At 40.4% G+C, this 112142-nt stretch overlaps 1 protein-coding gene across 2 annotated transcripts; it reads left to right on the forward strand.

Annotated features, from left to right (window-relative positions):
• The first annotated feature begins 44572 nt into the window (after positions 1–44572).
• On the forward strand, positions 44573–105801 carry CACNA1S (calcium voltage-gated channel subunit alpha1 S). 2 transcript variants are annotated; one of them, XM_053457797.1, is made up of 43 exons: positions 44573–44875; positions 59358–59559; positions 67861–67966; positions 68233–68372; positions 69579–69712; positions 69958–70110; positions 70523–70728; positions 71079–71182; positions 71532–71680; positions 72219–72300; positions 72771–72931; positions 73751–73976; positions 74107–74314; positions 74587–74707; positions 77233–77347; positions 77441–77534; positions 77710–77779; positions 79680–79812; positions 80039–80168; positions 80671–80730; positions 81642–81748; positions 85557–85644; positions 85758–85865; positions 87858–87910; positions 88105–88251; positions 90005–90206; positions 90968–91126; positions 91788–91898; positions 93841–93924; positions 96215–96274; positions 100364–100516; positions 100597–100662; positions 101117–101208; positions 102279–102438; positions 102555–102682; positions 103309–103405; positions 103532–103634; positions 103721–103822; positions 103943–104067; positions 104276–104404; positions 104858–105060; positions 105201–105291; positions 105562–105801. In XM_053457797.1, the coding sequence occupies exons 2-43, from the start codon at positions 59408–59410 to the stop codon at positions 105622–105624; spliced, it is 5175 nt and encodes a 1724-aa protein (XP_053313772.1). In that variant the 5' UTR covers positions 44573–44875; positions 59358–59407; the 3' UTR covers positions 105625–105801. The 2 variants fall into 2 exon arrangements, with proteins under 2 accessions (XP_053313772.1, XP_053313773.1); XM_053457798.1 differs by lacking the exon at positions 96215–96274.
• The last annotated feature ends 6341 nt before the right edge of the window (positions 105802–112142 follow it).

A 112142-nucleotide genomic window follows, 5' to 3' on the forward strand; every position in this document is an offset into this window, starting at 1 on the left:
CATTATACCCAAAACATTGTATTACACCATGTTGAATAGTGGCTTCATCATGGAGCCCAGTGGGTAACAGGATCCAGCCACTGATTTATTGTGGGGCTTTAACTTTTTTGTTAGCTTGTTGGTACTTAAACATATCATACATTTTACTTATTCGGTGCATGCCATATTCCCTCCCGAGTGTTTCAAGTGTGTTTTGAAAGGTTATTCTTTTCTGGTGAACAAGTTATAGTTTGCGCAGATCAGAATTTGTATATCTTGTATTTTATATTTTATCATGTACAAATTAAATGATCCAGTATGCTTGTACACATGAGTTTGTTTAAAAACATTATAGTAAATAATTAATATTATATCTACGAACAGTTGCTTAAGCTGCTTACATAGTAAACTCTATTTATTAGTGTAGTAAATACCATCAATTATTGCAATCTCACAGGTCCCAATCTACTGCTTGACCGGAAGCATCAGCAAGCATTCAGCCTTACGAGTTAGCAGACCCCCCCAGGCCTGTATCTATGACTAGCTCTACTTGTCATGGGAAAAAAATTTAAGCTGTTTCTAAGATTGTCCCCAAAATGTAACAATAGCAAAACTCCGAAAGCTGACCCAGCCTTCCATGGGGAGAATGTGACTAAGCCACAAAAAGGGTTAAATTACACAACTCATCAAACAAATCAGCATTATTTCTTGTATTGTTTTTCATGAAATAAAAAATACAGTCAGTCACACCATTTTTGTCACTTTTATCTGGAAACATCATCAGAGGTTACTACAGTCCAGTGGATCAGCCAGAAAGGTACACTTATATGTGAACCTCAACCAATGGAAATAGTAATGTCATAATTCCACACAACAGTGGGTGTTTTGTAAGGTGACTCGATCTGTATGATCAGAATTTTAATATAGTGGTTATCAATGGTGATGTGAAAATGTCAGCTGGTCTCAGGTCAGGATGCCACCTCCGACACATCTGACTTAATGCTGGAATTCCAACTAAAATGCTATTAATGTATGGATGGTACTTTTGGAAACCAGGGTTGAGCCTAGGGTTAGTGGTGCCTGGGTGCAGTATTTGTTCAGCACCCCCTTCCCCTGTAACTAAAACTCGCACACATACTAAAACGCTGTAACACCAACTCACTCTAACATTCTACGCTTACACATATATAAACACACTAACATTCTACACTAACACACACATGCTGACATCAAATACTACAATACACACTTAACATCATACACTAAAACACATGCACTCTACTGTCGTATACACACACACTCATACACAAAACATATACACACTCTAAGAAAACAATTACACATGTACACATACACTAATACCATACGGTAACATCTAAGCACATATGCTAACAGTCCGGTTCCCTGTCCCCTATCTGTGTCCGAGGCGCCTGTCCCCTATCTGAGTCCGAGGCGCCTGTCCCCTATCTGAGTCCGAGGCGCCTGTCCCATATCCGTGTTCCTTCTGTGTTAACATTCCAACCACAGCACTCTGTCAAGAGACTTACAGCCTGCACATACCTGTCCTGCCAGCTTCTCCAATACATATCATATTACTAATCAGCCTGTGGTGTGTTTCATTTCACCTGTCTGTACCTTCCTTCTGGTAATAATACATCCTGGTATCCCCTGCAACTGGGCTTCTACCTACTTACCCGAGCCCTGACATCCATGGAGAATGTATATTAAAGTACTTACAAACTATTTTAATGTACATTCTTTGTTGAATATCCTGCCTGGGATAATGGAGTGTCTCTTTAAAAAAAATATCAATATCAGTAACATGCCATGTTTAGGTGGCAATACCAATGCAAATATATAGGCCAAAAAAAACATTATTATTCTTATTATGCAACATCTTAGTATCAAGAATTATTAATAAACTTTTATTAATATGTTATGTAAAGAAAGCACAGTCCATTTACTTTGTGTCATATTATTCTGGACACATGCTGTGCTAAGCAGAAACACACCCACACATGCACAACAGCAATGCTTCTCTCTCTCTCTCTCTGTCATACACACACACGTACTCACCCTGACACACCCTCAACATTAGACACAACACAGACCACAGGCACTCTGCATTCTCCATCTTGCCACTCAGAGTATTGACGGACTATTGATTCTGAGCTTAGCGTAAAATGTAAATACAGACACAGATTTGAGCGAATGCAGCTTTGATTCTTAACAAGGTTAATGTTTCATATTGCATCATATTGCAAATGCATCTTAAAGTTAGTCAAATTTATCTGGTTTGGTTAGTTGTGCTAATGGTTTAGTTTATAATTTAATCATATTATGTTAGTTTAGTCATTTCTATTCTTACACAGGTATTACATACCAATCACGTATGTTAGCTGACCTGGTCTAACAAAGAACAGACACAAATGGATTAGAGGTATGCGGTTGTAATAGAAATATACGATAATAATCCCAATATACATTTATTCAGTGATGGGGTCTTCCTGCAAGCTGTGATATATCCTCTCTTACATAGTGTATGTGAGTTACTGGGGGGCAAGGTGGATGCCAAAATATAGGATACGGGAGGCCAGGTTCACAACGAACATACGTGGAGAAGAGGACAAAGAAAAAAGAGAGAAGAAAGGAGAACAAGAAGAGGCAAGAGATGAAGCGGAGCTGTGGAAAAGGAGACAGGGACACATATGCAGTTGACAGATATAGTAGGAAGACATTGCGAAGAGCATAAGTGAGAGTGGGAGAGTGAATTTATTAATCATTATATAACATAATAGAAGTGGGCGTGGTTTTTGTGGGCATGGTTGGGAGGCAGCATTTCATCTTTTTATCCAAACAGCACAATGTCTTGGGCCAACCCTGACACATGCATACTACACAATGAAGTCAACCTACCCTACACACAAGCATTTTAAACAATAGAGTGACCCTACCCTATACACATGCTTACTAACCTATACACAGAAACACTACACTATACACATGCATACTACACACTGATGCCATGCTACCCTAGATACAACCATACTAAACAATAAACAGTGATTATATTCTATAATCATGCTTGCTACCCTCTACACAGTCACACTATCCTATACTCATGCATTTCAAAATAATTCAAAGTGGCACTACCCAAGCTACACACACATGTATACTATGCTATAGGAAGTCACGCTACCATATGCACATACATACTAAACATACACAGTGATTCTATCCAATAAATTCTGATTCAAACTAACATAAGGTACAGGGTAGTATGAATGTGTATAGACTATAATCTTCACAGTTATACAAACCGTAACAAGGTAAATGAGAGTAAGAGAAAAAAAGGAAACCACCAACCACTCTCCAACACGTCATCTCACTAATCACATATGCCTGAAATGAACAGTTGTTAGCTATCAAAATAGCATTTTTTACAAAAATAATAATAATAAGAGAAGGCAATATACCTGTTACAGTAATACATATACTGTTATACACGCTTAGACCTTAGATCATACTTTCCAGTCATAACACCCACCAGCCTGCTCCACTAGGAGGCAGGGGCGGCAGCCGATACATCCCAGCCTGGACAACAAATCTGCGGCCACCCAATTCTCTCCTACTGAACCCTATCAAGACAACTCTTACAAATCAAGGGTACCACCAGATCATAGGTGATAGTACCACCACAATAAGCAGACACTCTTCTCTGCACCCAATAAAACAAGACCTCTGTATGTTTCCAAATCTAATCAGGGGTTTTGTTGGCTGATTCCACCTGTTCCACCAACACCTGCAGAGACGGAGACTGAGTCCTCCAGAGCAGAGGTATGAGCGTGTTTGCCGCTGTAAGCAATCGTGATACTACAACTTTTTTGTCCTCGCCAGCGGTGTACAATGTAGCAGCATACACTCTGGAGAAAACCATGGTGGTCGATCAGTCAGCTGTGTAATTACATTGTGCACCTGTCTCCATAATGGCTGTATGAGCTTGCAGGTCCACCACAGGTGGAGAAGAGAGCTTGTGTGTTTACAAGCCATCATGTTGTGGAAAATCCTCTGCAGCCTGTCTGGTATCACATACCAAAATGCTAGCAGCTTGTAGCCCGCTTCATGATGTTTACTAGAAATGGAGATGTGGTGGGTTAAGTAAAAGATCTTTTCCCACTGATGGGTGGAGGGGTCAATGTTCAGAGCTGTCTCCCATTTGCCTACAAAGGAAGTGCAGATAAGGAGTCTGTCAACAATAGGGAGTATAAAAGTGAGATGCCATACAGGGGTGGGGTGTCCTCCGTGCAGAACTTTTCAAAGGAGTATGGTCATGAAATCTGACATGTTTGTATGGAATTGCTTGTGGAAGTGTTCCATGAAGGCTGGTTCTGCAAGGTCGAAAAGCATGTCTCTAGTGCTGAGGATAGCAGCTCCTGGTATAAGATAGCCCTCCCCTTGTGCACTCTAAGTCTAGTATCTCCTCTGTGAGTAAGTTGATCTAGTGTGTATGTTGTTACTTGTGAGCTGTCCCTTGTTTGATAAAGTGCCCCTGGACCACTGCTTTAGGGATCTCTCAAACTGTGGGCGACGCTATACCTGGCGTGACATTGTCTTGAAAGTATGTCTGTAAGACGTCAGTTGTGTCTGTGAGTATTTGTGGGTCTATCTGTTGCCTGGGGCACAGTAGGAGCAGGTCCAGTTTCATCAGCACCTGGCAATGATCTCTCCCTATCATCAGTCTAATTGCTACACTTTTTACGGTATCCAAGTCCCGGTGGGAGATGAAAAAGTAGTAAATATTGGAGTAAGATCTGTGTTACGGGGAATAATATGTAGAATACCTATCGTCTGTGTGCAGAGTCCTCAAGCAGTCCCCCAAGTCGTGAAGCACCAGAAACACCCCCTGCATCTTTTGTAGCATATTTGCTGGGATGTGTGCGGAGGATATGGAGGAATCCAATTTCAGTTAACTCAGATAATGTATGTGAGATGAAATTAGGGGAAGGGGAAAAAAAAAACAAACCACCCCTTATAAGAGAGGGGAAGGGGCCCACCAAATGGGGTAAATTACACTATATGGACAAAAGTATTGGTACAACTGACCATAGCACCAACACAGACCTTTATGACATTGCATTCTAAATACATAGACGTTAATATGTAATTTGTCTCCCCGTTGCAGCAATAAAAGCTTCCACTCTTCTAGAGTGTTTCTGTGGGAGTTTTTGCCCATTCATCCAGTAGAGCATTTGTGAGGTTAGGCACTGATTTTGGATGAGAAGGCCTGGCTCGCAATCTCCATTCCAGTTAATCCCAAAGGTGTTCAATGGGGTTGAGGTCAGGGCTCTGTGTGGGCCAGTCAAGATGACACTAAACTCTGTAAAGTAATACAATGTGAGCAGGATATTACTTTGCTGCAGAGGGATTTAGATTGGCAGACTGGGCACACACAATCATGAAATTTAATTTAGATAAATGCAAAGCTATGGACTTCGGGGTGAGAAATGCACAAGCAACTTATACCCTAAATGGTAGTGAATTAAGGATAACAACAAATGAGAAGGATTTGGGAATTGTTATAGACACCAAACTAGGAAACAATGTGCAATGTCAGTCAGCAGTTGCTAAGGCCAGTAAGGTATTGTCATGTATTAAAAGGGGCATCAATTCGCAGGATAAAAATATCATTTTGCCCCTTTATAAATCAATGGTAAGACCACACCTTGCAATTTTGGGCACCTATTCTAAAGAAGGATATTATAGCACTGGAAAATGTGCAGTGGCGGGCTACAAAATTAATAAAAGGAATGGAACACTTTAGTTATGAAGAAAGGTTAATTCATTTAAATCTGTTTAGTTTTGAAAAACGGCACCTCAGAGGGGATATGATAGCATTATATAAATATATTCGGGGCCAATACAAACCATTGTGTGGAAATCTGTTCATAAACAGGACTATGCATAGGACACGCGGTCACGCATTTATACTGGAAGAAAGGGTTTTCTTTACAGTAAGGACAATAAGGATCAGTGGCGTCGGCAGGGGGGGGCAGAGGGGGCCATGGCCCCCCTACATCATGCTGTGCCCCCCGGCGTGCCCCCCCCCAATTGAAACGCCGTTTTTTTTTTTTTTTAATAGATCCGGAGGAGAGAGAGAGGCGCCGAGCGGTCGCTGAGGAATAAGTTCTCAGCGACCGTTCGGCGCCTCTCACTCTTTCTCCGCGACCGCGAGGCCTCTGCCTTGGTCGCCGTGCCGGCATTTCAAGCCGAGCGCCGGTATATGATGTCATATCCGGCGCTCAGCAATGAAGCCGCGCACACTGCGGCAGAACCAGGAAGACAGAGACCTCGCGATCCCGCCGCTGGACTTCTACAAGCCCAAGGTAAGTGAACCTCAAAGGGGGGGAGGGGGGGGTGGAAAGTTAGGAGGGGGTTAGAGAGTGAAAAGAGGTAGATAGGGATAGATTGGGAGGGAGAGAGGGGGTAGATAGGATAGATTGGGAGGGAGAGAGGGGGTAGTTAGGATAGATTGGGAGGGAGAGGGGGTAAATAGGATAGATTGGGAGGGAGAGGGGATAGATAGGATAGATTGGGGGGAGAGGGGGTAGATAGGATAGATTGGGAGGGAGAGGGGATAGATTGGGAGGGAGAGGGGATAGATAGGATAGATTGGGAGGGAGAGGGGATAGATAGGATAGATAGGGAGGGAGATGGAGATATTAACATATATTGGCAGCAGGGGCTAATATTTATTGGCAGCAGGGTCTAGTATTTATATTCATATTGGCAGCAGGGTCTAGTATTTATATATATATCGGCAGCAGGGTCTAGTATTTATATATATATCGGCAGCAGGGGCTAATATTAATATATATCCGCAGCAGGGGTTAATATTAATATATATCAGAAGCAGGGTGTAATATTTCTATATATCGGCAGCAGGGTGTAATATTTATATATATTGTCAGCAGGGGCTAATATTAAAGAATGAGAAATAACTGCCTAACGTGTGTATATGTGTATATATATATATATATATATATATATATATATATATATAGTGTATATGTACCGTTTTATAATTGGCCCCCCTACTTTGGTCCCTGGCCCCCCATGTGCCCCCCCCTAAATATGAAAGCTGGAGACGCCACTGATAAGGATGTGGAATTCTCTGTCTGCAGAGGTAGTTTTATCAGTCAGTACAGATAGTTAAACAACAATAGGATAAATACTTGCAAAAACTTGATTAATAATACTTGATTAATTTGTATTCTGTGTGGTTCACTGTTATATTTTTGTGTGTGTATGTGTGTTAATATGCTAGAATTTATTAGTCAGTATTTTGTACTCTTATTGTGTTTTCTATGTTGGAATGCCTTAATCACCATTTTATTCCTATAGCATTTTCAAAATAAAAAGTTACGGTATTGTGTATTTTGTAGTAAATTTGTTTAAAAACATGGGCACATTACTCATATTTTAGTAACTAGACCCTACAGTAAAGTAATTGCCAATTGCCTCCAAAAAAGACTAAACTTCTTTCTAGACTTCAAAATGGCAGTCTGATTAATCACTGGATCTACTCAAATTATACAAATGTATAACACGATGTATGTTTTTGGTTAATACATGTTAAGCATCTTCAAACAGACACACCCTCTTGTGAAGTATATTGATGGGATGACAAAGGAACACAAGTTATTAAACTTTACAAAAAGCAAAAAAGAAATTAAATTAGTTACTAAAGAAAGGCACAATGACGTTACTTGACGTACACTAATTGTGAGTAATGGCCAACTTATGTCATGTATTGACATCTAAGAAAATAACGAGGGACTTCCTGGGAGCAAGCACCATTAAGGTGCTTTGCCCTCAGGTACAGCTAAAATAGATGCTAGACTGACCCAGCATGCAATCTTTCTCTACAGGGAACAAAATCACATCCACATCCATTATCTTATATAAGGATTAATAAATTCACTCTCGTGCTCTCTCGCAGTCTCACTCACGCTCTCTTACACTCTCACTATAACTCACGTTCTCTCACAGCATCTTCCTATCTTCTCTGATAACTGTGTCCGTATCCCTGCCATTTCCTGCAAAATTCCGATTTCTTCATTTCCAGCAACCTATTTGCTTTAGACATCTAATTTTAACTATTTTGTTTTGCACGTAAATAAGGACTTGCCCCAGCACCCTGCTTGCAACCACAGGAATTGCCCAAATTCCATCCACAGGACTTACCCCTCACCTAGATTGCACCCTCAGTGGTCTCCCCTCAGGTCTCCTCTTGATTCTCCCCTTTTCTTGGTATCTCTTCCATTTCTCTTTGTGTCAGCTCTGCCTTTTGCTCTTTAGCTCTCATTTTCTTTCCCTTTATCTCTCCATTTTCTATGTCTCATTTTTCTCTTTTTCTTTATATCTCACCTTCGCTTTAACTCTCCCATCTATCATTTCCATTTCTGTTTTTCTCCTGTTGTGTTTATTTCGAGAACCCCCCCCCGTATATCAATGTTGCTGAGATATGGCGTGAGCAGGGCCCTCCTCACCTGTTGTCTCTGTTAGTCAATTTGTTATGTTACATGCTACTTGTTATGTCTTGTCTACCCATTGTACAGTGCTATGGAATTTGATGGCGCTATATAAAACAATAAATAATAACAATATACCCTGGCACTCTTCATTAGTTTTGGGCTGGTTAGAAGAAGATCTCTCTTAGGGGCCATAGCCCCTAACAGAGACTCTGGGGCCAAAGTATGCTTTAGCTCCAGAGTCTCCAGTCGGCACTATGATGTGGAGACTTGGGGCTTCAAATCCAGTAGCCCCCACTAGCGATTCCCCTGTTGGCTGAACAGCAGATTGAGTGCCAAATGTTAGCCACAACTGCTGCAATTGTCCTGTTGTTTCTTGTTTGTTCCACACTATATAGTTACATAGTTATATAGGCTGAAAAAAGACATGCGTCCATCAAGTTCAGCCTTTCCTATATCTGTTAATTTGTTGCTGTTGATCGAAAAGAAGGCAAAAAAAAACAATTTCCAATTTTGCACTAACCAGGGAAAAAATTCCTTCTTGACCCCAAAATGGCAGTCAGATTTCTCCTTGGATCAATAAGCCGTTTCCCCATAATTACAGATTATATCCCTGAATATTATGTTTTTCCAGGTATCCATCCAGTTGCAGTTTAAATGTCTGTACAGACTCCGATAAAACTACCTCTGCAGGCAGAGAATTCCACATCCTTATTGTCCTTACTGTAAAAAACCCTTTCCTCTGCTTTAGTCTAAATCTCCTTTCTTCCAATCTGAACGCATGACCACGTGTCCTATGCATAGTCCTGTTTATGAACAGATTTCCACACAATGGTTTGTATTGGCCCCGAATATATTTATATAATGTTATCATATCCCCTCAGAGGCGACGTTTTTCTAAACTAAACAGATTTAAATTAGTTAACCTTTCTTCATAACTATAGTGCTCCATTCCTTTTATTAATTTTGTAGCCCGCCTCTGCACCCTTTCTAGTGCTATGATATCCTTCTTTAGAATAGGTGCCCAAAATTGCACAGCATATTCAAGGTGCGGCCTTACCATTGATTTATACAATTGAGGCAAAATTATATCTTTATCCCGCGACTTGATGCCCCTTTTTATACACGACAATACCTTACTGGCCTTAGCAACCGCAGACTGACATTGCACATTGTTGCCTAGTTTGTTGTCTATAACAATTCCCATTTGTCGTTACCCCTAATTCACTACCATTTAGGGTGTAGGTTGCTTGTGCATTTGCTACCCTGAAGTGCATAACTTTACATTTATCTACATTGAATTTCTGTGCTTTTGCTGTGCATCACAGAGTTACATTACACAACATTAACTCTTCTTGACTGCAACTCCCATGATATTGAACATGCAACATTTCTAGTTGATTATTATGGGAATAGCAGTTGTAGCCCAACCTGTACACCCACCATATCGTGCATCCTGTTGTCTGAGACTTCACAGTTAACCAATGATGTTTTGTTCAAAAAAGCGCCTTGATCCATCACTGAGACCCTAAGTGACAGCAGAAATACAGTAGCCAAGCCAAAGTTTCAGAGCTGTGGCTGGGTAAATCCCGGTTCTGAGGATGGGTAATAAAACTGGGTTTCCCAAATGAGCTCCCTCTCAGCACAGTATAACCCCGAAAGAGCGTTGTGGTAGGGCAACAGACATCCGTAGCAACTCAGCTGCAAATGTCGGCGGGGATAGCCATGCTTCCTAGCTACCGAACAGTTGTATGGAATTGCGGCTAGGTCCTGGTCAGGCGTATTGAGCGTTTCCAGCCATGTAGAGCCCCCATAGCCGGCTAGTCACGGAGAACCGTACAACTGAGTAGCTCTGCCGTAGAGATCTTCCTTGCCACTGAAAGCTCAATTGCTCAAGGGATTAAACCCTTCATATTCACCCAAGCACCAGCCGAGACTTAGTGTAGGGTACAAACAGAACTAAGTTTATTGAGGACAGCACAGATACTTAGACACAAAACATAATAGCATTAGGGAGATAATCTCACCAACCACCAGCCCGGTGCCTCCATACTGTTCTATGACCAGAAATGCCCACCTGACAAAGAGTCACGATTTTGGTGTGATCCAGAGGGAGCAGGGTCAATCCCAGTGGGACAGAGGGTGCCTGTAGCGACAGTTCCAATTGTCAGTGGGCATCGCCACAGTTCCCAGCTGCTGTACAGTTCCATGAATTTGCGGCTAGGTCCCGGTCAGGCGCATTGAGCATTTCCGGGCATATAGAGACTCCATTGCTGGGGTTTCCGGTTCACTCTATGCCCCCAAGCAGCACAGGGTGACTTAGACATAAGAGGGGACTGTGATCTAACTTGTTGCCCAAGATGGAACTGTACGTTTCTTGATGTAAAGACTCAAATCCGTCTACCAAGAAACAGATGGTTCAGTTTGCACAATTGCTCCCCCTTCCAGGGAAGGGTCATCCTGTACTCTCTAATCAAGGCCACTATGTACAAATAAAATGCAGTTGTGCAAGAATTCTAAAAGACATCATATAAACCATCCCTTTAAGCATAGATTCCAGTGCCAAAAGTTATTTATAGCATTGGTGTGTTTTTATTGTATTCAGATAGATGTTTATATATATATATATATATATATATATATATATTATATAAATATAGCTAAAGGATGTATGCTCATAGTAAGGTAATAATGGCCTTTTTTGATGATGAAAGGTGTGTATTATGTAAGAGGTGAGAAAAGAGGTGTCTGGGAAATAATTCCACCGTCACACCAATCATTCCACTTTGTCATTGTTATTATCTCTTGCATCACAAGCACTGTCAGAAATATATAATCAACTAACATTTATTAAATGAGAATGGTTCCATTACAATGACCTTCTCACAACAAAAGCACATATTACTTACATTTCATTTATTTGTACAGAGACAGCAGATTTAGTACTACTAATACTCACAGACAATAACAAACTTGTACAATAAGAGAAGAGGGCCCTGCTCTTCCGACCTTACAATCTAGTCAAGATGAGCACTTATATTATCAGCGGGTGTCCCAACATCAAGACATAATGGAATCCACATCCCAACAAAAGCTTCACATGTTTAATGAGAGCTCTTGATAGCTAAAATTAAGGACAAGACATATGACAATGTATCAAATGAAAATATTCACTAATTATTTAGGTCTCACAAATACAGTCTTCTCCTCCAGAAATGCTCTCTGTATAAGGGTGGAAGTTGAGTTAGGACAAACTTATCGATGGAAGCTACAGAGCTACCTATAGCATGTGAACTGCCTTTTGGAGAGCACTGTTTTAGGCAGTAAAGTGATATTTCTTCAAAATTAGCTCAGCTCTGTCTGTTAGCGCTAATTGTGCTTTTAGTGGCCCTCAGTATTAGGACTCTCATCTTAAGTCAGAAGACTTAGGTTTGTATAGAGGAATGGTGAGAATTCATAGAACCTAGTAGAAAACAAAGAAAGGTTAAAGTCTTCATAATGGAAAATGTAATATTTGGTGCTGTATATTCCGTTGATTATTTAGGTCAGTTGCTTAGCTTTTTAATGGTGGGAAATAGGATGTACCTCATTCCAGACACATACCTAATTAAATTAATGATGAAATACAACAGAATCCATGGCTACATCAGATCCGCATGTCAGCAGTTAGTCAAGCATCATATGGGCAATTACAGCTATTACAGACATTAGGTGCTGTGACTAAGTTTACATTTAAACATATTTTTGTTCTAGTAGTTATTAACATTAAAAGATTAATTGCAGCCTTTTTAGGATGAGTGGTACACACTAGATTGAATCTCTAAGTAGCATTTTATTGTCAAATTAACATGGGTACTGCCCCACAGCATGGTCTTTCTCACTATCATACAGGGTGGGCTTCTCAGTCAGCATTACAATTATCTGTTTCTCAATGGGTGGTATATATTTGTTCACTTCATTATGCATTGCATATTTGCATTATGAGAATGAAAATATGTATATTAAATATTTTTAAATATATGAAATATTAACAAAACTCATATATCATGATGTATGAACCAATTCTACAGACCATTAAGAAAGCTACAATACGTTGTAGGCCCTCTACATACCTGGTTATTGCTGCCATTTTTTCCCGCAAGAAGTGAATGAGAGCCAGATGCCCATAAGAGCAAGAATAGTAACCTATACTGGTTTATGGTGCTGACTAAAGATGGCAACTGCACTTGGAACTCCAGCTTAAAGGGTATTAAATTAAGAGTCCATCATCCTATAAAGACACAATACATGTTGTATTATTATTATTTCTGCTCTCTTAGAATATAATGTTATGTAAATAGTACTATATTATTACTATATACTATTATAATTGTACATATCTTTTATTTTAAAGCGTTTGGTTAGAGGCAAGGCCATCCTTCCCATAAAACCATGCTCAAGAGGGCCCTTGTACTCCCACTTGACATGCTCCTAGGTATCTCTCTAATCTTATTAGATTGTGTGTGAGTCTATGCTTTTAGGATATGTGTGTGTTACTGTATGATGTAATGTCATGTGTTTTGTTGTATGCATACCTGGGAACTTCATGGCTCCGGCTTCCTTTAGCACAACCCTAGCGGTATGTGGGTAGGTGATCCCAATGACATCCCCAGTAGGCCCCGCTGCCATCGATGAGCGAATGGTGCAACAACGCTCCGGTGTCCTGGAGTTTCCCTTATAGTGACCTGAGACGTCACCCACTTCACCCATCTCTGGGCAGAGAATTTACAGATATGATGTATGGTCTACATGTGTATGTTAGTGTCTGCTGTAAGCATGTGTGTATGTGCCATTACCATGTGCATGGGTGTTACTGTATTGTGTTTCGTTATGTGTGTTAATATATAGTGTGAGTGTTTATATATATACTATATATAGTATGGTGTTAAGGTGTAAGTCATTGTATAGTGAACTAAGAATGTGCACATGTGTATGGTGTTATGCTTATTGATGTAAAGACTCAAAGAATTGCAGAAAAAGGATGACAAGTTACATGATGTTGTTGCCAATGGGGTACCCCCAAAAATCAAGTCAGTCTACAGATGACCCTGGTAAGAGGCGTGGCTAGGGGTTTAAGAAAGTAAGTCATGAAAAAAACAAATTTTTACATATATTAAATTCATATTGATTTTAAATATATAAACATGCTTCTGCAAACTTACACACTAACACACTTACACTAACATACACTTGCACACTCATGCTAACAGACACTCCCTCACACACACTAAGACATCCATGCTAACACATTAATACTTACATGTTCATGCTCACACACAGACACTTACACATACATGTTCATGTCACTTATACATACATTCAGGGCCGAGCCTAGGGTCATTGATGCTTGGATGCAAGATTTTTTTTTTTTGGTGGCCCAGATGGGTGTGGTTATATTGCTAACCCCTACCCTTAACATAATCCTTCTAAACACATAATTTTTTTCTGGCAACCACTTCACCTCTTTGGGCCATCTGATTCACAAAGTAGAAAGTCACTAATTTCTCATAGTGTTAGCTTTGCTCACAAACAGCTTGTCCGTGCTATCTTTGCCCTCAAATACCTTACCATTGCCATCATGACACCCAAGCAATTTACCAGTGGCATCTTTGTCCTCAAAAAAGTAATAGTGCCATCCTTGTCCACAAACAGCTTGTCAGTGCCATGTTTGCTACCAAACAGCTTGTCAGTACCATCTTTGCCCCAAACCGCTTGTAAGTGCAATTCTTGTGACCCAAACAGCTTGTAAGTGCCATCTGTGTCACCAAACACCTTGTCTGTGCCATCTTTGCCTACAAACTTCTTGTCAGTGAAAGTTCAGCACCCCTCTCCTCCGCTCTCCCTGCTGTCTGGGGGCTTTGCCCCCTTTACACCCACCTCAGCAGGGACATTCTTATGCTAATATATATACATACTCACTCATTTACCTTATAACTCGCTTCATCCCTACTTACCTCTCGCACCCCTTACCTCACTGCCAGCTTTCTACTCTGGCTACTCACATGCTATGCCTCACTGTGATGTGACCCTGCTGTGTTCCTGCCTCCCTGTGCTTGTCCAAAATTGTTCACAAAGCCAACCCAGTCCAGCCCCTGGAAAGCAATTTGACCTGTGCTCCCGAGCCAGCCTGCAGAGCCCACACAGTGGCAAGAAAATGAAATTGAAATCAAGGGGTGATTTCTACAGATGTGATCTATGGAGTCTTTACAGAGCCCTAGAACGCTTCCTGAGCCATTGCTGGAGCTGACGGACTGTGAGTATACCAGGTGGGCACAGGCAGCAGGAAATGTGTTCAGTCAGACACATTTTCCGCAACTCTAGGGGCTGTATGATGGGGGAAATGCAATATGCATATGTGGGATGCTGCCGAATCTCCCCATGCTTTTTCAAGGGGGGACATCGGAAAAATTAAAGAGGCAATTTAATGTGACAGTACAGGGGTTAAATCTATGCTATGTGTGGACAATAAATGGTGGAGCTGTTTTGGGATAAGCTAAGAAGTAGGAAAAATAGACCTGGCAAAAGACTAATCATTACTTTGTGTAAATGAAGTGCAGTTCTAGAGAGCTAGAGGGTGGGGGTGCAATGACACAGCAGGGTGGAGTTGTTTTCTGAGTGTGTGAATCCTATCCACGCACAGGATTCAACATGTTTGCTGCAGAGACAGATAAAAGATGCTGAGTCCCTGAGAATTATTTGTGCCATACACAGCTTCTTCTTCTTACTCCACTCGTTCATTGTTCCTTTTTAGTTTACTTTGACTTTTTGAATTTGGCTTTGCTTTCTACTTATAACCTGCCACCTCTTCTTATAATGGCTTATTAATGCTAGTGGGGTGTTTTAGGCAAAACGGTAGGACTGACCTTGAACAGCTTGCCATACAAGAAGATAAAAATACACAGTGTTAAAAGAATTGAGCAAGGTAGTTCCATGCACGAACCCAAACATTTGTGTGTAACTGGATGTAGATGAGAAGCGTAAGTGGGGTTCTCTCCAATACCTAACAGGTTAACACAAAGCTGGCATCATATGTAAAACCTGCCAAGCCACTAATGTTCCAAGGATAAATGGTAATGACAGGGGTGTGTGGGGAGGAACCCTGGGACTCACCCTAAATCAGACGCTTATATAAGTGAATAGGTGTACTCCGTGTGTGCTTCTCAGTTCTGGCATTAAACATTAACATGCGCAGTGCCAGGTAGAACTGGGTGGAGTAGAGACCATTGTGTTTTGGTACCACAAGTATTAATAAGAAAATAAGGAATGTTCTTGTATGGCAGGTCTTTAAGAGAGAAGTGGGTTAACAAAAGTGTTTAATAAATGAGATTTTGATAAAAAAAGATTTAAAAATATGTCTTCATTGACACCTGGCTACAGAGGTAGGGTGTGGGACTGGGGAGAAGTGCATATGACCAATTCATAAAACCACACCTAGCTGTCTAATTGGATCATCATTCTGATTCCTTTAGTGGTGGGTTTATTCAAAGCATTTTGCCCTTAGACAAATTGAAACAAGGGAAATAACAAGACAGTGTAAAAGAGGGTGTGGGAGAAACAGTGAGTAAGATTGGAATATACAAAGGCATTCGGTGAGAATAGGAGAGGATATAAAAAGACAATCTATTACTGAACAGTCTTGGGGATAGGAGACTCTCTAAAAGTGTGAATGAATCACCTTTTAACAGCTGACTTTGGAAGGCCAAACTGAAAAATATTCACAGTAATAACTTTTGAAGTTGCTTACACATTTAATTAAAATTCCCTAACTATTCTTGATTCAATAAATCAAGATAACAACAAACAAAAGCTTATTTTATGTTACTGCCAATATGGACCAAAAGTGTTTATTCAAAACATTCTCTCATAAAGTATATTTGCTAAGTAAAAAGAGAGCAGTAGAAAACAGATTTTTATAAATTAAACTCGAGTTGGCTACATGACAATCATTGCAATGTTCACAAAGTGCAGCAGACATTCAAGATGCCAATTTGGATCCAAAATCTACACTAGTAGCTTACATGTTCACTGGATAATCAATTACCCCACCCTGCACTCTTTGACAGAAGCAGCAACCCAAGAGCATAACATTGGCCTGTGGGCAAAAGGATGGAGCTTCCAGGGACATCCTCATCCCGATCCTCCAACCAAGGAGAGAGGAAGTTACAGGAAGCTCTACCATTTTGGCCGAGGTTATTCATAGCGTAAATTGGCAGAGCTTCCGGGGACGTGCTCGCCCAGATTGGAGAATCATGGGGGAGGACATCACAGAAAGCTCTGCCATTTTGGCAGAGTTTTCCCCCAGGAGGTTATGTCAGCAGAGGTGCAGACAATGACAGGACAGAAGCGGAGCGGAGAGACATGGAAGTGGTCGGCAGGGAAGGTAGGAAGGCATTTCGAGAGCGAGCGTCTGACGTGTGGAGTCTGACCTTGTTTTCAGAGGTTTGTATGAATTGACAAATTTGGAAAATTTTGTAAAATTTGCAATTCCGACAAATCCAAATGGACAGGTCTATTCTGCATAAGTTGATAATTGATGCTGACATTAATGACATCTGCAGCAAATGAATTTTATAATTATTTGTGTTACTGGCATCTCTGTACAGGATTTCTTTTGTGCATCACCATAGGTATGCAAGGCTATATTATTGACCCTGCCCCTATAGCATTACCCCACACCTGTATAAATAAAATAGAGTATCATAGGGCTGGCAGCACCTGGCCTGGAGAGCAAGTAAATTGGGTTCCTATGTTGTAACAATTACAAAATGATTGGCCGTGCATCACTGCTGGGAGACCCAAAAAGGATTGGAATTCTTGAAAACATTGTACCACATGAGTAATTACTGTCTGATCTGTGTTAAAAAAAGACCATTTACGCTCTTGCGTATTAAAGGTCTGTACGAGTGACCAAGGAGTCGCTCGTAGGGACCTTAACTCCTGATGGCGAGACTTGGCCTGGGGAGGTTCCAGGAGTTAAAGGTCTGTGCGAGAGAATCTATTGGTCCCTGGCAGGGAGCTCTTCTGCTAGGAGGAAAAGGATGCATCAAGCAGCGTGTGCATGGCTACCCGCTGCACGGGTAAGTATTTTTCGTGAAAATGCGTCAGGCCCTGAGGTCCGATCACATACCCCAGGTTCCCTCCTCCAGACCCACTCTCTCTCTAGGCTGCATGCCCGCCCTCAAGTACTGTGAACACTGTTCTCGGCATAGCCACTTTGAATAGCTATTCATGCCCTTTGGCCTTTGCAATGACCCAGCCACGTTCCAACATTTCCTCCATGACATGTTCTACAATATGTTGAATTCCTTTGTGTGGTACAGTATATCTGGACAACATACGGGTCAACTCCCTATTCTGAGCACCAAAAACATATGACTCAAGTCCTCACTCATCTACAACTTCACCTCTACACCAAACCAGAGACGTGCATGTTCAAAACCACTACTGTGGAGTTTTTTGGGGGTATGTCACTCCTGGCCACATTGAAATGGACCTGTAGAAAGTTTCAGCAATACTCCAGTGGCCAACACCTACTACAGTCAAAGCAGTTCAGAGATTTATGGGGTTCGCTAACTTTTACAGACATTCATCCATGGCTTCTCATGAATAATGCAACCCATTACACAGCTCACAAAAAGAAATGCACGCTTTGGGGACTTGAAACAAACCAGATCCTAAAAAAAATTTTTTGGGGTGTTGGATGCTTCAGAAAATGCAATGGGGTATAAATATACCCCATTGCATTTTCTGAAGCATCCAACACCCCCAAAAAAATTTTTTAGGAAGATTATCTAAACAACAAGGGTGATAAATAACTCCTTTGCCCTTTGTCCTTTTTCTTGAAATGCCTCACCCCTGCTGAATGCAATTATAGCGTAGGCAGCTGTGAATTACTGGCCATCAGAATGACCCTACGAGATGGGTGCCACTTGCTGGAAGGGGTTTAGTACACTTTTTTTCTTTTCTACAGACCACTGCAATCTCGAATACATGAAAAAGACACATCGACTTTGCCACAGACAAGCTAGATGGGTCCTCTACTGCGCCAGACTGCAACTTCACATCACGTTCCATCCTGATTCTCCAAATGGGAAGGCTGATGTGCTTGTCTTGCCTACGTGAACCTCAGGTAGGAACTGCTTTTCTTGAGGATACCATTTTACAGCCAGGGCATTTCCTTGTCACCTTTACATCTCCCCTGGCTGCAATCCGTAATCACAGCCGAGACCACACTAAAACCACTGAAATTCCATTTTTATCTTACAGGAAATGCTATATAAAGACAGCCGGCTGTTTGTACCATACAAAGCTAGGTACATTGTTCTCCAACCTCTACATGATCATCCTTTATTGGGACATGGAAGTCAGTATTTCTGGTGGCCTGATATGAGAGAGGAGATACACCCCTACATACGCTCCTGTGATGTGCACGCAGACCTCCAGACCCACGAGACTCCTACAACCATTTCCTGTCCCATAACAACCACAGTCTACTTAATACTTGATCTATGCCCCTCTACACCACAATACCATCGTGGTGGTTTTTAATTGTCTATCCAAGATGGCTTACTTCGTCCCAGTTTTCCACCTACCCTTTACCCTCCGAAACCACTGAACTGTTCGCAGTTCTGTCAGACAGAATCCAATTTACACCTAGATTTTGGTTCTTGAATCAAGGACTCAAGATAAACACTTATTGTCTTCAGCATATTATCTGCAAGCCAATAGTCAGACGGTGAGGGTGAACCAGATTCTGGAACAGTATCTCTACGACACCTACCAGATTCCTGGCTCATCCATCCCACATTCCGTGTATCGTTGTTCAAGAAAAGGGTATCCGACACCTGGACAGGCGTCAACCTCTTCCACCCCCTGTCTCAGTACATGGCTCCAATGAGTATGAAGTGGAGGTAATCCTGAACTCTTGGATCTGCAATGGATGTCTTGGACCCAAAGGGAGCTGCTGGGAACCTGTCTCCAATGCCCCTGTTATGATTTGAGCATTCCATAGAGTACATTCAGATCTACTGGGTCCTGAATGTGCCCAGAGTTTGCATATAAAGGGGCTCTGTCAAACCCTAAGGATCACCTACCCCAGACTGCCTCCTCCAGACCCACTCCCTCTATCCTTGTCCTTGAGTACTGCACACAACACACGCTCAGCGGCACGATTCTGGAATAGGTCGCATTCACTGTCTCCAGTTCCACTCACGTCACGTACGGCACCGCTGATATAGAACAAGCCATATCCCTGGCCTTGAGTATGTTGCATGCTGCTTCCAGCTTCAGCTGGTATCCTGTACTGACTGCTCTTGACCTTCTGGACTGATTATTATCTGTTTATGGATTTGTTACCGTCTGCTATTGGGTGTCTACACTTTCTGCCTTACAGCTTCTGACCCAGTCCCTACAGTATGCATTAATAGGTATCACTCAAAAATACTTCATGAAGGCCATTAACAAAATATTTCAGTTATCCTACTGAAAATATATTATTTGTCTGAGGATTAAGAGACCTTTGTGTAATGTATCCAAATACATGTTTAACAGCCCTCCTGATCTCTTTGTCTGCCTGTCCTCATGTTGCTGAGACTCTTGTTATCAGAAGCACTTGTAAAATAAACCATACAAGGTCTGGAATTCTGTGGGGTGAACATGTTTGTAGCCATTCTATTTTAAACATATGTTGACTGAAGCCAGTTTAATTATCAGTACTATTGCATATATGAGGTCTACAAATGGGTATGACTGCTTCTGGCCTGGTGCTAGCACACACATTTACACAAAAACATCCTCACTATCACACCTGCACTACTTCACATCTCCACGCCATCATAGCCATAACTTTCCTGGAGACTTTCTTTATGGTTGATCGCACACCGTGCAAGAGTCTGCTCTATTACTGCATGGTCATGTAACATTGAAGAACTGTTTGCAGAATTTTAGACCCGCTGAAGGCAAATTGCCCTCCTTGCCAGTTTTCTCCTGCTGGCTTTCCACCTAAAATTATATACAGTACTGTCCACAAATATTGGCACCCTTGGTAAATAAGCAACAAAGACAGAAAATATGGCCATTATTGTTTAACCTTTTGATCTTTTCTTCAAACAATACACAAAAATACTCATGGCTCTAATGGGTGTCAAACAATTGCAAACACAACACAGGTTTAAAAAAATGTATGTGTGCCACAATTATTTGCACCTTTTTAATCAATACTTTTTGCTACCTCTCTTTGCCATGATAACAGCTCTGAGTCTTCTCCTATAATGCCTGATGAGGTTGGAATCAAATTTTGAGGACGACACTGGTGGACACTCCTCTTCAGAATCAACTGCCCAGTGTGCCCATGCGTTTCTAGCCATAAGAGCAATAACAGGTCGTCTGAGCACAAAAAGGCTTTGTCTAAATGAAAAATATCTCTTTAATGCATATAATCGCTTTGTGGTCCCACACATTTTTGTGGTTTTCATCTTGTGAACAACTGAAACTTGTTGACAAATGTTGTCCTCTTGAGTTTTCTACAGCCGATTTCGGGTCTCTGTCCCGCTGACCAGGCCATCCCTTCCTCTGTCCTGCTTTGCGGGGGCAGAGGAAGGGTGAGGCAAGAGCGATACTCACCTCAGGTGCAGCTGGGGGGGGGCGCACAGCCGCCTGACCAGCAGCAGCCTGCACACTAGCTGGGAGATTGCAAAGGCAGTGTATGTGTATATGTGTGTTTATGGGCAGGTGTGTGTATGGGCCCTGGGAGGGAGGGTAACTTTTTTCATTTAAAAACATCTCTGCCTCTGTGGACTACTCTTCCAATGATACTCTGCCAGCATTATGGTGGACATCTGGCTGGCTGAGAAGCATGGGAATTCTTTTTCACAGCTAGCATCTGCAGCTTTACTGTTGCTGCACTTCCCATGACGCTCAGCCAGCATCATGGAAGTAGTATGTCTGGCTGAGCCTCATGGGAATTCAATTCAATGTGTTGGTTATTTTTAATATGCATGACTGCAAACGGTGTGGGCAGGAATCTATTTAGACCCCTATGTGATTTTAATGGAAGTGATTTCCTGGCTGCTTGTATCAAGAATGATCAGACCAAGGAGCATGGGGTGAAGCTGTAGAGCTGAAGTTTCTTTGTCAGGTAAGCACCTTGTTTAGCCTTTTTAAGAATGCATATTAAATTACTCAAAGGGTACTATAATATCCACTCTTCTATAGCACGTCTGCCAGGGATAGTAAACTATTCAAAGCCGATTTAATTTTAGCTATATGGTAAATGTAATTATCAATATATTTAACCAGCTGCATAAGACAAATAAAATCCAGCTGCAATCCTTCCACTATCAAATAATCAGATGTAAACTGATTTTAATGGCAATTCTTGGCATTCCTCCCAAGTCTTTTAGGCCATAGATCCCCTTTTCTTCATCTAAAATTACTATCTTTTTGGAGCTCAAGTATGCATGATCATATTACAGTGTTTTACAGCCGTAAAGTTTGCAATAATGTGTACTTAACTGGTAAGAAATTTAAATTGTGTAAATCTTTTCTAAATAGCTTACTTAATTATTTAAACAACTATCTGTGCATCATGCCCCCCCACATCATGCTGTGCCCCCCCCAATTAAAACACCGGTTTTGGGGGGGAGGGTTTGCAGCCCAGAGGAAGCGCTAGATGCAGAGAGAGAGGGGCGCCAAGAGGTCGCTCAAGTTTTCAGCAACCACTCAGCACCCAGCACTCTCCTCTGAAAGGCTTCTGTCGCTGTGCCAGCGATTCACGCTGAGTGCCGGAATATGATGTCATATTCCGGCGCTCAGCAGTGAAGCAGCGCACACCACGACGAAGGCACTGAAGGAAGACAGAAGCCTCGTGCTCCCACCACAGGATGTCTGAAGGTGAGTGAACTACAAAGGGGGGAGAGGGTATATAGTAAGAAGGAGGGGGAGAGGGCGGTAGATAGTAAGAAGGAGGGGGAGAGGGGGGTTGATTGTAAGAAGGAGAGGGGGTAAATAGTGAGAAGGAGGGGGAGAGGGGAAAGATAGTGAGAAGGGGGAAGATAGTGAGAAAAGAGGGTAATAAGAAAATTGAAATAAAGTCAGAATGAGAGAGAATGAACAAATTTGTGTATGAATTGTGTAAATGAGTTGGAGAATTAATGAATTTGTGAGATTGCATTAATAAATATGTGTAACTAAAGAGTGAGAGAATTAATGATTGTGTGAATTAGTGATTTTTGGAAAGGCAAACATGACCCGGCAGGGTGTTTATGGGATAAAGATGGCACAGGGTGGGCTGTTTGGGGACAAAGATTGCAAATCCTATGTGTGTTATCTGCGTGCTGGTCAGGTTCTATGTGGGCAGTCTGAATGCCAGGGCTGGCTTTGGGGTGTGCAACCTGTGATCTATGCCTGAAATTTAGGGAGTTTTATCGATGCCTTTAATTGAGATTTTGTGTGAATTCCAATTGATCTATACCTGCAAAGCTGGCTTTTTCTGTTATTCTGTTGATCTATATCTGCTATGCTTTTATTTATGTATACCTGCAAATACTGGACTTGTTTGTCTTATTCAGTTGATGGATATTTGCAAAGCTGTTTTCATGTATTGTATATTTGCTCTATACCCTCAGTGCTGAGTTTACATGTGATTTCCAGTTAATCTATACCAGCAATGCTGGGTTTGTGTGTTCTATTGATCTATACCTGCTATGTTATGTTTCCATACATTGTGTATACCTGCAAATAGAGTTTTTATATCTTATTCAGTTGATCTATACATACATGTGCTGTTGACGTGTTTATTTGATCTATACCTGAACTGCAGGGATTTATTAAAGGAGAGGTATGGCTTGGTGAATGAGGGACAAAGGGACTCTGGGGATGAGTACAGGGGAGAGGACCTTTCAATGTCACAGTAGGGTCAGGCGGAGCGAAGACTACACTCAGTGTGGGAATTTTTTTGGGGGCGATAGCGGAGGGAGTGCTTGCATGCTAGGGCGCATGGAGCAGGGCCCAAAGAAATGCCTTCCTAGGGTCCAATGTTTTTCAATATTAAATTTATTGGCAACAGGGTCTAATATATATTTATATATATTGGTAGCAGAGGCCAATATTTATATATATAGGCAGCAGGGTCTAATATTAAAGAATGGAAAACAACTGTCAGTTCAGCTGTTAATTTGAAATCATATTTCAATCACAGTCTTTACTAGTATAGATTATGTAGTTAAAAATGCATGTCTAACAAACAAACACATATATATTTATATATATATGTAGGGTTTAAAAATCGCCCCCCCACACACACTTTGGTCCCAGTCCCCCCATGTGCCCCCCCTAAATATGAAAGCTGGAGACACCACTGTATATATATCACAGTGAGTAACTGACAAATATATAGGAAAATATTTTTCAAAATGTGGGTGGTGTTTATTAGGATGATGCACTGTAAATATACAAAGATTTAATTCCTCTTTAAATTTATGACTGGTGAGTGACAACTTACTCTAAGAACCGAATAAGCTGTTTTCTTGGAACAACAAACATACTTGAGTAACATTCTCAATCAATCAAAGCTGGGAGAGTAATAATTTGGCCCTGTGAAAAAGGGTAGGAGGCTGTTCCAAAACCCCAAGAAGATTTGCTTGACCACAAAACTACACTTCATGCAAATACGGTTTCCCTCACATAAAGATATGGGGATGGATCAGAAGTGACCCTCTCATGTGCTAACATTTAATTATACTCTATATTTTTTATAGGTTTTAAGTTTATAACATGAAATAAAAACCAGCCCTGCATTTACTGAAGGCTAGACCCATATTCCATTGTGTTATTATTGTGCACATGGCATGTATCATCCCCTTCCTATCCCCCCCCCAAAACCCCACACCCCAAATAACGACATAATGTGTGGCAATTTGGAAGTGTCACAGCATTTACTGACAAACCAACATCCAAAAATATGAACAGCACTTTTGCTGCTCTGAATAAATTGTGTCTGACACCACCAAGCTTGCCTCAATTCCTCAGCTTTCTCTCCAGTCACCTAGCCACAACCTACACCTGCTAAACAGCAAAGTTGCAGTAAACCAAACAAATACCAACATAACCACCACGAAGAACCCTACAAACACTACACCAAAATTCTTACAAAATGTAAAGGGCTGGCAAATCACTCCACTTGGGTAAGATCAGAAAAGGACCCTTCAGTTCTTGGCTACCTATTCTTTTCCCCTTTTTCCCAGTAGGCCCCCTCTCCAAGGGCCAGTCTTGATCAAGCCTTCCATCAAATTGTGTGTCTGGCACCTGCATTGGCGGCCATAGCCACATGTATAATTAGTTGGCCAGTCCTGAGGAACAGGTCTCCTAGGGGAGGGAGATAAGAAATATGTTGAATTGTACTGTATATGGAGGGGGCATGTTAAGGGAGGGGTATAAATATGATGGGGGAATAATGAGTTGGTATAGAGATGATGTTATGTTAGGGGGCATGAAAATGGAGGAGGATGACTGTGGTGAAATATGGAGTGATAATGGTAGGGGATGGAGATGGTGGGTGGAAAATAATAAGGGGGGGTATGAATTTGGTGGTTGGGAGATAATGATTGTGATGAGGGATTGGAATTAATTAGGGATTTAGAGGTATGATGATGGTCTGGGGCAACTCTACACATATATACCCTAACACCATACACTTACATATTTAAACATACAACTGTATCACTTACACATGTATACATACATAGCAACTCTAACATCATGCAGTTACACAAATAAACATACATGCATAGACATATTTGGGCCAGAACCGACATCTATGGTATGTCCAAGAATCGCCCCATGAAATAAGGGGTTCGTCTTCAACTCTTTCCAGGGCTGGCTTTAATTCCCAGTCTGGCCCTGTCCCTTCTTGCTTACTACGAGGGATGTTTAAAAAGTTTCCACACTTTTTTTTTAAACTCTTTATTTCAAAACAAGTTACAGCAAAAACATATTACAACACTTTTCTACGTAGTCACCTTCCTTTGGGATGTCGTACCAACTTTTTAATGCCATCAGCAAAAAACGTTGAACGCGTAGCCACTGAAACACTGCTGCTTTCACATCATCATCATGATGAATGCTTCCACTGCATACTCTGCTGCTTGCTTTCAGGCTTCTTCATGATAACGGGCCATGTGTTGGGAACAAACATCTAAGCGCTTGCACTTATGCTCTTCTGTCAGCTGCTTAGGCACCCACCTGGCACACACTTTACTGAACTTAAGGCTGTCATGAATCAGGGCATAGGCAGATCCAACACTCACATTCAGCTTTCCCGCAACCTCTTCAACTGAGCATACATGCGAAGATGAATTTGTGCTCCCGGCACATCTTCTGCTCACAAAGCGTATGACAGAACGCTGTTCCTCTTTCATGCAAGTTTCACAGCCATCTTCACCCCATGGTGAAACTGCAAGGTCAGCCAGCTTGCCAAACAGAACTAGTCACATGACATGCTAAGACATGACCAATTACTACTCCTCTTTCTTCAAGATTGTGTTGTGTTCCTGTGGGAAGTTTTGCCCATTCATCCAGTAGAGAATTTGTGATGTCAAGCATTGATGTTGGACGAGAAGGGCTGGCTCGCAATCTCCGAACCAGTACATCCCATAGTTGTTCAGGGCTCTGTGCAGGCCAGTCATATTCTTCCACACCATGAGAAATAACAGGGTATTTCAAATGCTGGTATTTTTACTCTCCCCATGCACTAATTCTACTACAAGCCTGTGGTAACAGTTTCTCTTGCGCTTTTTCCACAAACATTGAATATACAGGTCCTGGTACATTTCACTGTAAAACATCTCCCCAATATGTATTCAGCAACATATCCTGAGTACAGTGATGCCACCCATACATAGGTTTGCCTGCTTGGTGGCCAAAGGGAAACATTTAGGAGGTGCACATTTTTCAATTTGAACTTTGACATTTGGTCATCCTGTGCCTATGCCCTATTTGGGACATCTTTGAAGCCAGTTAGTTTAATTTATCTCAATCAAACCATATGTTTTTGAAAACTAGACACCACAGGGTATTTCAAATGCTAGTGTTTTAACACTTTCCATGCCCTCATTTTTGCGGTAGTAATTTGTGGTGTTTTTCCACACACACATAGTACTTCAGGTATGGATTTATAGCTCCTGGTATATGTCACTGTCAAACAACACCCCAATATGTGTTCAGAAACATCTCCTGAGTACAGCGATACCACCCATGCATAGATTTGTTTGGAGTCTAAAAATTCACAATTGGGAGGTGCACATTTTTTTGAACATTTGGTCAGTTTGCTCCTATGCCCTATTTGGGACATCTTTAAAACTGGCAACTTCAATTTACTCCATCAAATCAAATATTTTTGAAAAATTGACAGCCCAGGATATTTCAAATGCTAGTAAGTGCAATACTTATCCACATAACTAAGTGATACTGTGCCATTGCTGCTGTGTTTTTATATTTTTTTAGCTACGAAGAATTAAAGAATATTTTATGATGAGCTCATTTATGTCCTTGGAAATGTGAGTGCATTACTTACCTGCAATACTGCTAAGCCTCATTTGCATACAGAGTTTTTTTACACTATTTTTTGTCAAAAATCTCTTTTTTCCCCTATGTGGATGTGCGCCCCATTTGGAAGAGTTGTATAGATTATTAAGTGTTGGAGGAACGCTGATTTGGGTGTTGCTGCAACATTGCTGGATGTCTTGTTTAATTAAATATTTAGGTTTTCCACATTTTGCATTTTTGTCTGCTTATCATCTACATCATGACTGACATTTTTTAGGTTGCATATTATCCCAATCTTTCCCCAGGTATTTGTGATTTTATTGTTTGGCAATTAATCAACAGGCACATATTAAACAAGCAGCCATCTGCTATATCTGCACTGACTTTGGCACAGGCCACATTTTTACTAAAAAGGAGTTGGCCAAGTTTTTAATATACCGCATTTGCTCGATTATAAGACAAGGTTTTTTTCCATCGTCTTATATTCGAGGTTGTCTTCTAATCAGACCTCAAAGACTAAGATCCAGATCCCCTGCATCACTGCAGGGGACCTGGATCCTCCTCTCCAGCAGCCGGAGGAGGTCTGTGTGATGGACACAGGCAACCTCCGCTGCTGCAGGCACTTCTGCCGGGGCTTCTATGAGGGCGCGCCAGCGTCACATGACCTTCCGGTGCTCATTCATAGAAGCCCCGGCGGAAGTTCCGGGAGCAGCAGCAGAGGTTGTCTGCACGCATCACACAGACCTTCACCAGCTGCCCCAACTACACATAAGGAATCTGCAGCACGGGGGACAAGTCTAGGAAAGCACCGGTAAGTTGGGGGGAGGGTACAGGTGGCATATGGGGGGTATAAGGGCTTTCTGGAAGCAGAGTGGCTTATAGGGGGTTAAAAAGAATATCAGGGAAGCAGAGTGGCTTATAGGGGGATAAAAAGAATATCAGGGAGGCAGAGTGGCTTATAGGGGGTAAAAAGGAATATCAAGGATGCATAGCGGCATATAGGGGGTTAAAAGGCACATCTGGGAGGCAAATTGGCATTTAGGGGGGTTAAAAGGCATATCTGGGAGGCCGAGTGGCATATAGGGGTATAAAGCATATCTAGGCAGAGTGGCACATAGGGAGGTTAAAAAGCATACCTGGGGGGCAGAGTGGCATATAGGGGGGTATAATGCATTTCTGAGAGGCAGAGTGGCATATAGGGGGGTATAATGCATTCTGAGAGGCAGAGTGGCATATAAGGGGGTATAAGGCCTATCTGGGGGGACAGATGTGCATAACTGGGGCAGGTTGGCAAATAAAAGGAAATAAAAACCAAAAATGCATTTTTCTCAATCATAGTTTTTATTAAATATGAAAAAATAGTTTACATGTGAATTAATATTTACTAGTAAAACTTTTTTCTTGTAGGGAAGTCTTATATTCAGGCTTTTTCTTTTTTTCCTAAATTAATATTCAAATTCTGAGGGCGTCGCCTTATAATCATGGTCATCTTATAATCGAGAAAATATGGTATTTAATGAAGAACCTAATTTGTATAGGCCCATTCCACCACTAACCTGCCTTTAACCTGCACTGCTTCTGAAATTGGGTGCTTTCAGGTTTGAACGGCCGCATGAGCCCCACGGCCAAAGAAGCCCCATAGTGCTTGTTATGCATGGGGGCACAAGGTACTAAGGGAAGAAAATGGGGAGGAATAACAAGAACCAGCCACAGCACCTGGGGATCCCAGTCGGTTTCTCATACTGGTTGTGACCAAGTCTTAACCTGCCTTGTTTCTGACATGGAGTGCTTTCAGGTTAGAATTGCTATAGGTGGGCAAACAAGCACGTTCTGTGGTGCTTGTCATCAGGGCCGGCCCAAGACTTAATGCCGCCTGGGGCGAAGTTTAAAATGCCGCCCCCCCTCGCCGACGCCGAGGGGGCAGCATTTTAAACTTCGCCGACGCCATTATCTACCCTAATCCCCCCCCCTGTTTAAAGGTACTTTAAACAGTCCTGCGGCGATTCTCCCTGCTCTGCCACGGTGCCGGCTTGTAATGCTGAGCGCTGGAAATTGACGTCACTTCCGGCGCTCGGCATTACAAACCGGCACCGAGACCGAACAGGGAGACTCGCCGCAGAGGAGAGAGAGAGAGGCGCCGAGCGGGTGAGCGAAAACCACTCGGCGCCCCTCTCTCTCCTCTGCTTAAAAAAAAACCGATAAAGCGCTTGGGGCGGCAAAGTGCCGCCCCTTCAAAAGTGCTGCCTGGGGCAATTGCCCCAGTCCGCTCCATTGTAGGGCCGGCCCTGCTTGTCATGCATGTGGGCACCAGGCACCTAGAGAAGGAAACAGGATATAAAGGAAAGGAATAACAAGTACTAGCAAAAGTCTATAGGACCTAGTGATCCTAGTTGGTTGCCCATTCTGGTACTGACCTGGCCTGTGTGTTCTGCTTTCAAGAGTGGGTGCTTTCAAGTAAGAATGGACAGAGCAGGGCACCCAATGAAGGCTCACAGCCCTTGCCAAACATCTACAAACATACACCACACACCAAGGGAAAAATATGGAGAGGAATATCAACAAGTAAAACCTTAGGGTGCTTGGTCATCCCAGATGGACGCTTGCCCATACTGCCTTGTGTCTGAGATGGGATGCTTTCAGGTTAGAATGCCCATAGACGGGCAACTAAACAAGACCCATGGCGTTTGGCACACACACATGCGGGCACCAAGGAAAGACATTGAGGAGGAATAACAAAAATGCACCTGCCCACAGTAGTACTGACCAGGCTTTAACTTGCTTTGATTTTACCCAACCAAGACCCAAGCTACTTGCCAAGTATATAGGCCACCAGGCACCAAGTGAAAAAATGGGAAGGAATAACAAACCACACCACCTGGTGATCCCCTTTGCTTGTGCATACTTGTACCGACCAGGCCTTAACCGGCCTTGTGTTTGAGATTGGACATTTTCAGGTTAAAACTGCTGTAGAACAAAAGTAATAAAAAGAAGCCCCGAAAGAGTTAAGTACAAACACAAATAAAAAGCAATGCCACTGGGGTCCACACACTTGACAGTAACAAACAATGCATACAAAGGAAAAATATGGTCCCTGCGCAATGGATGTCAAAATAAAATGATTGTACAATCAGAATCCTACTGGATCGATCTGAAGACACCTCTCAATATCCACAAAATGAGTTTTGTATATCTTGTACCGCAAAAAATGTTTGGTCACCCAACTATAGTTGGGCTATGTAGCATGTAATGTAAAGATAAACTGCAATAGTGTAAACACATTTATTTCAAAACAATAAAAGAAATGTATCAGACTCACATAGAGCAGGTCCTCTTGCATTTTTCAGATCTCCAAAAATGTACAACTGATCTAAATGCAAACATTCCTGCACCTAATATAATAAATATATGAAAAATACATGAATACATATATAAATACCAACCAGTAAAATATATTGAAAATATATATAATATATAATAAATATATAAAATATATATATATATATATATATATATATATATATATATATATATAAATATAGAAAATATATCTTTCAAATTCTATATTTAAGCCACTAGGGGTCAGTGTTTTCTGATCAAATATTCCTTGTTTTCTTGCTGACAAGGCTATCTGGTCCTATTCCCTCTTTTTGCAATTAATAAACTATCTTACCCGTTGTGTACCCATTTGTTTCTGGTCTCTCCTTAACAGTGAAAGCTCCAAGATAACAGTGTGGTTTTACACCTATCACCACAGTGAACGCTCCAAGATTTTATATCCGACCTTGGTTTTTTTCACTCTGTCCCTTGAATTACTGGGGGGAAAAAATCTTGCTATATTTCTGGCCCTTTTAAAATCTGGGGGTTCTCCGGCAAATCATGACTTAAAACGGGGTCACAGAACTTCCCTATTCCTTGGCATGCAAGGTAAAATCAGTGGACTCGTCTCTCAAAAGTGTGTCCCTTTGTAGTAACTGGAGTCTTTAAGGCTTTATCGCTGTAAATCTCTTTAATCTCATTAATTTCCGTGTGTGTTAATTACATTACATTTATTTATATATCGCCAACAGAGTTTTATTTAAAATCACGCATAATAACAAACTGGAACAAAAGGATAAGAAGCACTGCTCTTGCAAGTTCCAATCTAGTCTGTTGTTGAGGGGCAAGTAAAACATTAGGAGAGGATTGCTTGGTGCTGCGCCATCAACCAAGCAGTTTTCCACTTCATCTGGGGCTCCAAAATGGACAGAGTAAAGCGCGCAGTGATGTACAAGGAACCCGGCAAGGGAGGCAAAGGCGTGCCTGACATTCCTACCATGCTGAGGGCTTTCTTTGTGCGCAACTGTGTGCGCAGGACTCTGCTGGAAACTCCATGTCTCGCTTCCTCCTACTGCCCCTGTGGAGGCAGCTCAAGTGGGAAAAGTGGGACAGCTCCATCCCTTACAATTGGACTATGCCCTTGTTCTACTCGGACGTGGGCAAATTTGTAAGGGAGCACCAACTGGAAGGAGTTAAACCAGACCTGTGGTCACCCCGTGTTATCCACAAGCTCATCAGAACCAAAGACACTATCGAGAACATACCAGGCCGCCACAGCCAGGACTGTTTGGGCTAATGTGGCATCGAGCAGGCTAACCAACAGGCATAAAGACCATGGATGGCCATTCAGGGAGGCCACCCCCTAAGGACATTTATGCATGCCAGGGGGCTGTGCAGATATAGACACTGCCCACAGTGCATTGTGGAGGAGGACACTTCCCTTCACTTGTTCTGGCAGTGCCCGTTTGAACAGGCTTTGTTCAGAGCCCTGGAGCTGGATCTCAAGGACTCTATCAAGAGAAAGTACCTGTCCTACCACTCTGTACTTTACGGACTTTTTCCAGGAACACACACAGAGAGCGCCATTGACGATGCTTGGCGTCTCATGTGCTGTGTATGGTTTGCCTGGAACCACCTGGTGTTGAGGAGGGAGCAGGTCACAGTCCTTGACTGCCGCAGGCTTATCCACAGCCTGTTGAGAGACTACTCTCTTAAGGACAGTCTAGAGGCTGAAGACTAACCCCATCTGCCTCGACCCCTATTTACTGTACCCCTTCCCCACCCCGACTATCCCATTTCTCCATTTCCCCAGGCAGTTCCCACTAATGTGCTAACCATATGTGCCATGTCTGGAATTGTAATTGTACACTGCTTCTACTGTATATTACTGAGCTTTCCGTAAGCTGAAGTCGTACGGTAACGTGCATTGCCCTGCACTGCGTCACAGTATTGCTAATCGACTTTCTGAACTAACGTAATATTGTCAAAGATTTTATATTAAACTGACTGAAATAAAATTTCAATACAAAAAATTAGGAGAGGATTGCTTGGACAGCAATGAATTGATCAAATTAGGATGACCTGTAGAGTTTGTTGGCTTTTCAGATGACTTGATTAGGATGATGGCCAATAATGGGTGTAAGGAAGAAAGGTTGTACTCTTCTCGAAATAGGTGGGGAGAAGGGGGTTGTGATGGAGACCTGTACTCTGACTGAGTAGCTACGCTGTAGAGATCTTCATTGCTGCTGACAGCTCAACTGCTCAAGGGATTAACCCTTTGTGTTCACCCAATCACTACTCGAGACTTAGTGTAGGGTGCAAACAGTTCTGGCTAGTCCATAGAAGTCTGTTAGTGCAGACTAGATGGGATTTTCCTGGCCCCCCAATGAGCAGATAAGAGGGGACCAGGCAGGCAAGGGTCTCCCCATGAATCCATCATGGCCCCCCTACCAACTTCAAACCTACCATTTTCATGCAGCTGTTTGGCCACCAATTACTGCTGTGAATATTATTGCTGTGATTGGTTATCAGAGTGATTACATAACTGTTCCATCAACTTCTTGGTTCTCACAGGACTGCCTTGGTTGCAAGGTGGCCCAGTGCAGTAAGAATTGGCTGGCTGAAGCACGATGCTGGATTTTCTGCAGGACGTACCGGTACGTCCAACAGATAATCCTGGCACATCTTTTGTGGATGTACCTATATGTCCATAATCTAAAGAGGGGGTTAATGTTGTCTATCAAACTCATAATCGATCATATGAAGTAGTAAAATAAAAAATATAGTGTCAGCACAAGAGATGCATTTTTGTTTGTGCCTAACTTAAGACAAACAAAACAACATTTACAGTTAACTTAGAATCTGCATCCAAATAGTATATTTGAACTGTCCAAAGGAACAATATTGGGCTTTTGCCTCTTTCAATTTAATGGGTAGTTGTATTCCTTCCCTTCATTACTGGGTTCCTTTTATGGAAGTTTTGATCAATTTAATTCCATGATTTTAAAGTAATGCCTTGTTATTAGATCAGCTAAAAAGGAAAGCTTGAAACAAAATTACTGGAAATTTAAACTTTGGAGTGCATTTGTGAGGCTCCAAATGGTTATTAGTATGCATATATTATTATCTTTTATCAAAAGAGGGCTGATGATGATCAGATCACTCCTGGCCAATAGGAGTGATCTAATCATTATGGCAGCCCCTGGATGACCCTGCCCTGAAAAGAGAGAGTGGTCATCTAGGGTAATAATGAAAAAACCCCACAAATTGTTAATAAAAAATACATAATTATTACCTCATCATTTGTCAGTGACATTTTAAGTCACTGATTATTGATTGAAAAAGTTTAACAATTGAAATGTACATCTTCCAGTTTTGATTCCACAATATCTGAGAAACATTTGGGGTATTGCTGTACTCGAGGGGTGTTGCTGAACGCAAATCAAGACCTATTTTGTTCTTTCACATGTTCTTAAACAAGTGCATAGTGGATGTGAAGTTTTTTTTCTTTTTTTGTTAGACTAGCTTCGGAAGGCACCGGTGTGGAATCAGTTGCATGGGACAGGCCAATATACCTCTAACTAGATTCCTTGAGCTGTCTAATGTTTGGAAATATATAGTTTTAGGGGGTTAAAATTAAATATGGGACATCTACTGTCTCTCAAATGAGACCTGGGGCCAACAAACTGATCTGTCAAAATTCCATGTTTGAAAACTGTAATGCACATGTTCCAATTTTGAACCCGTAGTGCCAAAGAGACATACCCTACCCCTGTATATGGGGTATTCCTGTACTCGGGGGGGGGGGTGTTACTGAATCCAAATCACAAGTTGTTTCAGTAATTTCACATTCCCAGGGAAAAAAACTACTGTGTTTGGATAGAATGGGTTTGTAAAAAATGAAATGTTACTGCGATGTTTAGGACAGACTGACACAAAAATGGATAAATCAAAATTGTTAAAATGACCCAAGTAAAATACTTTGGGATGTCAGCTTTCAAAAAATATATACTTTTGTTGAGCAGTTGTTCTTTTTCTGGCCGCTATTGGGGTGCAACTCCCAGCATACCGCATTTTTAAAAAAAACTTGTTTAGAAACAGCAATGCGCGTCATTCATATTTAACCCTGCAAGTACCAAAATAAATGTAAATAATAGGCATATGTGGTGTTTCCAAAAACAGGACAAATACCTAAATACACTTTTGGATTTTTTTTTTCCATTTGGAAATACCAGCATTTCAAATACCATGGGGTGTCTAGTTTTTAAAAATATATGACTTGATGGGGTAAATTGCATTGGCCGGCTTCAAAGACACCCGAAATGGCATATGGGGTGAAGAATTACCAGATTTGGAAAAAATGGTTTTGAAATAGCAAAACGCTACCTGTACTTATTGCCCCATAACGTGCAGAAAAAAGCAAAAAAACATAAAAACATTGGGTATTTCTAAACTCTTTTTAGCAGGTTTTTTCATTAGGTTTAGTAAAAGTTTTTTGTTTAAAAAGTGAGAAAAAGTAATTTTTTAACAAAAAAAATACCCATATTTTATCATTTTTTATAGTAAATTAGATATGATAAAATTAATTGTATCTAAAGAAAGCCATGTTTGTCCTGAAAAAAACAATATATAATATGTGTGGGAGCACGAAATGAGAAAGAAGAAAATCACAGCTAAACAGCAACACCGAAAAATGTTAAAAGAGCCATTCTCCCACAATATACTACGAGTAAGAACCCCTATTGTCCTTAAGGGGTTAAACAGTACAATCCACTATAACAAGAGCTCTGGGCGCAAATAGCACTAGAATCTTACCGATTCTCACCTCCCAATCTTCTTTACAATGTCATCCCCAAAACACATCATATAGAAACAACATTGCAGGTATTGATCAACTTAATAAGACATACAAACCCTGTATTTGCAGGTATACATAAATAATGTATGAAAACATAGCATAGCAGATATGGATCTACAGAATAACACACAAACCCAGCTTTGCAGGTATAAATCAATTGGAATTCACATAAAAACTCAGCATTAAAGGTAAAGATAAAGTCCCCTAAATTACAGCCATAAATCACAGGTTGCACACCCCAAAGCCAGCCCTGGCGTCCACACTGCCCACACAGAACCTGATCAGCACCCAGATAACACACATAAGACTTGCCATCTGTGTCCCCAAACAGCCCAGCATTAGTCAACTTTGTCCCCAGGCAGCCCATCCTATGCCATCCTATGCCATCTTTGTCCCATCTTTGTCAAACACCCTGTTTGTGCCATTGTTGCCTTTCTACAAGTCAGTTACACATCTATGATACATACAAATATATTTATATTCACTCACTTATTCACATAATTAATTCACACAGCCATTTATTCTCTCACTCATTCCCACAAAGCATTTACACATATTAATTAATTAAAAATTAATTAATTAATCAATATAATCCTTCAGAGGCAGCAGAGAAAATATCTCCACCCCACCATGTGTCAATCAAGGCTCTCAAACTCTCCATCAGTTCTACTTTCCTCCCCGAAGAATTCCACTAACTCAGAACCATCAAATCATCCCAATCGTGATGCTTTATCCCACTGGCACCCCTTGCCGCTCCAGCCAGTCCTGTGCAGCTTGTCTTTCCAGCCAAGGCAGACTCCCCTGCACTCTCACATCCGGATCGCCCCCTCTGCGTGTTGTGACTGTGGAGGTTAAACTGTTATTATGTTATTAGGTTATAATGATTCTCATTGTGTTATCAAGTGATAATTCCTATATTTTTATTTAACAAACTGGTATATACTATTTACTTGGCACTGATTTATTTATTGTGTATTCTTTCACATATTCATTGCTTATGTGCAAGGAAAATCACATTGTTGCGGCAGTTATTTATTGTAAGTTATAATATTATATTAGTATAATTATACATACAGGAAAATAATCTATTATTAATGTATTTATTATAATATTTATTTATTTAGTTATTCAGTATTGCACTTTAATAGCCCAGTCCAGGAAAACCACGGCCCTAAAAGGGTCCGGTACAATCTCCTGGGTACCATGACATTTGATGGCAGCAAAAATGATTCAAACCACCATTAAGACTACCTCCATCACGAGGTTCATGTTCGGCTGCTGCTTAATGGAAGATGTTTACAGCAGACTGACATGAACTACTTTGAAAGATATTGGAAGTCAACAATGGGGAGGGTGGTGAATTAAAAAAGCCAGCCCTCATATCGGCTCTGATGAAGATGGAGAGCAGGCTTCTTCCAATGTTGTTTTTTTTTTTCTCAATTCTCCGTTTATTGCACGTTTGGTAAAAGGAACACAATACAGAGTATCACACAGTAAGTCACAGTGTGCATCCATGCAGTGTACATATAGCTTCAACAGAACACAATAGCTGAAGAAAATGTTGGTGCACATGGCTACCCCACAAGGAGCAGCGATCCATACTAATTCCAAGCGCACAAGGATCCACATAACAGTGTAGTACGGAGCAGGCAAGTCATTGAGCGCATATCACTAACAAACATATATAAAAGCAAAGAAAGAAAATACAAACAACGGCGTCCCAGGGTCCAGAGAAGAGCGCCTCAAGTAAGTGAATACAGAACGGAGTAAATGAAGGTGGCCCTCAGTTCCACCCTAGGGGCAGATAAAGCCTACAAAGATAGTAAAGAAGAACGCTGCGTTCCCAAGTTTGTCACATACTCCCTCCAGTGGAACCATTTGAGCTCAATTTTGTGTCCGGCCCCCCTAGCGGACCATAAAACCTCCATCTGATATATAAATTCAACCTGGTTGATCCAGGCTGTAAAAGTGGGGGGGGTGGCCGATTTCCAATGCCTGGGGAGAACAGCATTGGCCGCATTGATCAGATGGAACGTTAAGGAGCGTTTATAACTGGCGGGTGAAATAGCGGTATGATGGAGTAGGACAGATTCAGGAGAGGCCTGAAAGTCTGGATTGGCAACTGCACGGATAGCCGACACGACGGCGTCCCAGAAGGGTCTGATATCCGGGCAGTGCCACCAAATATGCAGCAATGAGCCTGGGTGGATGCCGCATCTCCAACAGGCAGGTGGAACCTGGGGCGCAAACCTATGGGTGTCCAGAGGGACCCTATACCATCTCGTGACTATTTTAAAGGTCGTTTCCTGCATCCAGCTAGATATCGAGCCCTTATGAACAATATAAAGAATGTAGAATGTTGGACCATTCTTCTGGGGAGAACGAGCAGTTCAAGTCCCTCTCCCAGAGGCTAAAGTAATACGGTTTGGCCAACGGCTCCGGGGCCAGTAGTAAGGCGTATAATTTAGACAGTAAGTGAGAGGGTTCTTTCTGCTCTAGGCAAAATCTCTCCAACTGAGTAAGCGGCCTGTCCGCCTGCGGAAGTGTCGCTAAAGACACAACAAAGTGTCTAAGCTGATGGTAGAGAAATCGGAGCGGGAAGGTTTGGGAACCCGAGCCCATCAACATCTCCAGAGGCTTCAGCACCCCCCCACCCACGACATGACAGAGACGGAGAATGCGCACCCCGGGGGCACGGAAGGCTTGTAAACTACCCACCGAGTGACCCGGAGGAAAGTCAGGGTTCCCCTCCAGGGGGGTCATCGGGCCAGGGAGTCCAAACTCGGAAGGCCCACTCCCCCCTGCAACTTAGGCCTCATCAGGTAAGAATATGATAAGAGCGAAGGCCTCCCCCTCCACACATAGCGTAAGAAGGTTCTCTGGCAACGACGAAAAAAGGGCCTCGGGAGGTGAATAGGTAGGGTTTGGAATAAGTAGAGGAAGCGAGGCAATAGGTTCATCTTGATAACCCCTACTCTCCCAAACCAAGATATATGGGGATAAGCCCATTGACGTAAATCTGAGTCTAATGCATTCAGCAGGGGGATCGTAATTCAGAGTATGAAGTTTGGACAAGTCAGAGGGAATAAGCAGACCGAGATACCTAATAGAGTCTTCCTTCCACTTAAAAGGAAACCTGGCGCGTATTTGCTGGGTCATTGGCAGAGGGAGGTGAAAACCCATAATTTCCGATTTGGAGAGGTTAATCTTATAATTAGAGAGATCTTGGAACCTGGCAAGCTCCGATAAGGCGTAGGGACGAGGTCCAATCTGGACCCCCGCAATATCCGGATGAACCCGGACGGCGTTAGCGAAGGGCTCAAGAACCAAAAGAAACAGAAGGGGGGAAAGGGGACAACCCTGCCTCGTGCCGTTGGACAGCGTAAAAGTATCAGACAAAATGCCATTGAGAGAGACTCGTGCGGTTGGAGCGGCGTACAGAGCTTTAATACAGGACAAAAACCCATGACCTAAGCCAATTCTCGAAAGTACCTTAAATAGAAAAGACCACGTCACCCGGTCAAACGCCTTTTCGGCATCCATAGAGGCCATGACCATCGGAATTTTGTGTTTTTGGGCATATGAGATTATGTTGATAACTTTGATGGTATTGTCCCTAGCCTCACGACCTGGGACAAATCCCACCTGGTCAGAATGAATTAAGGAGGGTATGAAGGGCATCAGGCGGTTTGCCAGGATTTTGGAAAACAACTTAAGATCAACATTGATTAAAGAAATAGGGCGAAAGCTACCACACAGATCTAGGTTCTTATCTGGTTTAGGGAGAACCACAATATGCGCCGTCAAGGATTGTGGGGCAAAGGCAGCGCCCTGAGCGATAGCATTAAAAAGGAAACTAACTGCGGACCCAAAACTGGGAAAAATTTCTTATAGTATCGTAAAGCCATCTGGGCCAGGGCTTTTACCAGCGGGAGAATTTTTTATAGCCATATCAACCTCGGCCAGGGAGATCGGACTGTCCAAAAGGACTCTGGCCTCAGTCGGTAAGACCTGTGTGATAAATCTCGATAAATAGTCAGTAGTGGCCGCATCCAAGTCAGAGTCAGGGTCCCCCGGGCGAGGCAAATTATATAAGGAGGTGTAGTATTGTCTAAAGCATTCTGCTATCTTATCCGATTGGAAATGAAGCCGATTGGCGTGGTCACTAATGCGCGTAACATAATTCTGTGCCCTCTTAGCCCTCAGCGCTCGTGCCAGAAGCCTGCCAGGTTTGTCTCCATACTCATAGAACTGGCGCCTCACCAGCAAATAATTACGCCTGGTTTTAGCGTCAAGAAGGGAAGCCAACCGCGCCCGCAGGGCCGTCAACTCTAACTGAATGGAAGGGAGCAGAGATAATTTATGGCGCGTCTCCAAACGCGCTATTTGCTGCATTAGCTCTAATATAGTGGCCGAGTTTAGTCTCTTTATGGAAGCACCTAGCTTTATTAGGTGGCCCCTCATGACTGCCTTGTGCGCCTCCCAGACAATCGGGAGGGGGACATCAGGGGTAATATTATCCTCAAAGTAGTGCTTGATATGGGAGGACAATTGGGACACGTGATGAGGGTTACTCAGAAGATTTTCGTTAAGCCTCCAGTGCCACTTTGTTTTAGGTAAGTCTTGTAAATTAAGTTTCAAAAAGACTGGGGCGTGATCACTAAGGGAAGCTATGCCAATTCTAGCCGAATGCAGGACCGACAAGTGGAAATGAGAAATAAAAAAAGTGTCTATACGGGAGTATTTATTGTGACTTGGGGAGAAGTAAGTGAAGTCCCTTCCAGTGGGGTGAAGGGTTCTCCATGCGTCCATCAGTTGGTTCAGTCTCAGATGTTTAACGACTTTACGTATCGCTGAGAACGGAATATGGGAGCTCCCAGAGGAGGTATCACTCTTAGGGTCCAGTACCATGTTAAAGTCGCCACCCAAGATGACGATACCCTCCTGAAAATCGGCCAACCTATTCAGGATCGATATATGAAAACGCACTTGGTTGGAATTTGGTGCATACACATTAGCGAATGTAATTTTATGCGGGCCAAAATAACCTTTAACAAAAACAGCACGGCCATCGCTATCTTTCCAAACCTCCAAAGGTTGGAAGCGGAGCAATTTATGTATGAGGATAGCTACCCCCTTGGTTTTAGAGGAGGGGGAGCTGGACAGAAACGACTGCGTAAAATGCCTATTCAGGAGTGGGAATTCCCTATTGGCAGAATAATGGGTTTCCTGGACAAAGGCGACGTGTAGGAACGCTAAAAGTTTAGAACGTTGCTGAGGTTTATTGAGGCCTCTAATATTCAGAGAGACCAGGTTAAGAGTATCACGAGACATTGAGGACTATAGCAAAATTCTGAGGTGAGAACATCAAAAACACTGGACGCCTGGGACAGGCAAAAATCAAAACATAATAAAACAACTTAAACCAACATATGGAGTGAGGTGTGTGCGAATTGTGTTGTGCAGGTAGGGACAACATCCCAAATGATGTAAAATGTGTGGCGAGCAGGGGGACTGCAAGCAGGCCCAAATCCACTGTCCAGGAACGGACAGGAAGGCTCCGGGGGGGGATTGCCAGTGAAGGCAAGGTAGAGAAGAACCAGTGAGAGTGGGAACAATACGTCTCCGACTACGGAACAGAGTACATACAGTTTACCGCTTGGGGACCTGAAATTAGGGAAACAGGTCCAGAGACTGATACAAGCATGTCATAGCAGTGTGATAATAAAAAAATAATAAAAAACATGTCGTGAAAAGAAAACAAAGGAAAAAATGCAGGAGTGTATGGGGAGATAATAGCAGCAGGACGCCAAAGGCCCAGCCAAGTGTTGCGAGATGAGGTGAACAGGCCTCATGTATGATCCAGACTCGAGAGATGTAGTTAATGATAGTGTGTAGGGTGGTATGTATATAGTGTAGTGGTAACAGTGAACTAACGAAATCTCCCCAAAAGAGGAACAGTAGAAATGTAAACAAAACAACAATACGATAGACCGACACGATGTGAAGGCCGACGTCCATAATGTCCGACATGTAGGGTTAACAGCAGCTTACCCATCGGGAGCGAAAGGCACGAGTGCCGGTACGGGTTGATACAAAACTCTCGGGACCAGAGACCCGGACCACGGGTATAGGAGCGTAGGGAGTCCATCACACGCATCTAGTCCCAGCAAAAGGTCGAAGGAAGTAGAGATAAGCTGGACCTGGAGCACGTCGATCGGGTGTATCAACCGGCTTGCTCCATCGTGGCAGCCAAGTGGCGAATCCTCATCCTACGGTTCGTCGGCGCCGACCGGGATCTGGATGGTTCCGTAAGCAGCTTTGGAGGCTCCAGCGTAGGTTCCCAGTCCGGTAGAGAGAGCTCAGGGAGGCCAAGCTGCGTGAGAAATGAGGCTAGTTCGTCGTACTGGCGAAGAGTACAAACCTCTTTGTCCTTACGGGCAATTAAAACAAAGGGAAAACCCCATTGATATGGGATGTTCGCTTCCCGCAATGCAGCTGTGACAGGTTTGAGGATCCGACGTTTCTGTAGGGTCATCGGGGATAAGTCCTGAAAAATATGGATCTGCTCACCCGCGAAGTCCAGGACCCCAGACAGACGACAAGCCTTCAAGATAGCCTCCTTGACTGTGTAGTCGTGCAGACAGCAAACCACGTCCCTCGGCGGCGCAGACGGAGGACCCTTCGGACGGAGCGCACGGTGAGCTCTATCAAATTGTATCGGCGTGTCACTCGGTTGCTGTAGAATCTTGTTGAACAAAGATTGTAGTGTCGAGCGAATATCAGCCGCTGTAACTGATTCGGGAAGTCCCCTGACCCGAAGGTTGTTGCGTCGTCCCCGGTTATCCAAATCTTCCATTTGTCTTTGTAGCGTTTTGAAAAGGTCCGAGTGGCCGCGGGAGAGATGAGAAAGGGAGTCCACTGTTTCGCTGGTTTTGACCTGATCTTCCTCCAGCGTGGCCACTCGGTCTCCAATATGTTGTCCATCACGTTTAATAGATACAAGGTCAGCACGCACTCCCTGTAGAGCCTGATCCAGGGCAGCATCTATCACGGAAACCAAATCCGCCTTAGTAGGTAAGTGTTTCAATGCCTCCTGCCACGAGGAGGCTGCGGCAGGGAGATCCTGAGAGACAAAGTCCTGATCCAGCAAGGCGTCGTCAGAGCACTCACTTGCTCGACTGGAAGGAGAGGGCACCATCTTGGAAGCATGGCCCCTGGCATCCGAGTCACGAGAACCTCGGAAAAACTGTCGAACCGACGGGTTTGGTTGCTTTTCCAGCGTACCCGGATGTTTAGGGGTGCCTGACGTTCGGTTTGATTTCCCCATAATTGCGGTAGGATAAGGTTAAATGAAGAAGTTCCGAGCCGGTGAACGGAGCTGCGAGGTTAAGCAGCCATCTAGGTTCAGCGCTGGCCCCGCCCCCTTCTTCCAATGTTGTTAGCCCAGCTGAGGCATTGAGAGGAGACTAAATAGATAAAGAGCATTAGTGTATTCTCATCTAGGCCAACAAGGATGAGACTTAGGGTGGCAGTTCCAGGGGGCAACCAACCCTCTGCCACATAACCAGGTTCCTGATGCTCCAAGCATGCCACTTATCCTTGGCCTGGTTGGGGTGATCAGACCTACTGAAATACACAATAGAGCACTGTGCAAGCACAGCCTTCACAATGACCTTCCTCTGCACCACACATGCATCATGCTGGGATATGGCACCAAATCCCGGCACTCAGCATGGTAGACAGTTGCTGTGAAGGTGAGTGCTTTTGGTTTTATTTTTGTTGCATAACACTGTACTGCCAAGGGACAGATGTCCTGATAGGTAAAACCAGAGAAGAGGGTGCACTTTCCTTTTTCACACAACTGTATATTTGAGTGTTCATTTTCAGTATTTTTATTATGGAAAGGTTTTCTGAAGCAAACTATAAATGGAACAAATTTAGTTTGTGCTCTACAAAAATAAGAGGCCTTGCTGGTAGTGTAAGTGTACTACTGAAACACAACCCAGGGTCAGTATCTCAAGAAATGCCACACTGCACAAACATCTTCTGTCCTGGCCTGCCTAATTTATTTAATGCCTTACAAAAATATGAGGCTTTGCTGGTAGCGTAAGTATTAATGAAACACAACCCAGGGTCAGTAATTTAAGACATGACACAGTGCGTATGCACAGTCTCCTGACCTGGCCTGCTTACCGAATTTGTGAATATTTTCTTATTTATTTTGTGGTTTACAGAAATACGAGATTTAGCAACAGTGTAAGAGTATTACTGAAAGCGACAGAACTGAGGAGCAATATTTAAAGGAATGGCTTCTAATTTTAAAATTAAAAAAGAGCCATACAATAATCAATTATTAAATAAAAAATGAAAAAAATTATTTGTTGTTGTCCTAGTAGGACAAAAAAGTTGTAAAGCTTCTACAATCCACCTAATTTTTCTGCACTAAAAGTACACTTGCACTAGTTGTAGTATGGAAGTCTCATAGCGTAGTTTTGCAATTCTACGCTATTTAAGTCTAACCACTGAATCTTACAACAGTCTGATCTGCCCTGTACGAGTCGACAAACATCCATGCAAATGCAACAGAAGAGGACGTCTGGATGGTGGCCCGATGCAGTAACTTACCCTACAAACTCCATCTAGAACAGACATCTTCTATAGTACACTGTAACACCCTGTCATGGATAAATAGGTTATTATATATCCAAATTGTTTTGTACCGCCCAGAAACCTAGGAGATTTACCCACATGCAACAGTGTAGTGCTTGTTCTAAACAAATACAAAAGAGCATGGCGTGTATGTAAATGTTTCCTTAAAAATTTACTATAGTGTCCAAACATGATTTCTGGCACCTATGTAAAAAGTTTGCGCACCAATAATGCATTGTTGTATTGCTTTTTTGAGTTGCGAACAAAGCATTCATTTAAAAAAAAAAATGCTTTGGAGCATCAAATTAATTTTAAATGTTTAGAGTGACAATTAGGAAAAAATAAACCATTCAGTTAACATTATTACCCTTTTTGGCTATGTCTGAAGTATGACAGTATATTGCGAAACATATATATATATATATATATATATATATATATATATATATATATATATATATATTACACATGCACTTTTCCAATTAAATATTTAATGTGGTAATAGTTAACATGCTAACAGAATAAGAATTAACCAGTCAAAGAAGGCAGCAAGTTTTTGCTTGGCTAAATTCTCTCTCCTCCCCCCATAGAGAATTTGAGCTCTGCAGCTGTTGCAAAGAGAAGATGTTTTCGGGTCTAAATTTAATCATGAGACTGTGTCTAACTCTTCACTGACCTCGCTCCACACCCGGAGAGGCAGGGACACCGGGGCAACAAGGCAGCGATGAGATCCCACTTTTACCCCCTCTAAAACAAATCTTTACAAGTAAAAATATCTCCTTCTTCAGTGCTACAGATTCTTCATGTTCGGATAGAAATATAGCTGCTATTTTACCAAACTTAGTGCCCTCTATGGTAAAAGAAGAAGAATCCAAAGGATATAAAGTTTAAAAAGGATATTCTTAACATTAGAAGATAACAAGGAAGAAAACTTCAATTCGGATTTAAAGAAAATACTAAGGTAATATTAACCTGTATATCCATATAAATGGATAAAAATGAAGCAAACTGCTGAAAATTGAAACAAAAACACACACACACACACATATATATATATATATATATATATATATTATATATCATGTGTATATGGACATAGCTAGTGAAGTACAGTACATGTTTGGTAACATTACGTACATTGTAGTCTCCATACAGGTATAGTTATGTATATCACAGCCTGTACATATGTACATTATATGTTGCATTATAAATATATATGCCTGTATGTGTCTGTTTTAAACTCTCAGGGTCAACATTTATTTGATCCTGGTGTAGAACTAGCCAATGCTTATACAATTGACTATAGGAGATTACCAAGCGTAGGCAAGTGTATGAAGATGACACTAAACTACTGAGGTATTTGATTACAACCACTAAAAAATCCCATGATTAAAGTGATATTTTAGAGATTAAAGGTCTATATTAAATATTGTATTACTTAACTGTTTTATGGTTTAGTTTATTTATTGGTGGGAAATGAACATTCAATCTTTAGTCCATCTGTGACATTTTAAAAAGGAGAAGAAAGCTCAATATTGAATTATGTTGTAAAAGTTAATGTATTGCTGTGGTTCACATTTGCCATGTTCTTAACTCACTGTTCTAATGTACAAATAGCAACAATCTGAACACTATTTGTTTTTAGAAAGAACACAAGCAGATGTTCTTGATGTGTGGAGTTGACTGGGCCTAAGGTGGCATGTCCATAGCGGTGCAGCTATGTGTGGTGTAACAGGGAGCAATTTGCCCTCTCGAACAATCAGGCTACCTGTAGGGCCATTGTTGAACAGGCCAGTTAAAAGGAAGATCACTGATCTCCCCAACCGGCTTATTAACTTTATGCAGGACTGTGCAGTGTCAGCAGAGCATCCATAGTTATAGATATGACATCATATATCACAGTACTCAGCAGGATGGTGGTGGAGAGGGTGCAGTTGGTTGGTTTGCCCTGGCTTAAGCCTAAGGCAGCGTTGAAGGAAATGCCACCTTATGTGTCATTCATATATATATATATATATATATATATATATATTTATATATATAGTTAAGAAGTAGAGGAGGGAGGTTTATATTAAAAAAAGTAAAAATTTTCGAACAAGGCCTTTTTTTTACAATTTTTGAGTTTCAATAGTACACTTACGTTACCAGCAACGCCATATTTTGTAGCGATAAAAACAAATAAAGATTTGTTACTTATAGTAGACATGCCCCAGAGTGATTTAAACTGGAATTTCCTACATCCACCACCCATAGCAGACATTGGATATTCCCCTCATATTTGGCAGACAATAATAACTTTATCCTTCCTAGAAACTGCTTGGGCCAACTATCCAAATGAAAACTTAATTCGCATACTGATGAACATCTCCTATTCTGGGATGCGTACAAAGCAGTTATGAGGGGTAATATAATCGCTTTTACAGCTAAACAAACTAGAGCGTGGTGGGTTAAATTCCTTAATGATAGCCTTAAAAAAGCAACTAAGCTTTATGTGCGGTCTCCATCTTAGGCAACAAGCAACAGTGTGTATGTATGTAACAGTGAAATACATGTTTCACTGAAGCAATACATTGGTAGATTTATAGCCCATATTGCCAAATCTCGCCATTCAAAACATAATATTAGGAGGATCATAGTAGATGACGATTCCTTCCTTACTACTGAGGAACAGATGGCTTCAACTTTTCAGGCATGCTTTAAGCTAGGTTAACTAACATGCAGAGTGAAATACTTAATTCCTGAGTGGAAGTGATCAAGAGAACTATTAGATTTTTAACCTCACAAAAAAGCAAGGGGCAGATGACCAGCTGACTGAATACTATAAATTGTTGAAGGGACAGCTGACTCAGCATCAACCTTATTGTTCAATGATATCCTTCTACACAATGTTCCAATTGACTCCCTGATGACAGCTAGGACAATACTGATCCCATAACCCAACACGGATCCAGACAAGGTCTGGTTATAGTGTCCCATAACACTGCTAAACCAAGATGTTGAACTTTTGCCCAAACTTATGGTGGATAGATTGCAGCAATTGTTGCTGACCCTTCTAACACGTCATCAGCTTTTGTAAACATCTCTCAGTGGCAGCTGTGGTGAATGCTAAATGGCTCCAGTCTGGCCCCGGCAGGTGTTGCTGAGCTTTGCTGAGAAGGCATTAGACACAATGGCCTGGCCACACCTTATAAGAGTGTTACAGTTCTGCTACCTTGCGTGGGGGCATCTACACTTAACTTTCTTGGGCTGGGCCGCGCTTATCAAGCTGATAAGCTTCCCCCGGTTACTTTATCAGCTCCGGATGCTCCCGGTTCTGCTCTCCCTAGGAACCTAGGAAAAGCCTGACACGTTTGCAATGGGCTAGGTAAGCTGGTGGGCTTCAGGTACCCATACCCATGGATTATGCTCTGGCCGCCGTGTCTAGATATGCTATGGATTAGATAGGGGATTGTCTTTTGGACCAATCCACTTGCCCAGAATTATTCACTGAAGGTGTTACTGCATATGCCCAGAAATAATCTGCTGGAGGAGGTTGTGCTTAACCCTCTGCTATTTCCAGTTATTAAGGCGTGGAAGGTTCTGAGGGGCAGGTCCCTTTTTCAGCCTTGACTGTAGAACCCATTTTCGAGGTTGGTGGAGCGTGTGGCCCCTATTCTGCCTGGCATGCCTTCGGTGTCACAAAGCTAGACCCCTTTCTGGATCATGGTCGTAGGAAGATATTGTCTTTACAGGACACCAATATTAGATTCCGGGATTTATCCATCCCACTGTTCGCCTACTTCCAAGCTAGGTGCTATATCCACTCCCAGATCCGTGAGTTCTCTGAAAGTGATTGGAGTAATCCTTTGGATAACTTGCTAAGGACATCCTCAGGTCAAATTTACTCCACTAAGACACTTTATTCCATACTACACAGAATCAGTATCAGGTGGACCTTGGGGGTGGGGCCAAAAACTGGTTGGGACATATGCCACATGTATCACCGGAGTAGATCCATAGGGCCCATACGGCCAATAATAAGTCTATATCGGCAGCTCTCTACACTTGTCAATCAAGGTGTTGCACCATGCGTATTACTCCCCAGTAAGATTGTTTTTGATGGGATATAAGGAGGATGACAGGTATCTAAAATGTGGTGGTGGGTAAGCTGATTTGTTTCATTGTTTTTGGGAGTGTGAAAAATTGTGAGGTTTTGGGAGGAGATCTGGAGGTTCTGCAATCGTTTCGATTTACCGATACACACTGTTACCCCAGAGCTGGCGATCTTAGGGGTAGTTGACGGTACTTACCGTATATTCCGGCGTATAAGACGACTGGGCGTATAAGACGACCCCCAACTTTTACAGTCCAAATATAGAGTTTGGACTATACTCGCCGTATAAGACTACCCCTCTACCCAGCGTACAACAACCAGCCAATCACGGCAATCGATGTACCTTACCGGTGATTTGCTGGTTGATTTGCTGACATATACATACATGCACTGCCCTTACACACACACACACACACACACACACAATATATATATCTATATATATATATCTACACATATACACATTTATACACTGCCCTCACCACACACCCCTGCCTTTACACACACATGTATATGTATATGTGTATATATATATATATATATATATATATATATATATATACACACACACACGTATGTATATATATATATATATATATATATATATATATATACACACACCAGTGTGAATATATATATATATATATATATATATATACACACACACACACACACCAGTATGTGTGTGTGTGTGTGCATATATATATATATATATATATATATATATATATATATATATATATATATATATATTTCTCCCCCCTTTCTCCCTATCTCTTACCTTATCTTCTGTCTTCTTTCTTCCATCCAGTTGTGGGAGCCCGAGGTCTGGCACTTCAGACCTCGGCTTCCCTGCTCTCTAATCACTAGGCGCCTGGACATGACATCATCCCTGCGCTCGGCATCAATAGCCGGCGCCTAGTGATTAGAGAGCAGGGAAGCCGAGGTCTGAAGTGCCAGACCTCGGGCTTCCCTGCTCCCTCATCACTACGCGCCGGCAATTGATGCCGGGCGTCGGGACATGACGGCATCCCTGCGCTCGGCATCAATAGCCGGCGCCTAGTGATTAGAGAGCAGGGAAGCCGAGGTCTGAAGTGCCAGACCTCGGGCTTCCCTGCTCCCTCATCACTACGCGCCGGCAATTAAAGCCGGGCGCCGGGACATGACGGCATCCCTGCGCTCGGCCTCAATAGCCGGCGCGTAGTGATTAGAGAGATTGGTGGCTTCGTGGGAACCTCCGGCTTGGTAAGTACCCGGCGTATAAGACGACCCCCCACTTTTAAGAAGATTTTTTGGGGTTAAAAAGTCGTCTTATACGCCGGAATATACGGTATAAGGGTAACGAAACCATGCTCCACGTATGTATGTCAGCGGCACGGAAATCCGTGCTACAGCAGTGGGTCAAGGCCTCCCCACTAACACTAAGCATTTTTAAGGTTAAGATGACAGACTTAATTAGAAAGTATTGGTTGGAGACAAGCTTTGATAAAGAGAAGAGAACCCCCAAATTCTTTCGATTGTGGGCCCGTTTTATAGGCCTTCTTCCCGTTGCAACCCAGATTCAAATCTGAGATGCCTTTTACCACATGAGCTGGTATTGCAAAAGAGTCATGGCTGGTGGTCCCCCAATCAGACTCCCCACATAGCACAAATGCACACTCTCACTTAATCATGACATGACTTTTTAACAGAGGGCGATGAGTTAGGTGGCAAGACTTTGACTTTCAACGATTTCTTTGTTCATTCTACTTATGTTTACTATTTTTTTTCTGTATAATAGAAAAATTAGACAATGTTTTGCATTTATATCCGCATGTCATTGAGCTTTGTGGCTCCTGTCTGCCTTACCACTTGTCTTGCTTGATACTCTCTAGTAAGAAATGGTACAGACTACTTTTGTTGTGAGACTTTGCTGATATCTTGTGTATTGGACATTGGTGGAATGTATACCTCCACCTTGTCATTATGTTTTCAACATTGTTTCAATAAAAACTTTAAAGAAGAAAAAAAAGAATTATGCTACTTTGGACAACCCTTCTTGGATTTAACCAGAAAGTTGTACCATCAGCCTATCACGTCGCCTGGACCCTTCTTGGATGTAGTCAGAAAGTTGTACCATCAGCCTGTCATGTCACCAAGGCCTGTTGCCTGCAGACAGGCAGCTGCCTGCCAGGACAGAGGTCCTGAGCGAGTATATTCACCTGGGTCCAGATGACTGTGTGATCACAGCTGTCCACATGTCTCCACAGGTTGAAAAAGGCTCCAGGGGTGCCAGTGACTCGAAGCATGAGGTGTGCCAGTGATGTGCGGCTGGAGGTGCCTCTTGCTGGGCGCTGGATTTAAAAATATGTAACTGCTCAGTACAGGCACCCTGTTGCAGTCCTGCTATTCCGTTTTTTTGAGATTGAAGTTTGTGTTTGCGGTTATTGGAAAGGGGTCTACCAGGGTTATACATTGTCTCCCTGTTATTTAATTTGGCGATTGATCCCATTTTCAGGGTGCTGGAGTGCAGCCCAGAACTTACTGGAATTAGAAATGTTAGCAGAGAAATAAAATTACAGCATTTGCCCATGACATCTTCCTTTTTATATCAAACCCTGGGTCTTCAAGCCAAGCCATATTGGAAGTAGTCAGAGTGCTTGGAGAGGTAATGGGTTTCACTATCAATTTAGAAAAATTTGAGGCATTGCACCTGGAGCCTACACTGTGACCACAAAACACCCCTTAATATGTTCTAAAATAGATATTAAAATCTAAATTATTTAGAGGCTAAAGTGTCGAAATCCTTACTGGAACTATAATAATTCAGCAGAGCTGAAGTCCTGGCGCTCATTGTATTTAACCTATACAGGGACAGCTTAATTAAGTAAGGCTTTCCTAAATTTATCATGCAGATGATTAATTAAACTCCATTTTATCAGGCATCAGGGATTATAATTTAGCAGCCCCGATTAAGCATGTAATTAATTGGATCACAATGGGTTGAAGGTTTACGACGGATGCCGATTTGGATGGCCAATTGTCTTTTCAAAGCAAATGGTCTGAAAACATCCCTCATTTTATATTCGAGGATGTCTCCAGGGCCGGCCGAAGACTTAACGCCGCCTGGGGCGAAGTTTAAAATGCTGCCCCCCCCCCGCCGACGCCGGGGGGGGGCGGCATTTTAAACTTCTCCGACACCATTATCTACCCCCCCCCCGGTACTTACCTTTAAACAGTCCTGCGGCGAGTCTCCCTGCTCTGCCACGGTGCCGGCTTGTAATGCTGAGCGCCGGAAATTCACGTCACTTCCGGCGCTCTGCATTACAAGCCGGCACCGAGACCGAACAGGGAGACTCGCCGCAGAGGAGAGAGAGAAAGGGGCGCCGAGCGGGTAAGCGAAAACCACTCAGTGCCTCTCTCTCTCTCCTCCGCTTCAAATAAAAACAAAAAAAAAACGCTTGGGGCGGCAAAGTGCCGCCCCTTCTAAAGTGCCATCTGGGGCAATTGCCCCAGTCGGCTCCATTGTAGGGCCGGCCCTGGATGTCTCATAATCAGACCTCAAAGAGAGGTCTGACTACAAGACTAAGATCCAGATCCCCTGCAGCACTGCACCAGGGAGTCTGAGCACGGGGGACAAGTGTAGGGATGCATTGGTAAGTTGGGGCATGTGGTGGGTAGGTAAGAGTGGCATGGGGGGTATAATGGTTTTCTGGAGGCAGAGTGGCATATAGGGGGTTAAAAGGCATGCCAGGGAGGCAGAGTGGCATACAGGGGTGTATAAGGCATATCTGGGGGGCAGAGTGGCAAACAGGGTTAAAAGGCATATCCGGGGGCAGAATGGCTTATCAGGGAGGCAGAGTGGCAAATAGGGGGTATAAGGCATATCTGGGTGGCTGATGTGCATAACTGGGGGAAGAGTGGCAAATAACAGGAAATAAAAACAAATCATAGTCTGTATTGAATATGAAAAAATAGTTTACATGTGAATTAGTATTTACTAGTCTTATATTCAGGCTCTCTTTTTTCCCTAAATGAATATTTACATTTTGGGGGGTTGTCTCATAATCAGGGTCGTCTTATAATTGAGCTAATATGGTAAATGCTAGTCAAATTCTTACTTTGCAACAGATTAAGGAGTGGAACCCAGTGATACAAATGAGTTTTTTTTTCATACTTGCAACTTTCTACCTACTTTATAACTGTCCTGCGTCACCATTCCCTATTAGACTGGTCCAGCGATCTGAATAAGGAAATCATGGGTTGTTGGGGCAAAACACATTCCGTTACGACTATTTGCAGATTAGTTAAACATACAAACTCACCATAAATAGCCATTTCTTGGGAGTTGCTGGATAGGAAGGTTTTCCCTCCAATCTCCTTATGATTTATTAAAGGCCATTTTAAAAATGATCTGGATGGTCCCAATGTATTTCTTCTTCAAGCGCAATATGACAAAAATTAAGTAGAGACATTTAATAATTGCAGGCTTTCCAGTCCAGGCCTCTGCCTCACAACCAAGGTAATGCCATAGGAATCAATAGAAACCTTACCAGAATGCAAACTGCATTTTCTCTTTAAGATACCCTACCACAAATTAGATTCCAGTTTGTTTTAGTCTGATTGCTCCCCATAGCCTAAGCTCTGCATTAGAGTCTATTTTAAAAGTTATCTTACACAAAATGAGTATATACATGTCAAATTAAACTTTGCTTTTATTCATCCTCCTGTAAACATTCCCAAAATATAATGTCAAGAAGCAGGGCCTAAGAGGGTACCCGCATTTTACCTCGCATGACGCTGCAAATCGAGCATCAATTTTTATGTTATCTAGTGGGATTTGTTTAATTTGTTCAGAAAGAAGCTATTCCTTTGTGTTTCCCACCGCCATAATTGAACACTGGACTTTTTTTTTCGTTTTGGAACACAATATATGCTAAGGAGCACACTTATGCCTATTGAGGCCGGTAAATTAAGTTACGTGGTTAACATTGTTCTACTGTTGTTCATAAGTGATATAACCAAAGGTTAATACACAGATCCTTCACAAAACATTACTCTGGACTATATCACCTACTGTGGTTAAGTACTCACACCAGCACAATACAATCTTCATGTTGTATTCCTACAAGAGTCTGGCAAAAGTATGGATGAGTGGATTCATACTTGCTTTTTAGCCCCATATAAAAACAAATCAAGGGGAGTAGCCATCTTAATCAATACATGTTTAACTGTCCCTATTCATAAGGGACTTTAATAATGTCATAGATTCTAATTCATACAGAACTGTACCTAAATGTAACTGACCCATGGCAAACCAGAATCTCGATTTAGCCATTTTGGATGTCTCTCTCAATGATTCTATGACAGAAAAAAACTCATATGATCACTGTGATTGGATGTAAAACAATACTGCAACAATGGATTAAGGAAGACGCTCCCACCCTTTTGCTTTTTAAGGCCGAAATTGGGCTATGTCATTAAGTTAAAACACACATTTTTTTTCAATGGTGGACAACATATATTAATCATTTAGATAATGTGTTAAAGGGGAAAATCTGCTTTCCAACAAACACTAGGTGTGGTGTTCAGGTAATAAATGGCCAAACTCCAATTCACATCTAACTGGGAAGTGTAGTTTTGATTATAAACTTTAATTGGCTATGGGCAAGACATGGGGGATAAGACCTCAAAAAGTTAACGAGTGAGCTTTTATGGACAAAAAAAGTTAATGACATGTGCCAAGCGTAAGGAGATTTAGGTATTTTGCTGCACATTGGGTTTGGATGATTTCTGATATTATTGATATTGTCAAGAGAGCCAAGGAAACACTCTTTCAGGCGCCTTTGGAAATACATGATCATATTTTGGTTAACTCAAATACTGTGCTTTCTTTTTTGGGCTGCTTTCCCTGCTTGGTAAAAACATGAGACATTACTCCTTAGTTCTTTTCGAGATGCAGCAGACTTTATTATATAATTTTTTGTTAGGCAGTATGAAAACTGCTGAAAATCATATTGTATTTTTACCAATCTTGTTATGCTCTTGTTGAATTCAATGAGCCTCAGTACAACCATGTTTCTCTTCTATATCTGCAACTGTGATTTTCTTTTAAGAGAATAAAATTATTGCCAGGACCATTTGGTGCTCCAATTATGTGACAAATTTTGACAACAACAAACAAATCAGTTGTCTCTAAAAAAATTGGTATACTTAAAGGGATATGGCATCATGAAACATTTTCATACATCAATTGAAAAATACCTTGGGTTTGGACTTCTACTGTGTATCAAATGAAACAGACACAATAAAGTGATCTGTGAAAATTCCAAGGCTGAAAACCTGAAACGTACATGTTCTATTTTGACCCCTTGTGAAAGTTTGTACAAAATGTGACATACCCGTGCATGTGGGATACTGCTGAATACAAATCAAAAGCTTTTTCAGTTCTTTCACATATCCACAAAAGAATGAGAAAACTGCAAACTTGGAAACGTGCTAGTATGGAATCAGGTGTTTGGGACATGCCTCCCCTACGCAAAAATATTTTTCACTGTACATCAAATAACCCCTTAAGGACTAGGCTGTGTTTTACCTTTTGTAACCTTTGGGACGGAGGCTGTTTTAACACTTTTGTGGTGCTTGTGTTTAGATGTAATTTTCTCCTCACTCATTTAGTGTACCCACACAAGTTATAGGGTATTTTAACCCCTTAAGGACAATAGGGGTTATTACTCGTAGTATATTGTGGGACAATGGCTCTTTTAACATTTTTCAGTGTTGCTATTTAGCTGTAATTTTCTTCTCTCTCATTTCATGCTCCCACACATATTATATATTGTTTTTTTTCAGGACAAACATGGCTTTCTTTAGATACCATTAATTGTATCATATCACCTAATTTACTATTAAAAAATGATAAAATATGGGTTTTATTTGTTAAAAATTACTTTTTCTCACTTTTTAAACAAAAAACTTTTACTCATCTGCAAAATCGAATGGAAAAACCTGCTAAAAAGATTCTACTATTTGTCCTGAGTTTAGAAATACCCAATGTTTTTATGTTTTTTTGCTTTTTTCTGCACGTTATGGGGCAATAAGTACCAGTAGCGTTTTGCTATTTCAAAACCATTTTTTCCAAATCTGGTAATTCTTCCCCCCATGTGCCATTTTGGGTATCTTTGAAGCCGGCCAATGCAATTTACCCCATCAAATCATATATTTTTAAAAACAAGACACCCCAAGGTATTTGAAATGCTGGTATTTTAACCCTTTCCATGCACTGATTTTACCACCAGCCTTTGTGAAACTTTATGGTAGTAAATTTTTTTGGTATTTTTTCAGGTATAAATTTACCGCTTCTGGTATATGTCCATGTCAAACAACACCCCGATATGTGTTCAGTAACATCTCCTGAGTGCAGTGATACCCCACATGCATGGGTTTGTTGGGTTATTTGGGAGGTAAAAGGCCGCCTTTGTGAGGTGTGTATTTTGTTGCCATTTAGACATCTGATCCTACTGCCCCCATGTCCCATATTTGGGACATCTTTGAACGCAGCCAATTCAATTTACCCCATCAAATCATACATTTTTTAATACTAGACACCCTATGGGCATTTGTAATGTCAATATTTTAACTCTTTGCATGCGGGAATTATTGTGAATATAAAGAATTGTAGGACTTGCTTATTAAAAACTTTTTTTTTTGGTGACAGTGGGGATTTTTACATGTTACCATATTTTTTTACATTTTTGTTTAACATTTTTGAACAATATTTTTTTTTAAAAAATTTTAAGATTTTTAATTTTTAGTTTTTTTACTAATCACTCTGATTAGTGAGCTGGGCTCCATTGACCTTGCATGGTTGGATGAAGTACCTGCATTCAACCTGCAGGAGGAGCTCGAGAGTTCTCAAGAGGGTCTGGATAGACCCTCTGTGAACTCATATCTATTGTTAATGCCATCCTGTGAATGACGGCAACGTCATTTACAGGATGGCACTTGTGGTTGCTCTTCGGAGCAATCACAAGGCTATCGGGGTAGGGGGGTTGTGTTGCTACATGCCTTGATATCGAGGCATGTCAGCAACACAGTTTATGCTTAGGAAACGATTCCGATCACTTCCTAAGCTGTTTTAGCGCGATCTTTGATGATCTGTGCGGCGGCGGCCATTTCTCTTCCGGGGAGGGCTTTCCACAAGTGAGGCTCACCGTGGATGCTGCAAAGCCGCGATGCAGCTATTTAACGGCAGCCCGTACATGTACGGGGCATTGTCGTTATCACGGTGCACGGCAACCCCGTACATGTACGTGGATTGTCGTTAAGGGGTTAACCCTTTCCATGTACTAGTTCTACTACCACCCTTTGTCAAACTTTGTCGCCTTCTAAACTTTTATAACCAGCGTCCGCTACCATACAGTGTATGGCGGATGTTGACGCCCATGGGGAGGGGCAAGACATGGCCCACGATGCCGATCTTGGTGTTGCTGAATGCCTCGACGTTGAGGCATTGCAGCAACACCGTTTAAGCGAAGAAAGTAATCGTAGATCACATTCTAAGCTTGCTTAATGAAATGACATGTCAGGCACGTCATAGGTGACCGTTTTTTCATGACGTGCCTGACCTGTCAATGGACGTTAAGGGGATGTATTGTGATCCTGCCCCCACACAGTGTACCAATTCCTTGCAAACAGCCCGGTCCTTTAGGGTATTAAAGCCACAGTCTTGGTGAATTAATCAGCCACAGTTTATTGTTAATCCACGTCAGCAGTTAGTAACAGAACCATAGATCCCAAAACATCCCTACAAACAAAAGCCTAGCTCATCTGAGCTCTTACTAACATAGATGTCCCTTACTAATCAGGGTCTAAACTAAACAAAATGTAGGCTCACCAACCTTTTAGACAGTCACTTTAATGAATAGCAAGCCGTGCTGCTTCCAGCCCTCAAACAAAACTCTCCTCTTCTGTCCATCAGGCAAGGCTTTATTGCAGTCACTGCAGCTAACTACTTGCAGCTGACCAGTGCTTTGGAGTCAACCTGAATTCCTGGCCTGGATTCTTTTTCAGTCCAGGTGTATGTAAACTGCGGGGTGGAGCACCGGCTCGCCCTGCTCTCCGTATACTCCACCCCGGGGGCCATATATAAACATTTTATTATGTGGAACAACACATACTCCCCCTGGGAACCTGCCAGGTCTTGAGTGCCTTATCTCAAGTATACGTATGCATATGTGTAAGTGTAAGTGTGCTTAGCCCTTCTTTAAGAACAGCAATAGCTGGAGCTGGAGCCAGAAAGTTCCCAGGGGACCATATGTCTAAAGACTGGCTGTGACAGAATGACCTGTCATACAGGGCCCCAAGGTACTCAGAGATGGCTCCAGCCTGGCTGTCAAAGATAGCACAGGTAGGAACTCCATTGTTTAATTAATCCCATCAATAAGATTGCTGCCAGGGGATTAAAGGTTGGGTTGTCTACACGCACCTATTTATCAATGTTAATTTATGTTAATTAAGTTCTGTGGATATATGAGTCTATGTTTTACAACAATAAAATGTTAATTCCTACTGTACTCAATTCAAGGTAGTTGTGTCTACTTATTAGGTACACATAGCAGGGTACCAAGGTGTGCATGCTGGCTGGTGCTGGAAGTTATTCCGGGGACAACAGGAGGATACTGGGTGATCTCTGGGAGTTACTACAGCTCTCTTGGTGAACCCGTTACACTGACAATACTTTAATCAAAGGAGCTGTACTGTATGTCAGGTAATCCTGTTCTAGGACCATGTCAAGAAATTAAATAAATGCAGTATGGTCACCCTATTTGGAGTCCATGTAAAGTTGACTCCAAAGTACATTTTACAATATTAGCACAGAACAAATAAGGGTTGTAAGTGGAAAGTGGTGAAATCAACATAATAATGTTCCCGATGGTTGCCAGACATAACTACTCTTGAAATACAGTACACAGTGTATTTGTTATAAAATCTTATTTCAATTGTCAGGGACCTTTACTTGATATATTACATCTTTTGTCTCTCAGATGTTATGGAATACATATAAAAACTTTATAGGCAGTCTTCATTAGCGGTGTTGTATGGGACATAAAACTATCCCTTTAACAATCTCCAAGACTGCATACTACTGTCACTTTGCTTCATACAACAGCCATCTACTTAGTTAATAATTAACTAATTTTAATTTAATATTAATTAATGTATTCATACCTGATATACATAATTTACAGAAACAGTAGTCTGTTTTTTTATATACATTTTTATATACATTTTTCAGATCACCCTTTAGCAGGGGAGGGCTGGCAGCCTAAGGCCTGGGGGGGCAAGTCAAGTGAAGTGGCTCCGCCCCCTCGCACTCACCTTTCACTCCTCACGCTGCTCCCATCACTATGCGGCCATCAGACTGCTGGAAAACTTATCTAAACGGCCGCTGGGTGCTGATGCCACCGGCCGGAGCTACTTTAATCCTTTTTTTTATTTATTTAATATGCCGGATCGGCTTGCCATATTAAAAATAAATAAAGTATTAAAGTAGCGCCGGCCGGCAGCATCAGCACCCAGCGTCCGTTTAGATAAGTCTTCCAGCAGTCTGATGGCCGCATAGTGATGGGAGCAGCGTGAGGGGTGAAAGGTGAGTGCGAGGGGGTGGAGCTTTCACCCCTCACGCTGCTCCCATCACTTGGCGGCCATCGCATACGTGCCATCGCTGATGCCGCCGGCCGGCGCTGCTTTAATACTATTTTTTTTTCATTTAATAGCTGATCCGGCTTGCCATATTAAATGTTAAAAAAAGTATTAAAGTAGCGCCGTCCGGCGGCATCAGCACCCAGCGGCCGTTTAGATTAGATTTCGGGCGGCCTGGGGGGCAATTGCCCCCCGGCCCAGCCCGCCCCTGCCCTTTAGTGTCCTGCAATATGTTGTGCGTGTTAGACTTGTTTGGTGCTCAATGTAAAGGTGCACATTTATATGTGGTAAATTTACTAAATTGGGCCTGGGCTTTTAAGAACAATATTTCATTTTTATTACATTGATTATTTGGTCTGTTATATATATATTGGAAGTAATGGCAAAGTATATTTATTTATTTACTGCATTTGTGACATTGTGTAATGTAATCTGAGGCACTGAAGCAAACATGTATTTTAAGTAAGGTTTTTTAAATAAGTTTGTTGTATACTATAAACTGTTACTATAATATATTTGACGGAATTACCCCAGACTCCAGGGTCCACAGGGCAATCTTTAATCTGTCTCTTACACCCCCTAACAGCCGCCATAACATAGAGATTTGTGCAATGCCTGGCATTCAAAGGCTTAACCATAACAACTGTGATTTTCTTCTGCATTTTAGGAGCTGGCTGTGTAAGAAAATAAAGGCTCAGACAGTACTACTTGCTCAAAATGGATCCAGGTGGAATAGCCGTGGAAGAAGGAGCTCAGAAGAAAAAGAAAAAGCCTCTAGTGCCACCGTCTCCCCGTCCCCCTCGCTCTCTGTTTTGCCTTGGACTCCAAAATCCATTCAGGAAAAGCTGCATAAACATTGTGGAATGGAAGTATCCTATAGTAGTGGCCGTGGAGTATATTGATATTGTTTGGCATTGATTTGCATACTTGGATTCCATACATATCAGATACAGAGGTCTCCCCCTTTAAAGTGAAAAAGCATTTTTTCAGGTATCTCTTTGTTCTTAAATTTATTATTCACTTCTGCATGCAACCGTACCCTTGCTGAGAAATCTTAACTACCATGTGAGGGAACTCATCACCCTAGCTGATGAATGAGTTGAAGTTGTTGGATCTTTGACCTTTTGCTAGATATTAGTGGACAATATGGTGTTTATATTACTGTACACAGGGCTTTTTTGTGAGCTCCAGTGGTCAACGAGGTGCCCATCACCCTCTCAGCTCTTTATTAACCAGCCCAAAAAACCAAGGTAGTGCGAGGTGTGTTCCTACAGACCTCTGTGTGAGTGCTCCCTCTTTATGTGTGCCGGCAATTGATGCTGAGGACTGGGGAATCCTGACGTGCCTGTGGAGAGGAGATTTGTGATCACAAGCAATAGGGATCAAAATGAAGAAATGGAGAAACAGGGAAAAACATTAAATATTTTTTCAAAAAAAGTTTAGAAAATATTAAAAAAGACAATTTAAAAAGTGGTATAAAGAGAAAGCCCTATCTGTCCTTGAAAAACAATATAAGTTGTGTGGGTACAAAAAACGTGGGAAAGGGGAACCATAGTTAAACAAAGATATGCTAAAAATGGCAAAAAAAGGGGTTACGCATTCTTTGAAAATGGAAAAATATAATGAACTTACATGACACAGAATTTGGAGCCATGCTGCAAAAATATTTCTTCTTCCTCCACGTTCCAGTATTTCTTGCCACTGATTGGCTGCTCAGTAAGACCAGCGTCAGAAAAGTACTTCCAATAAAGACATCATACATTTACAGACCCCACAAAGTACTCACTTCCAATATCACGTGCAGGGAGATGCATTGGGTAGAAAAGAGGCAAATACATTTTGAAAACAGATCACACACCTATAACATTTATTAAAGTGAATATGATGGCTGGAGGGACCCTGTTAAGTCAAATCACTTTCAGCTGTGTATACTGTATGTTGAACCTGTTTCAGCATTCACAAGGATTAATGATCTCTCCTTTCATTCCCAGTTGAGACAAGAATAGTAACCTACTTAGGCCGGTAATATGACTTCTCCACATGGTGTCTTTTTTGTGGGAGAAGAAGCATTTAACTTGTGCTGTATTCCATCATCATTGGATAAGTAGCATGTAAAACAACTTTCATGGAATCTGTTGTTCAGTTTTTTGTGGTTTCTTTTTAAAAACCTTTTTATAACAATTGTTAAAATGTATTTTAGTGAGTGTATGTTTCACTGCCTAAAAGGATAGATACAGTTATACAGCTTTAGCTGCCAATCATGCTTGTCTTTAAATGAGAGGCTTATTTAAAATGTTTACTGTTCCTTAAATATCTCCACCTGTTTGCTATGTTTTCCAGGGGTCTAGGGGAACATTTGAGAAATAGATGATCTAAATGTCCTTTTTTTAAATTATTTCCATCCCATTTTGTCACGTAACCACTTATCTTCAAACATAGTTTTAAAATTTCTATAGATACACAGTACAACGTAATATTTCGTATTGCAGTGTGCTTGCTAAAATTGCTTTGGAGTAAGTAAGCAGGACTAAAATATGCTCTTTGCCCAGTGCTCAACCAGATGAGTAATGCAGTTAGAAAGCAATGTGGAACAGTCAAAGCTATTTCAATACCCAGAACACATTTTGTCGTCTTAGAATATTTAAGAATGCCTGACGTGCAGAATTGTAAAACGAACCTTACTTTACAACCCTGCCACTCCCACCATAAATAGTCACTATGAACTTATAGCTTGGAGCTATCTCCATTTTACTGCGTATGTAGGCTTTGTACCTTGTGAGCTAGTGGTGATTTGGATGACATTATATTGGGGCCAAAAGTTTACATATACAGTATCTATGTACTCTACACATTTCATATTACTATACATTCTTTTGGCAAGTAAATTAAGGCATTTACTCTGCTCACTTCAGAGGTTATTTTAAGACAGTTGATTAAGCCCTTAAAGACAGAGCTGGATTTTTTTGTACCCTTTGTGACAATTCTGCGGTGCTTGTGTTTAGCTTTAATATTCGTCTCTCTCATTTAGTGAACCCGCACAAGATAGATATTGTTTTTTCACGACAAAATGGTCTTTCTTTAGATGCTATTATTTTGATCATATCATCGAATTTTCTATTAAGAAAATCTAAAATATGGTGAAAATTCAAAAAAGCACTTTTTCTTATTTTTATTTGAAAAATATTTTACTTATCTACAAAAGCTAATAAAAAAACATGCTAAATAGATTCCAGTACTATTTGTTTGGAAACACCCAATGTTTTTATGTTTACTTTATGTTTACCCCTATCAAATATATACACTCACTGGCAATTTTATTAGGAACACCTGTTCAATTGCTTGTTAACACAAATAGCTAATCAGCCAATCACATGGCAGCAACTCAATGCATTTAGGCATGTAGATGTGGTCAAGACAACTTGCTGAAGTTTAAACCGAGCATCAGAATGGGGAAGAAAGGGGATTTAAGTGACTTTGAAGGTGGCATGGTTGTTGGTGTCATATGGGCTGGTCTGAGTATTTAAGAAACTGCTGATCTACTGGGATTTTCACGCACAAGCATCTCTAGGTTTTATAGAGAATGGTCCAAAAAAGAGAAAATATCCAGTGAGGGGCAGTTGTGTGGACGAAAATGCCTTGTTGATGTCAGAGGACAATGGCAGGCTGGTTCAAGATGACAGAAAGGCAACAGTAACTCAAATAACTACTGGAAGAACGTTGTCAGGTCTGATGAGTCTCGATTCCAGCTGCGACATTCAGATGGCAGCGTGAGACTTTGGCTTAAACAACATGAAAGCATGGATCCATCCTGCCTTGTATCAACGTTTCAGGCTGGTCGTGGTGGTTTAATTGTGTGGGGGACATTTTCTTGGCACACTTTGGGCCCCTTAGTACCAGTTTCCAGCACCTTGTAGAAAGTATGAAAGGATAAGGGCAGCTCTGAAGGCAAAGGGGGTCCAATCCAGTACTAGCAAGGTATACTTAATAAAGTGGCCAGTGAGTGTATGTTTGAAAGCTAGACACCCCAGGATATTTCAAATGCTTCAAATTCTACTACCAGCCTTTATCAAACTTTGTGGTAGTACCGTATTTGCTCTATTATAAGATGACCCTGATTATAAGACGACCCCCCAAAATCTGAATATTAATTTAGGAAAAAAAGAAAAAGCCTGAATGTAAGATGACCCTATAGGAAAAAAGTTTTAACAGTAAATGTTAATTCATGTAAACTATGGTTGAGAAAAATATTTTTTTTTGTTTTTATTTCCTTTTATTTTCCAACTTGCCCCCCAGTTATGCACATCTGTCCCCAGACTTGCCACTCCTATATGCCACTGTGCCCCATGATATGCCTTTTAACCCTCTAAATGCCACTGTGCCCCATGATATGACTTTTAACCCTCTATATGCCACTGTGCCCATGATATGCCTTTTGACCCCCTATGTGCCACTCTGCCTCCAGAAATGCCTTATACCCCTATATGCCACTCTGGCATTTAGGGAGTTAAAAGGCATATTGTGGAGCAGAGTGGCATATAGGGAGGTATAAGGTATTTCAGGAAGCAGAGTGGCATATAGAGGGTTAAAAGGCATTTCTGGAGGCAGAGTGACATTAAGGAGGTTAAAAGGCATTTCATAGAGCACTCTGCCTACAGAAATGCCTTATGCCTGCCATTTAACATTCTACCCCACACACACACACTTACCGGTGCTTCCGACTCCCTGCGGTGTAGCCGGGGCAGCAGGTAGACGTCTACGCGATTTGCGTAGGCAACCTCCGCTGCAGCTTGAAGGAGATGCGGTTAGCAGCGGGGGTTGTCTGCGTCCATCGCGCAGACCTTCCCCGACTGTCAGAGAGAATTCCCCGCACCGGAACTCTCCTCTCTGACAGTTGGAGAAGGTCTGCGCGATGAAGCGCCCGAGGATTCTGGCTCCTCACTCCTCCCTGTGTTCCTTGCCTTGTTCCCTGTCCTTTGTTGTGCCCTGTATCATGTATGTCTTGTCTGGTTATGTTTCTTGTTTGGTCTCCCTCTCCCTTGCTCTGTCCCCCTTGCTCGCTCTGTCCCCCTTGCTTGCTCTGTCCCCCTTGCTTGCTATGTTTCTCCTGTACTCTGCTTAGCTTCCCTACTCCCAGCCTGCAGCATCCTATCCATTTCTATGTTCTGTTATGTCTCATACTTGCTCCAGGGCACCTGCAGGTTATTACTTTGTTTTGAACTGGACAACATACGCTGCTATGTCAGGGTGCTGGTATGTGGCTGCACCACCCTGGGTGCTCGGCGCCCTGCATCAGGCCCTGACCACTCCGCTTCTGCGCAATAACCCCTGCACACCATCTTTGGGGAGCTCTGGGTCTGACCACGGACCTTACACCAACAAACCCATGCATGATAGTATCACTGTACTCAGGAGTTGCTGCTGAACAGATATTAGGTCGTTTGACAGTTACCAGGAGCTGTAATACGTGAAGTAGAATGTGTGTGGAGAAAAACACACACACAAAATACTGCTGCAAACTTTGACAAAGGCTGGTGGTAAAATGTGTGCATGGAAAGAGTTAAAATACCAGCATTTGAAATACCCTGAGGTGTCAAAGATATATTGTTTTATTGGGCACATTGAATTGGCCAGGCTCAAAGATCCAAGATGTACCAAATAGGGCATGGGCACAGGATCACCAAATGTCAAAGTTCAACATTGAAAAATGCGCATGCCCCAAATGTGGCCATTTTGCCCCCAAACAGCCAGGCAAACCCATGTATGGGTGGTATCACTGTATACCAGGAGCTATGAATTCAGACCTAAAGTAAAATATGTGACAAAGGTGCTAGAATTAGTGCATGAAAAAAGTGAAAATACTAGCATTTGAAATACCCTGGGGTGTCTTGTCTTTAAGAATATATAGTTTGATGAGGTAAATTGCATTGGCCGGCTTCAAAGATGTTCCAAATAGCATGTGGGGGCAGAATTAACAGATTTGGAAAAATGGTTTTGAAACTGCAAAACGCTACTTGTAAATATTGCCTCATAATGTGCAGAAAAAAGCAAAAAAAACATTGGGTATTTCTAAACTCAGGACAAATAGTAGAATCTATTTAGCAGGTTTTATAGTTTATTTTCAAGTACAATTCAGTAAAAGTCCTTTTTTGGTCGATTTTTACACTTTTTTTTAGTAAATATGATACAATCATACCTGGGAACTCTCCGGGTTTGACCCAGAGATTTCCGGGTGAAGCACCGGTTCTCCGGGTCAAGACCTGAATCCTCCGGGTCGCAGGAGCGGGGTCTTGACATGCCCCTCTCCCCGCCCATTTTCCCTTTAAATGGGGGTGTTTCCCTCTGCTGTCAGCTGGAACGCCCCCGCCGTCAGCGGGACTCCCCTGACGTCAGCAGAAACTCCCACTGACATCAGCAGGGGGAACTCCCACTGATGTCACGGGACCGCCCACTGACGTTAGTGGGCAGTGCCGAGCCCAGAAGTTCCCAGGTATAGATACAATCAAAATAATGACATCTAAAGAAAGCCCTTCTTGTCCTAAAAATAAACAATATATAACTTGTGTTGGTTCAGTAAATGGGAAAGAAGAAAATTACAGCTAAACACTGCAGACATATTAAAATAGCCATTAAAATGGCCATCAGCCATTATCACAAAGGAGTTGACAAGGGGACAAGAGTGCGTGCTGTGCAGAGTCAAATGCGGCTTCCAAGAAATAAGAAACATTATTTAATGATATGGCATCCACAGATATTTTGGCAAAGCACATGAACCTGAGATCAAACAATCTGTCCCATTTGTTTAATTGCAATTAAACACAAGCGATCCCCAGGGGCAATCCCACACTTTGTGTTTTGTGTGTCAATTTTAATGTCCCTGACACACCTATTATGGAAGAATTCATATTAAAGTACTCTGTGAGTACATTAATATACATTCTTCCGAAAAATAAACTAAAACACACTGAATTTGCAGCCATTGCATGTAGTGTTCAGCAGAACCAGCACTGGATCTAACTGGAAGTGAATATATTACATGCTAGGAGATGTATTTGACCAAGTGCTCCTCACCTGTCTATGTAAGTCAATTTGTTACGTTACATACTACTTTTTATGTGCTGTCTACCCATTGTACAGCGCTACGGAATTTGGTGGCGCTATATAAAACAATAAATAATAATAATAATAAGAGCATCTCCTGCAAGGCATTTAGCTGGGGGATGGGAAAATGTATTTGGAGGGATCTGCAGAATCCTCCTATGCAATTGCAAAAAAGACCACACAAAAAATGTAAAGGCACCACTAACCTATCATTTGCATTAACGTGTAATGCAACCATAAGTATATAAAAGGGAACTTTATCAATCAATTTTAATGTATATATTTTTACATATATGTATATATATATATTAAATATAAAATATAATAGGTATGCACATACAATTTTTTTTAAGCCCTAGGTGCAAGTGCTTTGCTGTGAAGAATGTGTGAGGGTGCTCCTTGTGCTCAATTTTAAGAGCTGTGACAGAAGCTAGAACTCCAACATTTTCTGAGGAGGCTCTCCCCGTGGAGTTACCCCTCCTCTTCCTTCTCTCCGAGACATTAGCCCGAAGGAGGGCCGGATCTTTTTGGACCACTATAACCTTAAAGTGCCACAAGGCATCAACCGTCTCTCCCTCCAAAAAGCTCCACTGTGGCATTTCCAATGTTCGCAATCTGTGAATCAGTGTCCATATTCGTTTAGCTCTGTACTGCATCTTCCACTAAAAAAAAATCACACAAAAACTACAAAAATCATAGGCAAACATGCACAAGTGCAATATTAAGGTAAAGGGGAAAAAGAGTGGCATATAAAAGCTCAGCCCTTCAGCCGGTAGAAAAATGTTTTCCTCACCAGGGCCAAAAGGGCTAGGGAAGTGACAATAAAGCTGTGTGGCATCTGGGTGATCTCCATGCGCTTATAGGTACGCACATACAATAGCGTACCTCCCAACGGTCTGGGATTTTAATGGGACAGCCATTCATGCTTGTGCAAGGAGATCCTGACCATGTTAAGTATCTGCTGTTATCATTACATGTTATGTATGGGTGATGCTAAACATAGCAGCTATTATTTATATAGCACCTTTCTCCCTTTGGGACTCAAAGCACATGCCCTCCGAATGAAGTGAATTGGCAGCTGAATAGTAGTTGTTAGTATGACCCAATGAATGGTACTCATTTATTGACCTCAGAAGGATGAAGGGCTGAGCTTATCCATTAAAAAGATAACCACTGATTGGATCACTCTTTTGGCAGCTATTCTAATAGCTGCCCGATGTAAAGGTTTCCGATGTTGCATTGGAATCACTGTGTTTATACATACAGTAACCAACGCTGTCTAACTTTGAAACAATATTCTTCTATGTGGAATGTAAAGTACTGTTCACTTTGCAATCTTTGCTGCCTTACGGCATTCTTTTTTTCTTTATGATCCTTATGAAGAAGAAGGTCCCTAACTGTGGGTTCTTTATTATAATTATGAGCTGAAATCCACCATCTCTATTCTTACAAAAATCATTATGCGACACAGCTCGGATTCTGAAAAACACATGATTACCAGGTCTTCTTCAACACTTCAGATCTTCCATAGGCTATAGACACCACCCAAGGACACACATACAATAAATGTGTTATAACATATTGGTTGCCATTTTAAAGATTTTAAAGTGGTCCTCATACCCAAATAGTCTGGAAACCACTGCTATATAGGTTGATGTGCTAAACAGTGAAATATTCTGCTGCTGCCATCTGGTGTTGAATATTTGAACAAAGAACCAACCCCATGGAATTATTTTGGCAACAAGTATTGAGTTTATGCTGCATAATGCATAGTTTAATGGGTAAATGTGGTAGTTATGCATTATACATCGCCAGTTTTGCTCTTGCATGAGACTTTCACTGGGGTTAGCTCTTCACAATACATAGTAGAAAATAAACATGCCTTACAAACATCCGATTAAGTAGATAACTCATTCAATATCACTTAAGTTTAATACAGTTTGTCAAGAGTTAAACTCACTTCCAGTGTTTTCAAACATATTTATTTACATGTTTTTTTTCTTAGCTTGGTATCACTAACACTTGTTCATGGTCAGTTTGTTATATGTTTTCCTTGACTTTTGGACAATCAGACCATTTGAGATAATTATCCTCCTCACCATATTTGCCAACTGTGTGGCCCTTGCTGTCTACCTGCCCATGCCGGAAGATGATACCAACTCATCCAACGCTGTCCTGGTAAATATATCGGTGTCTCTCTATTTCATGTGTATGTTGTCTGATTTGAGTAATAGTTTGCATTGTTGCCTAAACAATTTACCTCAAGGAATAAGAGCAGTTTTAAGAAATATGAAACATGAGGAACAGCTTTGAGTAATGGTTTCTTTGAATGCTGTTATGAAAGGCTGTATTGGTGATTAAATTGAAATTTAATAGATTTTTTACAAATATACTTCCCCTATCAATTATATTTTTTGATTTGGATATATATTATATCTTAATAGGAGAAAGTTGAATATGTCTTCCTATTTATCTTCACCATTGAAGCGTTTCTCAAGATTGTAGCATATGGATTCATTTTGCATACAGATGCATATCTGAGAAATGCTTGGAACATCTTGGACTTCACCATTGTGTCTGTGGGGTAAGTACATATATACAAAAACTACATGTGAGTATATAAATGTTTATAGTTATTGTGTGTACATGAACATATTTGGTAGAAATTAATTTTTTTCTTATAATAAAATTTATTACCAAAATGAATAAAAGTCTAATTAACCTGTTATACAACATTATTTGGCCTACGTGTTGTGCGCGTAAAAAAATGCTAAAAACATGGTGTAGGTTTGTGAGCAATTTGCTTTGTTTATGGTAGAGAGGGGTATGCTGGATGGTAGCACAGCAAGAGAAAGCTAGATGTAGGATAAGGGCAAGCACTAAAGGAAAGTACTCGGAGGTTGGGCCTACTGGTTCTTATTTGCCGTCACTTTCTATGTTCTATGTTTCTATTAGTATTGGTATTAGTATTCTATATTTCACTGTAAAGAGAATGTATTGGGGTTACTTTGCTTAGACCAATGAAAGTAAGTTATGGGTGAGTTAGTAGTGGCATAAAGTACATCCAACATGTCCTCAAACAGCTGTCATACTCAATCCAAGAGTATGCTTTCTTTGACTTTACCGTGTTCAGTTTGCTGATATAAATCATGTAATTCAATCATATGGTCATAAATGCACTTTGCCCTGTTTGTATCATCAGCTTCCTATGTCATGTTCTTTTTCACATAGCTTTTTTAGAGAGCGCACATGTCCAAAAATTGTTCTCTGTGAAAGAGAAATTTTCTGCGCACGCCAACTAAGAAAAATTAGATGGAACATTGGTCAGCACATATGTCAATGTTCACATTTACTGAAATGGAATGCATAAAACCCATGAAATGAGTACAATAAGATCCAATAGAGATGTAAATGTTGTCTGTGTAGACGTTAATCTAGACCCAGTGGTCACTATATGTGGAATTATAAACCAAACACATAAAAAGGCTGGATGTAGCATCCATTGCCTGCCATTATTCCCATATTCCTCTTTCCTTCATCTCCAACCTGCTTCTCTGCTATCGTCCTTCATCCAATGGATGTTGTAGCTATACGTTGAAATGTATTTAATTTATTGCACAAACCTCGGGTATTCAAGCTTGAATCAGGTATGACATTAATTCAGAAATATTCAAGTGTGATATATATATATATATATTTATTTAAATTATTTCTATCATGCTATTTAATCAATTCAATTGTATTACATAATGTATGTAATTAATCAATTTAAGTCTCTGTCTGATTACAGACTTTTTGCAATAGGCCTGGAACAAATTAACAAACTTCAGGGTGTCACTGCCCCAGGAGGAAGCGGTTTCAATGTCAAGGCACTGAGAGCTTTCCGCGTTCTGAGACCTCTTCGGCTGGTATCAGGGGTTCCCAGTAAGTCAAAGGCTAACAATTCTGTAATTTAAAAACGGTATATGTTAAAAACTCTCAATTCTCTCCAACATGTACACATGTGTGTGTGTATATATATATATATATATATATATGTATATATATATATAATGTAAAGTCTGTTTACATGGAACTTCTTGAGGGCGTATTTTATATATATAGTGGTCAACAATAATTTGAGAGTATATAATTGGCTGCATAAAATATATGTGTTGTTTCCTATACAGGTCTGCAAGTGGTACTGAACTCAATCATAAAGGCAATGATTCCCCTGCTCCACATTGCTTTACTTGTCCTCTTTATGATTATCATATATGCTATTGTTGGATTAGAGCTGTTTTCTGGGAAGATGCATAAGACATGTTACTACGCAGGAACAGGTATGAATATGATATCTTTATAGCTGTTTCAACTATGTATAAAGCCCTTAATGCCATTTTTTCCATTTTACATTTGAGCAATTAATGGTTCACATAGTCACTAGTGTTAATGGGTGCTTTTATTTTACATGAACTAATATCTATTTTTAACATATAACAAGCATGAGTAACCCAGGATTCACATAATAATACTAATGACATTTGCTCTTTATAGTGAATAAACTACAGCCTTCAAATAATGAACATACAGTATTTTTTTTCAAGTTACCGTTGAGTTGTAAAAACTTGAGTTTGAATGTATTTAGCCTAGGTGTATGTAAACTTTCGGCCCTTAACTGTGTGATGCAGTGATTCTTAGTACTAGGTACACCTTTTCCCCATAAAATTCATCCCATGATGTTCTTGCTCACAGATGTCTATGCCACAGTGGATGATGAGAAACCAGCCCCATGTAGTACATCCGGCCAGGGCCGTCAATGCACCATGAATGGGACAGAATGCAGGGGTTGGTGGCCAGGACCCAACAATGGTATCACCCACTTTGACAACTTTGGATTTGCCATGCTGACTGTGTATCAATGTATAACCATGGAGGGATGGACAGAGGTGCTGTATTGGGTGAGTTCCATAATATATATATATATATATATATATATATATGCATAGTACTGGACCAACACTATTACCTATTGGTGTTGTTAATTCTGCACAACTATATTTAAAAAAAAACATTAAATTTTCTGTTTGGACACCACAGTCTGATTGTATAGTACTGTACACTAAAGACATTTTAGTGATTTAAGGTGTGCTGTTCACAGAATCCATCTTAAAGTGTGAAGAGCTGGTATATAAATAGAGATTGTTTAAATCAGTGTTGTTTTGATAGAAGAAGTGTGAAGGGTTGCAGATTAAGCTCTGATGATAAGGAGATTACGGTTGTCTGATATCCCCACCATTTTTTATTTCAGGTTAATGATGCCATTGGTAATGAATGGCCCTGGATATATTTTGTCAGCCTGATTCTCTTAGGCTCATTCTTTGTGCTTAACCTGGTACTGGGAGTCCTGAGTGGGTATGAACCTTAACTTTATATTATCTCTTTGCAATAAATGATCATTTACTTTCTTTTTCATGTTTGCCATTGCCATACATTGTTATTTTTAAAGGTGACATTCTGCCTAAAATCTAATTATTTGTAGAAATGTATATAGATGTTACGGAACTCGGGTATTCTTTTCTATATAAAGACTTTACTTTGCTTTATTTTTTTTTTCTCCATCATTTATAGTATACAGTGTAGTATGTAGTGACTTTTCAGTTATAATGTAGGATTTCTGTATTATGACTAAATACATTATTTATATAACCCCAAGTAATGTATTTCCGGTGTTTAGCTATTTTGTTTGATGCTTCCCTTGTAGAGAGTTCACAAAGGAACGTGAGAAAGCTAAATCACGTGGCGCTTTCCAAAAACTAAGGGAACAGCAAGCCATGGACGAAGATCTCCGGGGATACTTGGACTGGATCACGCATGCAGAAGTTATGGATCCAGACATGGAGCCGGGAGAAGGTGAGAATGTGGGCAGGGTATATAGAGAAGAAATATTAAAGATAATATCTTCATGCCCAAAAATGTATTGTACAGTTCAGCACAGTAAATACACCATGGATACAGTTTTAAATACATATGTCTATACATTAAATATTACAACAGTTTACTTTGGGTGCAGTCAAGATTAAGTGATTATGTCCCCCCTATTAACCCCCCTGTTCTCGTACAATTCATCTTAAATGAAATATAACCAACTACACTTATTGTCAATTATGGTCTACGATTAAGCCTGCTAAGATGAAACTAAATCATGATTTTATCATGTGGTAATAAAATGAAGCGTCTATTATAGTGGAAGGAGACATTGTATTGTGCTGCACTCGGTGGGAAACGGCTGCTTGCAGTGGACGTTAACTATCCGGGCTGCTGAATATTGCAGGCCTATTGCTTGTTTTGGAGACATTTTAAACCAAATATAACCAACTACACTCATTGTCAAACAAAACGTAATGTAACTGCTTATCACTTTAATTCACGATTATATTTTTCTGTGTAGGATTCTCACAGTTAGAAGAAGGTTGCTCAGAAACAGCCAGTCTATATGAAATGGAAGGAATCAACAAGTGTATCAGCTTCTTGTGAGTCAAAAAACATGTACACTATGTACTTAGGTAATTAAATACTTAATGTATACACTTGAATGGCAGGTAGGGGCAAGATTTTTTTGAAATTAAGGGAGTAAAAAAATAACTTTGATCTTGGTTTCAACCTCCCCATTTGGATATTCATGGTAGCCATCGCATATCCCTGACAAATACTCTGAGGTAAACATGCTTTGTTTCATCCCAAATACTTCCACATGTGGAAACAAGAATATACACAGACTAGATATTTTTTTAAAAAAATGGTATATGATCCCCTCTATCTACACAAGTACAGCTTTTAATAACATTAAATCAAAATGAAAGTCACCGGGACATGACATCCTTTTGCTTTAGTGATTATTCCTTTGACGGCACGTGGAGAGGAGTATTGCTCACCACAGAATCCCTTATTTTTAAACATATATCCTTTTATGTATTTCACCTTTTAATTTGTTTTATTTTAGCCGCCAGTGGCGTCAATGGAACCGCCTTCTCCGCAGGAAGTGTCGTGAACTTGTAAAGTCAAGATTTTTCTATTGGTTTGTTATCATCATTATCTTTTTAAACACAGTTACTATAGCAACCGAGCATCATAATCAGCCTGATTGGTTAACAGGGGCTCAAGGTGAGTAATGACTACTTTTTTACACATTCATACTGTAACAATACAAATAAATTGTACATATTAATTTTAGTAGAATTTTAAACATAAATTAATTTTATGTTCTAAATGTGATAATTTCCATCTTATTGCTGCTTCACATAATATAAGGGGCTGTACACTAGAGCCCTGCGCGGGACTGCTTTTTGAATCCCGCTCCCGTTGTTTTGAATCCCGCTCCTGTCCGCTCCCGCAATGTGGGTGTTCCGCTCCCGCCCGCTCCCGCCACATTTGTGGCCAATCCCGCCCGCTCCCGCCACATTTGTGGCCAATCACACCCGCCTCCTTACCTGATTTCCCGCGCAGTCCCGCAAGGCTGCCCTCGAGTTGTTCCCTCACAGCGTCTCTTCTCTTGCTCCGCCCAGGAACAAGGCAGAGTCACAGGAAGTGACGTCACATCACGTGACTCTGCCTTGTTCATGGGCGGAGAAAGATAGGAGACACTGTAATGGAGCAGCGAGAAGGCATCCTTGCGGGACTGTGCAGGATTACCGGGACCCGCAGGTACAGTGCCTGACCGCCCGCTCCCGCCCGCAGCCCCAGAAAGACCGCCCGGGTCCCTTTGGTAGGACCCGAGGGACCCGCCTCCCAATGCAGTCCTCTACTGTACACCTCTCACAACTGCATGATTAGAACTTTGCAAGCATATTTTTACAACTTTCTACATACCGGTAATCTGTTGGTAGGACTGAGAATTGTAACAGTCTTCTTCGTGGGTTCATGGAAAATTTTTATATGCATTTATTCAATGTTTTCTATTAAATGTTCTCTCTTCACTTACAGACATAGCGAACCAAGTCCTGCTGGCAATGTTCACGCTAGAGATGATCGTGAAGATGTATGCACTAGGATTCCAAGCATATTTTATGTCACTTTTTAACCGGTTTGACTGCTTTGTGGTATGTACTGGTCTTCTGGAGGTCCTGTTAGTTCTCAGCAACATAATATCTCCACTTGGAATATCTGTCCTGCGGTGTATAAGGCTCCTGCGGATCTTCAAGATTACACGGTGAGAAGAAAATTATGATGTGTGGACTAACATATCTTGCCATCTTCTGTAACCAATTAAATCATGAAACCCTGTGTCAAAGTTTGCCACAGAAAGGAAGTGACAAAATAATTTGCTTCTTGACTTGCAGCTACTGGACATCTTTAAATAACCTGGTGGCTTCTCTCTTGAATTCTGTCCGCTCCATTGCGTCTCTGCTATTGCTGCTTTTCCTCTTCATGATCATTTTTGCTCTCCTTGGGATGCAAATGTTTGGTGGCAGGTTTGATTTTGAAGACCTAGAGATTCGGAGGAGCACATTTGATAATTTCCCACAAGCACTGATCACTGTTTTCCAGGTACCATTTATGTGGTAATAATTATTCTTATTATTGGATTTACTTATTGTGAGTGATTAGATTGTGAAAGGGTAGTAATGGAATCATATTGTTGTATTCAGTTGGTGGAAGATATTTAGTGACTTTCAGATACGGTAGTTAAGTGAATAAACCCAGTACATGTTATTCCTGGATTATCAGGGCTATTTATGCTAGTAATGCATGTAGTGCTATGTTGAAACATTCACACAGTCTTAACATTTTTTAAGGAGTTCCTGTTCTTTTCATCTTAGGTCCTAACTGGAGAAGATTGGAATTCTGTCATGTATAATGGTATCATGGCTTACGGGGGTCCATCATTCCCTGGGATGTTCGTTTGTATCTACTTTATCATCTTGTTTGTTTGCGGAAATTGTATCCTTTTGCAAATAATTTATCAAGTACTAGAGATTGGAGAGCAATGCTTACAAAATAAAATAAAAAGTGGTTCATTCCTTGAAAAACCTACGTGTTGCATGATAAAAGAGGCGGACAATGAAGCCTGACCTCGACTGAGCTGAGCTGTGTGATAAGCAGTATGTATTTTTTCCTACAGTTAAATGTTTTTGGACACTTACAAAGTAGTGGTCTATATTGGTGGTACTCTTATTGTAACTGCTAGTATTTTCTGAGGTTCTTCAGGAAACCTCTACTGGAAACATTAGCTCTGGGCCAACCGGCACTCCTTTTCTGAATCTTTGTGGACACATTTCCTGCTTTTTACACCCAGTAAAGCAACCGCGAGTACAGAATGAAGAAGACATTTGGTATTTATTAGGGAAGGGACATAGCTTTTATTCTGTGTTGAGCAAATGGCAGATCAAAACAAGGAGATCTTTAAAATCTGGTGACAAACTAATGGGTAATGAGCATTTACACAGAACTACCAATCAGGGGTAGGGTCTGTTAATGCACACCACCCAGGCCGAGAAAAGATGGCCAATGAGGAAAGTGCCTACTTTTCTTCAACATTTATTTGATATAACCATAGTCCTTTATCTGAATAAAAGATACTGCTATATAATTTTCAACCTCTTTCTTTTGCTACCCATTGAAATTACATATATATATATATTTTTTTTTTTTTTTTTTTTTAAAAAGTATGATTTATGCATCTGATTATAGATTCCTTATTATTACTTTAATGGCATTCATTACTGATGTTTGCCTTGTCTTTTACACATTTCTTCCTAATAATAATTTTGTAACATATGAGGATGACAAGGTTGACCTCCTAGTTTTCAAAGCACAAAAATAACCAATAACCAGTTCATGCTACTTTATATCTGATGCTGCTTTAGAATCCTCATGTTCCTTCTTTTTTCCTTTTAGTAACAATAAGCCAGATGTTGAATATTGAATTTTATTTAAAGAGATAGGCACTTGTTATGCATGACAAGGTGCAGTGCAGCATTTTGATATTCTGTTGAACTTTATATTTACATGCTGTCACGAACAGAATTATAGGGAGGAACATTTTTTCTTAAGACAAAAAGCTGTATTAACTAGTGACATAATTGTTTGTCACAGGACATTTTTTTTTACTTAATCAGAAGGGTCTGGGAAGTCCTTTGCTCTGATTGTTTGACACCCCAGCAGAGAGTCACCAGTCTTCTGTTTGGGCTTTCTTTCTCACAATGAGAGTGCCATTACACTTAGCCTATGAGTCCTGACCAAGTGATCCTCACTCCTGCTGTCAGGTGGCAGCCTTTTTCCTCTAATTTAAAATGTGACTTATTTATCTCCAAATACTTTCCCGAATTCTTCATTCTCCCTTTTATTGTTATCTCTTCCCACTTGTACATAATTTCACCCGTTTTGTATCTATTCTCAGGAATTCCTTACACATTCTGCCAGATTCTCTCCTGATTACTGTAAATTTAAGCACTTACTAAAGACCCACCATTTCTGAGAAGCATAGAACCTTCCCCCTATTCTCACCTGCATCCTAAAGAAACTATCTGTCATAGAAATGCAGATTTTAATGGAAGATAATACCTATTTAGTTCTAGCCCATTTTGTCTTTCTGTTTTTAATGTAAAGACTTGAACCTGAATCATTGCTTGGAACCCCCTAGAAACCTCACTGAGCCAAGTCTGAAGCTGACTGTGTTGAGTATAAAATATCTGGCAAATATAATAGGAAGGAATGCTCATTCATATTGGTGAACATGCAGTATGCCATGCAAGCCAAAGGTTTAGGGGCAGGGAGGCATCCCTACCAGCAAAGTCTCAAAACCATTGAGTTCTCCATATCACCCTCGCTGCAATAAAGTCATCATTACCCAAGCAGCTACTGTCTCATTTCCCCTCAACCACCAAATAGATTGTAAGCTCACAAAAGCAGGGCCCTCTTCTCATTCTGTGCGAATATGTTTTAACATGTTTTAATCTTTTTGTTCATAAACAGCGCTACAGATTATTGTAGCACTATAAATAAATTAATATAATTTTCATATATAATGCTTTTGTTGTTAGAGATATTTAGTTTACCCCAAAAAAGCAGACATCTGTGGCAGAGACTTCTCCTGACATTATCTGTCTTACAAAGGCTGTCTGAACCAATCAACAACAATGAGCAACCTACCAATAGGAGAAAGAGAACGTAATGGGGAAGAGTAATAATGCTTACCCTGGGAACAGGAAGTAGAGATGGCAGGTATTATGGTAAATATAAAGGTAGATTTGTAATACATTATTTTTATCTGTAAACACCATATTGTAGGTTAATTTAATAAATATTGATAGCAGGTAGGATTTTAGAAGCAACGGGTCTTCTTTAGTGACAAGCTCTCAGATGACAACAAATAAAAGAAAATAATGTATGTTGTGACCGATCGTAAGTATCAGTGGTCCTAATTTGCACTGCGCTGTGGGCATTGTTTCCTTATCATGATGCAGATATACTACTAAATGTTTTCCTTGCCATCGCAGTTGATAATTTGGCAGAAGCTGAAAGCCTGACTTCTGCACAAAAAGCAAAAGCAGAGGAACGCAAACGCAAGAAGTTGGCAAGGTGAGAGTAGAACACGTCTTATACGAAACATAGCAATCAATGTTTAACGAACATAAGGCTCTTGTGAGATATGATTTTTTATTGTCCATTTAGAGCAAACCCTGACAAATCAGAGGAGGAAAAGTTGCTTTTGGCAAAGAAACTTGAACAGAAAGCTAAAGGAGAAGGAATACCCACAACTGCTAAGGTAAGAAAATGTGTGATAAATGCCTGGGACACATGCAATGAAAAAATAAAAGGGTAGACATTGGAGATGTACATCACACAGTTCTGGTAACCACTGAGTTTATCCTGTTGTGAAACCAGAATGCTGCATACTGTATGACCTAACACTAATTCCATACTTTTCTGTCTCTCAATAGCTAAAGATAGATGAATTTGAGTCTAATGTGAATGAAATTAAGGATCCTTATCCTTCTGCAGACTTCCCAGGTATGCATTTGTGTTGCTTATTCATTACAGTCTCCCCACCTTTTCCCCTCATGCATAAAACTAATAATTTTGCTTTTAGTTAGTTTCCAATTCCACTCTCAATATTGCATTTTTAAAAGCCATATGACATATTGGAAACACATTGACACTAGTGGTGCTTTAGTTATCCATGACACAAGGAGACAGTTTTTTGAATTATTGCATCATTTTAAAAAAAATGGGGAAATTTTTATAAACTCCATTTGTTACTAAACATTCTTACAAAACAGCAGTTTTATATGTTTGTTAACATTATTAATGTTAATATTTGGTTCTCCAAATATTGGTTCTCCATGTTCATGGTCAACTGCTTAACCAAGATGTTAGTGGTGCTGGTGAACTCTGCATGTAATGTGCGATGGTAGCTTTTAAGAGCTTTAAAAAGCATCCAAGTTGAAAAGAGCTGAACAAAACCACAGATATAAGAGCCAAACTTGAATTCACCTGAAAGTAAACTTAACCAATTCATGCTACCGTGTATTTCTCATTTACTATACTTTTTGACGGACACAGACCTAAAGCTTATGTTTAAAGACTAGCTATTTCACACAACTTTCACAGGCATTTGATAATATGGATAGCTTGGTTTCAGTAATACAAATGTCAGAACAATAGTATTATATTATAGTCATGTATTCATCAGTATGATAAAAACGTTCACCATTGTAATATTATATATGTAAAATGGTGAAATAAAAAGGTCTAAAAACTGGATAGCAAAACCAACTCTTTCATTTTTGTACAAGTGCCAGAAGCTTGATCAATCTTACAGCTGGATAGCACAGATAAATCTTACCTTATTCAGTACACCCTAAATAAACAAAAGCTAATTCTTTTGTACAAGCAACATTTAGTTGTTGTTACTTAGGAAATGTATATGTATTCATGTCTGCCACCTGCAGCTATACATGATTAATCACAATGGTGGTTGTACACACATCAGAACATAGTATTCTTCAGCCAGTCTATTTATGTTGTGCTCTGTGATGGGGCATTTGCCTTGTGTTGTTTAAACATATTTTGGTGACTACAGTCAGAAACATGGAGTTTATTGAATGATGGGAGAGTTTGTTGAATGGTCCCGTTTCAGCTCCTTGGGCAGGGGCATGCTAAGGTGGGTGCCATAGGTGCCCCTGTATCTAAAGCACCCAGTGGGGTCATGTAACACATGTAAAGTGAACCTGTATCATGGCAATGTGTGTGAATGTGTGTGTTACTGGATGGCATTAGCGTGTGTGTCAGCAAGTCATGCCAGAGTATGTGAATGTGTGAGACTAGGGTTAGTTATTGTGTTTATGGTGTTAGAGTGGGTGAGTGTTACAGCAAGTTAGTATCTGCATGTATTTCGTTATGGGGTGGGGGGGGGCTGAAGAAATACCTCACCCAGGCACCATAGGTTCACCCTTGTGCCTTAACTTTACTATACACCATGAAAAGCCAACCCCAGTGAGATTCTGCTGTAGGAAGAGCTTGGTTGACCCTATGTAATGTATGGTTAAACAAGTGAGATTTCTTTACAGACTCATTACACATTGACTAGCTAGTGTTGGCCCTTCATAATAAATATTGAAGTTAGAGAGTTAAAACTACAACTCTCCTGCAAACTGTTCTTTCCAGCTCTATTAACCACTGTGAACTCCAAGACTACATGTTGCTCATTATTTTCTGTCACACTCATTCTATGAGAGAAAATTGACCACACAAAAATGCATTATTAAATAATTAATTTGGGGCAAGATTTGAACAAACAGATATTTTAGACAAGATTGTTACAATGCTATAATTATTACATTGAAAGTACATCCTTCCCTGCCATTCTCTTCCTCTAACCCACTATTACTATGCTACTTCTCTCTCTTAGGTGATGATGAAGAGGAAGAGCCAGACATACCCCTCAGTCCTCGCCCTCGACCCCTGGCAGAGCTCCAGCTCAAGGAGAAAGCAGTGCCTATGCCTGATGCCAGTTCCTTCTTCATCTTCAGTCCTACAAACAAGTAAGAGCAGCCTACTAGCTGAGCTTATAAGCGAAAAAGGAACTTATTGAAAACACATCCTCCCATTCAACTGGACAAACTAAACTGCTTGTGTAAAAACACTGCTTGTGTAAAAAATCTTAAAAAATCTTAAATCCATTAAGGAATTATTAGGGACCAAATGATTTACCATGTAAGAAAACAGTAACATTTTTTTAAAATATCTTCTATATTTCTTGTTGTGCAGGATCCGGGTTCTTTGCCACCGTATTATTAATGCCACCACATTTACCAATTTCATCCTACTCTTCATCCTGTTGAGTAGTATTTCCCTGGCTGCTGAGGATCCTATCCGACCAGAATCCTTCCGCAACAAGGTGACTAGAAAGTGGCAGTTGTAGGAAGAGGTTTATTATTGATCGATAGAAATTGAATAGATTTTATATAACGGAAGATGCTCCAGTAATTATGCATATATAAGTTAAGATGCAAGTCAGGCCATTCTTTGTTTGGGTCAGTCTCAATATTTCTTGAAGACGGTTGCTTGATAGAACAAGGCTTGGGTGGCTTTGGCTGCTGTTTTGGATTTCAGGTTACATTTCCACACAATGCCAATATCTTAAATGTCAAATGTATTGGGGGTGCAGGTGAAATGCTAACACAATTTACCGTTGTGGCCCACTTATGAAATGTGAGAACCATCTTGTATAGTTCTTAACAATATATCAATAATACGACTAGGATTAAGAAGGGATTTTTGGTGTTTGAGTCCCATCAGGACAGTATTTAGTTACAGTTGGAAATTCTATAGGTAACAGTTACAGAGCTATGCATTAAGAAAATGTGAGTATATTATCATTCTTTTATATTGCTTTTCAGATTCTTTCCTATTTTGACATCGTTTTCACTGTCATATTTACCACAGAAATCGTTTTGAAGGTAAATCACTAGTGGTAGGCATTCATGTATGTACAGTGTATGTTTTCTTCTCTATATATGTTCTTTATGTTTGTACAAGTAGAGATTTAGCGCATGAAAACCCACGTTTTAAAATGCCCTTCTTGATGTTAAAGTTTAGGTTATTTCTTCAGACCTGTTGCGAAATATACATAATCCATAATTTTACTCTCCTACGCAGAAGGATTACGGATTACGTTAAAAAGGGAAGCACTGAATAGAAGTTCATGCTGCAGATCAGCAGCTTCTCTAACAATTTAAAAAAGTAAAGTTAGTAACCAATTGCTGCCCCACAATTATAGGATTTAATTGGAATGTGTGTACAACCAAATCTTTTGTGGAAAAGTAATTTGTTTGTATTACATTTATTATTTGGTTCTTATTTGTGTGAAATAAAAAGAAAAAGTATGTGTTTTTTGTTTATTTTTTTTAAATATTTTTTATCATTATATCATGGCGGGGTGCACAGTTTTGTCCAAAATTAAGCTTCCACGAATAGCTTAAATGGTTCTGAAAATAAATCAGGTTTTCCTAGGAAAAGTGTAAGGTGTTTATAAGATTTTTTACCTAACTATAACTTTTATCAAAACTATGAAAATGTTCCCAACACAAGAAAAAAGAAATGTGTCATGTAAAGTACGTATTGACGAGCATAGTTAAGATGTTTGCAGTGAACATAATAGCATTACTTCTGCAGCATTAGAGACAAATAGCGAAATGCCAGGTAGTAATGACTCCTAAGATGCTATAGCTGGTGCCCCACTATTTGCACTCTTTACTTTTTTTCCATCTGCTTGTTAGCTTTAACTTTTTTGTGCTTATTTGTCCCTCGCATCTCTTCTTGCTGTCTTCTCAATCATTCTATCACTTTTCTTAATCTCTGTCTCTTGCAGATGACTGCTTATGGTGCCTTCCTTCACAAAGGCTCATTCTGCAGAAACTATTTTAACATTCTTGACCTTTTGGTTGTTGGAGTTTCTCTCATTTCTGCTGGTATCCAGTGAGTTAACCTTTTTTTCAGTTTGGTATATATTTTGCCTTTTAATATTTGTTTCCTTTTTATCTATTTTTCACAATTAATGGCACTTTTATCACACATTATTTCCACATCTCAGCAGCACTCTCTCACAATTTTCCTCTTCTTTTACATCTCTAATCCTCACTTAAAGGGCAATGGTCGCAAAATGTCTAAATCTTATAGATAATCTCAAAATATACCGTATTTGCTCGATTATAAGACGAGGTTTTTTTCAGAGCAAATGCTCTGAAAAATACCCCTCGTCTTATAATCGGGGTCGTCTTCTAATCAGACCTCAAATAGAGGTCTGATTAGGAGACTAAGATCCAGATCCCCCGCACCGCTGCAGGGGACCTGGATCCTCCTGTCTCCCCCCCCCATACACACGCTTACCGGTGCTTCCGGAGGTGAAGTTGGCAGCGGGGGTTTGTATGCGTCCGTCGCAAATACCTTCCCCGACTGTCAGAGATCAGAGTTCCAGAGTTCCTGATCTCTGACACCCGGGGAAGGTATTTGCGACGGACGCATACAAACCCCCGCTGCCAACTCCACCTCCTTCCGGCTGCCGCGGAATGAGACGTCAACCCGCTGCCCCGGCAATACAGCAGGAAATTGGAAGCACCGGTAAGTAAGTGTGTGTGTGTGTGTGTGTGTGTGTGTGTGTGTGTGTGTGTGTAGGGCATTTCTGGAATGCCTTACACCCCTATATGCCACTCTGGCACTTAGGGGATTAAAAGGTATATTATGGGGCAGAGTGGCATATAGGGAGGTATAAGGCATTTCAGGAGGCAGAGTGGCGTTAAGGGGGCATTTAATAGTGCACTCTGCCTCCTGAAATGCCTTATACCTCCCTATATGCCACTCTGCCCCATAATATGCCTTTTAACCCCCTAAATGCCAGAGTGGCATATAGGGGTATAAGGCATTTCTGGAGGCAGAGTGCTCTATATAATGCCTTTTAACTCCCTTAATGCCACTCTGCCTCCTGGAATGCCTTATACCTCCCTATATGCCACTCTGCCCCATAATATGCATTTTAACCCCCTAAATGCCAGAATGGGATATAGGGGTATAAGGCATTTCTGCAGGCAGAGTGGCACATAGGGGGTCAAAAGGCATACCATGGGGCACAGTGGCATATAGAGGGTTAAAAGGCATATCATGGGCCACAGTGCCATATTGGTGTGGCAAGCCTGGGGGCAGATGTGCGTAACTGGGGGACAGGTTGGAAAATACAAGAAATAAAAACAAAAAAAAAATATTTTTCTCAATCATAGCTTTTATTAAAAAAAATAGTTTACATGAATTAACATTTACTGGTAAAACTTTTTTCCTTTAGGGTCGTCTTATATTCAGGCTTTTTCTTTTTTTCCTAAGTTAATATTCAGATTTTGGGGGGTCGTCTTATAATCAGGGTCGTCTTATAATCGAGCAAATACGGTATATCATACCATACCCCCTAAAGTCACTGGGACCCAAATTCTTCTTTCCTCCACATAAAATCCCTTTTCTGTAACATACTCCCCATCATTTCAGTTGCCCATATTCAGGGCGCAGTTGGAGGTAGACAGGGTTGTGGCTGGCAGAACACCTTAGGACATCACAAGGAAACTGTGTAGGGGCTATGACTGACGACTGTGCCACAAAAACTAAATATAATGCAAAAACTCCACCCTTTAAGAGATGAAGCACCATGATATGATGTCATATCCCGACACCCAGCACTGCTGTGACAACTTTCACAAAAGAAAAACATACATTTATTTGTGATGTTCATATCTTCTTAAGGTCTTAAATATCACCCACATATTAATAAGTTTGGAATAATGAAAATGTAACATGTACGTTGCTTTTGTTCTGTCGAACAGGAGAGCACGATTAATGAAAATCGTCACGTCATGTTGTTAATATATATCATGTTCATTATATTGGATTGACCAAGGTAATAAGCCTTGTCTCAACATACCTTCTTCGCACCCAAGTGAGATTGCTGTAAGTGGTGATCATATTGATCACATGACCTAGAAAGGATGTTATTGGTCATCTGCACCATGAACTGGAGCATAGTGGTGAGCACAGGCTCCCTGGGGTGCCTCTTATCAATAGGCAGGGAGAGCTCATTTAACGTTTGGAGGACTGTGTGAAGGAAAACAATCTCCATAGTATGCAGTGCCCAGTGCTGTGCACCTTTAAGAAACAGATCACCGAGATATGATGTCATAACCCGGTGCTCAGCAAAGAAGACGGTGGCTGGGGCCAAGATCATTATGTTACTGCTGAAAGGAAAGTGCTCTCATTGAAATTAGCGGGAGCGCTTTCTGCTCATGCATGCACAGGGTCTCATTACACCCCTGGAACTGTCATGCTAGCAAGTGCTAGAGCTGGCTAGTGTTAGTATCCCCTGCACATTGATGAGTAGGATATACGTTTTGGGCCTTTTCTCTCTAGAATTGTCTTTCTCAATTATAGAATTAAACCCCTTGCCTGCAGTATAATGTGTACTCTACCTTCACTAGGTGCATGTCCAATCTACATGTAAATGCCACTACATTTATTAGATACATTTACTTGAGAGGTGGGGGATTTTAAGAGAATTACCGGTATATTTTTTTTTTACTTTTTTTTTATGTTTACCTGTATATCATGTGATTGGATGCACAATTTACCTGAAACTAGGTATCTATGAAAAGCTTGGCCTTAAAAAAATTCCTTGATGTTAATGTGTAAGCTGTGTGTGTAGGATTTCCACTTAAATGTAACCATTTACATGTATGTAAACTCATAAAACAGCACTCAAAGGACCAAAGGCTGCACCCAGCTATTATATGTATTAACCCCTTTCAGTACCTTAAATACTGTAGTTTTTGCCATTTTTACCATATGTTGGTTTAATCAGAATTCAACACAGAAAACATAATTATTAAAAAAATAAAAACTTTTGTAAAATAGAAAAAAAAAGTTTTGGAATTTCTCTTAGGATTTCTTCTACGCAGTAGTGGCACCCACTGCTGAACAATGACTCAATTTACGTTTGGCAAAATCCCCTGATTACCACATCCATCCCTTACATATCACCCTGTAGTATATTATTTTAAATACCCCTGAATTATTGGGTTTCTGGGTAGTGAATCATTTTTTTAAAATAGTTTTTTACTTGCAGTGCTAGGGCAAGAGGAGAAATTTGTTTCTCACTTTCTTTATGCTGATCTCCCTTACACTGTGATCAACGTGGCTCCATAGGGTTGCATAGTTGATTAGTTGTGCAAGCAACCAGCAGGGGGAGTGATCAAAGATCCCAGCAGGATCTGGACAGACCTTTTTTTCCTTCCTTCAAATTCCTTCCAGCAAGTGTCAGCAGTAACACCTACAGGAAGGCAATACCTGATCACACAACCAGGCATTCAGGTTAGAATGGTGTGTGAGAGCTTGCACCAAATCAGTACACTCAATATGTTGTTGGGGGGGAGTCCAGGCTGTCATTAGACATCTCAAGTGCAGAGGCAGACTGATGTCTCTGCCACTGCTAAAAGGACACCTTGTCTCGCCTTTTAAGGATGAACCAGTTAAATATACATATGTTAAAGAGGCCTGGGACCTAGGTGGTCAGTGGCAAGTGCCTGGAGCAACATGTTTAATGTTCTCGCAGGTTATGAATTTTTTGGTATATTTGTGTACACTTTATATACTACTTTCAAAAAAGTTACATGTCTAATACTTATTCTTCATGTTTCTAATACTCACACATTATTTGTATTCACTTATTTACCCTTCTAATATTTTTGTTTCACAGGTCCAATGCCATTTCTGTGGTGAAGATTTTGAGGGTTCTCAGGGTATTACGTCCTCTCAGAGCCATAAATCGAGCAAAAGGTTTGAAGGTAATGGGAGGAAACTTTCTATTCCATCTTGCATTTTACCTCACAATCTGAGACATTCGCAGCCTTAGCAATTTTTTTAATTTTTTTCTTTTTCTTGTTTTTTTTTTATCCAGCACGTGGTTCAGTGTGTTTTTGTGGCCATAAAAACCATTGGAAATATTGTCCTGGTCACCACACTCCTTCAGTTTATGTTCTCCTGTATTGGAGTTCAGCTCTTTAAGGTAAATATATTGGTTTAGGCATCAAGCAAAAGAAACTCCAATGAATAAAATGTTAAATACTGCATATGTATGACTGATATTCTACCGCTTGAAAATATTAAATTATGCAAAAACAACAATTGTTTTAAAACAGATGACATAATGCATTTGAAAACTTGTTTTAATTTGATACTTTAAAGGATCACTGTAGCCCTGTTTCCTGGTAAATGCATATTACAGTCCATTATGGATGGACTCCAGTGTATTTTACTGCAAATCGATGGAAGCATTTTCTATTTAGGTTATTTGGCATTTGAGAGTTCGGCAGAATACCTCTGAATCATGCTCAGTAAAACTCCCATTCTAGTCAATGGGAGCTGAGCTCCCACTCAAATCAAGGGAGTGGCTGCAGCCAATTACATGTAAGCTATCTGAACACTGAGAGTGGCCGAAGCTTTGGCGAATTCAAATACAGGTGCTAGTGAGTATGTGCAAGAAGTGTACATATGAATGCTTGGTGATTTCAGTAGAGACCAAAAGAGGTGGGAGACTAATATGCTCCAACTTGGATGCAGTAAAGTGAAACGAAGACTCTTATAAACAAGCAAATCTCCTATTATTATGTCCTAAGAATTGTATGGTACATGACAACTGGGATGTAATAGTATAGGACTTTTACCCACAAGTACATTGGAGTCTCCCTGTCACAAAAAAACAAAAACTGTCTGAGCTTCTCACCCTAATAAATTTGGCAACAAATATATAAACATAATATAAATGCTAAATATAAACCTCTCTAAATGATAAATATAAACCTCTCATTTATATTATGTTTATGTATTTGTTGCCAACTTTATTAGGGTGAGAAGCGCAGACAGTTTTTGTTTTTTGTATACATTGTACAGCCAACACACTGTATTTGCAGCATGCTCTCACTGTTTGGTAGGCCTCATGTTATACATTTGTATTATTTGAGCCTGAGACTAGCTTAGTGCATCGACATGTTTTCCTTTCCCGGAGTCTCCCTGTCAGCAAGAGCCAAAATTGCTGGCTCCATAATATTATTATTATTATTTATTGTTTTATATAGCACCATCATATTCCGCAGCATTGTACAATGGGTAACTAAGGTCAGACATAACAAGTAGTATATATCAAATAACAAATCAAAAAACAAGAGGTAAGGAGGGCCCTGCTCAATAAAGCTTACAATGCTGACAGAAGTATAAGTGTAATAGTGTAATGGTGCAAGTGCAGGCTGGACTTAAGTGCCCAAATATCTGTTCAGGCATGTGCTCAGCTGCTGAGGAGATCAAAGGGAAAAGATGGGTCATCAATTTTTTAAATAGTAAAAAAATGCACCCCAGTGGTGTCACCATGATATCGTAAGGGGTAACTGGTGACAAGAGAAGATCTGTGATATCTATAAAGACCCTGAAAGGATCTACGTTCAAAATGTTTAGAAAGTAAAAAATAAAAATGAAAAAAGGTAAAAAATGTAAACATAGGCGTCAAAACATCTTGTATCCTCCCACTAAAAATATAAAGTTAAAAAAACCCTTCCCTACCAACTTTACCAAAAGTTCAAAAGCAACAAAAAAGAATGTATTATGTAAGGGAGTATTTTATAATGTTAACATCTTTATACAATTAAAAAAGCTGTACATGTGGGATGATATTCTACATGATTGATGTTGCTTGTTTTTTCATCAGTAAGATTTATATTAGAAAAATGTAATTTGCAAATATTTAACATATTACTCATACTAAATGAAGGAATATACATATAAAAGTAGTATAAACGTAAAATAAAGCAATACCTATCCTTAAAAAATGAATTATAATAACACAAATATAATTTGTGTGGCTATACTAAACCTAAAAAGGGGTATGATGACAGAACAAACATATAGCAGCATGGCTAAAAAAAAAGAGGTGTTACATAAACACCTATTTTTATTTATATTCCGATATAAGTGTTTGTGTCTTACCCGGTTTAATGTTTTATTTCAGGGAAAATTCTACAGCTGCACTGATACCACCAAGATGACACATAATGAGTGCAAGTATGTTCCGTTTGTTGTTGTCCCCATCACATTTAATTCTCCTTGACTGATTCACTAAACTGTGATAGATGTGTTTCAGCCTTACCCTTCAATTCAGTCTATGCTTCTGGCGTTCTTATTGACACGCTGCTGAGCCCCGACTTTACTTTGGCTCAACCCTCTTCCATGCTCTCATATTTCTCTTTCTCTTCTAGTGGTTATTTTATTGTAGCAAGGGACGGAGATCCCACACAGCTTCAACTTCAAAAAAGAGAGTGGCTTCACAGTGAATTCCATTTTGATAATGTCCTCTCTGGCATGATGTCTCTTTTCACCATTTCAACCTTTGAGGGATGGCCACAGTACGTAAAGCATTTCAGATATTATATATTTTTGTGTGTGGGGAATTGGTAATGTTACAGATTCATCATAACATAGTTATTGTGTTAATGTTGTCTACAATTGCTGATACTGACCAGACCTTCACCTGCTTTGCTTCTGAGATTGGATAAGATTGGGTGCTTTCATGTTAGAATGGCCCTAGGTCAAGCTCATCTGATCTCAGAAACAAAGCAGGTTAAGGCTAAACCCTGGTTGGTACTAGTATGGGCAACCAACTGGAATCACCGGGTGCCATACAGGAGCCCATGGTCATTCTAACCTGAAAGCACTAGATCTCATCCAATTTTAATCACCAGCTTCCATAGGCAATCTGCAATTTGTGTTTTTTTCAGTTAGTTTAATTTGTTTAACATATATTTGGTTTAAACATAAGGGACTATTTCATAATTTTGCTGTGTTCAGGTCCTGTTGCTTCTCTCCCCACCCTCATAAATTTTGCCTTAGGGGTAAATTACTGGGAAAGGACAAGAAACATACATATTCTAAGAAAAAGTAAAAATGGCTCTTTGCATGGTATAAGCACATCTTAATAAGCACAACTGTAATAATTAAATAAATAGCTTATGTAAACACTTCAGGATGAACCAGGGGTGGAGGAAAGGAGGGTAGATAATGAGAAGAAAAAGGGGGCAAGATCATGGGGAGAATGGCTTACTGTACATGTGAGCCAGTATGTTTGTTTGTATGGGCAAGCGCCAATGTGTTTCTATGTGTGTATGGGAATGTGTTTATACAGGCAGTATATATGTGTATGTATGGGCAGGTATGTGTAAGGACAGTGTATGTATGTAGATTGGCAAGTATGAAAAAGGGCAGTGTGTGTGTGTATGGGCAGGCATGTGTAAGGGCACGCAATATTCAGTTGATCTCTGTTTCCGTGTGGGTCTCATTAGATCTATATACACAATGTAAGGTTTGCATGTGTTACACAGTTGATCTCTATGTTTCCATGTGGTTCTCATTTAATCTACACACACAATGCAGAGTTTGTATGTGATATTCATTTGATCTATACACACACAATGCATGGTTTGCAACTTGCAAGTGATATTCAGTTGATCTGTATATTTCCATGTGGTTCTCATGGCAGTCCTACTTTATGACATGCCAAAGATATTTGCATATTTTGACCTATAAATGTTTTTGCACTGTTGCAATACAGCTTAGAACACATTTTTGAACATTAAAGGGTTATTAGGACTGCTATAAAAATAATTATTTTGCACATTAACCTCTAAAGAATAATTTTCATTGTTTTGCAGACTGCTTAGCAAATCATTTTTGGTCCCAACCCATTGTATGATGTCATGGGCCACAGTGATATAAAGAACTGGGTTTTCATATGCACCTTTTTTATGATTAATGTGTTCAATGAATATACTTTATAAATACATTGTTTGTCCCTATTCTAAGTAAAAAAAAAATACAGTAGAGGCCAGGATACATTTTTAAACTCTGTGCTTTAGAAAAAATAATACAAGGCTTGGGATCAAGTTTGTCACCCATAATTTGATCTCCTCTCAATTTTTCACAGTGTTTTGATTCTTGTGATATCTCACTGGCCAATTTATTCGGTATTTAGGCATGTAGATGTGGTCAAGACAACTTTCTGCAGTTCAAACCGAGCATCAGAATGGGGAAGGGGATTTAAGTGACTTTGAACGCGACATGGTTGTTGGTGCCATTAATATATCCAAATCTATGTTTCAACAGGTTGCTTTACAGAGCTATAGACTCACACTCGGTGGATATGGGGCCCATCTACAATTATCGCATTGAGATTGCAGTCTTCTTTATAGTGTACATTATCCTTATTGCATTCTTCATGATGAACATCTTTGTTGGCTTTGTCATCGTAACCTTCCAGGAGCAGGGTGAACAGGAGTATAAAAACTGTGAGTTAGACAAGAACCAGGTATGTTGCATAATCTTTTATGAGCAGTTTTATTATTTATTGATTTTTAGCAGTAGAGCCAAAATCATTGCATTGTGAAATATTCCTTATCATACCTGACAACTTTTCAAAGTTTTACATTACTTATTAGGGTCTCGCCGTAGCTACATTGTGACGAGGCTTCAATATAGCAACCATTAAGGGCACGGGCGTCCGCAGGATATTTTCCAGGGGGGGGGGCAAAATATCCTTCCCCTGCTTCTGCTCCAGTGGGCCTCTTTGTGGCAAGTGCCCTTTCTTGTCGGTCCAGTCACCCATGCTTAAGGGGCATTGTTGTTATTATAGCATTTATAATAAACAGATTTGCTTCTTAAAACATTCTATAGCTTGGGCTTTTTGATTTGTATTCAGGGTTTTGTTTTGGATATTTAGTTATTCAGAGAAGCAGATATTTTTATCTCTGTATGGTTCAGTTGAGGTTTTCTAAATTAGTGGGGAGTTAAGGTAGCTGGCTCCATGGTATACACATAAAGTGGGATTCCAATACATGGATATTGCTTATTTTAATATGTAATCACCCTTATGTAGGTTTATTTAATGGTGACAATTATAAAATATAGGGCTTGGGAATAGTTAAAGACCTTTCGACATTTTGAATGAAACCACTGTTACTTATATATGTGACCATCAGTAAAAAGTATTATTACCCGTAAATGATGTAAGAAATTGATTTTGCTTTTAACATCACTTTGCCATCTGCTTTTCTCACTTTTTCATTCCAGAGGCAATGTGTGCAGTATGCTCTAAAGGCCCGTCCCTTACGACGGTACATCCCAAAGAATCCATATCAGTATAAGGTCTGGTACCTTGTTACCTCCTCGTACTTCGAATACCTAATGTTTGCCCTTATCATGTTGAACACAATCAGCCTTGGAATGCAGGTAGGAGCCAAAGTTCTACAAAATGCGCATGGCACTAGGATATCATTACATAAGACAGTTCACATAGCATATTGCATGCATTGCAGAGGATTTCATTTATAATGGTATGTTAAATGCCTTATCAGTCAGTTACTAGAAACATAGAACTTGCAGACAGATAAGAAGTGTTCAGCCTAACTAGTTTGTCAATTTTTTCTTATGTAGAGACCTTAATCAGTCCTTGTTCTTGTCTTAGATTCAGGATTACTTTATGCCTATGCGATGCATATTTAAATTCCCTCATTGTATTGGCCTCTGCCACTTGTGATGGGAGTCATTTATCTACCACCCTCTCTGTAAAGTAAAGTGCCTGGCCAAAGGTGTGCTGCTGTTGAAAATAATGTTCACAAATATTCTGTAGTACGTGGCTGCATAGTTTTTTTCTATAGTATATTATTAGCATGTTGCACACTCATTTACAAAGCATGAAGGGAAAATGTGGGAAAATGGCAATACAGGTATAACATTTTTTTCAAAGACTTTATTATTTGCATTAGATAAGTAGAGCAACATTTTTACAACATCCGGTTTGCTGATTTCTATAGCCCTTGTCAGTTTTCTTCACAATCTTCAAAACACAACCTATTACAAGCCTTGACACTTTTTATAATTTATTTTTCAGCACTATGGGCAAACACCTGAGTTTAGCCACATCTCAGATATCCTAAATGTGGCCTTTACTGGCATCTTCACTGTAGAAATGGTCCTTAAGTTGGCAGCTTTCAAAGCCAAGGTAGGTTACGATGCTCAATATAAAATGGAAAATCCATGTGTATGAAACTACGGACCTGGATATCACCTGAACACATCATCAAAGCTTTGTCTACTAGTCCACATCAGAATGTATAAGCTAGGGGGAATGCCATTAAAATCTTTAACAGGACAGTTCAGTGTCTCTGGCATCTTAAATACTTTGTGGGTGAAAGCGTTTGTATGTCCAAGCATGAACGTGTAAGCGTTTGTGTGCTGTCATAGATGTAAGATGTAAGTGTGTACATGTAAGTGTGTATGAGCATGTATGTGTAAGTGGTGTGAGATGTTAGCATGAGTGTGTAAGTGTTTGTTAGCATGGATGTGTATGTGTCATGTTTGTGTATGTGCATTAGTGTGTATATGTAAATGGTGTGAGAGGGTGCTTGTGTGTTAGGAGTATGTGCAGGCCCGGACTGGGACAAACAATAGGCCCGGGCATTTAAGACTGAGCAGCCCATTTTTATTTATTTATTGTTAAAGCCCACCCTTCATGTACCATCTTTGCATTTCCCCAAATCACTTAAACATTCATGATAGACACAAACACTTACTCACTCATTCACACAAATCATTAACATTTTAATTTAAGCTCTGTGCTGCCACGCACCCCTTAGGCCGGCCCTGGTGGGGACTGCCCAGCCCCCTAGAGTGGCGGACCCGGTCGCAGTTGCTGCGGGCTTAAGGGGCAGGTGCCCCTTATGCCCTGCGTTAATGCGGCCGCATAGGCCCAGTCAGTCCGGTCCTGACTGAGCCTATTTTAAGGTAGGGGCCTGGAGCTGCAGCTCCATCAGACCCTACGTCAATCCGGCCCTGGGCCGCCCGGCCCACCGGGAAAATGCCCGGTGTGCCCCGATGGCCAGTCCGGGCCTTAGTATGTGTAAGCCTGTGTATGTGTGTTAGCATGTGCAAATTAATGCAAGTGTAGTTACATATGTGTGCCAGACTATATGTTGGAGGGAGGGCAAAGAAAGCACAGACCAGGTGTTTGGGGCAATGATGGCACCGACCAGCTGTTTGAGGACACAGATAGCACATATAACCTGTTTAGGGGCACTGACAAACTGGGATTAGGATGGCATGGGGGATAAAATGGCACTGATAAACTGCTTGAGGGCAAAGATGGCACTTTGAACATGTTACTTGGTGAAGTTGGGGTTTCTAATTACGCCCCTGGCCATGCTGCAAAATCTTCTTTGATTCTCCGTGTTTTGAAATCTCTAACCACTGATTGACAGCTTAAGTACTTCCTTTGAACTCAATGGAAGTATGTCCTGTCACTGATTGACAGCTTAAGCAGCCAATCGGGAGGAAGTCTACACAAATGTGCATTAAGCTCTAAGCCAGGGGCGTCCAACCTGCGGCCCTCCAGCTGCTGCAGGTCTACATCTCCCATAATGCTCTTTCAGCTAAGGGGCTGGCTGAGGAGGATGGGAGATGTAGTCCTGTAGCAGCTGGAGGGCCACAGGTTGGACGCCCCTGCTCTAAGCAGACCCCTGCAGACAGTGTTCAGCAGAGCCAGTGCAGGATCTGAACGAAGGTGTGTACCTCACTTGTTGATGCACTTGGCTGAATGCATTTCATGCAGGGCATTTAGCTAGAGGTGGGGAAAAGGCCTTGCCACTTCTTTTGTTTCATGCCACCTAATTTCCTATACTTCCCTCGTTATAAATGCCACTTTTAACATTCTTAGCATTTTCAACTACAGTATCCTACATGTTAATTGGGAAAATGTCCATTGGAGAGTAAAGTGCCGCCTCTAGTCTGTATGAGTGGATGCCCATGGCGAAAAGCTACATCTGGCCCATGAGCCTAAAATGTGAAAATAATTCTGTAATCTGAACCTCCTTATTAGGTACAGTTTTTTACTATGTAAATTATGTTTCGCTAATCTAAATAGTGTTGTTATTTTTTTTTGTTTATAGGGCTACTTTGGAGATCCCTGGAATGTCTTTGATTTCCTGATCGTAATTGGCAGTATAATAGATGTCATCCTAAGTGAGATTGATGTAAGCTACAGTGCTCATAAAATTTCTTTCCAAATACTACTGCAAACTGTATAAGCATGTCTAACACATTTAGTCTTATTCTTTAATAGGTCTATTGTTGACAGGATAAAAGGTCATCACAAACTAACGTTTTCAATGGGTAAAATAAACGGTAAACTAATAGATTGGCACGCCAACTGTAAGTTAAAACAGTACTATTACCTCCTGCAGTGCCTTACCGCCGAGGACCTAGGACATAAAAGTAACGCCGCTGTGATCTTCCAGCTACACGGCTAATGCTGGCCCAGCTTCAGGCCATCCAGTGTTTTTCCGAGCATGACATTTGCAAAAATTGAGCTGCATAAGTATTTTGTCCAAAACATATTTCTTTTTCGTGCTTCACCCAGAAGCAGGAGCCTTGCATTCACTCTTGCTTTTGTCTCCATCACTCCAGTGAAAATTATAGTTTTTATAAAAAAGCACACATAGCACTTTTTTTTTTTACTTTTTATTTGTTTATGTATTTATTTATGCATTTCCACTACTGATATTTGATCTTTAAGCATTATTTTTTTAGTTTTAAGGATTTTTTTTTCTTTTAAAAATGTAATTAATTATTTTATTCATTGGGGTTAAAGTTAGGGTTATTTAGCAAGAAATGTTATGGTTAGGGTTACTATGTGGAAATTGTAGGGTTTCTGTAGCTTGTAAGGCGAGTGGGTAGATTAGGAGATATTAGTCTTGTTGCTGGGTGAGTAAATAAGTAAGTTTTGTTTGTCTACTCATAGTAAGTGGGGGATTTTATGTAATTAATTGAATTTGATGTATGAAGATAATTTGGTTAGTTAGTTAGGAATAGTCTTTTTTGTCCAGAGCTTAAAAAACAATAAAAGTAGGTTAGTTTAGTAAGTCAAGCACTGTGGGTTTTTTGAGAAGTGGGAGATTTTTTTATTATTATGATTATTTAGTGGGTGGGTGAACATAGGCGGCAAGTGCTTGTCCAAGGAAGATCATCAGAATAACAGTCTTTGTTAATTATTCCCAAATCAAATTTGCTTACATTTTAAATCATCTCCCACAAAGTGTGTGCATAAATCTCTGATAAAAATCCCAAGCTTCAAATCAATTTAGACTCCATAATGTCCCATATAAGCATTGCAGTCCTATGTCTGTGGGGCATTTCTAAACGGAGGATGTTACCGAATGCAAATTGTAAGATTTATTTTGTATGTACACATATACAGTCAAAAAGTTGATGAAATTACAGTTTTATTTCCAAAAATGCAAATTTTGTTACCCACAACTTTGGAAGATGCCTATATGCTACTAGAAAAATACACTAGGTTGTCCAGTTTTCACAAATATATAGTTTCCTTGGGTTAAATTAAAATGTGAAACTGCCACACTGCCTCAAATGAGACATACACACAGTAAATTGAATAGTAAAAATTTGAAAAGTTTGAAAAGCAAAATTGTGAATTAAAGTTTGAATTTAGATTGCGTAATGTCCCATAACCATGCCAATCCTATGCATGTGAAACATTTATAAAGTTGGGCGATGTTGCTGAATGCAAATTTTAAGGTTTTTGTTTCCAAAAATATATAGTTTTCTTGAGTTAAGTTAAAATACGGGAACAACATGCCACCTCAAATGAGATAAGGGCCTAATAGATGGAATTTCCAAATCTTAACATCTTAAAACTATGACATATCTATGTATGTGGGGCTTGGCTATATCTAGGAAATGACGTTGAATGCAAATTAAGATATTGTTCTATATTTAAATATATTCTATTGAAGCCATCCACTGCAATACTGACAGAATATAGAAATGAGAATGGTTTCAAACATAACTCTGGTTTTCCTGAAAAAAAAACCCACAATATATGGTGTGTGTGAGAAAGTGGAAAATTAAATTAAGACATGCAAAAATGCTGAAAACCCTTGTGTCCTCAAGAGTACAATAGTGTAAACTGTAACTGTGTCCTTAAAGGGTTAGGACTAAGGTTGTATGTTTTGTTTTTATGTGTGTGTTCCAATGCCAGGTACCGACAGTTCCTACCTTGGATCAACTTTGCCTCTCTTATGCCCGGTTTCTTCTTCCCTCCAGCAGTTGCATGTTCACCTCTTCCTCTTGTGGTTATGTTTTTTCTCTACTGACCAGCAGCTATTGTTTCAGCCAGCTTGCTATATTTTTTTTGTTTCTTTTTCTAATGTACTTTCTTTATTTCTTCCCTTACAAGCTCTTCTCTTCCTACCTTTGTCTACATACCTCAGTGGGTTAAGCTTTGCTGTGTTTTTCTATTCACAGACTGTCCTTGCTCCCAGCGGTGGGCTGTTCTGTCTCAGTGGTGGTTGCAAGCCCAGCGTTGTAAATATCAGCTGCATGCGCTTGCTGTGGGAACGGTCTATCAACACTTGTCTTTCTGTTGTGTGCATTGTGCCCTGACATCTCATTCGGGGCCAGTAGGCTAATATGGGGGCTCTTGCGATGAAAAGGGTTAACTATAGACCCCAAGTCTTAAGACCCTTTTCTTCTTTACCTTACTGTCTTTTTTTTGTCTGGTCTAGTTTCCCTGGTATTCATGTTTCTCGGTATTTTTTGTGATAGTTTCACGTCTACGTCTATGTCATCTTTCCTTCTTTGTTTCCTTTGTATTTGTTCTCTAGTACCTCCAGGTTTTGACGTCCTGTAACTGCGTTGACAACTTTCTATCTGTATTACTTAGTTTTTTCTCTTTTAATGTCTTTTCCTGGTTTGTTCATATTCCTGTTGTTCAACATATTTAACACAGCTGCCCATAGTAGTGTACTTCTTAGTCACACAGAATGGATACAACTTTGATCGCATCCATTGTCTAGTTGGGCAGTTTTTGACTGAATAAGAGACTGCAAGAATTCTGGTCTGGTTTCTGCAATTCTTAAACATTTTTTCTTTTTAAAATAATCAATAATTATTTTAATAAAATGTTTGATGTCAGTGTATCATCTAATGTAATTCAAATACAGTTTCTCGCATTGTTATATCACATTTTGGTTGTAGTTGCCTACTGCTCGCCCACTGCACAGATATCCTATTTTTTCCTGTCAGGATTCCTGGGTGCAATAATATAAAAATATGTCATCAATAATTTGAATGTCATTTTTTTAATCAATCCAGGTAGTGAGTTACATCTTAGTTTAAGTTAGTACACAACTTTTTAGATTGTATTAAATGTTTATTCCTGTTAAAGGCGTTTCTATCAAAGTTACTTTAATTGCATTTAATTTATTGTGCCCTTATCTGGGCACTTTAATAAATCAGAAATGAAGGTGAAAGTGTAATGACATCAGCCCAAACAGGTGTCAGGGACACTAGAATATAGTATAAATTAGGTCAGAGCAAAAAATAAATGAAAAGATGGACTGGACAAAGGGCATACCTGGAGACACCTTCTCAGGTCTCCAGGTCAGTTTCTTCTTTCTACATCAAAAGAAGCAACATGTGGCCATTTGGTCACTCAACTTCTCCCCACTCTACTACACTCCACGTATTACGCACGCACTTTCCTCTTCTCCCCACCCAGTTCCCTCTCACTAATGGCTCTCTTTGGCCAACCTTGCCACTGTACGAAGTTAGATGGGACTCAAAAGATGGAGAGTCCCACATAACCGACACTTAGAAGTTCCCTGGTATGACAGTGGGTGGTCAAACGAGTGGTTTGAAGATGCTGTTACACCAACTGAATTTTATCGCAGCATTAAAAACATGACTACTAGTATTGTTGAAAGGCCAAACATTTCCCAGAAATAATTCTGTAATCGTGTGGATTTCAGTTTTTTTTTGCCATGTATGACAAAAAAGACACAGATACAGTAGGTTGTTGCAATAAAAACTGAAAACGATTTTAAAACTTTCTGGGTTTTCATGTCATTTAACCTTTGTAGTAAATAATGAAAAAACAGATATGATAAGGTAATTTGTTTAGCATCATATGTTAATGCTTTGTGTAAAGCGAACAGCACTTAAAAAGTTTACAAAAGAAGATAGAGAGCAGAAAAGTAAAGTACAGTAAAGAATAACACATATTAAAGTAGCGTGTGAGTACTTTATTCTGCATTCTTCAACCACCTGAGATTGGCGCTTCATCTGCCCTCTTCCTTCATGGCCTGACCATTCTTGCAACTGATTAGCTCATTGAAGTCTCCAATCAGGGGAAGAAAACAACTCCAATTGAAATTGAGCCATCTACCTATCATGTGCATTAAAGCGGATCATTGTTGCACCTTTACATGACCGTCTTTGAGGAATTCTGGACTAGACCAGGGGGCAATTTTCCCACTGCCCCCTGGGCCAACCATCATCTGTCAGAGAAACAGGAGAGATTGAGTAAGAAAGAGTTGGCATGGGTGGAGGATGAAGCAGATACTATAGTAAATCATCAGTAGTGTATTCAAGAAAATTTGTTTTAACATTATTATTGTAAATTTGCTTCTGGCTTGCCCAGCTTTTTTGGATATTCAGTCTTGAGAAATGCTAGATGTAATACCGAAATATACATTTTCTACCAGGTCATGCATCTTCAATGTCTTCTGAGCTTTCTCAATGCCATACGATTCTTTAGTATATATTTCCTAATCCTGAATTTTGGCTTTATAGCCACCTTAGGATGTGTCTTTCCCAACACGCTTGGTTAATACTAATTAAAATTGTCTACGTAACAGAAGGGTGTAATCTGTATGCTACAAGGCAACTGTTGAGATGTAGCTGCCAAGTGGCAAAATGCATTAGTAAATTACATTTGGATTTTTTGTGGAGCACATATCCGTCATTTTCTCATTGTTGACAAGTAGGGACATTTTTATTTTACCTACATTCCATAGGCTATCATTTAATATGCAGACACTACTACAGCACACACAACCATAAATGGTTGGCAGGTCTATGGTAAATATTTAAACAAAATATAATATAGTTTAACCTTGTGTAGTTCTCACAAAACATTGTAGGGCCCTCAACAGTAGGGCCCTCAACAGAGAGAATTTTCTCTGAGTTTTTTTACCAGCTCACTCTTACTCACACTCTCTCTCAATGTCTCCCTACCTTCTCTGACAATTGCTTCCATGTTCTTGTCTCCTTTCTGCAGCTCGGCTTCTTGTTTTGCCCCTTCTCGTCTTTTGTATTCTGTTTTCTTTCTTGGTCCGCCTGTCGCTAATATCCACTCAATTAACCTGGCCTCCCGGAGGGCTTCCGCAACATGGCAGAGCCATAGCGCAGACCACCTGGACAACCTCACCCCCAATTTAATGAATGGGGAAGAGTCTTTCCCTTTGGTGCATGCTGTGTTTCTGCCCTTTTGTGAAAATACTCTAAGAGGCCAGAATAATGCAGAAAGATTTGCGGTGAAAGAGAAATACGGATCCATCTGCATTATTCTGGTCTCTTGGAGTATTTATGGAAAAGAGTGGTGTGCCCCACTGGGACAACCTCCACCCATTGCTCCAATTGGGAGAGTATGAGTAGGCTTCACCATTTTGCAGAATCTCTCCAGGAGGCCTGAATAACCCAGCAGATAGCTGGGAGAAGCGGATCAAGGAAGAAGACCGGAGAAAGCATACAAAGGGATAAGAGTCAAGACAAGGACTGAAGCAGCAGAAATGGAGATGGGGAGATGGAAGCAGTTGGTAAAGACATGGAGACATTGGGAGAGAGTGAATTAGAGTAAAAGCCCTCAAATTTTGTCCAATAGGGCAGGAAACCAAATTAATTGTCCATTCAAGACCAAAAATGATTCAGGAAAATGTTTTAATTTCATTTTTGGTCCATTTGTGCATGTGCACCAGTCTAGAATGTTTTAACTGAAAATTATTATCACTTTCAATCTGATGGAGGAACTGTGGGAAAGTTGCATCCTTATCCTGTGGACCATTTCACTGATTTATCTTATTTGCACCCCCGATTTATAAGTGTTTCTTAGTGTATTTAAGTAGCACTAGGTGTTAAACTGTAAACTGTAATATTCACGTTTTACTAGCAATCTAGCTCTGTGTTAATTTGTGTTGCTCCTGCCATATCTGATGAGCAATACTTTCTACCTTAATTTGATACAAAGTTTAAGCCTTTAATAATCTTCTTGGGACGAAGCTTAACAGTCTTCTACATTTGCATGATTTGGAAGTTGTCATTTAACCACTTTAATTTACTTAGGATTATATAATTAACAACTACAGTTATAAAAGATTAAAACATGAGTACATTGTACCTTCTCTTTTATTCAGTTTTGTGAAGCTCTCCAACAAGTCCTTCAAGCTTTACTTTGCAGTTATTTTGGCCTTAGTAGAGGTTCATCCATTTCAGTGTGTACAATAATAATAATAAAACACCTCATATCATTCCCTTTGCAATCTTAGTGGTGCCAGATATATTGGTGTTGCTAGTCATAGATGTTCTATTCAGTTCTCATCCTACTTTACTTTCCAGACTCCTGGTATACCTGCCACCCCAGGCGCCGAAGACTCTTCTCGGATCTCTATCACATTTTTTCGGCTGTTTCGGGTTATGCGTCTGGTCAAGTTACTTAGCCGTGGAGAGGGAGTTAGGACCCTCCTCTGGACCTTCATTAAATCCTTTCAGGTAGTACTCCATCAAACATATACCAGATATTCTCAAATATACTCTTTCCCCTTGTTTTTGACCCATATTTTGTTTTTCAGGCTCTTCCATATGTTGCACTCCTCATTGTAATGTTATTCTTTATCTACGCAGTAATTGGAATGCAGGTAGGTGTAAGGGAGAGGAGAAAGATAATATTGCGGTTTGTTTTACATGTGGCATGAATTTATGTGACGGGAAAGCTGACTCTGACTATATAACTTTTTTATATATACATTAGTATTGTTTTAGTAGATGTAAAAACAGTTTGGGCCTGTTGTCTGGTATTTTATGAAGCTGGCAACATTGTTTTGCAGTTGCATCGATAGTGTGAGTAATGGGATTTACATGAATATTTGTGCATTAATATGTTTCTAATACGTGACCAGATCTGCATATTTGTGAATGCTGTCTGCAGGTACATTTATAGATGTAACTGTTTTGGGGTTTAGCGCTCTACCTAATTTACTTGGGGATTTTCTACATAGAAATAGCTGTAGGAAAAAAAAAACTAATTGGTGCTGATGCAGACCACGCTTTATGGAAGCTGCATGTCATTTAGTGTCTGTTGTATTTTTTCAGGTGTTTGGGAAAATTGCAATGGTAGATGGAACCCAAATCAATCGGAACAACAATTTTCAGACGTTCCCTCAGGCTGTACTTTTATTGTTCAGGTAGCGTGTATATACAGCATCAAACTAAACTTTACAAGCTTTGGAATTTGTGTACTTGCATGTTCTGAACAGTATTAAGGAGTGATACATTGGACAGTGCCTTGTGTTTTTTTCAGTATGATAGTCGAAATATTAAAGGAACATATTTGAAATCTGCACAATGACATTCTGTATCATAGCGAGACAACCCTTAAGTCAAGAGCTGAAGGGTTGTAGCAGAACACATGGCAAAATAAGGTTATAGTAAAAATGCCACACTGAATGTCTGCAAAATGCCAACAATATACATTGTTAGGGGTTAGGCTAGTTACAGTGTTATGGGGTTTTCCTCCAACTCTTATTTAGTTCTGTGCAACTGGATAATGTGCAACCGCTAGAAATAATCAACACCTCATAACCTCAAAATAAATCAGTAACCAATGTCTACACTGTCGATACAACTTAAGTGTATAAAATATTTAATTAAATAAATCTTCCCTTATGAAAAATTACTGCAGTTTTTTCTGAAGTAATACTGCAGTTTTTTGGACATGAAAAAACTGCAATACTGCACTTTTACTGCAGTATTACTGCACATTTACTGCACTTTTTTTATATTGCAAACCTACAGTTGTACTTCAAAGTACTGTAGCTTTATTGCATTTGTACTTCCGTACAAAAATAACTGCAGTACAACTGCAGTATAGTGAAGTACAAATGCAGTAAAACTGCAGTAAATGTGTAGTAATACTGCAGTAAAAGTGCAGTATTGCAGTTTTTTCATGTCCAAAAAACTGCAGTATTACTTCAGAAAAACTTCAGTATTTTTTTTGTAAGGGTTATATTCACCTCCTAAAGAAGCCCTTGCCTACAGCCCCTTTTATGCAAGTAAATAGGTCATAGTAGGTTGATATATATGAGAAATTTGCCTTCCTGTAATACTGATTAAAATGTTGTTATCAGAAAGCAATACCTACACTGTCAATACAACCTCACAGTGCAGGCAAATCTACTTCCTCTTTGAGTGAACAATTAAGTGGGACCAATAATCCAGATGATTCACAATTGTTTCTTTTCCCCTTGCTGATCAGGTGTGCAACAGGAGAAGCTTGGCAGGAAATACTTCTAGCATGTTCATACGGAAAGCTGTGTGACCCAGAGTCTGAATATCTGCCTGGTGAGGAGTACACATGTGGGACCGGTTTTGCATATGTCTACTTCATCAGCTTCTACATGCTTTGCGCTTTCTTGGTAAGATTAAATACTCTGGCGCTTAAATTGTATTATATGTACACTTTCCAGGTATCTTCAATCCAAAATGAGCTCTAAAACTTGTGCATTGCTAAATGTATGCTGTTTCCCCACAGATCATTAACCTCTTTGTAGCTGTGATCATGGATAATTTTGACTACCTGACCCGTGATTGGTCCATTCTGGGGCCACATCATTTAGATGAATTTAAGAGGATCTGGGCTGAGTATGACCCTGAGGCAAAGTAAGTGGCAGTTTAAATCCTCTTGGACCTCTTATAGTTGAAGTCTAAATTGCAAATAGATAGCCACGAGGCGAATGCATCACAGTACATCCCTTTGCCTACATGTTAACTGCCATGAAACCATACAGGTTTTAGTGGCATAACAAAACGTTCTGGGGCTCCCTGCAAGACGGTGGAGGCCCTCAAGATGATCTCTTAAAGTGCTGCTTAATGGGCTGTCTGAAAAGAAGCTTGCGCAGGGGAAAACGGGCCACCCGATGCTACATGACCCTGCACACTTACGCTTAAATCAATTTGTGTTGCATGGTGCAAGCAGCCTGATAAGCTTCATGGGCTGGTTGCATGCAACACTTTAAAAATTGTTTTAAAATCAGCATATGCTAGTGCTACGCTTGTGTCTAGAATTTTATTGTAATGTAACATTTTGACAATTCTGTGTAATGTAATCGTAACCTGTTTTTTATTTCGATTTTTATATACATGTTCATCTCTCGTACATGTGCCTCCTGTCTGAAAAGATAAATAAAATATATATTTTTTTAAATTATTTTAAAAAGTATCATAGCATGATATCAGCTCCCTAAGGGTTGTAATAATACGTTTGTTATCCTTTGTTTTTTTTACAGGGGACGGATCAAACATTTAGACGTTGTCACTCTTCTACGACGAATTCAACCACCACTGGGTTTTGGGAAATTCTGCCCGCACAAAGTGGCTTGTAAAGTAAGGGAGAGACACTTGGATTGGGTTCGGATTTAGGTTGGGATGGAGGGTAACAGAAAGGCATGATCTGTTTTGGGAATACTGATTTTCCCATTTTCTTCTTTAATGCTTATCATTGATTTGCAGAGGTTGGTTAGTATGAACATGCCTCTAAACAGTGATGGCACAGTCACGTTTAACGCTACTTTATTTTCACTGGTGAGGACAGCTTTAAAGATCAAGACTGAAGGTAAGCAATATGTTTTTTGGCTTATGCAATCTTTTCCTTTTCCTCTCTGTCCTGTTGTGCTAATCATGGGCACTCTAATCACCCAGGAAACTTTGAACAGAGTAATGAAGAGCTGAGAATGATTATTAAGAAGATTTGGAAAAGAACCAGCATGAAGTTGCTGGATCAGGTGATTCCACCAATAGGAGGTAAGAATAACCATAAGGCAATGTCTTGTGGCAATGTATTATATGAGTAATCTTTTATTATTTCCACTTTTATTATGCCTCCTATAATGTTTTCATATTTTTCATTTAAATCTAACCAAGATGATGAGGTCACAGTTGGGAAGTTTTACGCCATCTTCCTGATTCAAGAGCATTTCCGCAAGTTTAAAAAGCGTCAAGAAGAATATTATGGATATAGACCCAAGAGAAGTAATGCAGAGATACAGGTGATTTAGTTTACCAGTTTACCACACTTGCCCCTACTTTTCTATCAACATGTCTGGGAGGAATAATTTGTATATTCCATAATCGGTTGCTAACCAGTGATTGGCTCACAATGCATATTTTCACCATTCAGGTGATTTTGGTTGGCAAACCCCATCTCAAATTCAGTCTACTACTAACAATGGTAACTCTTGACATGTCCCATTACAGGCAGGTCTGCGAACTGTGGAAGAGGAAGGAGAAGCTGATCTTCACCGTGCTATTTCTGGTGATCTGACAGCTGAAGAGGAACTTGAGAGAGCGATGGTTGAGGCGGCTATAGAGGAGGGTATATATAGGGTAAGGAGCAGCAGAAGTGCCTCATTTCATCATAAGCCTCTTGCAATATATTTATGGTTTTGGGAAACAAACAAGTTGGTGAGCTACTTTACTGTCAAATAAATATATGAAGGAACAGTGATAAAGCTTAGCTTTACACCATAATGATACACCAAAAAGAAATGTAATTACTTGACAGAAAGCATAAGACAGTATCAAGGCAACAGCAAAACAGCAGGATCTTAAATTACAAAAATGCAGAAAACTGATATACCTTTACATAATCAATACTTATGACAGAAAAAGCAACATTAATCTAAATGGAATATCTACCTCGACAATAATTGCTAAAGGAAATTAAGCTTTGGAAACCGAGTAAAATAACACATGGATGTTACAAAAAGTAAAGAGCAGTATCAGACAGTTTTATTCAAAGTTCTAACAGTTTCCTTTCTATGTGATGCTGCATTGCAGAGGACAGGTGGCCTGTTTGGTCAAGAGGACAGCTTTCACACAGAACCTGCAAGCCCTTTGCACACAACTGTCGCCAGTCAGCGCCCTCTTCGGTTCTCTGAAGCTGGGAGCGAGGATCTTGAGTCCCCTGTGTTTTTGCCAGAGCCTGTCTTCTTTGCTCCCCCTAGGAGGAATCGCAACACCAACAACAGTACAGTATCAGGGTGGGTGATTATTACTTTAGATGTGTTTTTGTGAAAGGGTGACAATAGGAGACAATTTATTTGGAGCTTAGTCTGAGTATTCTGCACTTTAACATATAAATCTTGTTGTTGTTTTTTTATTATTATTTATTACTTTTTAGGGTACAAGTAAACAGGTTCACTACACCAGATTCAGCCAGAGCACTGCAAAATGAAGAACACTGGGATGCTAATAGTGAGACCAGTCATGAGGTAATAAAGTAGGGTGTATTACAACGCTTGTATTGGAGTGATCTCTTTTGGAGCAATTGGAGCAGCGAAGAGCAATTTCCAGTTGTTTATTTTCCAAATATAACCATCATTCACCTGCTGGAGGGCTGGGGATAATTGATGTGGAACATAAAAGTGCTGTGATTTCATTATATGGGCATTTTCCAAACAAGTGGGTTGGGCTGTGAAGTGTTTGTATGTTTAAGATGTGAGTTAAAAAAAGCACTCAGAGTACATTCTTGTTCTCCTCAGGATATTACCCACCACTCCAACAGGATGGGCAACAGGAAAGAGATCTTATCCTTCATGCAATGACCCGGAAGAGATGGTTGTTCAGGCAACAAGGCTGAGATACAGCATCTATCATCTTTGATATAATTCACTGCTATGAATGTATTATTGACCATGCCAGCAGTGGAATTGTTATAAAGTATGTTAACATCACCTTGTTAAACTCAGAATAAATTATGTTTTACGTCTTTATTGATCCTCTTTAATTCTCCTGTGTACATTTTTTATACATGTGTATATAACCATCTTATCATTATGATCCACATTTGTCTTGTACACAAATTAGGTTTTTTTTGATCCAGGAATATTTTTTTTGAACCCACTGTTTATAATGTCATTTTTACTCAAACTATTCTCCCCCTTTTTAAGCTCCTTGTTTGTTTTGCATTTTGACCCTTTAGCTTCTTTTGCTTTTGTATGTACTCATTTGTATGTATTTTAGCCTCATCCTGTTACAATATCTTTTTTAATTCTTTTTTTTTGTGTTGATATTCTTCTCTCTCTCTTTTCTCACTTATCTCTTCCTCTCTTATTCTCCTGTTTCAATGAAAAATCACATAAGTTCAATTTTCCTAAATGTTGAAGTCACCCATTTTTTTTGTGTGAAATAGTCTGCAGCACACCTAAGCCACTTTTTTGGATATGTTACATAAGCCAGTAGAACTCCAGAACTAAGCTGTTAAAGGAGTGCTAGGGTAAAGGTAGACTAGGAGACTAAAAAATATTTTGAGGCATGGGACTTTGATGAAATACATTTGCAAGAATAGCAAAGCCAAAATCAAGAATATTTCTCCCATGTTCACTAATAATTGTTTCGTTCTACTGCTACCAATCTCAGAAGGTTCGATCCCTTTCATCTAATTTCCCAAGCTCCTGCTCCAGAGTCCAGTGGCAGCGTGGTTTATACCACTCGATCCAAAGCTTGGCATTGAACTTGGTGATGTGATGCTTGCATGCAGCTGCTCAGTCATGGAAACCCATTCTATGAAGCCCCCGCTACATAGTTTTTGTGCTGATATTAAGGCCGACTCTTCAGCTATGAAACTCTTCCGCAATGGAATCAGCAGAGGGTTGGCGACTTTTACGCACCATGCGCCTCTGCACTCGTTGACCCTGCTCTGAGACTGCGTGGTCTTCTTCTTCGTGGCTGAGTTGCTGCTGTTCCTAAATGCCTCTACTTTCCCATAATACTACTTACAATCGTGTAATATCTAGCAGGGAAGACATTTCACAAACTGACGTATTGCAAAGGTGGTATCCTATCACAGTACCACTATTGAATTCACTGAGCTCTAAATGTTTGTAAACACATACTGCATGGCTAGGTGCTTTATTTACCACCTGTGGTAATGGTCTGATTGAAACACCAGAATTCAATAATTAAGAGTTCTGTTCTAATACTTATATCCCTATAGTGTAGTTCTGATGACGAAAGGCCACCTATTAAAAAGAAAAGAGCTGCTGTTTCTAAACTGATAAAGATCATTCTTTCCTATGAGGACTGTTCAGCTCTGGAATGAGCACTGATCTCTATTGCAGGTCCTACCTCTCAACACTCTGAAGCTCTCAGTAGTGAATGGGGTATGGTGGTTGCTTCTCACCATGCTCTCTCCCAGAACTGGCCATGTCCAGACTGGCAATACCCACCATCACATGAGTCCTGATTTGGACACTTGAAATGTTGGGGAATATGTCCCATATGATGCTAGTGAGGCTACACTATGCCTTGGCTTCTACAGGCTGGCTAGCCCTCCTCTGGTATCTAAGTCTTTCAATGGTATCCACATTTTCTCTAATTTTTAGTCTTCCTGTCTTATAATGGTGTCACTTGAAGTCTGGCTACTGATCTGTAAAGTGGCATGGTATCTCCCTATACAACCTGGCATCCTGCTAGAATTTCCTGTTGCTTTGTTTCCTCTGTTGTCTCTATTTGTATAGTACACTCAACCGTTTTAAAATCCATGCCCAAAGCTATTAATGAGTCTTCTCAAATGTCTTACCAGAATGTAGATAAGCTGTGGCTACTACATGGCCAGGCTTAATGAAAAACATATATTTCAGTTGGTTTGACAAGATCTCCCTGGTTTAAAAGGGATTCCCAACATTTTATACAATTGGGTTTTTTTTAATAGTTTTAGTTTGTGCATAATGTAATGTATTCATTAGACTTCTCCATTCAAATCTATATTGATTGCAACTTTACCGAACTTTGGTAAATTCTGCCATTGGTACGTACCCCCGAAAACGAATCCAGGCCCCCACGAATCAGACGAAAACAAAGCAAAAAGCTAATAATAATTTTGAACGAGGAGACAGGAACAAGGAATCGCAGTGGTTGAACCGGGCCTACTAGAGGGCCGGGCCTATCACAGCTGTGACCGACCCCTGTTGTTATGCCACTGCCACCTCTGGTTTCTTCTACAAATCTAAAGACCAAATCCCAAAGAGGTTTTACCCCTCATAACAAAACCAGATGTGGAGAAATTAACCTTCCTCGGACTCACAATTTCATCATAGAGAGGAACATTGCGGGTACATTCTTCCTAGTTTAGCTGATGCAAAGTACCATCTATTCATTATCGTCAGGCAGTGTATAGTCTTGTTCACCTTCTTATATGAATTTATTCATGCAGAGACTGGAATGCTTATTTTGAGATAATTTTTCCGTTTGCTTAGCACACTTTCCGCTCTCCTGGAATATGGAGTTATAGTTATTTTGTCTCACTCAACCAGTTTTAATTTATTTGTTAAGGCTTTATCAGCTTTATTACCTTCTGAAGCCCATAATTTACATTATCAACCTCTAATTAATCTAATTTTGAACACATATTATTTAGGATGAGCTTACTTTATTTTCAGTAGAGAGATTGTAGAAATCAGCCAAATCTTTCCCAAATCTTACCAGAATAGTTTTGCTTAAAGAAGAAGTAATTCTGCTGATATGCCCTATATTATCACTTTTATATAGCTGGTTGTCATTCAGCCTCCAGGTAGTTGGTTGCCAGAAGTAATCCGCCTCTTTCTCTTCTAACAGAAGCATGTTATGGTCCAACCAAATATTATCTAATATTCCTTTCTTATCTACACTTTTGATGAAACCATAATTCCCATGGATCTTATCGACCCTATTGAGTATGAACATGGTACTCTAGATAGATGAGTAATGCCCCTTTCTTTGGGATAAAATACTTACCAGAGGCATTTATACCGGCAATTTATTGCATATTAAAGCACTTTATATTTATCTTTGGAGTGCAGAGCCTGCGTTTATTTTTATCCTTGGCTGCCACTACAGGGCCACCCCTCCCACCTTGGTACCTAGCACCTAGGACTGATCTGAAGAATATTTCAAGGCCAGCCAATAGGGCTCAGGCTTGACTTCTTCAACCCAGGACACCTGGTAAAACCACTTCGCTTGGACCTCAGAGAGGCTATCACAATATCACAGGAGATATGTTGGTAAAACCTAGATCTTGACTGCATATCAGAAATAAGCATCAATGCTCTTTGATAAACACCGTGTTAAGAGGCCTCCAAAGCAGTAATACAGAGGAATATTGTTTTCTTTGTGGCAAAATAAAATAAGGAATGGTGAGGAAATTATCATGATCTGAATTTAATCACAGAACCTAAAAACATAAAAGAATCACCTACTTATCAGGGGTTTCTTCATACCTTCTTGCAGGACAGAGAACCTACACCAGGCAAAAATACAAGTTCTCCTCCATGGTCTGATGATATTGAAATCAATGGGAACACTTCAAGTGCACAGGGGTCTGAACAAACCCCGTCTGCATTATTCCTTGAGCTAGAGCTGGAGCTGACTACTACACCACATGCAGATGCAGACTGACCCAGGCCCGCAAGGGTTAGGGGGTCTGCAGGAGTAGGATCATGGATCTCGCTCTAACTGGCCCAAAATCAAGGGAGCGGGAGGTCTATTTATACAGATTGCCGAATAATGCTTGTAATGAGCCAGCTTTTTATACTGTGCTCAGCACTGAAGCCACACCCACTGCCTTACCAAAAGGCCATTCATTAAAGAAGATAGAAAAGTATGAAAAAGAAGAGGAGGAGGAGTCAAAATATACTAAGACAGAAGAAGAAAATGTGGAGGCGGTAATGAAACATTGTGAGAAAGCAAGAAGTATGTGTGTGATGACATCACTGACGGTACTTATTGTGTACCACCATCAGTGCCTGACTCAGCATAAAGTGATGGAAGTTAAGGTGTACAGTGTAGTATATACTGAGCCAGCCACTGATTGTGGTACCACTGTGTGTTTGGCTCAGAAGTAAGTAAAAGGTTTAACATGTAACATGCTAACTGAGGCCCGTAGAGTCTGAGATGTAACTCTTGGGTTTTTTGCAATTTCTCTGAGCATTGCATGATCTGACCTTGGGGTGAATTTGCTGGGACGTCCACTCCTGGGAAAATTGGCAACGTCTTAAATGTTTTCCAATTGAGATCTTTCTCACTGTAGAATGATGACAATACCGGACTTTAAATTGTTTGGAAATGGCCTTAAAATCCTTCCCAGACTGATGGGCAGCAACGATTGCTTCTCTAGGATCATTGCTGATTTTTTTGCTCCATGGCATTGTTAACACACACCTGCATTCTCCAGACCTGCAAACTGCTAAAACATCAGTTTTTAAAGAGATGGTCACACTTGCTGATGATTAGCAGCAGCTGTGTGCTACTTAGCATATTAATTCCTATGGAAGCAGTAAGGGTGCACTTAGTTTTTCACACATGACTTCTCCATTTTGGCTTTGTTTTTGTTGAATAAATCATGACACGGTGTAATATGTCATGTGTTGTTGTTCATCTGAAGAACAGATGATTTTTATTATGTCCTGATATGTAAAACCATAGAATTCAAAGAGGGTGTACTTTCTTTTTCACAAGGCTGTAGTTAACACATCACCTTTCAGACAGGTATTTTCTGACTTCTCTGTGTGTATTTTATGATAATCTATCTGCAATATAGTGATATCAGGCTTATGACTACTCCTAAATGAATATCAATAGAATTAGGCCTTTCTTCAATAACATGACATTTTCGTCTAATATAAGTGTCACGGAAGCATCCGTCCCATGGGCTCCTGGAGGTGCCTGCCTCCTTCCTACAGACTATGGGCCCTGGTGCGGAGTGCCATGTTTCCCTAAGTACAAGACACTCTAAAGACAGTGGAGCTCGGACACAGATTTGGGGCGCCTGCATTTTGGGAGGGGGCTTTATGTGTGGTGTTTTACTCTCCATTGGGTCAGGACTTACAGGACAGAGACCTCCATGGCCAGTTTGTGTACCTGGATCTGATATCCAGCATCTTTCAGCCAGGAGTAAGGGAAGCACCCCTGTGTTTCCCATCCTTCACTCGGACTACAATAGAGCCTCTCTACTTGCTGAGGTGGGCTACATGTGATTTTAATAGATTGTCCAACAAAAAAACCTATACATACTGTATAAATCTCTATCATTTGAAGTCTTTTCTGTGGAGATATTAGATATTACAATAATAATATTTATTGAATAAAATGTACCTTTCAATGATACAATCATTAATTATCGATATCAATAATCCCCATCTGCAGCACCCCAGCTCATTACCCACTTAGTTACAAGTGGAATGATGAAAGCTGAAATATCGGACCATTTTTTAAAATTATTATATCATCTTACATTTCCATCAATAATGCCATAACGACAACAAATTGTCCATCAGGTAGGTGAAACAACAAGACCAGAACACAACAAGTGCATTAATGTATTTGTATGTATTTAAATAAAACATCACTTATTACCCCTACGAACAATTCCTACACACGATTATTTTTTGATTTGCAGAAGAGGGGTCACAACTGTCCGTACCAGGTCTGGTAAGAGTCTTTGTGCAGGGACATGTCTGGGATCAGAATCCTGTGTGGGACCGGTGCAACTGGATGCAGACAGCTGAGGAAACTGGCAGACATCAGCAGACGGATTGGGGAGGCTGGCAGACAGCAGCAGAGTTTAGGGAGACTGGCAGATGGCAGCAGAGTCTGGGAAGACTGGCAGATGGCAGCAGAGTCTGGGGAGACTGGCAGACGGCAGTGAAGTCTGGGGAGACTAGCAGATGAGGTCAGGCAAGCCAAGGTGATACAAGAAGAAACAATAGCACAGTGCCGAATGATAATCATACTTATCGCATGCATGAAACAGACAATTTTGATTAAAAAAAAAGTTCATATCCGAATGCATAAGTCTAAATCTTGTCTAACTAGTATTGAACCTTGAAAGCAGTCGAAAGGGAAAGGACTTGATATCTACTTCACATTTCAAAAGAGGAGATATTTTGTTGATATTAAATCATTATTAATTAAAAAAAAAACATTTTGTTGCTATAAAATCATCAATCATGTGACTGTCTAAAATAGTTTTAGTTGTCAGATCCTTTTTTATTAAAACAAATATCTATACGGCACTCTCACTTTAAATCAAAGCTTATGAAAATTTTCCTTTCATTCAAAATGCCTGATAGTCGCACGATTTTACCCT

The sequence above is a fragment of the Spea bombifrons genome, chromosome 2, assembly GCF_027358695.1.
Source record: "Spea bombifrons isolate aSpeBom1 chromosome 2, aSpeBom1.2.pri, whole genome shotgun sequence".
Lineage (NCBI taxonomy): Eukaryota > Metazoa > Chordata > Amphibia > Anura > Pelobatidae > Spea > Spea bombifrons.

What these genes read in the sequence shown, in the direction of transcription:
- CACNA1S (XM_053457797.1), top strand. Translation starts at nt 59,408, where the DNA reads ATGGATCCAGGTGGAATAGCCGTGGAAGAAGGAGCTCAGAAGAAAAAG. An exon ending in ATCTTCAGTCCTACAAACAA is followed by an intron (nt 79,813 to 80,038) that starts GTAAGAGCAGCC and finishes CTTGTTGTGCAG; the next exon opens with GATCCGGGTTCTTTGCCACC. An exon ending in CCTTCATTAAATCCTTTCAG is followed by an intron (nt 100,517 to 100,596) that starts GTAGTACTCCAT and finishes TTTGTTTTTCAG; the next exon opens with GCTCTTCCATATGTTGCACT.